The sequence below is a fragment of the Syzygium oleosum genome, unplaced genomic scaffold (genome assembly GCF_021117445.2).
Source record: "Syzygium oleosum isolate NSW1041296 unplaced genomic scaffold, Sole_v2.1 Sole_v2.32, whole genome shotgun sequence".
NCBI classification, from domain to species: Eukaryota; Viridiplantae; Streptophyta; class Magnoliopsida; order Myrtales; family Myrtaceae; genus Syzygium; species Syzygium oleosum.
Window position 1 is genome coordinate 806,790 of NW_026607516.1, and position 143,266 is coordinate 950,055.

General features: G+C 40.9%; 10 protein-coding genes, 1 long non-coding RNA gene and 3 pseudogenes across 23 annotated transcripts; 6 read left to right on the top strand and 8 right to left on the bottom strand.

Annotated features, from left to right (window-relative positions):
* Window positions 1–1,029: 1,029 nt before the first annotated feature.
* LOC130135372 (probable E3 ubiquitin-protein ligase RHA4A) lies at window positions 1,030–2,088 on the top strand. Its single transcript, XM_056304367.1, has 2 exons — window positions 1,030–1,257; window positions 1,642–2,088. Exons 1-2 carry the CDS (start codon window positions 1,030–1,032, stop codon window positions 2,086–2,088), a joined length of 675 nt encoding a protein of 224 aa, XP_056160342.1.
* Window positions 2,089–2,185: 97 nt separating this feature from the next.
* LOC130135373 (uncharacterized) lies at window positions 2,186–2,828 on the bottom strand. Its single transcript, XM_056304368.1, has one exon. The coding sequence runs from the start codon at window positions 2,826–2,828 to the stop codon at window positions 2,259–2,261; it is 570 nt and encodes a 189-aa protein (XP_056160343.1). The 3' UTR covers window positions 2,186–2,258.
* A 5,781-nt stretch (window positions 2,829–8,609) lies between these two features.
* Window positions 8,610–9,104, bottom strand: LOC115686496 (uncharacterized). The gene has a single exon (XM_030611816.1). The coding sequence runs from the start codon at window positions 9,102–9,104 to the stop codon at window positions 8,610–8,612; it is 495 nt and encodes a 164-aa protein (XP_030467676.1).
* A 4,010-nt stretch (window positions 9,105–13,114) lies between these two features.
* LOC115686483 (bax inhibitor 1-like) lies at window positions 13,115–15,287 on the top strand. The gene is made up of 6 exons (XM_030611797.2): window positions 13,115–13,330; window positions 13,927–14,070; window positions 14,200–14,291; window positions 14,433–14,619; window positions 14,697–14,852; window positions 14,971–15,287. Exons 1-6 carry the CDS (start codon window positions 13,220–13,222, stop codon window positions 15,019–15,021), a joined length of 741 nt encoding a protein of 246 aa, XP_030467657.2. The 5' UTR covers window positions 13,115–13,219; the 3' UTR covers window positions 15,022–15,287.
* Window positions 15,288–22,701: 7,414 nt separating this feature from the next.
* On the top strand, window positions 22,702–28,235 carry LOC115686482 (GATA transcription factor 26-like). Its single transcript, XM_030611794.2, has 8 exons — window positions 22,702–23,192; window positions 24,716–25,087; window positions 25,317–25,746; window positions 26,048–26,120; window positions 26,494–26,597; window positions 26,827–27,013; window positions 27,096–27,207; window positions 27,646–28,235. Exons 1-8 carry the CDS (start codon window positions 23,153–23,155, stop codon window positions 27,954–27,956), a joined length of 1,629 nt encoding a protein of 542 aa, XP_030467654.1. The 5' UTR covers window positions 22,702–23,152; the 3' UTR covers window positions 27,957–28,235.
* Window positions 28,236–28,793: 558 nt separating this feature from the next.
* LOC130135400 (uncharacterized) lies at window positions 28,794–31,343 on the bottom strand. The gene is made up of 2 exons (XM_056304476.1): window positions 29,649–31,343; window positions 28,794–29,457 (listed from the first exon to the last, which is right to left on the bottom strand). The coding sequence occupies exons 1-2, from the start codon at window positions 31,141–31,143 to the stop codon at window positions 29,294–29,296; spliced, it is 1,659 nt and encodes a 552-aa protein (XP_056160451.1). The 5' UTR covers window positions 31,144–31,343; the 3' UTR covers window positions 28,794–29,293.
* Window positions 31,344–40,055: 8,712 nt separating this feature from the next.
* On the top strand, window positions 40,056–44,772 carry LOC115686485 (histone-lysine N-methyltransferase, H3 lysine-9 specific SUVH6-like). Of its 9 annotated transcripts, none has more exons than XM_056304492.1 (3): window positions 40,057–40,293; window positions 40,414–40,576; window positions 41,206–44,772. In XM_056304492.1, exon 3 carries the CDS (start codon window positions 41,212–41,214, stop codon window positions 44,407–44,409), a length of 3,198 nt encoding a protein of 1,065 aa, XP_056160467.1. In that variant the 5' UTR covers window positions 40,057–40,293; window positions 40,414–40,576; window positions 41,206–41,211; the 3' UTR covers window positions 44,410–44,772. The 9 variants fall into 9 exon arrangements, with proteins under 9 accessions (XP_056160473.1, XP_056160467.1, XP_056160469.1 ...); XM_056304494.1 differs by having other exon boundaries at window positions 41,277–44,772; XM_056304495.1 differs by having other exon boundaries at window positions 41,280–44,772.
* Window positions 44,773–47,974: 3,202 nt separating this feature from the next.
* LOC130135375 (tetrapyrrole-binding protein, chloroplastic-like) lies at window positions 47,975–52,201 on the top strand (annotated as a pseudogene).
* Window positions 52,202–54,566: 2,365 nt separating this feature from the next.
* On the top strand, window positions 54,567–61,244 carry LOC115686458 (calmodulin-binding transcription activator 3-like; annotated as a pseudogene).
* Window positions 61,245–63,173: 1,929 nt separating this feature from the next.
* On the bottom strand, window positions 63,174–69,356 carry LOC115686478 (uncharacterized). 5 transcript variants are annotated; one of them, XR_008814808.1, is made up of 6 exons: window positions 69,139–69,356; window positions 68,961–69,041; window positions 65,101–67,426; window positions 64,862–65,017; window positions 64,336–64,525; window positions 63,174–63,719 (listed from the first exon to the last, which is right to left on the bottom strand). It is a non-coding gene; the product is annotated as an uncharacterized LOC115686478 (long non-coding RNA). The 5 variants fall into 5 exon arrangements; XR_008814807.1 differs by having other exon boundaries at window positions 65,101–65,342; window positions 65,662–69,041; XR_008814805.1 differs by having other exon boundaries at window positions 65,101–65,148; window positions 65,255–69,041.
* A 1,191-nt stretch (window positions 69,357–70,547) lies between these two features.
* Window positions 70,548–74,303, bottom strand: LOC130135376 (expansin-like B1; the record flags this gene model as incomplete). Its single annotated transcript, XM_056304369.1, has 5 exons — window positions 70,548–70,917; window positions 71,054–71,368; window positions 71,451–71,530; window positions 73,615–73,665; window positions 74,111–74,303. Coding segments are annotated over 5 exons (837 nt in total), but the record flags the coding sequence as incomplete, so codon positions are not given.
* Window positions 74,304–84,344: 10,041 nt separating this feature from the next.
* Window positions 84,345–86,097, bottom strand: LOC130135408 (expansin-like B1). The gene is made up of 4 exons (XM_056304545.1): window positions 85,902–86,097; window positions 85,351–85,457; window positions 84,955–85,269; window positions 84,345–84,818 (listed from the first exon to the last, which is right to left on the bottom strand). Exons 1-4 carry the CDS (start codon window positions 86,020–86,022, stop codon window positions 84,621–84,623), a joined length of 741 nt encoding a protein of 246 aa, XP_056160520.1. The 5' UTR covers window positions 86,023–86,097; the 3' UTR covers window positions 84,345–84,620.
* An 8,900-nt stretch (window positions 86,098–94,997) lies between these two features.
* Window positions 94,998–104,949, bottom strand: LOC130135377 (expansin-like B1; annotated as a pseudogene).
* A 15,885-nt stretch (window positions 104,950–120,834) lies between these two features.
* Window positions 120,835–122,440, bottom strand: LOC130135413 (expansin-like B1). The gene is made up of 4 exons (XM_056304590.1): window positions 122,253–122,440; window positions 121,702–121,808; window positions 121,306–121,620; window positions 120,835–121,169 (listed from the first exon to the last, which is right to left on the bottom strand). Exons 1-4 carry the CDS (start codon window positions 122,371–122,373, stop codon window positions 120,972–120,974), a joined length of 741 nt encoding a protein of 246 aa, XP_056160565.1. The 5' UTR covers window positions 122,374–122,440; the 3' UTR covers window positions 120,835–120,971.
* Window positions 122,441–143,266: the final 20,826 nt, after the last annotated feature.

A 143,266-nucleotide genomic window follows, 5' to 3' on the forward strand; every position in this document is an offset into this window, starting at 1 on the left:
AAAAGCTACTATCTCAGCAATTGCTTTTCACAGTAACTAACAGCACATAGTAAGAAAATTATGGGAAAATTGTTCAAAAAGGCATAAAAATGTTGCAATTTCGTCAATTTAGTTTTAAACTTTTTAATTTTGTCAATTAAATCTTTTCACGTTTTGTCAATTGAGTTCATCTAGCTAATTTTAACCGAAAATCGCTAACGCAAACGCCGGAAGTGCCATGTAAGGTGGTTGGCACTCACGTGGACTTATAATTTTTCTTCTTTTCCTCTTTTTTATCACGATTAGTGAGCTGACCACAGACGAGGGCCTCACGACCCTTGCCCAATAACTGGTGAGGATTGGCCGGCCCTTGCCTCTAACGATAAGGGTTGGCCAGCGGCCCTCGCTAGGGCTTGGAAGAAAGAAATAAAAAAAAATAAAGAATAATAAAATTTATTCAAATTTCAAAAGATACTATTAAAAATTGTCCACGTCAGTATTGACCGATGGCTGTCGTCCGTGTCAATGATTTTTCGGCTAAAATTGGCTAGACGGACTCAATTGGCAAATGGTGAAAATGTTTATGACTGAATTGACAAATTGAAAGGTGTATAACGGAATTGGCAAAAGTGCAATAGGTTTATGACTTTTTGGATAATTTTCCCGAAAATTACAATCCCATTAGGAAACTAAATTCACTTTGGTTCATAGGTGATCTAGTCGGATCCGATCATGTTCGAAATTAGTCTTCAGTTGACTTTAAAGCCCTTGATCAGCTGGTTCTCGGTTTCCCAATTAAACCAGGACACTATCTATTCAATCAATTTCCGTTTTTATCTGGACTATGTATTAATAGTTACATCTCAGTTCTACTCGAAGCAGGAACACCTTACACACACACACAAATATGTATAGACCCAATCCTCATGATTTTGCATTATAGACTTCAAACCCTTCAAATTGCTTCGCTTCAACCGACGGCCGAAAAGACCATCGTCATCCTCAGACCACCAGCGCTTGCGATTTCTGCGTTGCCAACTCTTCTGAAACATGACCACTTTGGCTTACACTTATTATGAATCCCGGATCACGGGCGCACAGAGAATGCGTACGGCAAGCGACCTAGGTACCGGCGACCATCGTCGGATCATGTTCCACTTGAATTTCGTCCTTCAATACATCCACCGGCATGGCGGTCGGGCACTAGTCCCTCATGCGGCGCTGCCCGCACTGACCGCTCAGGTTTGGTCCAATCAGCTTCTATGGAACAATTGCCAGGTTAGATTTTGGCAACGTTGCACATTTACACAAACTTCGAAGGAAATACCCGATTCTTCATTAGGAGCTTATATTAGTGTGGAATGCGCATTACGACTTGCTTTTAGTTTCTTCCTTGTCCTTGCTTTGGTTATTGTAATTCAAGCTTGTTTGGTGCACAAAATAATCTCGAAAGTCTATCCTAAACTTTTTGGGCATCCGATTAATCCTCTAAAACACGTAAGCAGGCGTGCGTGCTTTCTACGAGGAAAGAATTTTTGCCTTCAAAATTTCTAGCGAATCGATTGATTATTAGAAGAATCTTAAATATCATATACGAATTGTAAACACGAAGCCGTACGATCCATCGTGCACTAACTCCATCCCTTGTGATGCAATACACAGTTTATATCCATTATACTGTCTGAAATTGGAGTTCTGGTGGAGTATCAGCCGCCGATCATCCGACACGTGTACAACCAGGCGGTTTGTATGACCTCGACCCCCGCCAGCGACGGCGCCAACCTTGCCCATATGGAAGTAACCATCTACGCCGTGACTCACGTGCTCTTGGAAGAAGAATTAATGCCGTCGCTCGAGGAAGAACCTTTGCTGGAGCCGGCGACGAAATCGTCCATCGAGGCTTTGGAGAGAATTAGGGTGAATGATGGCGATCCGACGTGCGTGTGCACCATCTGCATGGAGGAGCTCGCGGGCGGGACGGAAGCGACGAAGATGCCCTGCTCGCATGTTTATCACGTGGATTGCATCAGGCAGTGGCTGGAGACGAGCCATTCTTGCCCCTTGTGCCGGTACGCCATGCCGACGCAGCAGTTGATGGTCCGACGATGACCTCGATCAAGAAAATCGGATTTGATCTTGGATTATATTATTGCTTTCCTCTTCTTGAATTCGAAGATATGCATGAGTTGCAATTCAAACCGAATTTATTTCCTTTAATTATCGTCCGCTGCCTATGAGCATGGTCAGCGTTACTTTTACTTGTTACATCCTAGATTTCTTTAACAAATAACACATAAATCGCCATGCTTAGGTTTAGAAACTCGAACTCTTCCTCGACTAAGTGCATAAGCAGCATTCAGGGACATGGTGATGAGAATCCTCATCTCCCTGTTCCTCTCACTCAAAGGGTTTGGAACTCCGCCCGCGAATGCCCCGCACTTGCTTCCATGCGCCTGTGGTGTGCCTCTCAAATGCGCGACAAGGGCCGAATAGTTGTGCTCGCTGAGTGCTTTGAGCCCGTCCTGGAAGGGTTCCAAGATTTCCAAGTACCCGCTGATGCAGTTCAGGATGTAGTCCAGAAGATCCTTATCGGTGACTTGCCGCGTGAGCCGCCTCGCGAAGATCAGAGTGTCAGTGTCGTTCTCCAGGCCTTGCTCTAGGGCTATCTGAGCCAGGCCTTGCATGTCCGTTTCTCCGCCCGAGATATGCTGGTGGAAGGTCTTGTTGCAGAACCCGTAGTCCTCGGTCTGGCGGCAGATCCGGTCGATCAGCTGTTGCGTCTGCGGGCCGGCCAGGGCGTTCGAGAAGAGGAGGAAGGTGAAGAAGAGAGCGGCGATGGAATTTTCCATATTTCTTTGATTTCTCTTCCGTTCTCTTCTCTTGGTTGTACGCCCTACGAGTTTGCAAGAATGGAGAGAAGCAAAATAGGGTTTATATGCGTAGACTGCCTCATGGGATTTTAGGGAAAAAATTTATTATCTCCCCAAGATACTGTTTAGAAGGAGAAAATATTCAGTCGTTTGTGCACGCCACGTCACGTGCCTACGTGACATGCACAAACGCACGTGGACCACTGATAGACATGTGGCTCTGACTTGAAATTAAAAAAAAAGTTATATTTTGAGTCTCTCCCCTGGTGCCCTAGGAAGACTAACTCTGCCACTAGAGGTGGCGTGAGCAAAAAGTAAAGCAATTAATGCGTACATTAATTGCTGTGTTCTCTCTCTCCCCCTCTACCTCTTTCTTCTCTTTCACTCTTCTCCTTCCCTTCCGTCTTCTGTGAAAAAGAAGAAGCCCGCTTCCTTTTTTTTTCAAAATACTCTCCCCATCTCTCTCTCCCTCCCAAGAGCCCCGCAGTTGCATCTTGAGCCTAGACCCGACGCCTCTGGCACGTCGCCTCCAGAGCCACTCCCTCTCCGTCGCTCCCAAGAGCCCTCGTCGATCGCATCGCATGCTCAGATCCGACGGCGAAGCCCAAACCCGGCGCCTCCGCATCCGCCGTCGCCTCCAGGAACCACTCCCCCCCCCCCCCCTCTCTCTCTCGCTCCCAAGAGCCCCCGCCGGTCGTCGTTGCCGTGTCTCGAGCTTATATCCGCCTCCGGCACGTCGCCTCTGCCTCCGCCCTCCTTTTGCATTATTCTCTTAGATTTCCCGAGCAGAGGGTTCGAGATTTGGAAAGTCCCATCGGATTTAGTACTTCTTGAACGGCGGCGGTGGTGATGAGGATGAGAGGGTTGAGCCGTTGAGGTTGGTGCATTTGCCTCTGGGTTGTTTGCGAGGGTGGTGGTTGCAGGTTTCCTTCCACTGTTGATGAGTTTCTTCGTAACGATCAGGCCAAAAAAGATGATATTTGAGCCATTTTACAAGATTGTGTAGTTGTTTTGAGGTTGATCCTCGTGATTATTTTAGTTTTTTGGGAGGAATTCTCAGCTTCTTTGTATGGTTTATGTCGTGTTCTTGTTCGTCGGAATGTGATACTCTCAAGAGTGAGTTTAAGTTTAATGCAACAAGAAGATATATTTGCGCAGTTCTTGTTTCTGGGCTTTTTTCTTTGATCAAGGTTTGTTCTACTTGTCATTGCCATTTTATTTTCAAGTTCGAACTTTAATTTTTGTTAAATATGTCTTGAATTTTATGTAATCGGTCCAGTTTATCACCCGACCCGACATATTTTTGTGTGACCCGAAAGTGGAGAAAAAATTGAGATTTAAAGAGGGTTGGGCTGATAGGCTAGGTTTTCTCATTGATGTACAAAGAGAATTTTGTTTTCAGACAGTTTTGTGAGCCGTGAACTTTTGTCATTTTTTTCTACTTCTAAAAACTGTACTCTCTTTGATTACATTGGAATCTTGTTTTGCCTCGCCCGTGGACGTAGATCACCTTGTGATTGATCCACATAAATCTCGGTGTTCTTAATTTGTTTTTCCGCATCTATTTTACAACAATTTTGATGAAGGAAGCTCGGGACAAGCAACGATTCTTTGATGTTATAACCATATCCAATGCAAGTAACTAGACTGTCAAAGTTATTCCAGACACTGAAGGGCAATCGCGTCGCTGTTGCAAGGATGAAGTCCATTTATCCGTGATGATCGCTGAAATGAAAACTTGACTTTGGACTCCATTCATTGTTGTGCAGGAATAAACACGTCTTTTTAGCTAATGAAGCAAAGCAAAACAAACGCAATTATAACAGTGATAATGCTTGATTAAAAAACAAACAATGTATAGCCTACCTAAACTGAAGGAGAACTTCTCGACCGAAAAAAACCGAAGGAAAACTTAGACAAAAAAAAGAAAAAAATAAAGAGAACCGGTTACACACCGGCACACCCAACATATAGGTAGGTTACAAACACCACCCTCATAAACCCGAGTAGAACAAACGATACATTATTTTCTTCCAAAACGAGACAAAAATGCAAATACAAATGAAAGTTCCCAAGTCCATGCATTTCCATTTCACTTGGACTTCGTCTCATCTTCCGCCGGGGAGAGAATGAATACACAAGAAGGAGAACGCTCAGCTCAGTTATGTGCAAAACCCAAAATGCCACGGCGGAGACGGTGTTCGGGATGCGACCGGCGGGGGCTCTTGGGAGCGAGAGAGGGAGAGGGGGGGGGGGGGGGGGGGGGGAGTGGTTCCTGGAGGCGACGGCGGATGCGGAGGCGCCGGGTTTGGGCTTCACCGTCGGATCTGAGCATGGGATGCGATCGACGAGGGCTCTTGGGAGCAACGGAGAGGAAGTGGCTCTGGAGGCGACGTACCAGAGGCGCCGGGTCTGGGCTCGAGATGCAACCGCGGGGCTCTTGGGAGGGAGAGAGAGATGGGGAGAGTATTTTGAAAAAAAAGGAAGCGGGCTTCTTCTTTTTCACGGAAGATGGAAGGGAAGGAGAAGAGTGAAAGAGAAGAGAGAGGGAGAGGGGGAGAGAGAGAACACAGCAATTAATGCATGCATTAATTGCTTTACTTTTTGCTCACGGCCCCCCCCTAGTGGCAGAGTTAGTCTTCTTAGGGCACCAGTGAAGAGACTCAAAATATAACTTTTTTTTTAATTCCAAGTCAGAGCCACGTGTCCCTTTATCAATGGTTCACGTGCGTTTGTGCACGCCACGTAGGCACGTGACGTGGCGTGCACAAACCACCGAATATTTTCTCGTTTAGAAGTGAAGGATATGATTCCATAGTAGGATTTCCTTCCTTTTACTTCCCTTCAAATCTTCCATGCACAATTATTTCCTTAAGAAACTTATAAAATGCATTTATTCTTGCTATCCAGCAAGATAATTATAAAAGATTATAGGGTTAACACTACCAAAAATCCTAAATCGGTAATGATATGACAAATTTATCCTAAACTAATTTTTTTAACAACCAAAAACCTCAAACTGGTACACTTGTAACAAATCTATCCTTCGTTAGTGTTCGTTAAATTTCACCGTCAAATTGTTGAATTGCATGGCACATGACAGTTGACGGATGTACCAGTTTAAGGTCTTATCCTCTATTTGTCATAAGTATATCAATTTGTAATTTTTCGTGGTATTAATCCAATTTAATGTAAACTAACGAAGGGTAAATCTGTCACAATGTACCAGTTTGGGGTTTTCTTTTGTAAAAAAATTAGTTTACGGTAAATTTGTCATAGGTATATTGGTTTAGAGTTTTTCGTGATATTATCTCAATATTATATGATTAGCTTTCCTAAACTGGGACCAAGGACTAGAGGGCAACTCTGCCATAATTTGTATACATAAGAAACTCACGCATAACACAGATCCTCTATATCTTTTAAGGTGTCTCAATGGATTTAAAAGCATGGGATGCGATTGACTCTTTTAAATTTAATCTGTCGGGGACATTTTGGTAATCGACTTCTAACCTCATTAGTTGATCAGTAAAAATATAGAAAATCAGTCATAAGTCGAAGTATTTTCACACGAGTATAATACACCACGCGTACGGTGTGTTTTAGTCTAGGACGTGTATTTTTTTGTAAGTTAATACGTACGTGCATTTATGTGAAAGTATGTGTATTTTAGTAGTAGGGGTAAGATTTCAAATCTCAAAATATTTTTCTCTAACCTTACATATTTATTTATATTGTTCGCATTGTGCATTTTAATCAATAATTTATTTTAATTATTTAATAATTCAAGTGTTTCATAATAAAGTCTTAATGCTTAATCTTTCAAATTAACATCAGTTTTTTGGTTCAAATACACATTTGTTAGCCAATACATTCTACTTTTAATAATGATATGTTGTTGCTATATCTTGAGTAGTAAAAATCACGGGATAATTATCCAAGAAGTCATAAATCTATTGTACTGCGACCAATTTAGTCCTAAACCTTTTGACTTGCCAATGTAATCCTTCCAATGAAATATGGCTGGAAATCGGTGACATGAACGTTGGTTGTGCCACGTAGGACAATTGGTGCTAACACAACCTATTTTTGTAATTTTTTGAATAAAAATTGAACTTTTTATATTTTTTCCTTTCTTCTTTCTTTTTTCCCTATTTCCCTCCGCCGATCATCCACATTAGGGATGGGTAGTTCCATATTTCGCATAGGTTCCACTCGAAACCTGGAACCTACCCGTTGGAACAGGTTTCTCATTTTCTGGAACTTGAAACCTACCCTGTATACGTTGGAACATGGAACCTACCCTATCACAAGTTTCAGGGTCTATCTAAGTTTCACCTGTATTATTAAATGAACGTTTGAAGCGAATCATCACTTTTAATGACCATCACTTACTACTACAATCCACTTAGTACAACTTATATTTAGACATACGAAGATTTTGAAATATTAACAAAGTAATGGTCTCAGTCATAAAATAAAAACTCAGACTATTGGTGCCAGATTATACACTTATTATCGGACGCCATGGAATACCACAGGATCACGCGAAGACATAGATTAAGAAAAATACAAAAACTTGTTATAGGTTCTTGGTTCCACCTACCAAGAACCTAAAACCTAGCCGTTGAAACGGGTTCTCCAATTTTTAGAACTTGAAACCTAGAACCTATCGTGTTTACCTTGGAACCTGGAACCGTACATGTTTCCACTAGTCCGGTTCTTCGATTCTAGTTTTTACCCTAAAACCATGCTCACCCCTAGTCCACATCATAAATGTCCTAACACGGACTTTCGACCAAAATTGGTAAATTGTCAAAAAGTATATAACTAAATTTTTCAAATTACAAAGTTTATGACTAAATTAACCACTTTGTAATAAGTTTATAATTTTTTGAACAATTTTTCACAAAAATCACACTGCGTGTACATATTCATTATCTAGCTTGTGTATTATAAAGGGTTAATATCACGAAAAATCCCAAACTAGTACGCATGTTACAATTTTACCCCAAATTAATTTTTTGACCACCAAAAATCTCAAAATGATACACCTGTGACAAATTTACTCTCAATTTATTTCCGTTAAATTTTACTGTCAAATTATTTTGTTAAATGACACGCGGCAATTAATGGATATACCAATTTTATGTTTTACCCTTCGTTTTTCACAGGCGTACCAGTTTATGATTTTTTGTGATATTAATTCAATTTAATGGAAACTAACGGAGGGTAAATTTATCACAAATATATAAGTTCGGCGTTTTTGGTGGTAAAAAAATTAGGGGTAAATTTATCATAGGTATACCGATTTAAATTTTTCGTAATCAAAAATTAGTTTAGGGTAAAATTATTATAAGTGTATCAGTTTGATATTTTTCGTGGTATTAATAATTGATTTTACACCGTGACAATAGAACTGAAGTTGTTCTTATCAAGTCAACTTGTATGGAGTGAATTTGTCGTATTGTCAATTCTCAGCTGGAATAGCCAATCAATCTGTCTCTCTCTTTTCCGGAAGCGAAAAGAACTGCAACACGTTAACTGCGAAAGCAGGCCATCCTTGAGGAACTTCACCACCTCATTTGCATGCATGCAAATTAAAAGTTACTAATTTCATTTCCTTAAGTCCCAATCACGGCGCGATTTGATAGCCAGCCTTATTTGAACAACACCAAACTTCATAAGAAGCGAAAAGAACAACGAAAAAGAAAAGAACCGAAAAGGAAGCACTCAATCGCTCGAAAACACTATTTTTCTTCAATGAAGCAGACTGTATGCAATCGCAGCAGTCATGGTGACAAGAATCCTCTCCTCTCTGTTATTCTCGTAAAGAGGATTTCCGATCCCATGGCTGTTGCTGTACTGCCCGCACTCAGTCGCTAGCACCTTCGCCGAGTTCAGGAAGTCGGTCAACACGGCGTTGTAGTTGTTGTCCCCAAAGATCCTGTCCGCGTTCTCTATCATATCCAAAATCTTCAGGTACCCAATGATGCAGAGCTTGAGATAATCCACCGGTTCTTGGTCGGTCACGGCGCGCATGGTTTGCTTGGCGAAAACCACCGTGGTGGATGCGTTGCTCAGGCTCTGCGCGATGGCTATTTGAGCCAGGCCATGCATGTCGGCCTCCGGGGTGAATATGTGTTCGGAGAAGCATTTGTTGCAGAACCCGTAGTCCTCCATCTTGCGGCAAATGGTGTCGATCAGCTCCTGCGTCTTGGGTCCAAACGCTGAGACGCATGCAATCGAGACCATGACGAACAGAAGAAAAATGTGTTGTTTGTGAGGAATTCGAGCCATCTTTAGGGTTCTCATTTCTCTCCTTTAATTTGTTGGCTACGTGGGGTGCACGATTCATGCACGAGGGGGAGAACTGGGTATTTATGGTGGAGTGTATACTTGATAATTAGGAAGGTAATACAATGTAGCTCCGGATTTGGCTAAGGTATGAAATCTTAAGGTCATAATTAAACACAAATCAAATATGGAAAAGAATTAACTTCTTTTTCTTCTTATTGTTTGGATCTTCTTCCTTTGTTACAAACTTGCGCATGTATGGTAAAATATGACAGTTAATATAACGAAAAACTCCAAACTGGTACATCTGTGACAAATTTATCCCAAACTAATTTTTTGACCACGAAAAATCTCAAACTGATACTCCTATGACAAATTTACCCCTCATTAGTTTCTGTTAAATTTTACCATCAAATTGCTAAGTTATATAACTCTTAGCAGTTGTTAGGTGCACCGGTTTAGGATTTTACCATATGTTTGTCACATGTGTACCAGTTTATGATTTTTTGTGATATTAATCCAGTTTAACAGAAATTAATAGAGGGTTAATTTGTCACAAATGCACCGGTTTGGGTTTTTGGTGATTAAAAAATTAGTTTGGAATAAAGTTGCCATAGGTGCACCAGTTTCGGATTTTTGGTGGTCAAAATATTTGTTTGGGATAAATTTGTCATAGTTGTATCAGTTTAGGGTTTTTCGTGATATTAACCCTAAAATATAACACTACTTGGATTTTTTTTCCCTAAATAAGTCGTTATGGAAATACGAGATAATTGCAAAGTGCCCTCCTTATAGATATTTCAAACGGGTGGATCGGGTTGAGTCATAAATGATCAACCCAATTGATCCATTAAACCGTTTATGACCCATTTATTCGCAGTGCAAATTTCTCGATCTATACCCGATCCGATCGACTCATATTGCTAATTCATATTTAACCCAATATAATTTTTTTTTTATTTCTTATGATTTTAAAAAAAAGATTATATTGCTAAAAGACTTCCATGCAATATGAATATAGTAGATAATTTTTATAATTTTTTATTTTCTTTTTATTTTCTTTCTTTCTTCTACGTCGGGTGAGGGCCGCGATGGCCAACAACCCTCGCGGGATTTTGTAGAAAAAATGAAAAAAAAAAATAAATTAAAAACTAAAAAAGTCAGAAAATTTAAAAGATTAAAAAATCAGAAAATCAAAAAATTAAAAATCAACTATTTATGATTCACTTAAGCTTTTTAGATAATGCATTTATGACCCATTTAAAATCCATTTATCACCCATTTACAACTCGCTTAAACTTTTTTTAAAATTTAAGGCAACACATTTAGAACCCACACCATTAAATATGAGTTAACATATGGATTTTAGACGCATTTTGTCACCTCTACTTCCTATCAATCATGCAAGATCGATGTGATTTCTCTTTCCATAACTTATCCCAAAATAACTACTAAGGAAAAGAGTTCAAAAATCTTACTAGCAACTAGTTGCTTCAAATATATTAATGCGGGTGTTGTGATAACACATCTACATGGTTTTGGACCAGCCCAAAAAATCAATGTGGGTGGACTCAAAAAAGTTTAATTATAGAGCTCGATCAGAAGGAAACTCGAGTCAAATGCACCCAACCCAAAATATATCTTGTTAACCGGAGTTAGGCTAAACATTTTCCGTAAGTGAAAAAAACATCTTCAAAAGTGAGAAAGAGGAAATCATTTTCCTCTCTCTTTCTTTCACCTAGATCAAGCACGTTCTCTTCCATGCACTCCTTTTAATTATTTTTTTTAAATTTTTCCTTCTTTTTTGGCCGATCACCGGCCACGTCGAAAGCCAACGATCGGCCACAGGCGAACTCAAGCCTTGCCACAGGCCGGCAAGCTCGAAGCTCGTCGATTTGGCGAGGCTTGAGCTCACCTAAGGCCAGACACTAGCCGTCGCGGTGTCCGGCGACTGGCCAAGAAGAAGAAATACGAAAAAGAAAATTAAATATTCGAATTAAAAGGAGAAAAGAAAAAAATGAAAAAATTATTAAAGTAGCACACAGAGGAAAATCAAATCAGATTTTTCATACCAAAAAATGAAAAAGAATTTCAATTTCATTTTCAGGTTTCCCAAACAATGAAAAATATTGACATTTTTTTCAATATTGATTTTCTGAATGTCACGTGTTTTTCACGAAACAAAAGGAGGTTTAGTAAGTTGAAGTCCATGACACATGGTCCGATTCGTAACATGCAACGAAACAAAGAAGAAATGACGTGGCGACTTTTCACTGGTCAAGTTGACGTGACATTTCCACGTAATCAAGAGTTATCGACCCCGATATTTCCTGGGTTTTACTTAGCAAGAAAGCGATGCGAAAAGCGACGCGAAGGAGGCAAGCCGTTTCGTTCGATAGTTCCTGTCAACATAAACAATAAAGTCATCACCACGAAATTTCCAGGTTTCTGCAGTTCCCTATTTCCCTTTATGCCCCCTGATTATCTGGAGCTTTCCATTCGGTCATTCTTGACCCGTATTCGCAAATCGGGTTCAACTAGTTGGGTCAACTACACCGACTGGACGGTTGCCATCCCCCACCCCCAAAAAAAAATAAATTCAGTGTACTTAAATTGGAACATATTAACCCTAAAGTATCCCAATAATTTTATGAAATTGTCGAGTTTCTCGCTGTTTGGTATCTCGATTTAATCATCACGAAATCATCATCTATTTATTTCTTCGTTATTGACACCGTACACCATGAAAGTTTTTTCCATAACATGTTTGCAGTCTAAAAAAGATGAATTTATTTGGCTAAGTGAGGCAGGTACACAAATTACTTTTTTTTTTCATTTTGTGATAAGTCTCTTCAAGAAGCGAATAGTTGGGTTTTTCTTTTCTCTTTCCCAATCTCGTTATTGTACCGAGTCTTATTAAATTGTCACTATATCAATTGTTTATTTTCTACACTAACTATTCTATCATATAAAACAAAAGACCACCTCCTACTTTTATATAATATTGATAGATATTTCGTTTATTTTACGAATATTATATTCATAAAAAGTGCCTACATTTGTAATTTTATGTATTTAAGTTTGCAAAGACTAATAACATTTAACGTGAACCATATTTTGCAAAGATTATCCATTGAAAATGTTAATCTAAAAATCAATGTAAAGAACTCGGGCCCATTTAAACGTGGACTGTCCTAATGTACCGTGATGAACTTTTCTTACACTCTTTTTTACGTATTTAATTTTGCAAAGACTAATCACATTGCTTTTTTTTATGCGGTTGAAAATTGCGGACTAAGCTTCTCTTTTATTTCAAGGATAAGTGCACTAGAAGTCCTAAAACTTGTTAGGAAAGTGCAGTTGAATCCTAAAACTTTCAAAAAATGCGATCAAGTCCTAAAAATTGTCACGAAAATGTAATCAAGTTATAAAACTTTTAAAAAGTACAATCAAGTCCTAACACTTATCACGAAAGTGCAATCAAGTCCTAAAACTTATCACAAATGTGCAATCAAGTCTTAAAACTTTCAAAAAGTGCAATCAATGAAAAGACTTGATTGAACCAATTTGCAAGTTTTAGGACTTGTTTGCACTTTCGCGATAAGTTTTAAGACTTGTTTGCACTTTTTGAAAGTTTTAGGACTCAATTGCACTTTCCCAACAAGTTTTAGGACTTAATTACACATTATGAAAGTTTTAGGACTCAATTGCACTTTCACGATAAGTTTTAGGACTTTGAATGCACTTATTCCTTTATTTTAATTGAAACTCAATGACCAACCAAACAATGCGAAAGCCAAATTGAACTCTATCACTTACCGCTCACACGGTCAATCGGATCCGGGTCAAGCTCAACCCGGCCCCGAGACCCCGAAGGGCATAAGCGTAATTCGGACCCGAAAAGTCCCGAACCCTCTAGCTCCTACCCCAAAAGAAATTGAAATCCGCGTATAAAACCAAAACCGCGAGCCCCCAATTCGATCCACACAGTTTTGGTTGAAGACCTTCTCGATCACGCCTGCAAAAGTTCGTCTCTCTCGCTCTCGATCCTCCTCGCAAGCATCGAATTCGCCATGGACGCGTTCGGTTCCTTCTTCCAATCGAGCAACCGCAAGGGTTGGAGCTACGATTCCCTCAACAACTTCCGCCAGATATCGCCCGCCGTCCAGTCTCACCTCAAGCGGGTGAGGTTTTCCTTGCCGTAATCTCTGCTTCGTCCTGTGTCTAACGGTGTGCAAATCGCTTGTTTTGGTGTTCGTTTGCGGTGGTTTTGCTCCGAGGGATGGGGTCCCGTTGTTGCTGACCTCCTCCGGAGGAAGCTAGGGTTTTGTCGGGTCGGTGTATGAGATTGCTGGAGATTTTGCTGCCGATCGGATTGTTAGAGATAGTTAATTGGCTGCAGAGACTCTTTAGCTTGATTGATTCTCTGAGTTGAATTGATCTTCTGGGTTTTTTTGGCGGTGGGCATTAGCCGAAATTAATGCGGTGAACAGTGGGATGAGTTTGCTTTTTCTAACATTTCTGGAAACTTAGGAGGCAAATTTGTGGACTTCTTTGTCCCAGGGAGACATGTCCGTCGACTAGTTATGTTTTAGATGATCAGTTGTTGGACCCGGCCCGCTTTTGGAACGTATTTGATCTATTTGCTTTGAGGGATTGTGTACCCTTTGGCCTATTGAATTCTTGAGCGAAAACCATCTATGGCGGCTTTCTTCTTTCAGTTGATTTTATTTAGTAACATGATGATGACGTATGTCTCATATGCGTTGCAAATTGTCAGGTTTATCTGTCCTTATGTTGTGCCTTGATCGCTTCGGCTACTGGTGCTTACCTGCATCTGTTGTTGAACATTGGCGGGCTTCTCACGACATTTGCTTGCATCGGAAGCATTGTATGGCTACTTTCTACTCCTCCATATGAAGAGGTACGCTCAAAAGTGATATGTTAGGTGATATGTGGTATCTAATTACTTCTTTTGACCTCTTGTTACTATGGGAATGGCAATTTGTGAGAATTTGAGAATTGAATCGTTTTTGTATCTTCTGGCGAACAGCAAAAGAGGTTTGGCCTGCTCATGGCGGCATCTCTCTTTGAAGGAGCATGTGTTGGTCCTCTCATCGAAACGGCCATCAGAATTGACCCGAGGTATATATCTCATCTCTTTTCTTCCTTGCAACTGTCGACTCTTCTTAGTGCTGATGCATCGAATTTTATGTGCTCCCATGGCACCGCTTGTATAAACTACTTTTGCATGTGCCCTGACTAGTATTCTGTGTCTTGGTGCAGCATTCTGATAAGTGCATTTGTGGGATCTGCGGTGGCCTTCGCTTGTTTCTCAGGCGCAGCCATGTTGGCTAGGAGGAGGGAGTACCTATATCTTGGTGGCTTGCTTTCTTCTGGACTTTCCATGCTCATGTGGTTGCAATTTGCCTCTGCTATCTTTGGTGGATCTGCAGCCATCTTTAAGTTTGAGGTGAGCAATGGCATGGTCCTGTTCTCCATTTTTCTGAATCGTGCATAGACGGCTAATTGATCTCTTCAATATTGCAGATATACTTTGGGCTTTTAGTGTTCATTGGCTATGTGGTAGTGGACACTCAAGAGATAATCGAGCAAGCACACCATGGTGATATGGACTATGTGAGGCACGCGTTAAACCTCTTCACTGATTTTGTGGCTGTTTTTGTCCGAATCCTTATCGTCATGGTAAGTAATGAAAATGAAGGCTTGTTTAGTTTTCCTCAATCAATCAGGTGAAGAGATGTGATGTTCTCCTGAGTCCTTTGAAGTTAAACTCTTGGTCATGATAATTTGGTTTGTGCAGTTAAAGAACTCTGCTGAGAAGAATGAGAAGAAGAAGAAGAAGAGAAACTGAAGTGGTCGTGGGCTGATCGTGGCGAAGATCCATCTCGTACTCCGTGCTTTCTTCTATGAAAATTTGGACTGAACGATGTTTGATAGTTTCTGCGTGGGTGTCGTGTTTTCCCCCCCTTTTTGTATATACAATCACAATCTGACCTTGTTCTTCGGTGTCGTGCCCCGCAAGTCTTTTTTAATCTGTTTTGGCATGTCGTCGCACATTTTCTACTGCTTACTGATAAGTCTAAGGTGAATGAATAAATATGCAAGTTTAACTTGCAATGAATGAGGTGTGCGAGATTCCTGCATTGAGATTCTGCCTGCCCAAGTGAGAAACAGGGTTCTAGTCTCGACTATGATCCTATACTTTGCTCGGTCTATCCGTTGCATATGAGATAGTATTGTTTGGCTCTTACCCTTTATTTGTAGAAGTACTTCTAATCTTCTACTCACTCTAGATGTCTGTTTAGGGTTTTGTCCAAGTAAATTTTATAATACTGTTGTTTCTAGATGACTTTCTACTATTAATCTGTTTTATTTCTCAAGTGGAATCTATCTACATCATAATTCCTATGTCGCCAATTATTGAGTTGGCCAGAGAAGTGTGTGACCGGTTCTATTCCATTGTATGCATTAAGATGGGCTGAGCTAACATCTTGTCTCTATCACATTACGTGGATAATCGCCGCAAGCAGACCGCAAGCAGACAATAAACCGAGAAATCTTGTTCACTAGATTTAAGCAAACTGTACCAACATATAAATCCCCATCTCAAGAAGTTAGATGGGGAGATTCAAGTGAAATTCAATGTTGGTTCGACCTTGTATTCGTCGAGGGCATGGGAAATCGGCACAACGGGCAGGTATGGCTCCCGCCTAGCCACTCTCTGATGCATCCCTCGTGATAAATGTGTGAGCAAGGCATCCTGTTGGCTTGCGTCCCTTGCAGAATCTCCTCCATGCAGATGGCACATTGGCTCGTCGATGCTTCGGAGTCTATTGTGACCCTCTCTAATGCTTCTATCAACGATTCTGTCGTAGCTAGATTGACCCGTTCGATTTCGATGTCTGGAAGTGGGGTCGTTCTTGTCTCAATGGCGTCCATACGGATCGACACTTCCATGTGTAGGAGGTTATGCCCGGCATTGGTAGGATCGTTGTACATGAAATTAGCCTTCTCGCGTATCCCGTCGATGATAGGCACTTGGCAGTCATTCGGCACTCCAATGCTCAACAAAGCAAGCGATATTACCTGTGCGTGCATGGTACGAGAAATTCATGTCGATTCAAAGGTTGTGCTACAGACTGTTCAACCTAATGCGAAGATACAAAGGTCGTTTGTGTCCGGATTATCTCGGTGATTGCACAAACAGCTTCCTATCTCGGAAGTTTTTTAACGGGTTACTAAAGAACATGGAATCTCAAACCCGCGACGTGTTCAGTACGGTCAAGTGTTACTAGATTGAATTTAACGTACTCTTATTACCTCGGAATCCACATCTAGAAGCTGGGAGCTGAGGAGTCCATCGACGGTTGTCTGGATGGAATGACGATCGTACTCGTCAAAAGCGACATCGCCCGCATCTTCGATGGTGTAGACGGGGCTTCGAGTAATTAGTTGAAGCTCGAAGTGCAGCGAGAACCAGACGCCATTGCCAGGACCATCGGAGCTACTGCCACCATCTTGTGCGGTTCTCCGTTGGCTCACTGCGTAGTCGATGAGCACGTCCCCGTCCATCTCCGCGGATTTTCGCAGCACGAGAGAACCTCTTTTCTTCTTTTCTGATTTGGAGAGGATGATGATCTCAAAGGGAAGCAGCAGCAGCAGCAGCAGTGTCAGCGGAGGTTTTAGCAAGCAGAGAACGATTAACTTAATGAATATTTGCAAATATACGCTTCTTTATATCTATCTATATAATATGTAGGTATATATTGCATAGGAGATTGTCGTGTTTTCGTAGGAATGCTTGAACGATAAGTCTCAACTGTAATCACCGGATCGGTTGTAAGATTAATTAGAGATTATCTGTTCGAGAATCATGAGGCTTATCAGCGCAAAAGAGGAGACAGCACCAAATCTTAGAGTTTATCTGTTGAACAGAATATATATTAGGTAAAACCCTAAAAGAGTATACTCTCTTTGACGGGAATAATTATCCGAAAGGTCCTGGCCCTGCTATTCGGCCGGCGACTAATTCAATCTTAAATTTTTTGATTATGTGAATTTATTCCTAAACCTTTAGAAAAATTGCCAATTTAGTTCTAGATCTTTTGATGATATGCCAACTTAGTTCTTTCGGACAATTATGGTAGAAAATCGTTGAAGTGGACCCCGGCCGGCCGCCGGCCATCGACCAAAATTGACCGAAATGACTGAATTGACAAATTATAAAAAATGTTTGGGACTAAATTGGCAATTCTTCAAAATGTTTCAAACTAAATTGACACAGTTTTAATGTTTAGGACTAAATTGACAAATTATTAAAATATGTGTAACTAAATTGACACAATTGAACAATTTATAATTGGATTAGCGACCCCCGTACAATAAATTTAAAACTTTTTGGACAATTTCCTTCGTTCAACTGGACTAGAATCGGGGGATTTACCCATCCAGATGGGTTTCGTCATGAACAATAAGAGAATTCGAACGTGGGCTGGATTGGAATTTGAAGTGACTAGATAAATTGTTAAGAAAATAGAATAAAAAATAAACCAAAAGTGCAAAGAGAGATCCTAATGGTATGGTCAGTGCTTTGCTCATGATTCAATATTCAAACGTCTATAAATTGGATCCCGGATCCGAAAGTCAGTACTTGGGTTCTCCCAATTATAATATATATATGTAAGAATGTATATATAATATGGAATTTTCACAATATTTCTGATTACTTTTAATTTTTAGAAAAATTATTTTGTTTGTACCGAGTTGAAATGTATAATATGTCGATGTCTTCGGTAAACTAAAGTATAAGCAATCCCACATACATAAAGAAAAGGTTCGATAGAGGTACTTTGGAAATAAAAATTGAAAAGCAGGAATACCTCTTTTCCCGGCCTAACCTGGCCGGTCAGTAGCCAGCCAGACCATTTTTTGTTTCAAATCATAGGTTAAATGATTTGTGGGAAATTCCGTATATTAGGATGGAATACGAGTCTCTCTGCTAAATTAGCAATCGCGACATGAATTACGTGTTTTTTAACCCGTTGTACTCTCAATTTGTATCATTTTCACGTGAATATATTTGCTCTAAATATAGAAAAATGAGAGGCTTAGTATGGTCGAGCAATGAGATTTTTTTTTTAGTCGAAAGCCGAGCAATGAGATTGGGATGACATTTTTTTGGTGATTGATTTTCATATTTCACGAACTTACTGCGAGGATATGTCCGTAAAAGTATGGACTTGACTTATACACTCTTCTTTATTTCATTCAAAAAGGACAATTGTAAAGTTCAACTTCGCCTGCAATCCTCTCGGTTGAACATTATTTCGACATCCCAATGCCAAGAACTTTCATGAGTTAACGCCGTACCAATTTTCGGTCATGCCCAATTGATGTTTATGTTATTTTAATAAGCAATTTAATCTAGAGAAATAGAACAATCTGGATGCGTTTATTTCGTGGAAAATACAAGATTTGAAAAACGTTTTCCTAAAAATGATAGTTCCTATCGTTTACAAAAATAAACGAACTAAAAATATTTTCATCATCGGCAAGAATTTAAAGAGATAAATTATCTATAATGAAAATATTTTTTATTGACTAATTATTTCAAATGATCTTAATCATTATTTTGAGGGAAAAATAATTTCCATATCATTCAGTTTCCGCGAAATCAATGCACCATGTTTTCCTTAAAACGATTGCTTGCATCGCTCCCAAAATTCAAAGAAAGAACAGTATTTTCGTCATCGACAGAAGTGTTTAAACATAAATTAGCATCGAAAGTGAATTGGTTAATTATTTTATGTGATACAAGCGATCATTTTCAGAAAATAGTGTTTGAATCATTTATTTTTTTACTAATAATATGTATTTCTTTTGTTTTTTTTGTGACTGGGTCTTCAATGGGGTGGGAACTTTTCCCCGCCAATAGCTTTACTTTTAGTAGATCTCGACATTATGTGATTCGTGCTGTACATGACGACGCTGGAGAATGACGCGCTGAGGGTGAGGAGAGAGAGAGGAGGCATGTCCACTGGCCACGCCCACGACCCAGTTTGGTCAAACTTGCCAACCTTTGGTGCACGGCATCGAACCCCAAGAAAAAGCCAATTACATCCTCACCTTCCAAAATGCTTAACTTTATCAATTTCGATTGAGATGTGAATTGGGGGGGTCAACGATAGGTTCTTGCATAACTTGGAGAGAAAACGGAACGGTCCCCGAATTTTGGGTCTATATGCAATGTGATTCCCAAGTTTTTAATTTGTTCGAATTTCGTTTAGATATGAGTTGGGGGGAACAATAGGCTCTTACTTACTTTGGACAGAACCATCTTTTCGTCTTGGGAAAACGATGCAAATGGTCCTTGAATTTTGGCTCGATGTGCAATGTGGTCTTTTGACTTTTAATTCGTTCAATGTGGATCCTGAATTTTAGTTTAATGTGCAATGTCGTCCCCGAATTTTTAATTTATTTTATGTGGTCTATGAACTTTTAGTACGTGTTCAATCTAGTCCATGGATTAGATAATCTTGTAACTGGATCGATAATAGGGATATGATAATCCAAATATTAGATTGAACGTTTATCATAAGTTTCAAGGATACACAAATTAAAAGTTCCGGGATCTCATTGCACATCCGACCAAACTAAAGTTCAAGGACCATATTATACATCGAGCCAACATTTAGGGACATTTTGTGCAATTATCCCTTTCAATCGAAAAGCCGGGAAAGGGACTAGCGTAGCTGCTCTTTTATAGATGTCATCATTATGGTTTCATGACCGTCGCGAAAATTTCGACTTTTTAATATTGTGAAAATACTGATGCCCCCACGAAAAAAAAAAGGAAAAAAAAAAGATATGGTGCAAATATCGTTGAAGGAGGCATATCCCAGCCTTATCGAGGTGTTGGAAACTCGTATAATTTCATATTATCAAAACGAGATACCAAATTATGGGCCCAAGTAAAAGTCCCTTTACAAGAAGATGAGGGTTGGACCAAAATTTATTTTTCTCACGAGGTGGGAAGCCGTCGACGTGCCACGTGGCGTGTATTGGTCAAATCCACGAGATACCCCCACTATGTATAACGGGTCTTGCTTGTCCTGTGTCCCTCTTCTTGCCCTTATAATAATATTCTTTTGGTATGCCATTGTTGAGAAAGTCGTATGGGAGGAGGTCTAAACACCACCGAGATAGTTTGGTGGAGCGATCAAGGGATTGCCCGGTTTTCGTGAGATCATTGGTTCGATTCACATTACGATATGTCTTATTTTGATGGATTTCGTGACATCTTACTTACAGCGACGGACTTGACAATTTTCAACCTTTTGGGTTGCGGGTGATTCAAATAAACTATGATTCAAACGGAACATTCAGTAATGAGCCGTGAGACGCTAACGTCTAAAGAGGTTGCTAGGATTGGTTGCTCGTTCCCGTCTTGTACCAATAAAGAAATATACCGAAAATTTATACATTTTAATATATTCATATAATACATTATCGCATAATAAAGGTTACTAGAAAAATCCATGAAAACGAAATCAACACAATTTGAATATGACATTCTTCTTTCTCTTAAATTTTACAATCAAATTGCTAAGTTTGATGACACGTGACAATTGACGGGTGTACAAGTTTCAAGTATTACCCTCCGTTTGTCATAAGTGTACCTATTTGTAATTTTTCGTGGTATCAATCTCATTTAACGGAAACTAACGGAGGGTAAATTCGTCACAAATGTACCGGTATGGGGTTTTTGGTGATCAAAAAATTAGTTTTGGGTAAAATTTATCACAGGTGTACCAGTTCGTGGTTTTTGTTGGTAATATCCCGGGACAAAATAAGAGTTCCTCTTTCTGTAAACATTTTCTTTTAGATTAACAAATTTTTCTGCAAAACGTGTTCAGAATAATCCACAGCAAGAAGAAGAAGAAAAGTAAATAATAAATAATAGTCCAAATCTACATTCTTTTCTTTCGAATATTTTTTCTTTACCGAATTACCCTTTGACCTGTTAGTATGCTTAGGCGCTAAGGTTCACGGATTTGATGAGAGAGCACGACCAATGAAAAAAAAACGACACTAGAAAAAAAGGCAAAAATTAAACCATGCCCAATTGTTATTTTTTATTACCTTAGTCAATTTGATCGAGCGATCTGATTCGATATATGTCGAGATTGCGTGGTGTCATACGAATTAGAAAGTCGCTCACTTTTCCTTAAAAGAGAGATTTAGAGACACGAAAGAGCCAACTAACACATGGCACTTTTCTTTGTTTTTTTACTTTCCCGTTGCTCCGCCACTGAATTTCACCGCATCCATCGTCTGTGATTACCGCAAGTCACGTCCCTACGACAGGCGTGAAAATGTAACGAAAGAGTAATGTTCGCAATCTGATTGTAGTCGGTACCCGATAAAAGCCATATCGGATTACCCCCGTGCACGATTCGATCGCACTTATCTAGTATCGGTCCGTCGGGTTTACATTCAAATGGATTCGGTGGGCAAGTTAATTAAATCCCATCCGCTCAAACTTTTTGGGGTTTTCTTTCCCCTATCTTAACTCAAATTACAAATGGGATAATGACACAAACAATCTATGAATTTTGGTTCAATGTGCAATTTGGTCCCTGAACTTTTAATTTGTTCAATATAGTCCCTCAACTTTGACCCAATATTCAATGTGGTCCCTAAACTTTTAATTTGTTCAATATCATCCCTGAACTTTTGGTACATGTTCAATATAGTCCATGAACTATATGAAAATGTACAATATAATCCATGAACTATATTAAACATATACCAAAAGTTCAGAGACCACATTGAACAAATTGAAATTTTAGGGACCACATTGAACATTGGGTCAAAGTTCAAGTACTACATTGAACTAATTAAAAGTTCAGGGACCAAATTGCATATCGAGTCAAAATTCAGGGATTGTTTGTGTCATTTTCCCACTAGAAATCAAGAAAACGAAAAAGGCAAAAGAAGCTCGAGAAAAAAACATGGTTAATACCACGAAAAACTCTAAATTGAATTTACTCCAAAATAATTTTTTTAATCACCAAAAACTCCAAATCGGTACACGTACGACAATTTTACCCTCTGTCAGTTTCCGTTAAATTTTACCGTCAAATTTCTGAGTTGAACGACACGCGGTGTACTAGTTTGAGATTTACCCTCCGTTTGTCACAGGTGTATTGGTTTGTGGTTTTTCGTGATATCAATCCAATTCAACGGAGGGTAAATTTGTCACAAATATACCGATTTAGGATTTTTGGTAGTAAAAAAAATTAATTTGGGATAAATTCATCGTAGGCCTACCGGTTTGAGATTTTTAATGATTAAAAAATTAGTTTAGAGCAAAATGATGGTGGTATTAATATTATATATATTATATATGTTTAAAAGAATTGGGAAAGGAAGGAGAGGGTGATGGCCATTGGCCATGTACACATAGAGAAACGCCCCACTCTCTCTCTCTCTTTCTTCTTCCTATTTCACCCCCCCTTTTCCACACCCATTAATTAGATTCCTTCACCATTGAATTATATACGGGGGATTCCCAGCTCTCTATACGCACATCTCAATCTCCTTCACTCGTCCTTGACTTTCCTCCTCATTATTTTTCTTCCTCTCCTGGGTGCTTTTCTTTGGGTTTTGATTATAATTTCTGCACCCCCCCACACCCAATATACATAAGGAACTTTCAGGACCCTCTCTCTCTCTCTCTCTCTCTCTCTCTCTGGGCTTCTCCACTCCTCTGCAAATTCTTTCTCTTCTGCTTGGATGTTCTTGCTTTGACCAACCCCCCCCCGAATTGCTCGAGCTGTATATGCGTTACAAGGGGCTGAGGAGGGTTAATCAGTTTTTTTTTTGCGATTTTTCTGTCAATAAATTGGTCTCGCTACTGTTTTTTTTTTGAGTTTTCTTTGAATTTTTCGATTTTCGTTGAGATTAAGATAGAGAGAGAGATGGTTAAGCAGGGGCCTTGCTATCACTGTGGAGTTACAAGTGAGTTCTTGTTTCTCCAATTTTTAGTGTCTTAATTATATCTTTGGGGGAAAACAAAAAGTGGGTTGCTCTTGTCTTGATTCTGCATATGCAAAAAGTATGTTTGTATGGATACATCAGCTAAATAGTTAAGGGAAAAAAAAGAGCATACCCTTGTTCAGACATTATCAGATTGATATTTGGTGTTGCTTGTGCGGTTCTGTTTGGATATGATTTGGGCAAATGAGGAAAAGAAACAGATGTTGTTGTTAAATTTTGATGATTACATTAATTTGAGTTTGACTATGCCATTTCCTTAATCTAAATCCGTGTATCTGTTGAAACTTCCATGATTTTATTCGGGTCTCTTGAATGGTATGAGCAGTTGCAGATTGTGTGATCAATTAGTGATGCAATACCCAACCCAAAGTTGTTGAGGATCTGCAGAAGTCTCAGTACACTTATTAATTAACTGAAATAAAGTTGAATCCTAATGAGTTTACCTTCAAACAGAATTTTCTGCTAAAATCACTTTGGACTCTCTATTGATGTTTGATCTGGGCCTTCCGGATTAACTCATTCTCTCCATGACTTAATCCAAGATGTCTTGCCCAAGGGCCATTTGCTCCGTCCTGTTCAACTTGTGCAAGTGGCCACTAACCTCACTCTTAGCCCCATCAAGATATAATTATAGTGTCCTGATTTAATTGGTTGGAATTTGTGACAAGCAAATGAGGTGATCTCCATATTATTGGAAGTTATCTGACAATGTAATACTGATTCCTTGTTAATCTCTACTCGGGATACCATCACAATGTATCCGTCCTGTATCATACTATTAAGTGCCTCTCAAACAGCCTATTCCTGGAGTTTGTACAAATCTTCTCTCTTGATACCTCGGTGGGTTCAGTTGTCATAGCTCCCATTGAGCAACAAGCTTGTAGGGTCAATGCAGATTCACCCTTTCAGAATACTGGGAACATATTTGTTTCATTCAGCTAATTTATGGTTTTCTTGAGCTATGACAATTTGCCCGGAAAAGTCCATGGAGCTCAAGTTGGAGGCATCTCGAGTCGCTCTTTTGTTCTATCCACTATTATTAATCTCTATAATGCTCTATGAGGGCCATTTCTGCACGCTCTTCTGCTTGCCTGTGTGTTTAATCACACTATAAGAGCATTTATCACGTTTTAGGGTACTGCATGCCACATTGAATGACAACTCTTGCTTTGCCTAGTATATGTTAAATGTTATTGTGCTTTTTAAGTAATCTGGAGTGGACATCAGAATTATGATTGTAGAATAGACAGATACTATTGCCCTTTCGACTTTCCACTTGAACACTTTGCTAATGATTACTGACATGAAAAGTCTCATTTCGTTCGATTTGAATTGTTGGGCACTTCTCATCATCTTGTATACACAGAAGCATTTCCAGTCCTCGAACAACAATCCTCCAAGTACACTAGCACTGTGCATTCGCTTGTTCTTTGTGGGGACATATACTGTTTTGGAGTTCTCATGATATCTAAATGTCGCAATAGGCACACCTCTTTGGCGAAATGGACCTCCGGAGAAGCCAGTACTGTGTAATGCTTGTGGTTCTCGATGGAGGACAAAAGGGACACTGGCCAATTATACCCCTCTCCATTCTCGAGCCGATTCCGAAAACTATGAAGACCACAGAGTTGCCAGAACAAAGAGCGTGTCCGTGAACAAAAAGAAGGAAGTGAAGGTGCTTAAGCGAAAGTATGATAGCGAAAATATGACTGTAGGAGGAAATTCACATGAATATAGCCAGAGTTTCCATAAGTTTGCAGATGATGATACTAGTAACTGGTCTAGTTCTGGATCGGCTCTTTCAAACTCTGAAAGCTGTGCACAGTTTGGCAGTGCAGATGCCAGTGATTTGACAGGTTGAACTTTCGAATGAAAGCTAGTCTTCTCCTTCTCTTGTGCTCAATTTGTTGCAATTCAAATTCAATTGGACCGAGGTCCTTTTTATTCTCGGTGAAAGGATTGACAGATAGAATAGATGTCTTTATTCTGTGTAATGCAAATAATGGGCAGTATTGAGAATGAAGATTGACACCTCTCTTCAGTTAGCTGAGTGATACTAATCATATGTGCCACTCAATTTAATAGGTCCAGCTCAATCAGTTGTGTGGGATTCGCTGGTGCCTTCCAAGAAGAGGACGTGTGTGAATCGTCCAAAGCCATCCGCAGTTGAGAAGCTCACCAGAGATCTATACACTATATTACATGAACAACAGTCTTCGTGTTTATCTGGATCTTCTGAAGAGGATTTGCTTTTAGAGAGTGAAACTCCAATGGTTTCTGTTGAGATTGGACATGGATCGGTCCTCATCAGACATCCGAGTTCAATAGCTCGAGAAGAAGAATCTGAAGCTAGCTCTCTTTCAGTTGATAACAAGCAGTTGAAAGTAAATGATGTACATTCTCATCCTCTGACCATTCCTGTACATAACAACAAGTGTGTAAATCTTCCAAGTTCAAAAGCACAGACTTTAGAGAGTCCTTTTGGGCAAGGGAAGGAACAAGGGCAGCTCAAGAGGTAACTTAATTCATTTTCAATCATAAAAGTGGAGGATCAAATGATGATTTTGTTGGCATCCTTTGTTAAACTCACTTTTAGAAATTTTAAAGCCTTCGGGCACAAGGAGCAGTTGATCTCTCTAGGAATAAATAAAGGAGTGTAGGAGTCATTAAATTTTGTGTACTGCTTCTTTCATACAAGTAATGTAATAATGCATGCTCCGTACCAGAAAATTGTCTGTTAGGTGAAAGATGGTCTAGAAGGGGGACAAAATAAGTGAAGATCCATTCTTAACATTTTGTTTATTGTTGCATTGCAGGGACAAGTCCCAGCATGAAAAGCTGCGCATGTTAGGAACTCGAAGTTCTCCACTACTTTCTATCGAGCTTAGAGTAAGTGATATGATACTGCTTTCTCATAGAAGCACCATGGAAATTTTTGCACAGTTTTGTAGCTCTTTCTTGTATCCATCAGACTATTATATCCAACCCATTACGTAAGTTACTACGCGTCTTTGGATCATAGATGCAGTACCTCGCGTATGTTCCACAGGTTTGTAATGAGATCCTCATTGTGAAGAACTACCACGGGATATTACTGAATAGATAGCGGATGGCCTAAACTTTAGGTTGCTACATATCCATTTTGGCTTGGTGGTGAACAGATGATGAACCTAATCTTGGTCCTTTGTGCAGATTGGTTGACTCTATTTGAAGAAATTCACATTCATTATATGCTCATCCTGTCTTCTTATGATTGGTGTAGGATGTGTTAAACTTTGATCAGTTTGTCAGACATTTGACTTATGAAGAGCAACAACAGCTATTGAGATATCTGCCTCAGGTTGATAGAGCAAACTTTCCAGATAGGTTAGCATTCTTCTCACTCAGTTTCCCGTAAATTTTTTGTTGTGCTAAGGTATCACAAAGATATCTGGCCAAAAACATAAGAAAAAGAAACACAAACAATGGAATGTGTCGAATTGTGATTGCTAAAGGGCAGTCAAGGACACAACAATTTTTGTGACAGGTGATCGCTTCTGGCTTTCATTCTTTCATGCAGGTGCTCTTATTAACATGTCTTTGCTTGCACGTGCAGCCTCAGAAGCATGTTTGATGGTGCTGCATTCCTTGAGAACTTATCTTCTTTTCAGCATCTGCTGGCTGAAGGGTTATTTGATAACTCATTGTCTGTGGCAAAAGATGAAGACTACAGGACTCTAAGGAGGCTCGTGCTGTCCAACTCGATGAAGCACAAATGGGTTGAACATTACCACCAAGTCAAGGTATGATGAAACTTACGTTTTGTTGCTCATAAATGTGGAAATTGTGCATAATAATAGCATGCTAACTATGATCTTGCTGCAGAAACTCAAGAGTGGTTCTGGAAACCCTGGCTCTCAAGGAGGTCATGAGACTGTATCTACTAATTTAATCAAAGGAAAGGGAATACATGACATTCAGAAACAGAAGTATACAGGTTTTCCTCATCTTCTGGCACTTGTGTGCTTAATTAGATAGAGGGAATTTCCTAGTTCTTCCAAATTCTGTCACAGAACTGGAAAGCTTTAGTTTTCCGAAGTATTGTTGTGCTGCAAGAAGAGGGACTCAACTGAAGCTAATGGAAAAATTACTGTCAAATGGCAGTAGAATGATAAGCTAACAGAAGCCCAAGGACATAAAGTTTATCCAGAAGTAGCTTTGGCAGTAGAATGTGAATCATGCCCCATTAATTAATCCTTGTGTATCAATTTCTGTAAGTATTTGCCCAATCGTAGACATGTATCAACCATGAGAACTTGTGATCTTATAGGTGACTATCCTGTTGTACCTCAGAGAAAACTGATCAGCACTGCTTCTTGAATTACTAAATTGATATATGATGTTTGGCATTCTCACAAGATTTTCTGTATTTCAGAAGTAAATGCAAAAATGAAGAGCCCCAGAAGATTAATTGTGGGAGGAAGCTCCAAAAACAAGGAAACCGTAGAGAGTGATGGATCTTGCTTCAGTCCAAGAAGCCTATTCGCAGTGCCTCCTGATGGTGGTGCTCTTTTGCTAGATTCTTTACATGTTGCTGATGATAACTCTGAGCAGGATCTGCTGCTCGATGTGCCATCGAACAGCTCATTCCCGCAAGCAGAGCTCCTCCATCCGGCCATGAGCTTTGTCTCCCAGCAGGCGAGCACTAGCAGTAGCTCACTGTACCCACAGCTTGTTTATCCCTGATGATGTGGCGTCATTGAAGCATTAGGGCCTTACATAGATACCCTTTTGGCTAGAGTGGCTTCTTTGGTCATGCTTGTTGAACAAAAGGATAAATCTTTCATGAGGTTTTAAGGTTGTTTTTCGTCACCATCTCCTTTTAACTTGGTATATTGAGGGGATGAACAGAGGTGCACTTTTGTATAGGAAAGATGATAGGTGGCAGCGTATACCTCAGGATGCAAATGGTGATGACTGATAATTCCTGGATATCTTTTATACCTCAGTTACTTTGTTGCACAATCTTTCAGTTATTAGCCTTAACCATCATGCTAATTGAAGAAAACCAAGCAGCAGAATGATCATTGGCTTTAGTCGCGGGTTTCTTTTCAGAAGTTGGGAGTTTACAGGTTCTTGGATAGCTGACTGCAAAATCAACACCAGGGTCCTTCATCTCCCTTTTTTTTAGAGTTATCTCATCACTGTTCTTTTAGCAAGCGAGAAATTTGCCACGAGGACACTTCTGTGGTGTTATAGCAACATATCTATGGAAACTAAGCGAGGTTTTCAGTTTTATAAAGTATGTTTCCATGATTAATAAAAAGTACAAGCCAATGTCTCAACCGTTATGATGGAACAAATACCAGCTACAGAGGTTGTCATGATCTTGAACACCTTCTGATTGCAGGTTCATGGGTGATGAAATTGTCAATGCTCTTAAGTCTTAAGGGTCAAGTTCTCTATGATGGGCATGTCAAGGTTGGGCACATGAAATGTCAGCAATGTATCTAGTACACTAATTCCGTTGCTTAAAGCACCTTAAAGGAGGCAACGAGTATCGAAGTCAAGCTCAAAGCACAATAATCTCAATAGTCTGAACTTTCTGTATTGACAAAGCCGCTATACATTCTGCATTCTTTTGCGAAAACAGAAAAACCCATACATACAGAAGCTGTCTATACATAATCTGGCAGTCCTCTTGTAGAGAAGTTGTTCCTGTGAGCAGCATCTATTCTACCGGATTAACTCGCATCAAATTCCCAGGTCTAGCAATCTGTATCTTCATCTTTCCAGGTTCAGAAGGTTCAATTTAGTTCCCAAAACAGTAGCTTCGACCTCAAATCAATTATTTGCCGAAAGAAAGTCATTGGATCAAATCTACTGCATCGGACCACAGCCAATGTCCTCTAAACAGTCGAATCACCATGGAACAGCAGTGCAAAAATCCCAAAACTACCATCCAAACTATTCATCCTCGATCTTTTTCTTCTGTTCTATTCTCCCCTTCTTGTGACCACCGTGGTATGGGAAAAGTAACGCCACAACTCTTCACAATATCCACAATATTTATATTTTCAAGGCTAGGATCTCCATGAGTTCCCACGATCATATTCAAAAGATCCAAAAAATTCACATCCTTCTCTGTTGAAGGGAAACAAGCAGGCAGCTGTGGTTGCAACTCCGCATCCTTTTCTTTCGATTGTCCCTGAATCGATGATGGCAATTTCCTCACTCCTCGAGCATCCTGAGAAGAACCAGCAGCATTATTATCTACACCAACACCCTGAAAACTTTCGACGTCCGCACTTGTGTTTCTAGATATCTGCCCTTCACAGTTGTTGCAAACTTCAGTTCCATGCATTTCCCCATTCCTCATTCTGTTTCTTTCATTTTCTGCAATTTTCTTGCCCTTGTCACGCAAATGAGAAGTCTTACCTGTATATCTAAAACTTTCAATGTCCTCTACGCTCTTCCCACCCGATTCTTTGCAAGCAACTCTTTGTCCACTATCAGTTGCAGGAAATTCTCTACCGATCACTGTGCCCTCGGAACCTTTAGCAACTTCGTTAACTGCAGAATTATCCTTGACCGTGTCCTCTCCGGATGGTAAACCGCCGTCTCTTTCTATGCTCTTCTGACCCGTTTCTTCGCAAGCAATTCTTTGTCCACTAACAGTTGCAGGAACATCTCTACCAATCACTGAGCCCTCAGTACCTCTACTGACTTTATTAACTGCTAAATTACCCTTGACCATGTCCAGTCCAGACAATAAACTTTCTATGCTCTTCTGACCCAATTGGTCGCAAGCAACTCGTTGTCCATTATCAGTTGGGGGAACTTCGCTCCCAAGCACTGTGCCCTCAGTAACTCTATCGACATCATTTATTGCTGAATTATCCTTCGGTGTGTGTTCTCTGGAAAATAAACCGCTGTGTCTTTCCACGATCTTCTGTCCCGATTCTTCACAAGCAATTCTTCGTCCATTATCCATTGGAGGAACTTCTTTATTGATCACAGTGCCCTCAGTACCTCTATCAACTTCATTAACTGCTGAATCATCCTTCACCATGTGCTCTCTGGACAACAACCCGCCATCTCTTTCTTCAACCTCCAAATCCATGATCCTTGCGTCATTAAGACACTTGACACCCAAATTCAACTTCCTTTTCCGCGAACTCCCTTCGCAAATTTCAGCATCTCTCTGTAAATTAAACCCGTAGTTCTTCAAATTTTCCACAGATTTCACCAAGCTCTCCCTGATTTTCTCCGTCACTACTCCTAAAGGAGCATCCGGAGCCTCCAAACGCAACTTTATCTCCAAAATTCTCAAACTTTCGGCAGGATTAGCAATTGAGCGATCCCTCGAAGCTGATGATACCCCCAAAATCTCTTTAGTTTTAACTTTCACCACTTCAGGACTCCCTGAATATCTCATTCTCTTCGCCGGAGACTCCCACAAACTCTCACCGAAAGCAGGTGTTCCCGTCTTTTCTGCTTCTCCGTTCAAAACGCCAAGGTGAGACTCAGTATCAACTCTCTGCGTCATTTCCAGCTCCACCGAGAAACCCACATCCGTGTCCCTCCCCAGATCGACGGCCCTCCCGCCGTCCGGGCAACCCCAATCGACAGCCGCCGCGTCGCCTTCGCTCGCGGAATGCTCGGGCGGCGTGTGGTAGACGTCCTCCTGAGGGTTACTCCCGTCGTTTCGCGCGCTCTCCGACAGCGAGACCATGAAAACCCCCGTGGGATCGACCGCGGGCTCACCGGCCTCCCGGGGCCCCACCCCCCCATCGCCGCCGCCGCCGCCGCCGGCGACGACCGCCGCCGGCGGTTCCGGCTCGCCGGCGAAGCGGCAGCTCCGCAGGAGCCGTTCTTGTGGGGGCGGGACGAGACAGTGCTCGACGATCGACGCGAATGGATCGATTTGCATGGCTAGAGGGACCGATTCGATTCGATTTCGCTACGAATTGAAGAATAGCAGAGGATTCGAGCGACGATGCATGGGGGATTTGGATTTCTAGGGTTTCTGCGTCGATGGAAGTTGCACTGAACCGTGCAGACGAAGTTCCCGCTCTTTCCTTTTTCCTGTTTTTAGGTCAGATATTAAAATAATGGTTTTTGGCGTTTTTCTTTTTAGGACAAAATGCAAAAATGGAAATAAAAATATTATAGTTAAAAGACATTACCTATATAGAAAATCAAAGAAAGTTTGCATTAACTTATCTTTTTGAAACATGCCAAATATCGGAGTATTGAGAAAAAAAAAATACCTTTTGTTGATTGTAATAAACAGGGCCCAGAAATTATATTTTCAAAAGGATTTACCCCGGAGTTTTTTATTTATCTAAATTATCGGTGCTAGAATAGTTTGGACCGTTTTCCTTGAATTGGATGAGAGTTTAGTCAATAATGACATTTTGCTAATGCTCGATTACCAGTAAATCGCTTTCTAAGGTGCTTGGGCTACAATTTTCAAATGTAATAAGGGTGCGAAAGTTATTCTGTTTTAAATCAAATTTGCCAGAAATTGATTTGGAATTCTACTAATAAATTGATTTACGGAGGAGAAATGCATTTGGTAAAATATGACTAATTCTACTCTAGAAATTGATTTGGGCAATCTGTTTTGATTTGTTGATTTTTTTGCACCTAAAAAATTTAAATTTTACTCAAAGTGGGTGTGGCATGTATTATAAGCCATTCGTAAAGTTTTGAAATTTTTGATTTTTAAATATTTTTGGGCACCTAAAAAATTTAAATTTCACTCAAAGTAGGTGGCGCGGTATTCTAAGCCATTTTGTGAAGTTTTGAATTTTTTTAAGACCTCAAAAATTTAAATTTTACTCAAAATGGGTTACTCAGATATTCAAGCCATTCGTGAAGTTTTGAAATTTTTATTTTTTTTATTTTTTGGGCACCTCAAAAAATTTAAATTTCATTTCAAGTGAGTGGCACACATATATTTTAAGCCATTTTGTAAAGTTTTGAATTTTTATTTTTTTTTATTTTTCTTTTTTTTGTGCACCTTAAAAATTTAAATTTCACTCAAAGTAGGTGGTACGCATGTATTTTAAGCCATTTTGTGAAGTTTTGAAATTTTTGATTTTTTTATCAAAAATTTAAATTTCACTCAAAGTGGGTGGGCATGTGTTTTAAGCTATTCTGTGAAGTTTTGAAATTTTTTATTTATTTTTTATTTTTAAAAAAATTCACCAAATTTCATATTTTCCCGAAATCGACTCTTTTTATTTTCTGGAAATTTTTATGAATTTTTCTAGAATTTTTCAATTTTTATGCATTTTACGAAAAAAAATTTGTGAGAAAATAGGGAAAATGCATTCGGAATCAAGAAGCTACACAAAAAGTAGCTTATAACTTTTCTTGCCAAAACTCATTGAATCAAAAATGCATTCGGAATCAAGTATTTTTAACAAACGCATTTTTATTAGGAATGCAAAATCGGCTCAGAATGCATTAGGAAGAATTTTTATTCGAATGCATTCCATGCGCACCCTAATGCTCTTGATTTCGTGTTCTATATTCATGCATGTTAAACATGGTAGCTTTTCTTTTTTGCCAAATTAATTTATGCATGTAGCGATAGCTTTTCTTCTGTTAGAGAAAAGGTTTGAACTTTTAATTACTTATGAAATAATACTAATTTGGAAGGAAATCCTCCGGATAATTCAAATTGAAGCAATTGGATATACGACTTGGGCCTATATGAAATGCGCTTCATATTCGCCTAGAGTTCGCTCCGAGAAATATAGCCATCCCTACCCCCTCACATCAATCCCACGAGCCTCTTATCCATTCTCATTCGATCACGGCGGTGAGTAAGTCAAAATAGAAAAATGCGCATTGGTTTTAGGGATAATTAGGCTCGTACTGATGACTTCTAGCATCATGCCAAATGTGTCGGGAGAAGAAAAGTAGAGCAAATCTCATAGAAAGATGATCAAAAAATTCTTAATTCGTATAGGAATAGGAAATGATGATATATTTCAACATTTAGAAAAGAGAAAATTTTTTGGATCTAATCTACTAATAAATAATAAAATTCCCTTAATTACAATTTTAGGTCTCTTCTTAATTTAAAGGTGGGGGTTCTATCTTCTCATCTATCAATTATTCGCATTAATTACAAAGTACACTCTAGAACGATATACAATTCCCATATTGCCCTGGTGTTTTGGATCATCTTCGATTTATCGTGCATTGACGGTGACGACTTCGTGACAATGACATGTGGAAAAATTAAATCAATTGAAAACTAGCAATTTTTTTTGAAGTTCAAATACAAAATGAATTGAGATGCGTATACTCAACACATGATGCACTACTGATAAGTGATAGCTTAGGCTTCCTCCAACTAACTTCCAACCGATTTCATTTTGCCGCGAAGCTTCAAACTGCAAAAACGCTCTCTCTTTGTCTCATGCATTAACTTTCGAAGCCTTCACTCTCCGTCTCCGATCAGCGGACGCCATCACCATGACATCCCTTGCTTTCGACTCGATGGTTCCTCTCAACAAGACGGCAATCGCTTCCTTTCCGGCCACTGTCCGATATGCATTTTCGTTCTCCTCCTCGTTCAATCTTCTTTCCACTGCTCCACTGTCTTCTTTGTTTGGTTCGATGTGTCGGTACTTTCCATTGAATTTCATTGCGAATTCTTTGTTTTGCTCCACTCAAGAAAGTTCTGACTTCAGACTTCATTTTGGGTTTTTCTGTCGTCGTCTGTTTTCATTCTTCTTACCAGTCACATGGTTGTTCAGTCGCTTTTCCTCTTAAGAGTCTCTTTCTTTCTTCTTTGTTGCCTAGTTTTGAACGTCACACTGAATTTTAGGTTGAATGCGAAAGCTGGAACTAGTTAACCGAGAACTGTTGCATCAGTTGATGGGGATATTCCAGAAAGGAAAACAGGATCATTAGCAGTGGGAAATGGCGACGGGGATGTCGGTACAACTGAGTTTGAGTGGCGGAAAGTTTCCGCCGTTTGTGATTGTCCGCCAGGATGTGGGCCTTTTGCTCCACAAATTTTTTTGGAACCAGCAGTTGATGCAAGTAATATCGACGGCATTCAGAACGAGGAGGATGCAGCCAAGACTGTTTACATGTTCATGGGAAGTTCTGAAGTTGGAACTGAGCCTCAACCTCTCAAGGCGTCTAATGTCTCACCTGTTGGGATTTTGGCACCCAAATCCCATAGAATTGAATGAGAAGTGTGTGGATGAAAGTGTCCCACATAGGATATAAGAGGTGATGGGAGATGGTTTATTTTGAGGAGCCTCTTAAATGGGTTTGGGCCCCAAGGGGTACCCCACTTTTGTGGAAGAGAGAAGACCTACGTCAAGCTAGGTCGGTCCCCGCGCGCACCGCCGCCATCCGGCCGGCTCGGTTCGGTTTCGAGTCCATTCTCTATCAATTTTTTTTTATTTTTTCGAACAGACACGTTTACATTCCGAACAAAAACCGGTTCAAGAGAGCCTTCGCTACTGTTCATTATCCGAACGGGAACCGCTCGTGAATCTCTTTATTTTCGCACATGACCAAACGAAGTCTTGTGACTCTTCATGAATATTAAGACTGAACCGAATTGAACATTTCGGTGTAGTCTCTCCGCATATTCATTTTTTCATGGCATTCTGCTGCACACTCATTCTTCATCATTGTCATTTTTTGTGCGATTGTTCTGCAAAGTTGCGTTCGAAGGTTTCCTTTGAAGGAGTACCGCTTCATAGGAAAGGCGATCCGTTCTATCCTGGGAGGCAATTGTTCAACAACCTTTGGGTACCGGTAGAGGGGACAAATTGTCTTAAGGACACAACGTGAATTCGTTGGGCTCGGATCAATCGTCAAACTCGGATCACTCATTTCAGGTTTGTCAAACAACTTTACTTTATTTTGCACATACAAACACACGTATTTGAACAACATCACCTTGCACAGCAATTGTTCCACAAATAAATGCTTTAGAATCCCAGTCGGGAAAAGGGGGAGATGGGCTAATGCAGTTGACAGTTTACACTTGGGTGAGTGAGGACGAAGCAGCAATGACATCTCTGCGGGCTTCGGATAGTGATGGGAAGAGTTGAACCTGCAGAAGCTTTAAAGTTTGACTCCTCGGGTGCTGCTATTGATGCTAGAAGTAGGAGAAGCCAAGTGAAGGAGATATCGCGCACTTTCCATAGTTGGTATGGGAAGCTCTTGCATGAAAGAGAAGCTAAAGTCCATAGAACAGAAAGGCCTTGATCTTCAAGCACCAAAATTTTTATGAGGCATATTTATCAACACTGCGAACATATACTGGGTCCTGTACTGGGAGTTGAAGGGGAGGGTGAGTTCAATTTACAGAGTGGAGCTGGCAACTATTGGCCTTCATCGCCAAATGCAGGTCAGTACTGATTACGTTGATGAAGGGGGGAAAGATCATCCTTTCGACTAGTATTGTGTCATGTGGAGAACACGACGATGATCTAGATGACTTGGATTTTCTGATCTACACTGGCCAAGGAGTCAATTGGATGCACAAGGAGGCAGAAGATCAGAAGCTCAAGCAAGGTAACCTTGCTCTGAAGAACAGCATATCTGCAAAGAAATCTGTGAGGGTGTTCTGGGAGATGAGAGAAAGAACAGCATATGACTGCCAATGCAAGAACATGGATGGGGTTTACCTATAATACAAGGAAGCAGATGAAAGGCCTGGTCACAGAATTATGCATGTGATATATGAATGGGGAATGTGAATTTGACGTACATGGAGAATTCTACGGGCGTGCGACGCGATTCTTCACCTGCAGCTGCTCTCCCAACGTTCATGACGAATCCCTCCTTTACTATCCCGGGGCCAAGAGAGTGCCTCAGTTAGTGTTCTTTGCCGCTGAAAACATTCCACCTCTGCAGGAGTTTGACAATCTCGTGCCATAACATCAACACGACCCGATCAGGTTCGTGATTCTGATGGAAACACTGAGAATGAAAGTTGCTATTTTGGTTCTCCACGATGTCGCGTGTAAAATGCGGGAAAACCGATGGAAAAAACTTGAGATAAGTGTATTGAACATCCTAAAATTTATCACGAAAGTGTTGTTGAGTCCTGAAACTTTCAAAAAGTGCAATCAAATCCTAAAATTTATCAAATTGGTGCAATCAAGTCATTTCATGAACTTCGTCCAACTTAACAAACGAAAAATACTAATGAGTTTTAGGACTTGATTGTATCAACTTGACAAATTTTAGGACTTGATTGCACTTTTTGAAAGTTTCGGGAATTAATTGCACTTTTGTGACAAATTTTAAGATTTGATTACATTTTTTGAAAGTTTTCAGACTCAGGCTGCGTTTGGGAATAGCTTTCCCAAGGGCCTTTAGGGGTCCAAAGCTCCATCAGCCAAATATTGGGTGTTTGGTAAATGTTTTGCAACTCACCTTGAGGAAAAGAAAGCCTTCGGAAGGCTGAAAGCCCAAGGCACGTCCTAGGCTGCCTTGGGCTTTCAGCTTTCTCGACATACAACTCCCAAGAGTAAGTGAAAAAAATTTCTTCCGAAACTACCCTCATCTTTTTTTTGATTTTCCGATTTTGGCCTCGTCTGTACTGTTCATCATCTTCTTCGCTGAGACCTCGGCAGCGTGGTTGTGAGGCGACGGCGACCGGCCGGAGGGGGGCCAGCGTGGTCGCGCAACCCACCGGCCATCGCCTGGGCTCGCACGACCGCCGCGAGGGGTCACGCGACCCAGGCGAGGGACGCCGGCCGTCGCATGACCTTGACGACCCTCAAGGCCCGCCGGCGACCCAGATCTGGCGCCGGCGGCGGTCGTTTGAGGCGAAAGGACCTCCGGCAGCCATCGGCGACCACCGACGAGGGCCGCCTGGGGTCGAGCGACCCCCGACTGCCTGAGGGAGGTCGGCCTCGGGCGAGGGCCGCGAGGCGTCAGATCTGGGTCGCCGGTGGCCCTCGCCTGGGTTTGGCGACCCTCGTCGGGGGTCGCTCGACCCCAGGCGGCCCTCGTCGGTGGTCGCCGAGGGCTGCCGGAGGTCCTTTCGCCTCAGACGACCGCCGCCGGCGCCAGATCTGGGTCGCCGGCGGCCAGCTGCCCTTCGACGGAGCCGGAGAAGGGTTTCAACATTTTTAATAAAAAATAAAAAAAGAGCTTTGCAAGTATAATTTTTCCAAACGCTATTTTACCCAAAGTTACTTTGCAAAGGACTTTTAAGTTACAATTTACCAAACACAATTTGCATTTTGAAAAACCCCTTCAACCTAAAGTCCTTTACATTTTCCCAAAGACTTTCCCCCAGAGCGTTCCCAAACGCAACCTCAATCGCATATTCATTATAAGTTGTAGGACTTTCAATGCACTGATCCAGAAAAAAAACTTTTATGTCTTGGAGAACTAACTTGGTGTTGGCCTAGGGAGGTTCCAGTCCAAGCTCTGGAAAGCCTTCCAGTGCGTGCACACGCGATCCACATTTCGTCCGTGACCCTCTCAAATTGCTTTAGAAGTCGCATGATTCTCTCGCTGTTTTACCATTCTTGTGTTGTGAATTTTCCACTTGAATTTTTATCTAATCTTTTCCACTTTCTCAAGAAAATGAAAACCCACCACAGCTAAGGATTGAACAAGCACGCCCAAAAATAAGAAAAGAGTAAAAAAAAAGAGAAAAAATTATCGACAGGATTCATAAGATTTATCCTTTTTATTATTATTCTTTTTGCATTTTGACCTCTTAAGAAACAAAAGCGGAGATTTTGATCTCTAAACTTCTTCTTTCCCATGATTGACCCTCATTTGCTTATAACCAAGACAACGAATCTTGCTCACGACTGAACTGAATCATAACATCATAAACCACATGATAGTTAAAAATCATAAGTATTCTCGAAAGAAAAATCTTTTGGAAGTATACTTACATGGCAGACTTATGGCTCGATTTCAACGCATATAAGAACGAGTGACCAAATCATATAATATATAAAAAAAAGCGCAACAGGAACAAACATCGAATTTTAGGATCATGAATTTAATACTGAGAAAATACGAATAGACACGTTGATGTGTCACGGATCGTGATTTTCTTGTACTCTCGTGCTTTTGTGAGTGAAGCTTGGTGTCATCGAAGTAAAGAGTGAGTGTACGGAAAGGATGATACAGCTGATTTGTGGGAGTGGCGTAAGGGTGATTTGTAATAGGATTTCTAAGTTAGAACAAATATACGAGCTCTGAAGGCGGGATTGACCTTTCGTGTACAAACTAATCGGGAGCTTATGCCGCTTTAGGAACTATATGAACCGAGCTAAGCTGGGTGTGATACGATTCGATACGAAGATATAATTGGCCGTACTGTTCTTGAGAACAACTATTGAAGGAAGGCTGGCTGGGGCTTTCGCGTCCCGTGACATACGCGTGTATGAAAAGAATATGGGTCGGTACTTAAGGAAGAGGAAGAAAAAGTAAGTTTGTAAGAGATGTGTGAATTTATGTTTCTGCTTTAAAAATTTACCCTTTTATACTTTAATGTAGGGGTAATTGAAACGGCTTGAAAGGGAAGACACATCTCACTTTTCGATATATATCGTTAAATAAAGGGAAAAAATCACCAAAAACCCCAAATTTTGCCATCTGTGACATATTTACCCCGAACTTTTTTTGTGACACCAAAAACCCCGAACTTTACTTTTTGTGACACATTTACCCCAATATATTTAGTCCATGGGCATTTTCGTCTTTTCTGCTTTTTCTTTTTTTTTTCCTTTCCGGCGAGGGGGGGCCTCGCCGGCGTCGGCGTCGCCGGATCCGGCGAGGGGGGCCCTCGCCAGATCCGGCGAGGGCGTCCCTCGCCCGACTCAGCGAGTCGACCCTCGCCCGGCAGCCGGCGAGGGTCGACCTCGCTGAGTCGGGCGAGCTCGGGCGAGGACGGACTCCTCGCCCGGCAGCCGGCGAGGGCGCCCTCGCCCGGCCGGCGAGGGTCGCCCTCGCCCGACTCGAGGCGAGGTCGACCCTCGCCGACGCCGGCGAGGGTCGACCTCGCCGAGATCGGGCGAGGCGGCCCTCGCTCGCCCAGCGAGAGGCGGCCCTCGCCGGCGTCGAGGCGAGGTCGACCCTCGCCGGCGTCGGGCGAGGTCGACCTCGCTGAGTCGGGCGAGGGACGCCCTCGCTTGCCCGAGCGAGGCCGAACCTCGCCGCGCCGCGAGGTCCGCCCTCGCAAGGCGGCGAGGCGGCCCTCGCCCAGGCTCGAGCGAGGCCGAACCTCGCCGACGCCGGCGAGGTCCGCCTCGCCGGGCGAGCGAGGGCGGCCCTCGCCCAGGCTCGAGCGAGGTCGACCCTCGCCGACGCCGGCGAGGGTCGACCTCGCCGAGTCGGGCGAGGGCCGCCTCGCTCGCCCGAGCGAGGCGAACCTCGCCGACGCCGGCGAGGGGCCCTCGCCGGATCGGCGAGGGCCGCCCTCGCTCGACGCCGGCGAGGCCCCCTCGCCGGATCCGGCGAGGACGCGGCGAGGTCCCCTCGCCGGAAAGGAAAAAAAAAAAAAAAAAAAAAAAAAAAGTAGAAAAGACGAAAATGCCCATGGACTAAATACATTGGGGTAAATGTGTCACAAAAAGAAAGTTCGGGGTTTTTGGTGTCACAAAAAAAAGTTCGGGGTAAATGTGTCACAGATGGCAAAGTTTGGGGTTTTTGGTGGTTTTTTCCCTTAAATAAATTAAATTAGTAGCACTATTTTGATTTCATTTCTTAGGCTTAGAAAAAAGAAAAAGGCAAAAAAAAAAAAAGAAATAAAAAAAATTTCACGGCAAAAGAAATCATTCTGCAATCTGCATCACTTTACTGATTTTCTTTTTCCAAGTTTCGCACACAACACACACCATCGTCTGTTCTGTTTTCACTTTTTCTCTGTAAGAAAGCCGACCGCTCCGTTTTCGCTCTTCGTCGCCGTCGCTGCCCGGCGAGCCTGTCCGGCTCCGCCGCCGTCGGATGCTCCCCGTCGGGACGCGGCCTGCGTTTTCCGGTCTCATCGTTTCTCCGTCGCGGCTTCTCGGTTTGATATTCCTCGCGCCGATGGTCCTCTTCTTCCTCCGATGTACGTGTATTGCATCTTCGGCTTACTTCAGTTCCCTTCTTTGATGCGTCGTTTGTTCGCGAGAGTAATCTTGACTGGAGTTTTCTCTTCTCGTTTTTGATTGTGGATGGGGGGGCACAGAGGGGGCGAACCGATGTGGCTCGGCTCGGATTTCTGCTGTTTCGAGCGCGTCGGAACCGAATTGGAAGCGGATTGGTAGTTGCCGGAGCATCGGCGGGTCGGGCGTGAACGATGCGGGAAAATTGGGGTTAGGATTTGGCTCGGCCGGCTCGGTGAGTTTGTGGTGAGTGACGAAAATGAGGTTGGTCCGTGTTGATGCTCTGTGGGTGGCCATGCGATTGTCGTTCGTTTAGAATATGGTTTCTGCGTGTGATTGTCTATTCATGGCAGTTTGCGTGGTTCGAGGTTCTGAGCAGTGTCTATTATGCACAAGCATGTGCACTCGAGTGCATGGGTGTTTTGAGGTGCTCCCGGAGCATGACCTTCCCGTACGCCCATGTCCATCGACCTGTGTGTTGTCATTCTTGGGTGAAATTAAAAAATTTCATAACTTTCCGCTTTGGTGGATATGGAGCATGTGTTTTAGGAGTACTTGGAAATTTTTCGTAAGTTCGGCAATGTTTTTTATGAGCTGGATGGTCATCTGCCGTTTGTGTAGTGCTCGTGAAGCCCATAGAGGTTTTGTTGTATTGTGCATAGTGAGTCTTCTAAACATTTTGATGATCGTGGTTGATGATTTCGGATGATTTTTTGGTCTTCCTGTGTAATGTGATTTGTCTAACGGGGATAATATAGATCCGTTCTAGCTTTGTGCCATACTGTCTTGGGCAAATGGATGGTTCACTGGTACTCTTGTTGGTGGTTGTCTAGTCTTTTATGCAATTTTGAGTGTTTCACTGCTTTGTTATTCAGAATTCAATGGCTGTCCTAAATAATATGCTGCATCACGAGCCATCAAGAGCTGTAACTTCTGTTCATGACAGTAGTTCTGTGTGGAGATCTGGACTACCAGCGATGGCCAATGGCGATTGCTATTCTCATAATGGCGCACCTAAGTACAAGCGAAGGACGGTTTCTGCTATTCGTGATTTTCCTTCAGGATGTGGACGATTTGCTCAAAGAATCACTGTGGAACCAGCAAAGAATTCAGTTTACATTGCCAGCTCTCAGAATAAGGGGACTGCAGCTGAGGCTGTTGATGCATCATGGGGAGGTCATGTTGATTCTAGAGTCGGAGATTCTACAGCTATCCTCACACAAACTAATGTTGTAGAATCTAATTTGAAAAAGTTGGGGCAGGTGTCTGATGTGGTTGAGGGTCTAAACTCAGTGAATGAGAAGCAAGCGACAGGAATGTCTCTGGGGCCTTTAGAGCGAACAGGAATTGTAGAACCTAGAAAAGCTTCAGAATCTGAATTGTTCGAGAGAGATGGTGGCGTTGCTGCTGCTCCACAAAATAAAGAGACAACTGAATCAAGTTATGCTAATGTCTGTCCTGGGCATGCTTCGTTAACTACTGGTTCCACCGGCAAGGGTCTCGAGAAACCTAAAGCTAGAAGCTATCCTCCAAGGAGAAGGGTTTCGGCAATTAGAGACTTCCCACCTCATTGTGGAAGGCATGCTCCTCTTCGTGATAACGACGCGTGCTTGAATGTGGTCGCTCCTTTGAAGGAAATAAAGGTCAGTGAGGAAAGTCATTTGAAGGATGAGAAAATTCTAAGGCAGACGGAAGTGACCGTCACAAATTTAATTAAAGAAAGTTTACAAGGTCAGGATTCTCAGGAGTGCAAAACTTTAAATGAGGTAACTGAAGCAACTAAAGCTGAAGTTCAGGCTGAACATGAAGAGAATGGTGTTGGAGGCAAGAGAGAGCGAGATAAGTTGGGAACAATTTCGGAGATGAACATACAACCAGAAGATGCCAATGATGGCTGGGGTGGATCCCCACGTGGAAGTAATCAAGATCTTTTTGTCTGTCCGTCTGGGGCATTTATTGATAAAAGGATCCAGGACATCGGGATCTTTGGGAGAAACAAAAAGGGGGAAAGTCTCAAGAGAAAGCATGCAGATGTATCAGGAAATCAGACATCGGAAGACAATGCTGGTTCATCGGAAGTGTCATCTGAAAGGGTTTTAGTGCAAGGTCTGATGGCTGCACCATTTTGTCCTTGGCAGCAGAGCAAAGAGGGAAGCAAAATGTCTTTTCCTAATAATATGACTGCAGGGATAGGGAAGAAAAAAGATCCAGTAGGCCCTGAGAAATCAAAATTAACACCTAAGCAAAAAGATCCTGTGGGCCCTGAGAAATCAAAATCAACTCCAAAGGTAAAGCTTATAGAAGCAAAAACCTCTGTGCGAAAGACTGCACAGAAGAGACAACCTTTTAAAGAAGAGTCTGCTCATGAAAGCACTAGCAAACTGGTGGTTTGGGAAGATCAGGATGTTGTGGACACTGACGAGCACCGTAAAGATCTTCAGTTGTCTTTGCATCCCAGAACGTTTGCTGTGAACCCACCTCCTTTTGGTCATGGTGCTTCAGAAAGTAAACACAATGATGATGTTACTCGAAAGAAAGTCAGGGAGACACTGCGCCTGTTCCAAGCTGTCTGCAGGAAGCTCTTGCAGGAAGAAGAAGCCAAGACCAAAGGTGAAAACAAACATAAAAGGGTTGATTATCAAGCAGCAAAAATCTTGAAGGATAAGAAAAGATTTGTTAACACCGGAAAACAAATCATAGGTCCTGTACCTGGTGTTGAAGTTGGGGATGAGTTTCAGTATAGAGTGGAGCTGAACATCATTGGCCTTCATCGCCAGATTCAGAGCGGTATCGATTATGTCAACCAAGGTGGAAAGGTCCTGGCAACGAGTATTGTGTCATCAGGTGCATATTGTGATGATCTGGATAACTCAGATTTTGTGATATACACTGGCTCGGGAGGAAATGTGATTGGCAAGGACAAGGAGCCCGAAGATCAGAAACTAGAAAAAGGTAACCTTGCTCTGAGTAACAGCATAACTGAAAGGAATCCTGTGAGGGTGATCCGAGGATTGAAAGAAACAAGGTCATCTGATTCTGCCGAAGCAAAATATAGAACGGTTATTACCTATACGTATGATGGGCTGTATTTGGTGGAAGAATGTTGGCAGGAAACGGGCCCACATGGCAAGCTGGTCTTTAAGTTCCGTCTGAACCGGATTCCTGGTCAGCCCGAGCTCGCTTGGAAAGTGGTAAAGAAGTCGAAAAAGTTTGAAGCACGGGAGGGTCTCTGTGTGCGTGATATTTCACAAGGGAAAGAGTCTGTTCCAATATGTGTTGTCAACACCATTGATAACGAAAAGCCCCTGCCATTTACTTACATTACTCGCATGATATATCCTGGCTGGCTCCGGCCTATGCCCTCTAAAGGTTGTGAGTGTCCTAGGGGATGCTCAGATATGGAAAAGTGCATTTGTACTGTCAAGAATGGAGGAGAAATTCCGTACAATTATAATGGAGCTATTGTTGAAGCAAAGCCCCTGGTTTATGAGTGTGGACCTCGGTGCAAGTGCCCTTCCTCTTGCCACAATAGGGTCACCCAGCGGGGTCTCAAGTTTCAGCTAGAAATTTTCAAGACTGAATTAAGGGGTTGGGGTGTGAGATCCCTTAATTCTATTCCCTCTGGAAGTTTTATATGCGAGTATATAGGAGAGCTCCTTGAAGACAAGGAAGCAGAAGAACGGACAGGAAATGATGAGTACTTATTTGACATTGGCACTAACTACAACGACAGTAATCTCTGGGACGGGCTCTCAGCCCTCATGCCTGATGTGCACATGGATTCTTGCGAAGTTGTGGAGGACGTTGGTTTTACCATAGATGCAGCCAAGTATGGGAACGTCGGGAGGTTCATTAACCACAGCTGTTCTCCCAATCTGTATGCCCAAAATGTCCTCTATGATCATGAGGACAAGCGAGTTCCTCACATAATGTTCTTTGCTGCCGAAAATATTCCTCCTTTGCAGGAGTTGACGTACCATTACAATTATACGATAGGTCAGGTTCATGACTCTAGTGGCAATATTAAGAAAAAAGATTGCTACTGTGGTTCTTCGGAGTGCACGGGAAGGATGTATTAAGAGAAATGACTGAAGTATGTTTTTGGGTTTTTGAGAAGGAACCTGTGCTGTTGGCCAAAAAGAAGAGAAGGAAATTGTGCATTCTCAGGTAAGTTCCCTACCGAGCTCAGGCTCACGCAGGCTCTTATAATATGTTACTACTGATATGTATGCACCTGACATGACATTAGAAATTGCACAAGCTTCTTGCTTCACTGCTGTTGTTTGTTAATCAAGCACAGAGGATAGTTGGTATCACCGCAATTGAACATGACAAGAAAATGTGCATAATCAGAGCCGTTAGTTGATTTAGCTTTTCTGTAGATTCCGTCCTACAAGAGTTGTATTTGGGGTGAAATTATATGACAGGAACTGAATTCTGAATTTTTCAGCATACTTTGTTTTCGGTCGTAGTCGCTACACAGTTTTCTTAGTATACCTATCAAATTTTTAAAAAAGTCTCTGAATAAAATAACACAACTGTATTAATCAAGCTATTTTTAAATTGCAACGTTCAAATTTGGAGGCCTATAAAAGGGACTAAACTCGAACAGATGTGGCACAGTTGACTGGGCAAAAACAAGAGAAATGAAGCTATATTTTTGAAGTCTTTGAGTCTGTTTTTTGTTATAAGCTTGTAACACCCATTTGAGTATGTTTTTCTAAGAGCTAGCAAGAGAAACTAGAGAGAAGATATTTGTTTAGGTAAAGAAATAAAGTGCATGCCAAACTCTTTGAAAACACTATAGAGATGTGATTTATAGCGTGGGAGTGTGTTTTATTATGTTGTGCACACGGGGTGTGAGAATAGCTATCAGAGGGTTTCAATAGTGACTAGATCCATAGGGGATTGTTGTAGGAGTCTGGCTTTACGTGGCAGGAGGTGTTACGAGCATACAGAAGCTCAATATTTTCATCTGGGGATCTCATCAAGAGAGAGCCTATGTTTGAGTCCGTTAATATATTCAGTTGGACAACCTTCTCATAAAAGTATAAGCTAATGAGTTATGGACCAACTATGATATATTAAGGGTACGTTTGGTTCGGCTTTTGGGGAAATTCTTTGGGAAAATGTAAAAGACTTTAGGTTAAAGAGGTTTTTTGAAATGTAAGTAGTTTTGGTATATTATAATTTAAAAGTGCATTGGGAAACAATTTTGGTTTAAATGGTTTTAGAATCACACATTGTAAAGGATTTTCTCTATTTTTTTAATAAAAAAACTCAAAATTGGTGAAGGGCTCCGTGGCCTGTGCGAGCCAAGTATGGTACCGGCGGTCCTCACTTGAGGTCACTAGGTTGCCTTAGGTTGGGTGCCCTAAGGCAAGACTGTTGGCGCTATATCTGGCTTGTTGTCAACTAGATTCGGTCTTATTGGCGCCAAATTTGGCCTTGCCGGCGACATCACGCGAGTTGAGAACATTTCCGAAATTATGATAGATTAGCGATAGGAAAATTGGAAGGAAAAAAATATATTAGCATTTCGCAAATGTTCAAAATCCAAATTATCTCTAGACCTGTCTGCCTTTGGAAATGCAATTGCATCTCCTTAAAGCCCCTTGGAAAAGTGGTTTCCAAATGCACCTTAACTACTCTATCATAACAATTATTTGATGTGGGGATTTTTTAACACAACTCACATGTGCATTATTAGCCTGATATGTTCACTAAAGGGAGAGCATAAGTTTGAGTTTGTCAACATATTCAGTTTGGCTCATCTTAACTATTGATTTGAGCTAACGTGAATATATTAACTACTCTACGCTACATCAATTATCTGATGTGGGATTTTTCTAACACAACTCATACGTGCTTCTCAACAATCTTCAATCCTAATCTCCAATCATCACTAATCAGTGCAAACACACACTTCGCCCATGGTCTCCCAGACCAAATCCTAATGGCAAATCGCGTCCTAGCAACCGCAAAGATCCATGGGATTCCTTGATGAGTCCAAGCCCACTAATCAATCATCGGTTTTATATCATTTGTTGGAGAAAATATTCGGTGGTTACGAAGCGCCACGTCATGGCATGCGTTTTTTACACGTTCTATAATAAAATGATGTGTACGCTAAGTTGGAATAACAAAAATAAAAAAACCAATTCGTCTCTCGCAAGGTGGCTTGGCCTTGATACTGAGGAGCAGCTGGCGACTCTGCTGGTGGCAACAACGAGGGGAGGTCTACAACTCCAACAAAGCAAAGAAGCTTCCGTTATTGTCATTGTTCGTCCATGGACGAGATTTAGAGTTCGTCGTCAAAACTCGCAACCATGGACAATTTGCGGTCGCTAGACCTGCTAATGAGGTGGCTCACGAGCCATGGACAAGCAAAGCTTGCAGCCATAAATGATGGAGGACCCCTTTTGGTGTTGCTTGCGGTCGGCCCGAGCCACCCCTCTGGCTTCGACTCTATCTTTTTCTATTTTTCTCCAACCTCCTAGTCTGGCATTGTGTCTCTTATTCATGGCCGTCGTCACCTTTGCTGGCGTTGCTCTCCAAATCTCCAGATTTGGCCATCCATGGCCAAAAGCGTTTGGCATGACGCCGCTTGTCCATGGTCGTCGTCGGCGTCGAGCAACGCCGGAAGGGGTAGCTCGATCTGGAAGTTCGGTCAGATCCAGAGCCATGGCCGTGAGCGATGATGCCTTCTTTGGCTCTGGTGCTGGCATCGGCGGCCATGGACAGCCAGATTGAAGAGACGGCCAACAAGCCTCTTGAACGGGCGCATACAGCCATGGAGGACGGCTAGACTGGAAAGAATAGTGGGTTGAGGAGAAAGAAGAAACAAGTTAAAATATATTTTTTTATCCTAAATCAATGAAGACCTGTCAATTTATTGTATGACATAAGTAAAAAACGCACACCACGTCAGCAATTGATGTGGCGATTTGCAACCATTGAATATTTTCTTCATGTATTGGGAGTACTTAGTAGAAATCAATTACTTTCAGCTAGGGACATCACAAAGAGAGTGTAAGTTCAAGTCGATCAACATATTTAGTTAGATTCACCTTTACTCAAAATCTCAAGATAATGAGTTATGAGTTAATAGGAGTTTTCTACGTATATTAACTATTCTACACCATAACAATTATCTGATATGAGACTTTTCTATCATAACTCCAACTGAATAGGAGTTTCTACACTTGTAACGAGACAATGTTTGTATGCTTGGCTTGGCTTAGTAGAGGTTAGCCTACTTGAGCTGCTATAATAGGAAAAAAGGACAAAAGGACGTAGGCACAAATTGTTGAACCTCTATGCATCAAGGTTGCAAATTCTCCTCTTAAATTCTATTTCCATTATTTATGTTGCTTGTCCACACATTGCAGAGATACAAGATTTTTATTGGGGTTGGTTTTACAAAATCAGTTTGCATTTTCTTGAAAAACCATTTTGCATCCTTGTATGTTGCTTATTTGGGCCTAGCAATGAGAAATTAAGGGCGTATATGATATCCATTATGTTTTTCTATTTTTCTGTTTTTAGGAATACAATTCATTTTTTTTTCTGGGACGAAATTTTAGCCCAGAAATAAGTTTGAAACAGTTTTGCTTCTCTATTTTTAGAACATAATCAAAAATAAAAACTCTCCCCTCCCACTCACTTTCCACCTCCACCACCACCACCTTTTCTCTCTCCCCCACCACCACCACCACCACCACCACCACCAACACTGCCACCTCCACCTCCACCTCCTTTGTCCTCCTTGAGCACCACTTCGCCGCCAAGAACTTCTGGCAAGCTGACGAGGAGACTTGCCGCCTTCTCATCGCCCTGGCTAGCAATGTTGCCATCAAGCGCGGCTATGTCTTTTTCTCTGAGGTCCAATTTATCGCTACAGCCGACCTCAAGGAGATCAACGACCTATGGTGTTGCCACAACAACGACCACTTTGGATACATCATTCAGAAAAAGGCTGTGGGACAAGGCTAGTAGGGATTTCACGAGGTTTTTCATTGAGGTCGGGTGGATAAAGAAGCTGGACATGGAGGTTGATGTGACATCCTAAGTTTTGCTTATCCGATAATAATAATTAGGCTATAAAGCTCAATATTATTGAGTACGGAGTTAGAATGGAATCGTTTATGCTCGGGGTATGAGCAACGCGAAATGAGCTTGTGAATTAACATTGGAACAAACACAGTTGGAGGCGGGTGACACTAGTTACTAAATGATAATACTAGGTCACATATTGAGATCCGACAATCTTTCAATCTTCCGTCTAGTGATCATAAGAATTAAACTTGTCATTCGGTATTGTCGCCAATGATTTCATGGCTTTAGTAAATCGAGAGATACACTCTACATGTTAATTCTAGCTATGCGACGTTAATGAAATGTTCACTTATGTGATTTGTGGAACCATACACCTAATCCTCACCATGACCGAAAATTTAGAGCCATGTTTGGTATTTCAATTTTTTCTAATTTCGAAAATTTGAATGCAATTTTGCATGTAAATAGACATATGTCCACTAAACTTGACACCTCGACTCTCACATGCAAGAAGCAATTTTCTAAATAGGCAAGATGAGTGTTGAAGGCTTTGACACCAAATGAGGGATAAGTACAGCGCAAGTGCCATAATTTTTGTACGGAGGACACTTGAGTGCCATAACTTTTTTTTTGCTCACTTGAGTGCCATAACTTTCAAAAAAATGATCACTTAAGTGCCACTTATGAGTTGGTCGTGAGGGCCCGAAACCGCGGCTTTTCCGGCCGAACGGTGACTTTCCCGGCGAGGCGAGCACCACCAGCTTGAAGAGGGGGTGTCGGTGAATCATTCCATGGCCTCCGTTCGTCTCGAAATTTCCGTTATAGCTTTCGTTGACGAAGGTAAAAATGCTTCGTATTCACACAATTTATCCCACTACATCGGGAATCCCACGAAGTGGATATGCTTCAGAAGGAGATGAGGCCTAAGCGGTATTGCTAGCAAGCTTGACTGTTTCTGTCATCACTATTAGCCAGTGGGGAGGCACCAATCTTTAAGCGTGGCCAACCTTAAGACTAATACGAGTCAATCGGGGGCACAGAGTCCGATTCCCCGCTTCCACCTCCCAAGTACTATTCGTATTATTTATTTGTCTTCGTAGACCGCCCTGCAGATAAGGTTTCACATCCAGCAATCTGATCATTCAAATAAATTGTGTGACTACGAAGCATTTTTACCTTCGTCAACGAAGGCTATAACGGAAATTTCGAGACGAACGGAGGCCATGGAATGATTCACCGACACCCCCTCTTCAAGCTGGTGGTGCTCGCCTCGCCGGGAAAGTCACCGTTCGGCCGGAAAAGCCGCGGTTTCGGGCCCTCACGACCAACCCCTCTGACAAGTGTGATTATGAAGCATTTTTACCTTCGTCAACGGAGGCTAAAACGGAAATTTCGAGACGAACGGAGGCCATGGAATGATTCACCGACACTCCCTCTTCAAGCTGGTGGTGCTCGCCTCGTCGGGAAGGTCACCGTTCGGCCGGAAAAGCCGCGGTTTCAGGCCCTCACGACCAGCTTGTAAGTGGCACTTAAGTGATCATTTTTTTGAAAGTTATGGCACTCAAGTGAGCCAAAAAAAAGTTATGACACTTAAGTGTCCTCCGTACAAAAGTTATGGCACTTGCGCTGTAGTTACCCCCACCAAATGACAAGTGTCGTTGAGGTTATCACAATTGGCGATTAACATGCAATATTGAGCCCGAAAGCTTTTAGGAAGACTTGAGCACTAATTTTCTCTCCCTCTCCCTCTGGCCGAACCCTATATCTCACTTTGCAATCCATTTTTCTCTCAATACTCTTCACCCAAAAGCTCTCAAGAATCAAGCACTCAAGTAGATTGAGGTGCGATTATTCCAATCAAGCCAACAAGTAAGTGAAATTGCTAAGTTCAATGATATAATGATCTTCTTGATTCTTGGTGAGTGAGTGTAGTCTAGGCATGGTTGCCTTCTAGTTTCTCGGTTTGTTGAATTTATGTTAAAAGTTGTCCTTGCATGTGTAATTAAGTCAATTTTGATGTTTCTCAGCTCATCGGAGCTAGACATAGGCGAGGGATGGTCTTATGGCTCTCGGGTTGTCCTAGAAATTGTGGAAACTGCGTTGTGTTGGTGAACTTTTAGTGCTCGGCTTGTTAATTGAGTCTAGAAATGTTGTTGCCGTAAGACGGTGCTAGATTTCTAGCCCCCAAGTCCACGATTGCACGCTGGATTGGAGTGAACCGTGTGGTGTCCATTTAGTATGATGTGATAGGTGTGCTGAAATTGGTAATTGCAAGCTGAAATATGTGATATCGTGTGGTGACACTAATTTTCTAACTTACGATTTGGTGATTACATGCTAAATTGAGTTGTTCGTGTGATGTAATGCAAGATAAAATACATGAATTGTGTGAAAAGAAATGATGTTAAGAGATAACCATTGAACAATGAACCAATAATGTCCCGGGGGAGTTGGGATGCCCAAGGACAGTGAACCTTAGATGTCTCAGACAGCGAACCAAGATGCCTCGGAGTGAGATGCCCAGGGACAGCGACCATGGCGGCCCGGACAGCAAACCAGAAGTAACCCGCGTTGACTGGACGGCGAACCGGTGTAAATCCGCGAGTCGGGTGAGGAAAAGATCACATGAAAGTATAAGAAACAAGGCGTGTGAGTTCATGTGCGCTTGTGTGCTTTTGTGTTCGTGATGCATTCTTTGGTTCTTGCATTGATGGTCTTGTATTGTCCAATTCGGTCCACATGTGTTCAATCAATGATTGTGAGTCCTTAGTTGTTCTTGTAGTTGTCTCAATAGTGTTAGTATTGAGTACAATATTTGCATTATCTTGGACGAACCTCATGACCGTGTGGTGGGCGGATCTTGTAGTGTAGAACTTAGTTATTTCGCTTGTTGGGCTTCTGCTCATTCCTCTGTTTTTCAGATAATTAGCATGGACGTTCCATTGATTGCATTTTAAGGAGTGCCCATTTATTTCGAGGGCTCTCTCGAGGACGTGATCATCCTTGAGTCTACTATGACATTCATGCGGTACAAAGCTACGGTTTGGGTAGATGTAAGGCATTCGGAGTGAATTCCCATTCGGTTTGTGGAATGGTACATTAACTGTAACGGCGAACTACTTGGATCCCTTCGGTTTGAGGATGATAGAGACGAGGAAGAGTAGATAGGCGGGTCGATTTGTGGATTCCCATTCGGTTTACATAATTCCTATTCTTTTAGTGAGACGAGGCAGTTGGGTAGAGGAGTATTGGCACTTTTTGGCCCCTCCCAGGCGCTTGTTAATACTCTTTTGGTATATGAAAGAAACATGTGAATAATAAGAATGTAATGAACCTTTTTATAAATATGAAATGAAAGTGATATGTTATGATACTTGCGCCTTGTCTTGGCAAGTCGGGTATGTACGGTTATGAATTGGCTTCCGTTTGTGTGATTAAAAGGAAAGATTAAAAGAGCATGTATTAGTAATTAACGTTCTGATGCGTCAAAGCTTAGCAGTACAATTGCAGTACAATTACAAGTCATTCCCAACTGAGTTCATGTGGGAGCTAAAGGAGGACACTCCTGAGAGTCATTTGCCACTCACCAATGCCCTAAGAGAGACTTAGTTGCTCAACAACATCCTCGCTCAACCTACTTTCACTGACAAGGAAGATGAAGAAGTAGAAGAAGAAGAAGAGATACAAGAACAAGCTGATTTAGCAATCAAGAACGACGGGCCATTAAAAGGGTTGACGGACAAGAGTGCCTCCTCAAAACCACAACCCCAAAGGGTGTTCAAACCAAACCACAATAGAATTGTTCAACTATAGGATTGTCATTGAGATGAACAATCCTAGGAAAAGTATTGCCAATAAAATGGCAAGGGATTATAATATGTCAGAGATTCCACGAAATTTTATGTCGTTATCAAATGCGTTTCTCTACTCAGAAACTCGTTCTGGGAATAGAAAAATCTATTTTTGGTCAAAAATTATTCTCAGAATTATAATGATTATCATTCGCACCCTTAAGGAGTTTCTATTTGTAAAAGGAGGTCACTAGCTACCATTTACAAAGACTTATTAGGAAATTACAATTGTCGAGAATAGTTACCAAATCACTTATGAAATTTGAGATGTTTTACCATATTATATCCAAAATTTATTCTACCTAGTAGGGGTAAGCGGTTCCAGGTTCCATATAGATTTCACCTAGAACTTAAAACCTACCCGTTGGTAGGGGTGTGCAAAGAAATCGAGAACCACCCTGATCGCCCGGAACCGGACCGGATTTGCTTGAAACCGGCGGTTCCGATGAGGACCGGTCCGGTTTTCTGTTCTAATTAACTAGAACTGGTGAGTACCAGTTTAGTTTCCGGTTCTAAGTGTGGAACCGCCCACCCGGACCGAACCGAATTGGTAATATATATGTATAATTTTTAAGAAAAAATTCAACAAAAAAAAAAGAAAACATTTTTAGAAAAATAAAAACCATAAAATCCTTAATTTAAAGCTCGACTCTCAACTCTCATCGACTTATGGCCGCACCTCCAGCCTTTCATTGCCTCCCTCTTTCACTCGCGGTCACCTTTATTTGCGTGAAACTTGGTGGGACTAGTTCCATGGAACCAACGGGTAGTTTCTGGTTCCAATTTCTTGGAACCACTCCTTAGTGGACGGTTCCCGGTTCCATGTTGAGAACCGTCCGCTGGGAACTGCCCACTCGGACCATGCTCACCCCTACTCATTAGAACATGTTTCTTATTTTTTGGAGCCTAAAACCTACTTTGCATATCATGGAACTTGGAATCGACCCTAGAAACCTACTCTATTACAGGTTCTAGGGTCGGTTTCAGGGTCTATCTAAGTTCCACTTGTATTATTAATTAAACAATTGTAGTGAATCATTACTTTTTATGACTAGCACTTTCTGTTACAATCTATTGGCATATTTAGACACACAAAAATAAGAAATATTAACAAAGTAAAAGTCTCAAGTCATAAAATGGAAGTTCAGACTAGTGATTTTATATTATACACTTATCATCAGATGCCATAGAATACTGCAGGATCGCGAGAAGACATAGACCAAGAAAAATACAAAATTTGTTTCAAGGTCCACTTACCTAGAACCTAAAACCTACTCGTCGAAACAGTTCCTCAATTTTTGGAATTTGGAACCTATCCTGCATATCTTTGAACTTAGAATCAGACATGTTCCCACTTCTCTGGTTCTAACTTTTACTCTAAAACCATACTCAATTCTACTATTGGGGGTGAACATGGTCCGGGTGGGTGGTTCCCACCATGGAACTTGGAATGGCCCATAAAGGAACGGTTCCGAAAAATTGGAATTGGGAATCGCCCGTTGATTTCATGGATCCATTCGGGAACTGGACCGGTGGGTCCATAGAACTGGTTCCACCAAACTTCACGTAAATGGAGGTGACCGAGAGTAAGAGAGAGAGGCGGCCGAAGGTGCAGCCATGAGTTAATGGGTGTTGAGAGTTGACGTTGTGAGTTGATGGGTGTTGAGCTTGAGAGTTGAGCTTGAGAGTTGAGACCATAAGTGAGAGATAGAGAGATGACTCAGACAAAGTGAGAATGAGGCGAGACGAGCACTCAGTTGATGGGCGTTGAGATTCATATTAGGGATTTTAGGGTTTTCATCTTTCTTAAATTGTTCTCTTTTTTTGGTTGGAAATTTTCTTAAAAATTATATATATTATCGGTTTGGATTGGGTGAGCGGGTGTGCGGTTCCACATTTGGAACTAAGAACCGGACATGTACTCACCGGTTCTAGTAAATTGGAATTGGGAATTGGATCGGTCCCCTCGCGAACTGTTGGTTCTGAGCCGGTTTGGTACGGTTCCAGGCGATGCGCAATTTCTTTCCTACTGCCTAGTAGTGACATAACCTAAGAGGAAGTAATTTATGTCGAAAGTACCTCTTTTGGCTGCATGGGTCAGTCATTTTCACTATCAATAGCAAAATGAGTGATTGCTAATTTTTTATCACTATAGTTTTCCCTATGTTAGTAAATCGAATCGAATAATCTAATCGCAGTGTCATTCCGTGTCATATCATAACTAAAAAAACAAAGTTCGTAAATTACCTTTTGGATTCATAAATTGTGTGTTTGATTTTATAAAACTACCTTTTTACTTCTCGTAAATTTTTGTAAATGCAAAATTCATCCTAAATGTTGTAAATCACGTTTCGCGCTCGTGAATGCGCCCCTTTCTCTCTCTCTCTCTCTCTCTCTCTCTCATGCACACTCTCGATCTCTCTTTCGCCCTACGATGTTTCCGATTCTCGTCGCGGTCGGTCGAACTCGAACGCGTCCTTCATCCTTCATCTCATCATCGAGATCGTCGATTTCTCGAGCCGATCGCGAGTCGCAGCCCCTCGTCGTTGATGCGCATTTCGGTTCGCGGATTCTGAATGCAAACTCTGCAACCGCGATCCCCCTCGCGATGAGACCTAGGGTTTCCCGTGCGGGCATTGATTGGCGCATTGCCGAGTGTCGGAGATGTCTGCCCGCTCGACGTTTGGGTTAGTTCTTGTGGCTGTTCGTTCGTCATTTCTGGTTTTTTGTTTTGTTTTGTTTTGGTTTTGTGTGTTAATGGATAGGTTTCAGGTAGTTCTGATTGACGAATTTAGTAACTCGAGTATGGAGATCTTACGTTCTTCTTCGATGATATGCTCGACATAGATGGAATGGTGGCTATGTAGTCTTTACCTTTGTGGTTGCTTGTCCTTGTGCGTGTTGTTCTGTCATGAAGTCAGTTAGTCCCATTACGAGGCGACCGTGAGGGACAAAGGCATTTGAGTGGCTTTGCGCGTGTGGATTTGTTCTTGGTAACCAGGGGACCGAGACTGAAATACATCGAACAGCCTCCAATTCGTTGGGCCAAATCTCTTTTATTTGTGATTGGGTTTTATTAGAACACATTGAGGAAGTGCGCACCGCTTGCCCTCTGATGATATGTAGTCTTTCCACTTTGCTTTATTAGATTTTTTAATTTTGGTATTCTTGAACTGTGGCAGACCTACAGCAGATGCTGCAAGAAGCGCAGGCACAGTCGGCCTCGTCCGAGAGAAACTTGCGAAATACTTTGGAACAACCAAAAGTCTAGTTTGACACCAGAGCCACCCTCCAGGCCTCCAGGTTGCTATGACTTCTCATTTTGATTTTGCTAATTGTTTGATTAGCTTTGATAAGGGGCTCCTTATAGTAGCTCTTTTGCTGTTCCGCTTAGTGTTAACAAATAAGCAATTGATGGTTCTTCTCTCTTATTGCTTTCAGTTCCAATAAACAATTGAGTTGACTTGATCGTTTTCTGTAGTCTTGTGTAGTTTATGGTAACATATCACGTGAAATCTTTGTTCAGGGTTCACTAGCATCAGATTGAATTGAAGTCCCAATGGAGCTTTTATCACCTTCTTTCCATTTTTACTTTTTCGGCTAAGCGTCATTGTCGTATTGGTTGTCTTGAATCAAGTTGAACCCAATAGGATCTATCAGAATGGTCCAGATAGAATGCTGGTCGTAAGTTAGTATAACAATTGATAATTTTGATGCGTGAGATGCAGCTTCTGATGAATTATATCTTCTAGCAGTTTCTATCATCTGATTTTGCTTGCGCTGCTTGGTCTTTCCCTTGCATGAATCAAGCAGTGTCACCAATTCAATCAGTAACTGCATGGTTTTTAGGAGCTATTTGGATTAACTTGGGTTCCCACCAAAACAAAATAGTCTTTAAATGAAGAAAATCTAAATGATTTTAAATGAGTTTGGATGTCAGCCTTTTTGAAGATTTGAGGTTTCTAGTATTAACTAAAATTTAGCACAAACAGAAAAAGTTAAAGTGAAAAGCTGAAAACAAGTCGTGGAAACACACTTTACAATTCTGGCAACAAAAAGCACACGCGCGCGCATACACACACTTAATAATTACTCTTCCAGGGGAACCTGCTACTTGTGGGGTTCAACACGACTTTTGGTTATAATTTTCCTCCTTTGAGTTGGACCACTGCTGTGACTACATGTTCCTTCTTTCTTCAGCTAGTTCATTGTTCTTGTATGATTGTAGAGCACCCTGATATATTCAGAAAGATGCTCATTGCTGGAGGAAGAAAAGAGATGGAAAGACAGTCGAAGAAGCACATGAAGAATTAAAGATAAGATTTTGTGCAGACACTGTCTTTAATGGGACAGTCATAGGCATTGCGATAACCCATTGGGTCAATGCTGTATGCAGCTGATTGATTAGTATTGAAATTTTGTCTTGTCAGTCCACCACATTATGGTCCCACAGTTTACATCCCTATATACTATCACAACTAAATAAAGTAGTAAAATAGAAAATTGTTGTTGCAAGCGCATGTAGTTAGCTTTGCCCAAGGGATTTGTAAGCTCTTGTTCTAGGCATCACAACACTATCAATTTGAGTGATTTTGGAGTAGTCTTGTGGGATAATGTCAGGGTCCTATTCTTAAATAATACTTTAACCTTCGAATCTTGGATTGTTAAACTGTGGCCATCTTACTAGTGGAGGTATTAGCTAAGTCATAGACAATTTGGCTGTTACCATAAATGACTCGCATTTGCATATCAGTTCTCATGACAGGATTCATTTTAGTAACTGATGAATAGTGTTTCAAATGTCACAAGTGTTCTGATGATGTATTTTTTTTTCTTATGCTGATTTAAGTTGACTCATGAATTTCAATCTCTTTTCTAATTATCAGTACTCTTCTTGTATGCCATTATTATATGTATTGCAATATTAGGTATAATATATGGTCTGCAGTTTAAGGATTGACAGAGGCGTGATTGCAGAATAATTTTGATGTTTATGATCTGTCTGGATTGAATTGCCAGGCACCGCGAGAATCCTTTCCTTAGGCCAGTTTTCTGGCATAATAGTTAGATCGCTCTCGATTATGCTGATTTTTAACTTGTTAGCTTATCTCTAGCTTATGTAGTAACTTTACATGTCAACCTTTTTGTTTAGCTTAATTTGTCCTACTCTATCAGTCTTTGAGCTTTCCCACTATTTACACTATGAGATTTTAAATGATCTTGCAGGCAGGTAGTGTGGATGTTTTGCACTGCTTTATGCCGATGGGCAGGACAATGAGAACTCTCAACGCAGAAGCCACTGGATGCTTGATAGGTGAGGTGCTGTTCTTCCTCTGGATGAATATGTTCTATGTATTGGAACTTGCGGGAGTTTTAGAAATACTCACAGTTTGCAGTCATTATTTTTCACTGGGAAAGATCATTCGATAGCCTAGCAAAGTGTTCCATGCAGATTTTTATATATGACGCGTCCAAGTTTTTTTGTCTTCAAACTTACAATAATCACCTTGCATTCGAACATATTTACACTCCATTCATGTTGGAAGATTATCTTGTCTAGCTGTCGGTCTTGCTGGCCCACTGTTTCACAACTTTCGATGACTATAAGCTATCATGTTGCGACAGTGCTTTGGTTAAATTTATTTTTGTCCTTCTCATGAAAGTCATCTTTAGGCTGCACTCAGTAGCTATTTGTGATATGTCATGAAAGTTCAGTAGCTATTTGTGTAAATTTATATTTTTCCTTCTCATGAAAGTTCATTGATTAGATTTCCACGAAAATTGTGATACGTGTATGTGGTATTGTGTTGCCATCGATATAAATAATGTGTGCATTCATCATCTTGGTACAAAGCTTTTGTTAAATTAGTTCTTCTCATCAGAATTTTTTTATGCTTAACTATGGAGCTAGTAGTGGCTTGTCATTGCAAAAAAGTGCAGCCAACAGGATTAGCATGAAAAATTCAATGCATATATACTTATTCCATTTAAAAGTCTGTTAGATTAAGCTTCCTTCTTGGCATCCTTACTTTTATATTATTGAAGTTTAAAGAAAGGCTAATTCGAAACATAAAACACTGTAGTTCTAGAAGTGCTTTTACGTAGATGTTGTTGTTATGATTATGATTAGCTTGTATGATCATCTTCTCAGTCAACTTAACCCCACCCGGCCCCAATTGGTGAAAAGTGGAAAAGATCTGGAATTCTTCACATCTGACATGAGAAGTTTGTTATTTTTCAAGATGTTAGCACCACATTATGTAGATATGAGTTATCATTGAGTCTACACTACATTTCGCTGCTTGCTCTTTTCCTTATCTTCAGGTAGCATTAGCACATTGATCTTGTTCACCGTAGAGAAGTGAAAGAGGTAGCGTATGGAACCTGGCTTTACAGCTAACTGCATATGTCCTTTTTTTTGGTTTTCTTTGTTGGAGGTGGTCTTTCTCCAATGGGTAGCAAGATACTTTTTTCAGAAAACAATTGGGGTTGCATGTTTGGTGAAATTGAGGTTTCTGCTGAAACTTTAATTAATACATCAATGCGACGTGCGGCTCCTGCTTGCGCTCCCGCAAGTGTGCCATTTTTTGTTTCTTGCAGCAATAGACTAGCATGCAGTGAGGTGAGAGAATGAGTGTCATAAACAGCCATCTATGGCTTCTAATATTGGACCACAATATGAAGTAGGTCTTTAATCACATCTGCCATAATTGTTATATATAGATCCAGTTGCGCTCCTGCTAGATTCCTTTATTGGTTGATGTGATAAGTGCAAGTTGAAGAATGTCACAAGTTCAAATGAATACAACTGTTGCCTTTGATATTGGAAGAGTTAAAGAGGCTTCTAAATCCACAATGTTTGATTACCCATATGCTTGAGGTGCAGCACTTCAATACTTGCTAAAGACAAGCTCCCATGGTGGCTGGTTTGCAAACTTCATGAAGCATGCAGAAGGCCAAATATTTTGGATACACGAGGTCAAGGAGTTATATGTTTGGCCGCCGCCTTCAGTTGTGAATGTGCAAGGGGCCCTAAAATAGCTGCAGGTGTTGATCCCAACTTTTGTGATGCAAGCGGAAGAACAGCTCTGCATTGGGCATCAAATTATGGAAGATAGACCAGCACATGTTAAACCTTTTTATATTTTTTCCCTGAAGCTGGCCACATCATGGGACTTGTTCTGGTCATCACTCACTGAATGGTGACAGTTATCGGTGTATGGCGAATCATGCGATCTCTTTTTATGCGATATTTACTCCAGAACCAGATGCACTTTACAGTCTCTGCTTTTCACAACTCATGCTCCTGTTCAACAACACTGGTGATACTCTGTTTGTTCTTCAGCTTGAATATACATGGCTGACTATGAGGAACATGCTTTGTCGTAAAGGCCTCAAGCCTACAGAATTCACTGGAAAGACAAGCTTTTTAGTAATCTTGATGATTCAAATTACAAATAGGATAATTGCTGGATGAATTGATGGTGATGCCTTCAGTTTTCTCTCTCCAGATTGAAATCTATTTCTCTAATAATTTGTCCTTCAACAGGGAGGAGACTGATTGCACTTGTTGGGCTTGGAGCAGCTTCACGAGCTGTTGATGATCCAAGGCCCCAGCATGTCCTGGTGGTCAAACAGCACTCATTCGGCTTCAAGTAGAGGGCATTAGGGAATTGTTGCATATGTGGCTGAAGCACCTGTTGTCTTTCTTAACTGACTGTCGATGAGAAAGTGATGGATAGGGTGTTGACCACCCTTTGTTGCGGAGAAGGCAGCGAGAGTTAACCCCAATTGTTTCCACTGCAGCGAAGGACGAGGAACTTTGCATGAAAGGTTCTCTTGCTGCAGTGAGAAGCGGCTCTGATTCAAGCTGCCTTTTGAGCTCGTTCATTTCGGCGGGGACAATTAACAAAGGGAAACAACAATGCATCCCAAGTTTTGGCAAATTTAGTAAACTTTGGCTCTTTTGACAAGGTCCAAAGCTTGAGTCACTATGTAGATAATTTGCATTCTGCAGCGGACAAATTTCAGAAAAAGTAATGTGAGTGGGACGGAAGAAAGGAACTTTTGAAGATATGCAACCAAATTGTGAAAGTTCAGGTGATTCTGTACCTTCAACTGCAACACAATTTCCAGTTGCTACCTTTTCTGATTTATGCTTTTTCATAATCTAATGTATCAACTATTAAGTTTTCTTCATGAAAATGCCCCCATAATTCATTGTGAATGTTTTCTTCTAGTTTTTCCATAAACCAAAGAGCAGGGATTAGCATCAAGTGGATGACTGATTTACCGCTCATGTAGAAAAAATAGTTCGCAGAGAAGGAAAAGACTTTTCTTTTACAACTGCTGCAGCACTGAATTGATTTGTATGCATAGAGTTAGGTTTTGTAGAACCATAACATGACTCAGCTGCCTATAGTTTTCTCACGTCTTGTTGACTACACGGAAACACTTCTGTTATCCAGAATTACTTGCATTAATGATACTTCCTCAAGTAAAGTGAAGCTTATTGATTACCATCAATTACCTGTTATTGATTAATTTTTTTTTATTGTCTATAGGCTCATGTCAGGGGGCATTAAAATGGTCGTCCAGTCAGTTAGTATAATGGAAAAGGCAATACTGTGCTGGAGGTGCAAAAGAACCGGTTTATGAGCATTCAGAGTGCAGAAAAGAGGTGATGATAATGACACAGAAGTTGAGAAAAATTGCGAGTATGAATTTTTGTGGATTGGCCATATTCATAAGTTTGACGGAGTTGAACGAGCTCTAGAGTATGGTTCATGGTCCAAAGGCCCAGGATCATCATATGAGACTGGTCCTGAAGTTAGATAATTTTAAGGTGATGTAGACCCTTTGATGTTCTTTCTACCTCTCCACGTGAGGGAAGCTCTCATATGCTTCACTTAAACAAAAATGTTGTGGAGAGTGCAAGCAAAAGCTAAGAGCTATCTCATGCTAGGATTAAATTATCATACATTACATTTCCCAGTAGATTTTTTAGCTTTTCTTTTACTTTTTCCCACACAGATGGTTAACAAGGGGAGCTGTGAATCACATGACCCCAAGCAGTGCAGAACAGTGGGAGCCTGCAGAGGGAGAAGAGTGAAAGCGTGCAGCATTTGGTGAATTAGCCAGTGTTGGTGTCAGATAGGTGAAGCTGTCTGTTGTATATTCATCCTAGCCGGTCTTGTGTCTACAGTTCTACTTATATCTAACCTGCATTCCATACCCGTTCTTTTTCGTTGGAAGGTATAGAAGGCGGTGATAATTGGTGGGTTGGGGAAGCTACTTCTATATGTGTTGGATTCTTCCTTGTAAAGGATTATAGTTTATTCTTGTTAGAGATTGGGTGATTGGTTGGGAGCCGCTTCTGATTGATGATTATGAGAGCTGCCTGTGTAACACTAGGAACTGCGAATGGTGGCTGGATCATCAAGCCACTTATCAAGTTACTTTTCATCTCTCTTCACCAGCTGAATATGGCAATGGCCTATTTCTTACCAAAGAAAAATGGTTACAGTTGCAGGCAATGACATGACCAATTCTGCAGATTTTGATTGAGCTTGCGACTGGATTTTCAGATTAGAAGTATGAACTGGTTAACTTTTTATTGGATTTCTTAATATTCGACTCTTTCTTGGGCCATACTCGTAATTTGATCTTATTGACTGAGATATGTCTAGGCCAAGTTTGAATTGAATCACTTTTTCATTGGATTTCTCGATATCCCAGAAGTTGACTCGAGTAAGGCTCAAGGGGGCCCTGGCCATGCTCAAACAAGGGCCTATGGCGGGGCTCAATCTGTTGGGCCTTGAAGACCCGCATCAGGGGCTCGCAGTTGGGTCACATACCACTAGCTACATATTGGGTCCTAACTGAGATCCTATCGGGCCCAGATTAGGTCCAATATTGGGTCTGAAATGGTTAGGGCTTTATAAGGTTAAGTGAACATTGGGCCTAAATTGGGCTCCAAAAGATCAGTAGTCCGGCCCAAATTAGGTCATTTGTACTGGGCCTTATGGGCCCATAACAATGGCCATTATTTTAATGGGGCAGACCCCATGGGCCTTAACGCAGGCCCTTTAAACATTGGGCCTAAAAAGGGCCCATAATAGGCCAATTACTTTATGGGCTGGGCCCATTGTAAATTTATTGGGCCGAGCCCAATGGGCCTTGAAGCAGGACAATGGTTTTCCGAGGGCCCAATGGGCCTTGGTGCAGGCTCTTCATCTAAACATTGTGGCTTAAAATGGGCCATGTGTTGGGCTTTAGGCCAAGTCAAGCCCATCGCACATTGGGACTCAAAGGTCCACAATCAGGCCCAATTACTTTAACTGGCCTAGTCCAATAGGATTCAGGTAGGTCCATTGTATGACTATTGGGCCAGGCCCCCACAGGCTTCGAGCAGGTTGATTATTCTCATCAATAGGCCAACGACAGGCCCATTGGTCCAATGAGTTGGGCCTTATCGAAGGCATATTATCTGGCCGGGGTAGGCCCATTTTATGAGTACTGGGCCCGTGACAAAATGGGCTTTGACCATTCAGCTCATTATTGGGCCTTCAATGGGCAGACTAAGCTCAGTCTGGCCCATTATTGGGCCCACTAGAGGGGCTCTTGAAGGCCCAAGTACTGGACCCAGTTTAGGACCATTACATGGCGCCTTAAGGGCCCATAATCATGCCCGTTTTCATGCATCCACCCCATTTAGGCCTAACGCTTTATCTCATGGATTGGTAATCGTTCAAGTGGGCCCTTTCGTCGACAATCAGGCTTGTGGTTGGGCCATAAAGGCCCAATATTGGGCCGTAAAGATCCCGTTGCGTTATTCAGTTTTGGGATATGTTTACCTAATCCATTTCATCATTTTCAGACTTTCTTCCCAGAAGCAAGAGAGGAATTGTTACGGGGCCCACAGGCACGTTAAAGACCAAGAAATACACTCGACGATTCTCATTAAAATAGTTCTCTACCCAGTCATGGCGTTTTCATTCTCAATATGATACAGCAGCACCTTACCTGCTTCAGGCAACCCTCTTCTTACCCGACAGCATTCTAACAAAACTTGCAGCAGTTATACTAGCACAAACCTTAATAAGCAGTTAAACGTCCATAATCTTATCAATTGACATCTTCGCAAGTTGGGTCTCCAGAGTCCTGTTGTGTACACAATAGGAATGACAAAAAGAAGAGAATAGCGATCAGTGGAGAGTCCTATTTTCACGTGCTCACCATCCTGTGCATGTCACGCAAAAGCTTTCTGAGCACTATTCAAAGACACTCCAGTAATTCTCTTTTCCTGCTCGTTCCAAGGAAAATGTGGATTGGCTCCATTGGGCGATATGTGGAAGTAAACTGATGAGAGGTTGGCCACGGACTAGCCGTTCTGTCAAAGAGGTTTTACCATTCTCATCAGTAATGTCCCGCCCAGCTTGTCATTCAAATACTGTTGCTGTGGCTATCCATGTTCTGGTCTTTAAGTGCTCCAATATTTAGCCAGATACCAAAAATCAGTGATGACCCAAAATGCGAGAAAATAACTGGAACTTCTAAGAACACTGATGTCGATTAATTATTACATCCATGTTGCCGCAAAAACAAGTTTCAGAACAGAACCAACATTTGACAAAATAATTCAAATATATAAGCAAAAACTTCACCATGGTTCTATGGGAATCCTTCTACTGAAACTTGTATATTCAAATCATCTCCAACTAAAAGTGGATAGCATAAGTGACTTGACTCTTGAATCACCAAATACAGCTGGCAAACAATTATCATTGTCTTGAAAGGTCATGCACAACTATGCATACGGAATTACCCAACTTAGAGGACAAACTCATCAAATCTATAAAAGCTCTTAACTTTCTTGATCTTACTGCTGGTTAGTTCTTTTTATTGGTAACAAAAGTTCTGTAGAGTCACTAATCTATAAAAGCCATTTACTTTCCTGACATGTTTTCCTCACGTTGGACAACTAGGAATCATAAGTTCAGTATATTCTTATGAACCCTAAAAAGTTGAAGAAGAAGAAGACAATGACAAACAATCATTAACATTCCATATTGGCATTATAATGCTTTGAATTACCTTCTCCTGTGTGTTGGGAAGATGAAAGAGGCAGAAATTTGTATAGGAACTCTTCTTATCAAAAGCAATTCTGTAGCTCTATCCCAAACTTGTAAATGAATGGCAGATACAGATACCAAGAATCTGGTACATAGGACAGGCCGTAAACATTCTGCTCTTTGAGTCTTCTAATCTTCATGTTACTTCCAAGCTGTTGAAGTCAGAAGAGTCTTAGACTGTACTTAAATTATAAGTATCAAAGTTTCTTGCCTGCAATCTGATGTATGTGGAGTCAAGACGTCGCAATATGACTGTTAAAAGAAATTAATTAAGCCTGTTTCTTCCAGAAGAGTTAAATGAATAAGTCTATATACTTTGGCAACTTTCCAGTGTCCAATCCTGCTTTTATTCTGTATCCAGTACCTTCAGTAGGATGACACAAAACATGGACACTTGCTTCTAGGTAAAGCGAGCCAACATATGCATAAAAATTAGTACAACAATTGAGTTTGTGCATGGATGACTGAAAATTGGACTAGGAACTTACAAGGATTTCGTGATCAGGATTTTCTCTAAAATTGGCATAAAGAGCATTTAAAAGGCTGCCCACAATGGCTGATGTAGATGGAGGATTCAAAGCACAAAATGGCTGCGATAGCATCAAGATAGGTAACTTCGTTTCTGAACATTAGTCTTGCGTGTCCTACAATCAGCATTGAAACAATTTTCAGTGGCACAAAATAGAATATACTCTAAGAACATGGCCAAACATTGATGGTATTATACCTTCAGCTAGGCAAATCAAACTTTCCATCATGCGCACAGATGTCCTTGCTGTGTTGTTATGAAATGCACAATAAATCAACAAACAAAAGAAAAGGTAGACCTAGACAAGTACAAGAGATAAAAGAAAAAAATTAAGAGAGGGAGTTTATCTTACTGCATTCTGAGTAGCAGATGTTCACTGAGGTTGACAATAGCTTGATGAACTTTTTCAGCCTCCTTAGTAAGGACCATTCTAAGACATCCTCTACAAAGAGAATGTACCTATATGAAATGCACAGATCCAGTGCGTCAATGTTTTTCCAAGGAAAAGTTGTGCTGATGAGAACAAATTACATGTAAAAACTACATAATTTAATAGAATTATTGGAGAATCGAAGATCAGTAGTCAGGTTGTAGCTGATTTCACAATGCACATTATAGATGGCTGATGTATAAAACATAATCTTCTCGAATTTTAGAAGCCTCTCCAGGACCTTAGATGTAAGTTATATCTATGACAATACGAATAATGGTTTACCAATAATCTAAATAGACCCAGATGCCAGAACTCAGTCAGCTCACCTAGAGCAACTTGAAAGACTAGCTACTTGCCCCGGTAATTTCTGGTGCCCCAATCCTGGAATAATAGTGACCAGAATGTCTAAGTTAAGAAGTGGAACAAGGCATTTCGAATTTTAGAAGCCTTGGCAGGACCTCAGATGTGAGTTATATCTATGACAATACGAATCATGGTTTACAGAAAATCAAAATAGACCCAGAAGCCAGAACTCAGTCAGCTCACCCAGACCAACTTGAAAGACTGGTACTAGCCCCAGTATGAAAAAGATGCCTACGAAGCTCATATAGGAATGCGTCCAATTTCAAGCTTTGTCATTAGTATTAGCCTTTCTACAGCTCAAATAGGCAAACATCATGCTTCAACCTATAGTTCCTGAAAGGATGTTGCTGATGTTCTTCTACTTTGAACTAACCTTGAACCATTTACTGAGAAAATTGAATGGGCTATGCTAAGACCCAATTGGAATGGTAAGAGAAGAATGCTAAAGAAACCCATTTGAAAGCAGATATTGCTCTCCGCCACTGTCCTGAGTTAGCTCAAATATTTCTCAGTGACCCAGAAATTACACTGGGCTACTTAAACTACCTGAACAAGAATGTTGGCCAGGTTCTGAAGTTGTATTGAAACAAATCTCCATATTGTTAGCCAAAATTTTGAGATTATGTGAAGATCTACGACCAATCCAAAAGAATTTGCTAGATCTTCATCACAACCGACTTTAGTTGGCTCTCCCTATTTATTAATTACACAAAAAATTTCTGTCAGGTCAATTACGCTGAAAAAAGAATGAATTAGTTAATTTGATGACTCACCTCACTAAGAATGTGACAAGAAACAATTGTATCCCATTCGGGATATTTTGCATCAAGAAGCACTAGAACTATGTCAAATCTGTGATAAGGGACCGGAGAGTGTCGTATTGACAGATAGAGCTAAAATAGTCAAGAAAGATTACAACAGCGATAGCAAATCCAGCAAGGAAACATTGGAATTACTGTCTCAGTTGGCACACCTTAAAAAGTGCCGTTTGTTGTTAAAGTAAAATCTAATTCTTTCTCTGATGTAGAGAGATTGTGTGAGTAGCTTGTGCTATCTTATGTAAAACAGAAGTTCGAATTTTCATCTTATGACCGCAACTTGCAGTCTAACACCATGGTGCAGAACAACGAAAACAGAGATAGGGAAACACAATTCAAGTAAGACTTCAGATTTGTTTCACCAAACACGATTGTTTTGGTGCTAAGAGTAGTTACAAGACCAGGCTGAAAAAGAATGAAAGATCATTTTAGTAGTAATTTCTTGCAGCACAACATGATTTAGAAATTGCAGAAAATAGATAGGATTGCCCTGCTTTTACAATGAAATGAAAACCTGATGATACAAACAAACTAACACCCGTCAGTTTACTAGCTGAGAGAAGATTATAAATGGCTCTTTCAGCATTCCAATGTCAGGAATCCGCAGACAAGCCTTTTACACTTCTAATTTCAATGTGACGGGAAATTCCTTTTCCTTTTACAATTAACGTAACTCAAAAATATTCCCACGGTGCTCCATTGTAAAGGGTCATTGACATCTGACAAATTAGCAGGATCAAGTTCTGATTATTTGTTTGTTCTTTGTCGTATGGCTAGTCCTAAGTTCAATTCCAAGTATACCTTTTGAAATATAATAACAATGTGAAAACAAGGAGAAGATTCCCCTTAGCGACCCTATTATCTGCTAGTCCTGGCCTCCTGTATGGTAGCCCTGTCATGCTCCCTCATACTGTCCGCGAAAAAGTTTAGTCGGTTTGATATTACACATCGGCAAGAAAACCTCCTCACCTGCAAAAGCCTTATAAATGCAGCTAAAAGTTGATCAATTCATAAATAGCATATCTAAAGGTACCATAAAATTTTGAGGCTTATTATGTCATAGCATCACAACCTGCTTCCTAAGAGCGTCGGACTACAGTATGCCTTGCAAGTTCCAAAGGAAAGTTCATATGACAATGACATGAAGACCTTCAACAAAATATGATGACAAATTTAGTAGATCGCCTCCAAGTAAAAAAATTGAAGAGCTTTGAACTAGTTATTGTTGCGGTGATGACAGTGACATGAAAGAACTGCAATCAAAGCTCCATTAAGTCTATCCGCAGGAGAAGTAACCAATCTAATATGTAATGATATTGATAGTTCGACCAAAAAAAATTAATATGTAATGATAGTGCATGCGCCAAACATAAAGTGAAAGAGGTGACAATGTGAATGTAAATGATACATAACACCTCTTTAATGTCCAGCCTTGTGTTTTTCATGTGCAATGGAACCAACAACACTTAATGGATATTTTAAGAGATATGCCCATTGAATGTCCAAGTTCGAAATAATAGACGCTTGGGAAGCTTATATATGATAAAAATTGCACGCTCACAACTTGGAAAAAGATACACGTCTCACTTTTAATGCCCAAGGTAGAGTCTAAAAGCCAAAGTAAAATTACCCAAAATCCTTCTGTCATTCGTGTCACTAACAACATTCCAAATGGGAGCAAATTCACACATGTTAACTGCATTTTGTATCACGATAAAAATCACGATTTCAACATTAACTACTGAGCCAGGAGGAAGCTCTAACAAAGGACCGACACAAACTAGAGGTTTTTATGTCAAGCAGAATGAGAGGAACTTCTGGTAAAGCAGTTAAACCAAATCACAAGGTGGTTGTTGCAGGGAATGGAGTTTAAATTGAATCTAACGGCACATATCATGAACCAAAAAGTACAAGTTACATTCGCCTAAAAGCAAGCAAGACAAAGCCATGACTACCGTTAAGGACAAAGGTCCAGACAGAATCAGGCGGACAACATCTGAAGGAATAGTAAACCATTGTCTTTTGGGAATGACTCTCTACGCTAGCCATACTTCACTTCACAGCAGCACCTCTCATACTCTTAAGTATTAGGACTCAAGTCCCGTCTCCCAATAACCTTTTACTTTCAGATCAAGACGGTCAAGATGCTCTTCGCAGTAGACTTGGCTACACAGATTAATTACTGCATATGCATAAACCCCACTAAACCAAACTGGACTGGACAGGACAGCCATCCCACAAAAAAAAAGAAGGAACACTTGGACGAATGCTTAGACAAAACACAAAGGAACTACCCCACCCACGACAACTTCCTCGCAAACATTAGGAAACTTCCATATCGCGTTTTGATCGCTTCGATTCGACACCACACCAGTCAGGGCAACGGAAGCAATCCATCCTCCCACGATTTAGGGAATAAGAAAAAGGGTAATGCTACTACGTACTCGAGCCCGAACAGCTGCGCCTTCGAGATGCTTCAAGCGATGAGCAGGCTGAGAGGAGACGAGGATCGCAATCCGCGAGCTCTGCAAATCCGAGAGAGAGAGAGGATGAGAACAGGGGAGGAGAGATTCGAAAATTCTTCAGCATCGATCATCGAAGAACAAGAGCGAGGGAGATTACTCGATGGAGAGAGAGAGATGGAATGAAGCTGATCCGAGTAGATGCGTACGGGAAGATGCCGCCGTTGACTTCGCGAGAGGGGGCTAGGGTTCTCCTGCAATTGCGTCGACTCCATTGATGACTCTAGAGAAAAATACGAACAGAGAGAGAGAGAGAGAGAGAGAGAGAGCGAGCAAAGAGGATGAAGCGAAGCTCCGGAGCTTCTACGCGGGAAAATCGTGCAAATTAGGGGGCTTGACCCGACCCCACCTAACAACTCGAGTATTTATTGTGAAAAATTACATGATAAATTATTTGATCTTCCTATTAAACACGACCCACAAATCTACATATGTATGTATGCCATAACATTTAATCTACATCTGTATGTATGCCATAACATTTAGTATGTCGATTTTGTAAATCAATTTCATGATATTTTGTATTGCTCAACTATTGAAAGTAATGCTTTTTTGCATTATCAGACTACTATTTAACTGAATACATTGTAATATCAGTTGCAACTATAATCAGTAATTTACTGTTATCGGCAATAATTTGTTTAAAGATTTTGTGATATGAGAATGACACTCGGTAATTAACTTCATATTGCCGGAACTATCCTCAAAGATGATAATTTTGCCGTAAGTTCTTCTAAACATCACTAGTGATCGGGGTCATGGCGGAATTAATTTTTCTCAAAGTAGTAATTCACGTCTCATGAAGTAATTTGCCTGTAAAGTAGTGCGTTTTGTTTCATGGGGTAATTAATTTACCTTGACGGGTCAAAATCTACCCAGATTTCCAATAATTTCACGATACCTATTTTTTAACGAACAGCTATTTGGCCATAGATTTTGTAACCCTAAAAAGCTACGACCTAGTAACTAATCCCAAATTGTTGTAATTATTATCAACAATTGCAATGGTAATTTTCCCCGTAAGTTCTTGAAGATGACAATTGGTAACATGTCTTCTGAGGCAAATGATTTTTCCAAAAGTAGTAATCCACCAAATTTGAAGTAATTTGCTTTGAAAGTAGCATGTTTTGCTTATTTGGTTGGTAAGTTTTTTTTGTGGGCCGTAATTTTCTTGAAGGGAAAATGACATAAGTGATCCATGAACTTTTCAGATACCGCATTGAACAAATAAAAAGTTTATGGACCATATTTTATATTAGGCCAAAATTCATCAATTATTTGTGTCATTATCCCTTTGAATTTATTGTAATTTGACTGTACCTATAGTTGGTAATTAGGTAAGGACAAATTATATTCGGCTGGGGATGCTGTCATTTAGTAGTGGAGTTCTTCTGAACAGCCTCAGTACTGGATGCACCTTTTAGTAGGCGAAGTGTACCTTTATCCTCCTAGTGGGACACCAATCTCATTTATTATATAGCTAATCATGCCAACAAAAAGAGATTAGTCAAGGCAGGCAGAAAGCCTTATCTAGCTTAGCTAAGCCTGTTTATTTCAGCAACAGTAATGCCACCAATAGCATTGGCCATATCTGAGCTATTCCTATCTAGCAATAGTGAAAAAGGCAAGCAGCACTTCCCAATCAACCAACAGAACAGAAAGGGACTGGTTTTAGCTTTTTCTAGTCTAGCTGGATTTGGGAGTCATAAGCAGCACCAGCTTTCCAGTCACCAGGGAGGGGATTCTTTGGTTGCACCCAAGTCGCTCCGTGGCTCCCACTCACTTGGAACCGCAGGTTAACGCAACCACTCGGTGGAGTTTGCGTGTCGAACACTGCTCCGTACACTCTGCGCATCGGCTTCCACTCTTGACAGTCCTTCTGCATCGAAGTCTCGAGAAGCAAAGTCATTATCGACTCATGGTCTCTAGTTCGTGTTTATGTTGACTTCTGGCTCGATTCGATTCTACTTGAAACAAAATTGAAGCAACTCATGGGAATATGGATGGCTGAATACCTGCCAATACTCCATAGCTGTGATGTCATTTGTGCCGCCGACGTATAAAATGATGATAGCTAAATAATATGGGTTTCTGCTGCGTTCATGGACCTTGAACATGAGGTTGTAGCCGGAGTATCGGCACGGAACCCTTCTGACTTCGACGTCAACCACTCCGTAGGCAAACAGCTGCTTGGTTTGGTAAGCGTCCGGTTGAGCCATCTTCGCATAAGCTCTAGGGCTCAGGATGAAGTCCGTCCTGTCTCCTTCTCCATAGTCCGTCACCACCACGTTTGCTCCGTCGCCTGTGCACTGCGGTTTCGTGCACCTCACCTATACTTCAAAAAAAATTGACTGAATAAAAAAGTCAAAAAGAGTCGTCATCTATTAATGTCTAGTCTATATGAAGTTAAACCTGATAGCAAGCACCACAGCCAGATCCATTTCTGTAAAGCCTCGAAACTCCAGTCACATAGGTGCTGCATGAAAACCATTCTGGTTCTGTCCAGAACTAGTTTTTTGTTCTCAGAATCAGTTTTGGACCAGAAACCCGTTTGGTAACGCAATTTCATTTTTCTATTTCCGGGACAAGTTTGCTTCCAAAACTGATTTGAAACCAGAAATGAGAACCAAAAAAAAGTTGGTTTTTCATTTCTGGAACAAAAGTGAGAACCATTTCTGAGGAATTCATTTTCTTCGACACATATTCATATGGAAGTCACGATCTTTGAGGTGAGAAAAAAAAGTAAAAAATCAAAAATTTCAAAACTTAACATAATGGTTTAGATCTGTGGCTACCCACTTTCAGTGAAATTTAAATTTTTTTAGGTACCGAAAAAAATAAATAAAAATAAAAAATAAAAAATTTCACAAAATGGCTTAGAAAACCTATGGCCACCCACTTTGAGCAAAATTTAATTTTTTAGTTGCCAAAAAAAAATAAAAAATCCTAAAATTTAAAAACTTCACAGAATATCTTAGAATACCTGTGGCCACCCAATTTGAGCGAAATTTTATTTTTTTAGGTGCCGAAAAAAATAAAAAAAAGCAAAAAATCAAAAATTTCAAAACTTCACAGAATGGCTTAGAATACTTGTGGCCATCCACTTTGAGTGAAATTTAAATTTTTTTAGGTGCCAAAAAAAATAAAAAAAATAAAAAATTTCAAAACTTCACAGAATAGCTTAAAATACCCGTGGCCACCCACTTTGAGTGAAATTTAAATTTTTTTAGGTGCCAAAAAAAATAAAAAAAAATAAAAAATAAAAAACTTCACAGAATAGCTTAAAATACCTGTGGCCACCCACTTTGAGCGAAATTTTATTTTTTTAGATTCCGAAAAAAATAAGAAAAAAAGAAAAAATTTCAAAACTTCACAAAATGGCTTAAAATACCTGTGGCCATCCACTTTAAGCGAAATTTAAATTTTTTTAGGTGCCGAAAAAAATAAAAAAATAAAAAATAAAAAACTTCACATAATTGCTTAGAATACCTGTGGCCACCCACTTTGAGTGAAATTTAATTTTTTTAGGTGTTGAAAAAAAATAAAAATAAGCAAAAAAGAAAAATTTTCAAAACTTCACAGAGTGGCTTAGAATACATATGGCCATCCACTTTGAGTGAAATTTAATTTTCTTTAGGAACCAAAAAAAATAAAATAAAAAATAAAAAATACCATTTGGGCATCTAAAAATAATTAAATTTTACTCAAAGTGGGTGGCTAGAGGTTTTGTAAATCATTATGTGAAGTTTTGAAATTTTTGATTTTTTATATTTTTTTTCACCTAAAAAAATTTAAATTTTACTCAAAGTGGATGGCCACATGTATTCTAAGTCATTCTGTGAAGTTTTGAAATTTTTGATTTTTTGCTTTTTTTTCACCTCAAAAAATTAAAATTTCATTCAAAGTGGGTGGCCACAGGTATTCTAAGCTATTCTGTAAAGTTTTGAAATTTTTGAGTTTTTGAATTTTTTTGGGCATCTTAAAAAATTTAAATTTCACTCAAAGTGGGTGGCCACATGTATTCTAAACTATTCTGTGAAGTTTTGAAATTTTTGCTTTTTTTAGTTTTTTTGGGCACCTAAAAAAATTTAAATTTCACTAAAAGTGGGTGGCCACAGGTATTCTAAGCAATTCTGTGAAGTTTTGAAATTTTTGATTTCTTGATTTTTTTTGAAAAAATTCAACAAATTTCCTATTTTCCCGAAATCTAATTTTTTTTTATTTTCTCGACATTTTGATGATTTTTTCTGGAATTTTTCAATTTTTTGGGATTTTCTGAATTTTTTTAAAGATTTTTATGAATTTTTCGGATTTTTTTATTATTTTTATTCCATTTCTAAAAAAATGGATTTTTGTTCCTGGAAATAGAATTTTCTGTTGTTTATCAAACGGGTTTTTATTTCAGGAAATAGAAATTTTGTGCTGTTATCAAACGGGTTTCTGTTCTAGAAATAGAAATTTTTTGTCATTATCAAACGGGTTTTTTTTCTCAGAAACTCATCCAGGAACCAGAAATAGAAAAATCTATTTCTGGTTCAGGAACTCATTCCGGAACAGAATGGTTATCATTCGCTACCATAGCCATCATTCACGGTCCTTCCATACTCGCCGAACCCACAAGCTCCAGCTGCCATAAACATTGCACTCATTAGATCTTCTCTAGCAAAAATTGTTCTGTTTCGAGTGTTTGGTTTGTGCATGATGAAATGGAGCGATTCAAAGAGTGCATGTGAACAACCAAGCCTTCAAGTATGGAGTGAGATATGCTACTACACAGATCTTCTCGTGTCATTTTGCGCTCTACTGAGTATCAAGGGAAAGAGCGCATACCCTCGAAAAGTTATTCATGATGTAACAGAGCATGCCACATGACCATAAACATTGTTTAAAAAGTTACTTAGAAGAAAAGAAATGTTAATTTGTGTACTTTTCATTACATGATACTATTATGCTAGTAGTGCTCTAGTAGCTCCGCACTAATGTATGAACATAATTTACGTGCGGCGCTCATGTGGTGTGTAGTGGCTGACGCAAGCTTTGTTTCTAACACAAGAGACGGAGCGTGCACATACTTGAAGTCCCATAGCAGTCAGGACTGCCGTAGAAAGTAGCTCTTGAGGGTGTAAATGAATCTTGACAGTTACAAAGTGCTGGCAAGAGCACCAGGACACAAAGAAGACAACGATAGTTCATTGCAGATGCTAATACAAGTAAACTCAAACCTAGAGGACTAGACTCGATAGAGAGAAATGCACGAGAAGGTTTTGGGATGAGCAACGTTCAAAGCCAAGATCCCATATTTATAGCTGAGATCTTGAGGGTCAAGTTCTTGAGGAACTACCCGCTATTTTTCCCTCCACTTGTGAGCAGAGTATAGAACCCAATGAAGACTTGAGGTTGTAGAATTAGAATACTATGGATGAGGACGTGTGGACCTTCCGTGGACCCTTTCACTAAGATATCTCATCGTTACTTAACTATAATTGAAAGGCTTATTATATTAATAACTTTTTTGCTTCTCTTTTCGCATTTGATCGTCTCACTGCACCTGCAATCAGTTCTGGCGTGCTAGGACTCACATGCCATTGCACACTCACATTTGCAGAAAATTGAGCTTCTAGTTAAACGAAGAAATCCAGAACTTATGCGAAGTACAAGCATTTCGCTGTCTCTGCATCTCAGGAAAGATTTTAATCTCTTTTCATTAGCTCGAAATACTTCTCTTCGTCATGCAATGATTTGCTTCCCGTGTGAGTATGAAGCTATTATCAGAACAGGGCATTCTTTCATAATTCTTTGATCTCATACGATTACATATTGAGCAGTAAGTCCACAGTCGTCTTTATGGTAACAATGTTTATCGGGGCGGAATTGCTATTGGAAGTATCCAAGAAATTCAGCCGAGTAAATCACAAACAGTAACAATGATGAGACTTGAGCACCGTGCGACTACAAAACATTCTCCAGACATCTCAATTGAATCAAAACTCAATAGCTAGAAGCACTCACAGCAGTAAAAACCCACTTGGTTAGCTTTATACCATTTACGAGTACCGTTCTGCTACTTAAACTTGAATTGATTTGCTGAAGTCAAATCAAAGCTATGAACTATCAACAAGTGGATATAGCCACCAAGAACCCGTTTGGTTGTAGCGCACTTAAAAAGTCTAGAAAACTAGGAAACTTCAGTCCTTTGCTCGTGTCAAAATCAGAAAAAACAAACAACAAATTAGGCTAAAAAGCACTCGAATGATTGTTATTACGGATCAATAAAACAAAATGGTTTTGAATACTTGAACGAGCTTTGCCTGTTTTGAGCAGCATTTTACACGCTGTAGTGACGCAATAAGCACGAAAAAGGTAGAAAATTTAGAGGAGCATGATGTGGAGACACGATTGAGGTATAGAATGGGGTGGGTGACTCCGGATCTTTGCCCATGTAGCAACCTGTTTCGTCGGAAATGTTCCCGCGACGAAATATAATTTATCGAAAGTCGTTCTTCGATTGTTAATTAGAGGAGATTGGGTTCTTTGACCATTTCCGGATAGGAGATATCTAGGCGTGAACTAACAGTTTGATTGTCTTGATCAACAACACAAGTTTCGTACAGTAACGAAATTCGACTTATATTTATAAACGATTCAGACAAATCCGTCCAGTTGCTGACTGGCGGCATCCGAATTTCATCGATGCAACATTACAAAGCTATTGGCTTAGAAAGTAAATAACTACAACTATTGAAACTAAAGGTGCGGTACTCGAAAATAAAGATAATTGAAAGACAATATTTTGATGTGTATTCATGGGAGGCTTTTTTTCTGTCTGTTGGGTACTATTTATAATGTGAGCTTGATAACCGCATTCTAAGACCATGTCCAATAACCGCCGTTGATCTTATCTTCGCCGTTCATCTAATGACATATATCCATCAACTGCCACCGATATTGTCTTTTCGTTGTGACACCTGTCTTTCCCGAGACAATAACTGTTATCGAGCTCTTTCCGTCTTGACACCTGTCCTTTCCGAGACAATAACCATCGTCAAGCTCTTTCCGTCTTGACACCTGTCCTTCCCGAGGAAATAACCGTGGTCAAGCTCTTTCCGTCTTGACATCTGTCCTTCCCGAGGTAATAACCGTCTTCGAGTTCTTTCCATCTAGAACACCTGTCCTCCTCGAGGTAATAACTGTCATCGAGCTCTTTACATCTTGACACATGTCTTTTCCGAGGTAATAACCGTCACCGAGCTCTTTACATTTTGACACCTGTCTTCCTCGAGATAATAACCGTTCTCGAGCTCTTTATATCTTGACACCTGTCCTTCTTGAGGCAATAACCGTCGTCGAGTTCTTTACATCTTGACACCTGTTCTTCCTCCTTTTCTCGTCGACAGCTTCGGTGACTTGTGTTCCATATGGTAATTTTCGTTGACAACTTCTAGTATGGGATCTCAAGTGACGCTTGCTTCCTCTACGATTCCAGCTTTCCAATTTCAAATTCTTAAATTTCCCCTCGGGACATTCCAGTGCTTGCCAGCTGTTTGCTTACATGGGCAATCCTCTATGGACTACGTCATCCCGTCCTTTACAAGTTTATTTCCATTTATTTTTGTTGTCGACAACCTAATTTAATATAGGTGTTAACATATGCCCCCTTTATTTAATTCTTTTAAAGAAATATACCATGCTCAGGCATTCTTGATCTCGACGCTTCGTAATTTACGTTCGCTTGATCTCTTTGCAATATTTCACTTAACTCTGACACGTCATCCCGATCATTTATGGCTTAGCAAATCTTCATGATGGTAGATCATCTAAACCGTCGTATCTCGGCGATAAAAATCAAAACTTTAGGTCTTCACCTTCTCCTTCGATTCTAGGTTTTCTTTGTCTTCCCTCAAACTCTTTTTACTCAGTTCGTATTCATGGATACCCAATACTCTCCCGAATCGTATATTGAAATGTTTGATCGCCTGCAAGAAGATGAAGATTCCCCAAACTATCATCTTTGTCCATTACATTTGGTCGATGAATCCTCGATCAACTTATTCTTGGTCCTTGTTTTCGCAGTCATTAGCGAATCCCGGCTTCACTCCGCCCATGTTTTCCAAGGAGAGCAAGAGAACTACTTCCTATTTAGAAGTCCTCGGTCGCGGACATTTGGTTTTTAGAGACCTCGCAATTTCGAGGGTTTCCTTCCCCCGAGACGGGTATTCATCGCTAGTATGCGGGATTGAAGGATGATTTACCTACCCGTTTTGCTTGGATGAGAGCTGGCATTGATATGGCTTTGGAGGTCAGTATGCTGTCCTATGACTTAAACTTAGAGCTTTTGGGTGCTACTATCAGTTTTTGGTCCCCTTTGACCAAATGCTTCTTTTTTTCCTTGGGGCCCAATGTCTGTTACTCTTTTAGACATATATGCCATGACTAACCTTCACCCAATTGAGACCCTTGTAGAAGATATGGCCTCACCATCAGTACCTCTTATTCCTGAAGAAACCCTTGCTTACAGCAGATTTCCCGAAACATATTTCCACAATATTGGTCCAGTAATCCCCGATGAATGCACTCTCTTTCTCCTTTTCTAGTTGTCAAAATATGTCTTTTTTGCTCCTTCACTGAAAGTCTCCAAAGATTTCTTATTACTTGCAGCCAATCTTGCCGTGGGTAAAACACTCGCTTTGGGTTCACTAATTTTAGCGACTCTATATAGGGGAATAACTCAAACATTTCTGTCAATGATGTCTCGGGAAGAAGGGACCCTATTCGGACCATTTTGGCTGCTTTAATGCTGGCTGGTTCATTACTTTCCATCCCTCTCCAGTCATAACTTTCGTACCTTCCGTCATCATTTCTATCCAAGCTTTCGACCACCTGCACCCCTTCTTTTTGGGTGTCGTTTGCTGAGTTATTCTTCATTGAGTATCTCTGAGAATTTCTCTCCGTTTGCTTTTTATCTTCAGAAATTCCCGACGGTTTATTCAAATGAAATCGAATTTTTTGCTTATGACGCAAATGAATTCAATTGCTTGTTTGATTCAACAGCTCGCTCTGATTTCGCTAATTTCTAGTTGTGCATTCTTACTCCTGTGGACCTTCTTCTAAGGCTATCTCAAAAGGGAAAGTTCTGTCATGGCTTTGAAATTTATTCTCCCTAATACTGTGCTAAACAATTTGGTTTGGTTCAGGCTGTTCCTATGCCAATTCCATATTCTCTTGAATTTCCCAATATAACCAAACAGAGATATTTTTATAAACTCATGCCCCCTTTTACAAGCTGCTCCGAAATTACCAAACTTATGCATGCCAAATTTACCCTTAATGTTGATGTATTTGAGACCAAAACCGGATGCACACTCGAATGGACATCCTGGTGGCTTTCTTTTGCCTTTGAAAGTCCTTATGAGAATGCTACTCAAGCCATGTTGAACCGGATAAGGGGAGGCACATTTAAGCCAAGTAACAGAAGCAAGAGGGGCAGGAAGGCTATTTCAATGGAATCAATCAATCTAATGGGCATTCCATTGTAAAGGGTCATTGGCATCTGATAAATTAGCAAGATCAAGTTCTGATTATTTGTTTGTTCTTTGTCGTATGGTTAGTCCTATGTTCAATTCCAAGTATACCTTTTGAAATATAATAAGAACGTGAAAACAAGGAGAAGATTCCCCTTAGCGACCCTATTATCTGCTAGTCCTGGCCTCCTGTATGGTAGCCCTGTCATGCTCCCTCACGCTGTCCGTGAAAAAGTTTAGTCAGTTTGATATTACACATCAGCAAGAAAACCTCCTCACCTGCAAAAGCCTTATAAATGCAGCTAAAGGTTGATCAATTCATAAATAGTATATCCAGAGGTACCATAAAATTTTGAGGCTTATTATGTCATAGCATAACAACCTGCTTCCTAAGAGCGACGGACTACAGTATGCCTTGCAAGTTAGAAAGGAAAGTTCATATGACAATGACATGAAGACCTTCAATAAAATATGATGACAAATTTAGTAGATCGCCTCCAAGTAAAAAAATTGAAGAGCTTTGAACTAGTTATTGTTGCGGTGATGACAGTGACTTGAAAGAACTGCAATCAAAGCTCCATTAAGTCTATCCGCAGGAAAAGTAGCCAGTCTTATTTGTAATGATATTGATAGTTCGACCAAAAAAATTTAATATGTAATGATAGTGCATGCACCAAACATAAAGTGAAAGAGGTGACAATGTGAATGTGAATGTAAATGATATATAACACCTCTTTAATGTCCAGCCTTCTGTTTTTCATGTGCAATGAAACCAACAACACTTAATGGATAGTTTAAGAGATATGCCCATTGAAAGTCCCAATTCGAAATAATAGACGCTTGGGAAGCTTATATATGATAAAAATTGCACGCTCACAACTTGGAGAAAGATACACGTCTCACTTTTAATGCCCAAGGTAGAGTCTAAAAGCCAAAGTAAAATTACCCAAAATCCTTCTGTCATTCGTGTCACTAACAACATTCCAAATGGGATCAAATTCACACATGTTAACTGTATTTTGTATCACGATAAAAATCACGATTTCAACATTAACTACCGAGCCAGGAGGAAGCTCTAACAAAGGACCGACACAAACTAGAGGTTTTATGTCAAGCAGAACGAGAGGAACTTCTGGTAAAGCAGTTAAACCAAATCACAAGGTGGTTGTTGCAGGGAATGGAGTTTAAATTGAATCTATCGGCACATATCATGAACAAAAAAGTACAAGCTACATTCGCCTAAAAGCAAGTAAGACAAAGCCATGAATACCGTTAAGGATAAAGGTCCAGACAGAATCAGGCGGACAACATCTGAAGGAATAGTAAACCATTGTCTTTTGGGAATGACTCTCTACGCTAGCCATACTTCACTTCACAGCAGCATCTCCCATACTCTTAAGTATTAGGACTCAAGTCCCGTCTCGCAATAACCTTTTACTTTCAGATCAAGATGCTCTTCGCAGTAGATTTGGCTACACAGATTAATCACTGCATATGCATAAACCCCACTAAACCAAACTGGACTGGACAGGACAGCCATCCCACAAAAAAAAAGAAGGAACACTTGGACGAATGCTTAGACAAAACACAAAGGAACTACCCCACCCACGACAACTTCCTCGCAAACATTAGGAAACTTCCATATCGCGTTTTGATCGCTTCGATTCGACACCACACCAGTCAGGGCAACGGAAGCAATCCATCCTCCCACGATTTAGGGAATAAGAAAAAGGGTAATGCTACGTACTCGAGCCCAAACAGCTGCGCCTTCGAGATGCTTCAAGCGATGAGCAGGCTGAGAGGAGACGAGGATCGCAATCCATGAGCTCTGCAAATCCGAGAGAGAGAGAGGATGAGAACAGGGGAGGAGAGATTCGAAAATTCTTCAGCATCGATCATCGAAGAACAAGAGCGAGGGAGATTACTCGATGGAGAGAGAGAGAGATGGAATGAAGCTGATCCGAGTAGATGCGTACGGGAAGATGCCGCCGTTGACTTCGCGAGAGGGGGCTAGGGTTCTCCTGCAATTGCGTCGACTCCATTGATGACTCTAGAGAAAAATACGAACAGAGAGAGAGAGAGAGAGTGCGAGCGAAGAGGTTGAAGCGAAGCTCCGGAGCTTCTACGCGGGAAAATCGTGCAAATTAGGGGGTTTGACCCAACCCCACCTGACCCGACCTAACAATTCGAGTACTTATTGTGACAAATTACATGATTTAAATTCGCACGACCGAGAGAAAATTCGATCGTGAATTGATTTTCGACCATGAAATCGTCGAGGTGATATTTTGAGCCACTGTTGGCTGATCTAAGGATAGCCAGGGGTCAGTTCGCCACTGTTATAGTGGTGGATCGCGGGTGATTCCGCCGGACCGCGAAATGACTTGACGAATGATCTTGAACCTATACCAACGATCGTGCCCCTCGGATCTAGTAATTGATCCTCACGATTTTAATGACAATCGAAGTCGTCACGAACCGAATGAACTTGCACGTGACTCGAATTATTGTCAGTCACGGGTCGAATATGCGAATTTCCCCAACAAGCCGCCCGTTAGTTTGAGAAACGCTTGAGTTGCGTTTAATAAAATTTGATTATTTAATTGAGCCCAAATTGTACATTGGAAAAATTTGGAAGTCACAACGGGACGTTAGGACGACGTTACAGAGGGAACGTGCAAATTTGTATTGTCCCAATTCCTTTAGAAAAATTCGATTTCGATGAGAAATGAGGAAAGTGACCATTTTACCCCTAAGAATTTGTAAAGGGCATGTTTTATGGAGGAGGGGCATTTTGGTCATTTTGCCCTAACTTTTTGGAATGGACAATTTTGCCCTTGGAATTTTATGAAATTCCTAAATTGCCCTTGGATATTTTTGGGAAGATTCGATCTCGGCCGTCGGTTTCAAGATAAGATCGAATCTGGACCGTCGATTTGGTTTATGAGACAAGGGCAAGATGGTCATTTGCCATTTTGGGTCAAATTTTACTATTTAAGTCTAAACCCATTCTCTCTCTCCTCACTCTCTCTCCCTCAACCTCTCGGCCACCCCTCTCTCCTCCTCCTCCATCGCCGATCGCCCCCTTGCCCGTACGCCGGCGCTGCCGCTCACCGCCCGCCGTACCGCGCCACTTTGCCGTCGCCGTACCGCGCCACCGCCACCCCCACGCCGCCGTTCCTCTCCCTCTCTCCCTCCTGCTCGAGTGGCCGAGAGCCACGGCCAAGGAAGGCCGCCGCCGCTCGCCGCCGCCGCCGCCAAGCCGCGCCGCCGCTCGCCGCCGTCCCCGCCGTTCGCCGCCGCTTTCCGTTCTAGCCACGTTAGTCTAGAACTTGGTAAGTCACGCCCTAAACCCTATTTAGGACGTCGGGTATCGACGGACAATTTAGGATGGATTCGGGTTTAATTAGGTGTGGATCTGTAGGATTTTGGGAGTGGAATTGATTGGCGAGCATTGGAAATGAAATCGGGAGATTTTGATGGAAATTTTGAGGTCAAAAGCGGGCTGTGGATGCCTGGTGTAAGTGCTGTGATGCTCGGTTCGGTACGCAAATTGGATATTTAGAACCGGCTAGTAATTGGGAGAAAATGTCGTGAAGGGCCGGAATCGATTCGCCGTAGTTTTGAGGTGGAAATTGTAATGTTTCGAGGCTGAGTTTGTGCCGGATTGAAGGCTGGAAAATTAGGACTCATACTGACGAGTATTTGGCTTGATTTGAGGATAATTGATGTCGGTTTGGCGCAAGGTAGGTTGACTGGAACGTGATGTTCATTGTGGCTTGAGTTGAGTGAGGGAATGTGAAGTTGTGCACGTGTATGTGGGCTGTGATGGGCTGATAGGCGTGCTGTGATGTGCCGTTCGGCGCGTAAATTGGGTATTTGGATTCGGCGATTAATTGTGAGAAAATGTCGTGAAGGGCCGGAATTGATTTGCCGCAGTTTGGTTAGAGAAAAATGGCAATTTCTGTGTTAAATGTGTGTTTGAACTATGACTGAATGGTGGTAGTGAAATTGGGTGCGTGATTGTGCAACTGATTGATTAAAAAATGCTTGTTGTGTGCACGCTTGGGCCAGATCAAATTAATTGTTAAATTGGCCATGTCAAATGCTTATTGAGCATGAAAAATGCATGTGAGTGATGCGTGCACGAGCCACGTGTGATTGGCCAATTGTGTGTGGCAAGTGATTGTTGAGCATGTGCATGAACAAGAGAGTGAATTTGGTGTGGCACGTGCGATTGTGGAAATTGTGTCGTCCTAAGGCGTGTACTTCAACGAGAGACGATGCCCGGTATTACCGGAAGACTGCCAGCCTGAGGCGTGTACTTTAACGCGGGTTGCGCAGTAGGTGGTAGATGTTGAGCCTGAGACGTGTACTGTAACGCGGGTAAGAGACATGGCCTGAGGTGTGTACGTTAACGCAGGTCCTGGAGTGTTGTGATAAGTTGGTCACAGTGAACCTGAGGCGTGTACTGTAACGCGGGTCACTGTCGAGTGATGTGGAACAGACATGATGAGAACGGAACGAATGCATGAAATGAGATTTGTACAATGCATGTGATTGTTTATGATGTGATTGTGACTAACGTGTAGGTAGCACGCATGATAGGCCCAGGTAAGATCAATTGATGTGCCTTCTATGTGATGATTTGGCGTGTGTGATTGTGTTTGGTGATTGTCTGGAGGTACGTGATAGCCTAGGTGGGGTTTAGGGGTGTACTTACTGAGATGTAGTCTAACGGTTGTTTCAACCAAACATTTCAGAACCCCGGCTTGAGCAATGAGCCTTCCGCCGCCGCCGCAGCGTTTTGCAGTACCGTTGCACACCGACGATAACGTGGTAGAGTACCCGACAGACGAGCAGAAGGATTCAGATTCAGAGGACGAAGAATTAGACTCGGAGTGAGTGCTAAGTAGAGGGCTTAGGGGTTAGTGTAGGGGTGGTGGAATAGGCTTTTGAAGGGTACTATGATTGGTGATAGGGTACCCAGGTCATCGGTCCTTTTTGATATCGGTAGTTGTAGTATGGTGTGCATATGTATATGGCGGATGTGAATTGTGAATAGTGTATAAGTTTGATGATGTGAAATGAATATATGTATATTCTCTCTGATTTTCCCCAGTTTTAAATTGTCTAGGTAATTTGTGGTTTCCGCTGTTGAATTAAACCTCTGATAATTATAATCGAGGTCGGCGATACCCTGGGATGTCGCATTAATCGACCAGTGGAGGGTGTCAAGTGCTCAATGGGATTCGGGGCGTGACATTTTGTAACCCTAAAAAGCTACGACCTAGTAACTAATCCCAAATTGTTGTAATTATTATCAACAATTGCAATGGTAATTTTCCCCGTAAGTTCTTGAAGATGACAATTCGTAACATGTCTTATGAGGCAAATGATTTTTCCAAAAGTAGTAATCCACCAAATTTGAAGTAATTTGCTTTGAAAGTAGCATGTTTTGCTTATTTGGTTGGTAAGTTTTTTTTTGTGGGCCGTAATTTTCTTGAAGGGAAAACGACATAAGTGATCTATGAACTTTTCAGATACCGTATTGAACAAATAAAAAGTTTATGGACCATATTTTATATTAGGTCAAAATTCATAAATTATTTGTGTCATTATCCCTTTAAATTTATTGTAATTTGACTGTACCTATAGTTGGTAATTAGGTAAGGACAAATTAAATTCGGGTGGGAATGCTGTCATTTAGTAGTGGAGTTCTTCTGAACAGCCTCAGTACTGGATGTACCTTTTAGTAGGCGAAGTGTACCTTTATCCTCCTAGCGGGACACCAATCTCATTTATTATATAGCTAATCATGCTAACAAAAAGAGAAGACAACAATCCCACAACCCCCTGATGAAATGGTACAGAGACCTCCTTTATTTAGTCAAGGCAGGCAGAAAGCCTTATCTAGCTTAGCTAAGCCTGTTTATTTCAGCAACAGTAATGCCACCAATAGCATTGGCCATATCTGAGCTATTCCTATCTAGCAATAGTGAAAAAGGCAAGCAGCACTTCCCAATCAACCAACAGAATAGAAAGGGACTGGTTTTAGCTTTTTCTAGTCTAGCTGGATTTGGGAGTCATAAGCAGCACCAGCTTTCCAGTCACCAGGGAGGGGATTCTTTGGTTGCGCCCAAGTCGCTCCGTGGCTCCCACTCACTTGGAACCGCAGGTTAACGCAACCACTCGGTGGAGTTTGCGTGTCGAACACTGCTCCGTACACTCTGCGCATCGGCTTCCACTCTTGACAGTCCTCCTGCATCGAAGTCTCGAGAAGCAAAGTCATTATCGACTCATGGTCTCTAGTTCGTGTTTATGTTGACTTCTGGCTCAATTCAATTCTACTTGAAACAAAATTGAAGCAACTCATGGGAATATGGACGGCTGAATACCTGCCAATACTCCATAGCTGTGATGTCATTTGTGCCGCCGACGTATAATATGATGATAGCTAAATAATATGGGTTTCTGCTGCGTTCATGGACCTTGAACATGAGGTTGTAGCCGGAGTATCGGCACGGAACCCTTCTGAATTCGACGTCAACCACTCCGTAGGCAAACAGCTGCTTGGTTTGGTAATCGTCCGGTTGAGCCATCTTTGTATAAGCTCTAGGGCTCAGGATGAAGTCCGTCCTGTCTCCTTCTCCATAGTCCGTCACCACCACGTTTGCTCCGTCGCCTGTGAACTGCGGTTTCGTGCACCTCACCTATACTTCAAAAAAATTGACTGAATAAAAAAGTCAAAAAGAGTCGTCATCTATTAATGTCTAGTCTATATGAAGTTCAACCTGATAGCAAGCACCACAGCCAGATCCATTTCTGTAAAGCCTCGAAGCTCCAGTCACATAGCCATCATTCACGGTCCTTCCATACTCGCCGAACCCACAAGCTCCAGCTGCCATAAACATTGCACTCATTAGATCTTCTCTAGCAAAACTTGTTCTGTTTCGAGTGTTTGGTTTGTGCATGATGAAATGGAGCGATTCAAAGAGTGCATGTGAACAACCAAGCCTTCAAGTACGGAGTGAGATATGCCACTACACACATCCTCTCGTGTCTTTTTGCGCTCTACTGAGTATCAAGGGAAAGAGCGCATACCCTCGAAAAGTTATTCATGATGTAACAGAGCATGCCACATGACCATAAACATAGTTTAAAAAGTTTCTTAGAAGAAAAGAAATGTTAATTTGTGTACTTATCATGACATGATACTATTATAGCTAGTAGTGCTCTAGTAGCTCCACACTAACGTGGGAACTTAATTTATGTGCGGCGCTCATGTGGTGTGCAGTGGCTGATGCATGCTTTGTTTCTAACACGAGACGGAGCGTGCACATACTTGAAGTCCCATAGCAGTCAGGACTGCCATAGAAAGTAGCTCTTGAGGGTGTAAATGAATCTTGACAGTTACAAAGTGCTGGCAAGAGCACCAGGACACAAAGAAGACAACTATAGTTCATTGCAGATACTAATACAAGACCAGTAAACTCAAACCTAGAGGACTAGACTAGATAGAGAGAGAAATGCACGAGAAGGTTTGGGATGAGCAACGTTCAAAGCCAAGATCCCATATTTATAGCTGAGATCTTGAGGGTCAAGTTCTTGAGGAACTACCCGCCATTTTTTCCATCCACTTGTGAGCAGAGTATAGAACCCAATGAAGACTTGACGTCGTAGAATTAGAATCCTATGGATGAGGACGTGTGGACCTTCCGTGGACCCTTTCACTAAGATATCTCATCATTACTTAACTATAATTGCAAGGCTTATTATATTAATAACTTTTTTGCTTCTCTTTTCGCATTTGACCGTCTCACTGCACCTGCAATTAGTTCTGGCGTGCTATGACTCACATGTCATTGCACTTTCACATTTGCAGAAAATTGAGCTTCTAGTTAAATGAAGAAATCCTGAACTTATGCGAAGTACAAGCATTTCGCTGTCTCTTCATATCAGGAAAGATTTTAATCTCTTTTCATTAGCTCGAAATACTTCTCTTCGTCATGCAATGATTTGCTTCCCGTGTGAGTATGAAGCTATTATCAGAACAGGGCATTCTTTCATAATTCTTTGATCTCATACGATTACATATTGAGTATTAAGTTCACAGTCGTCTTTGTGGTAACAATGTTTATCGGGGCGGAATTGCTATTGGAAGTATAAATTCAGCCGAGTAAATCACAAACAGTAACAATGCTGAGACTTGAGCACCGTGCGACTACAAAACTTTTTCCAGATATCTCAATTGAATCAAAACCCAATAGCTAGAAGCACTCACAACAGTAAAAACCCACTTGGTTAGCTTTATACCATTTACGAGTACCCTTCTGCTACTTAAACCTGAATTGATTTGCTGAAGTCAAAGCAAAGCTATGAACTATCAACAACTGGATATAGCCACCAAGTGACCGTTTGGTTGTAGCGCACTTAAAAAGTCTAGAAAACTAGGAAACTTCAGTCCTTTGCTCATGTCAAAATCAGAAAAAAACAAACAACAAATTAGGCTAAAAAGCACTCGAATGATTGTTACGACGGATCAATAGAACAAAATGGTTTTGAACACTTTAATGAGCTTTGCCTGTTTTGACATCATTTTACACGCTGTAGTGACGCAATAAGCACGAAAACGGTAGAAAATTTAGAGGAGCATGATGTGGAGACACGATTGAGGTATAGAGTGGGGTAGGTGACTCCGGATCTTTGCCGCCCATGTGGCAACCTCTTTGCCAGAAATGTTTTCGCGATGAAATATAATTCATTGAAAGTCGTTCTTCGATTTTTAATTAGACGAGACTGGTTCTGTGACTAATTCCGAACATGAGATATCCTGACGTGAATAAAAAGTTTGATTGTCTTGATCAATAACACAAGTTTCATACAGTAACGAAATTCGACTTCTATTTATAAACGATACAGACAAATCCATCCAATTGCTGACTGGCGACATCCGAATTTCATTGATGCAACATTACAAAGCTATTGGCTTAGAAAGTAAACAACTACATCTATTGAAACTAAAGGTGCGGTACTGGAAAACAAAGATAATTGAAAGACAATATTTTGATGTGTATTCACGAGAGGCTTTTTTCTAGCTGTCGGGTACTATTTATAATGTGAGCTTGATAACCGCATTCTGAGACCATGTCCAATAACCGCCGTTGATCTCATCTTCGCTGTTCACCTAATGACATCTATCCATCAATTGCTATCGATATTATCTTTTCGTTGTGACACCTGTCTTTTCCAAGGCAATAACCGTTATCGAGCTCTTTCCGTCTTGACACCTGTCCTTTTCGATACAATAATCATCGTCAAGCTCTTTCCGTCTTGACACCTGTCCATCCCGAGGAAATAACAGTGGTCGAGCTCTTTCCATCTTGACATCTATCCTTCCCGAGGTAATAACCGTCGTCGAGTTCTTTCCATCTTGACACCTGTCCTCCTTGAGGTAATAACCGTCATCAAGCTCTTTACATCTTGACACATGTCTTTTCCGAGGTAATAACCGTCACTGAGCTCTTAACATTTTGACACCTGTCTTCCCCGAGGTAATAACCGTTCTCGAGCTCTTTACATCTTGACACCTGTCCTTCTTGAGGCAATAATCGTCATCCAGCTCTTTACATCTTGACACATGTTCTTCCTCCTTTTCTCGTCGACAGCTTCGGTGACTTGTGTTCCATATGGTAATTTTTATTGACAACTTTTGGTATGGGATCTCAAGTGACGCTTGCTTCTTCTATGATTCCAGCTTTCCAATTTCAAATTCTTAAATTTCCCCTCGGGATATTCCAGTGCTTGCCAGCTGTTTGCTTACATGGGCAATCCTCTATGGACTACGTCATCCCTTGACGTCCTTTACAAGTTTATTTCCATTTATTTTTGTTGTCGATAACCTAATTAATTATAGGTGTTAACATATGCCCCCTTTATTTAATTCTTTTAAAGAAATATACCATGCTTAGGCATTCTTGATCTCGACACTTCGTAATTTACGTTCGCTTGATCTCTCTGCAATGTTTCACTTTACTCTGACACGTCATCCCGATCATTTATGGCTTGGCAAATCTTCATGATGGTAGATCATCTAAACCGTCGTATCTCAGCGATAAAAATCAAAACTTTAGTTCTTTATCTTTTTCTTTGATCATCCGAACCGTCGTATCTCGGCGATAAAAATCAAAACTTTAGCTCTTCACCTTCTCCTTCAATTCTAGGTTTTCTTTGTCTTCCCTCAAACTCTTTTTACTCGGTTCGTATTCATGGATACCCAATACTCTCCCGAATCATATATTGAAATGTTTGATGGCCTGCAAGAAGATGAAGATTCCCCAAACTATCATCTTTGCCCATTACATTTGGTCGACGAATCCTCGATCAACTTATTCTCTTGGTCCTTGTTTTCGCAGTCATTAGCGAATCCCGACTTCACTCCGCCCATGTTTTCCAAGGAGAGCAAGAGAACTACTTCCTATTTAGAAGTCCTCGGTCGCGAACATTTGGTTTTTAGAGACCCCGCAATTTCGAGGGTCTCCTTCCCCCGAGACGGGTATTCATCGCTGGTATGCGAGATTGAAGGATGATTTACCTACCCGTCTTGCTTGGATGAGAGCTAGCATTGACATGGCTTTGGAGGTCAGCATGTTGTTATATGACTTAAACTTAGAGCTTTTGGGTGCTGCTATCAGTTTTTGGTCCCCTTTGACCAAATGCTTCTTTTTTCCTTGGAGCCCAATGTCTGTTACTCTTTTAGACATATATGCCATGACTAACCTTCATCCAATTGGGACCCCTGTAGAAGATATGGCGTCACCATCACTACCTCTTATTCCTGAAGAAACCCTTGCTTACAACAGATTTATCGAAAAATATTTCCACAATACTGGTCCAATAATCCCCAATGAATGCACTCTCTTTCTCCTTTTCTAGTTGTCAAAATATGTCTTTTTTGCTCCTTCACTGAAAGTCTCCAAAGATTTCTTATTACTTGCAGCCAATCTCGCCGTGGGTAAGACACTTGCTTTGGGTCCACTGATTTTAGCGACTCTATATAGGGGAATAACTCAAACATTTCTGTCAATGATGTCTCGAGAAGAAGGGACCCTATTCGGACCATTTTGGATGCTTCAATGCTCGCTGGTTCATTACTTTCCATCCCTCTCCAGTCATACCTTTCGTACCTTCTTCATTTCTATCCAAGCTTTCAACCACCTGCACCCCTTCCTTTTGGGTGTCGTTTGCTGAGTTATTCTTCATTGAGTATCTCTGAGAATCTCTCTCTTTTTGCTTTTTATCTTCAGAAATTCTTGACAGTTTATTCAAATGAAATCGAATTTTTTGCTTATGACGCAAATGAATTCAATTATCTATTTGATTCAACAGCTCGCTTTGATTTCGCTAATTTATAGTTGTGTATTCTTACTCCTGTGGACCTTCTTCTAAGGCTATCTCAAAAGGGAAAGTTCTATCATGGCTTTGAAATTTATTCTCCTTAATACTGTGCTAGACAATTTGGTTTGGTTTAGGCTGTTCCTATGCCAATTCCATATTCTCTTGAATTTCCCGACATAACCAAATAGAGATATTTTTATAAACTCATGCCCCCTTTTACAAGCTGCTCCGAAATTACCAAACTTATGCATGCCAAATTTACCCTTAATGTTGATGTATTTGAGACCAAAACCGGATGCACACCCGAATGGACATCCTGGTGGCTTTCTTTTGCTTTTCAAAGTCCTTATGAGGATGCTACTCAAGCAATGTTGAACCGGATAAGGGGAGGCGCATTTAAGCCAAGTAACAGAAGCAAGAGGGGCAGGAAGGCTATTTCATTGGAATCAGTCAATCTAATAGGCATTCCATTGTAAAGGGTCATTGGCATCTGATAAATTAACAAGATCAAGTTCTGATTATTTGTTTGTTCTTTGTCGTATGGCAAGTCCTATGTTCAATTCCAAGTATACCTTTTGAAATATAATAAGAACGTGAAAACAAGGAGAAGATTCCCCTTAGCGACCCTATTATCTGCTAGTCCTGGCCTCCTGTATGGTAGCCCTGTCATGCTCCCTCACGCTGTCCGTGAAAAAGTTTAGTCAGTTTGATATTACACATTAGCAAGAAAACCTCCTCACCTGCAAAAGCCTTATAAATGCAGCTAAAAGTTGATCAATTCATAAATAGCATATCCAGAGGTACCATAAAATTTTGAGGCTTATTATGTCATAGCATAACAACCTGCTTCCTAAGAGCGAGGGACTACAGTATGCCTAGCAAGTTCCAAAGGAAAGTTCATATGGCAATGACATGAAGACGTTCAACAAAATATGATGACAAATTTAGTAGATCGCCTCCAAGTAAAAAAATTGAAGAGCTTTGAAGTAGTTATTGTTGCGGTGATGACAGTGACTTGAAAGAACTGCAATCAAAGCTCCATTAAGTCTATCCGCAGGAAAAGTAACCAGTCTAATATGTAATGATATTGATAGTTCGACCAAAAAAAAAATAATATGTAATGATAGTGTATGCACCAAACATAAAGTGAAAGAGGTGACAATGTGAATGTAAATGATATATAACACCTCTTTAATGTCCAGCCTTGTGTTTTTCATGTGCAATGGAACCAACAACACTCAATGGATATTTTAAGAGATATGCCTATTGAATGTCCAAGTTCGAAATAATAGACGCTTGGGAAGCTTATATATGATAAAAATTGCACGCTCACAACTTGGAAAAAGATACACGTCTCTCTTTAATGCCCAAGGTAGAGTCTAAAAGCCAAAGTAAAATTACCCAAAATCCTTCTGTCATTCGTGTCACTAACAACATTCCAAATGGGAGCAAATTCACACAAGTTAACTGCATTTTGTATCACGATAAAAATCACGATTTCAACATTAACTACTGAGCCAGGAGGAAGCTCTAACAAAGGACCGACACAAACTAGAGGTTTTTATGTCAAGCAGAACGAGAGGAACTTCTGGTAAAGCAGTTAAACCAAATCACAAGGTGGTTGTTGCAGGGAATGGAGTTTAAATTGAATCTAACGGCACATATCATGAACCAAAAAGTACAAGTTACATTCGCCTAAAAGCAAGCAAGACAAAGCCATGACTACCGTTAAGGACAAAGGTCCAGAAAGAATCAGGCGGACAATATCTGAAGGAATAGTAAACCATTGTCTTTTGGGAATGACTCTCTACGCTAGCCATACTTCACTTCACAGCAGCACCTCTCATACTCTTTAGGTATTAGGACTCAAGTCCCGTCTCGCAATAACCTTTAACTTTCAGATCAAGACGGTCTAGATGCTCTTCGCAGTAGATTTGGCTACACAGATTAATCACTGCATATGCATAAACCCCACTAAACCAAACTGGACTGGACAGGACAGCCATCCCACAAAAAAAAAAGAAGGAACACTTGGACGAATGCTTAGACAAAACACAAAGGAACTACCCCACCCACGACAACTTCCTCGCAAACATTAGGAAACTTCCATATCGCGTTTTGATCGCTTCGATTCGACACCACACCAGTCAGGGCAACGGAAGCAATCCATCCTCCCACGATTTAGGGAATAAGAAAAAGGGTAATGCTACGTACTCGAGCCCAAACAGCTGTGCCTTCGAGATGCTTCAAGCGATGAGCAGGCTGAGAGGAGACGAGGATCGCAATCCATGAGCTCTGCAAATCCGAGAGAGAGAGAGGATGAGAACAGGGGAGGAGAGATTCGAAAATTCTTCAGCATCGATCATCGAAGAACAAGAGCGAGGGAGATTACTCGATGGAGAGAGAGAGATGGAATGAAGCTGATCCGAGTAGATGCGTACGGGAAGATGCCGCAGTTGACTTCGCGAGAGGGGGCTAGGGTTCTCCTGCAATTGCGTCGACTCCATTGATGACTCTAGAGAAAAATACGAACAGAGAGAGAGAGAGAGAGTGCGAGCAAAGAGGATGAAGTACGCGGGAAAATCGTGCAAATTAGGGGGTTTGACCCAACCCGACCCGACCCGACCTAACAACTCGAGTATTTATTGTGACAAATTACATGATAAATTATTTGATCTTCCCATTAAATACAACCCACAAACATACATATATATATATATATATATATATATATGTATGCCACAACAGTATGTTGATTTTGTAAATCAATTTCAAGATATTTTGTATTGCTCAACTATTGAAAGTAATGCTTTTTTGCATTATCAAACTACTATTTACCTGAATACATTATAGTATCAGTTGCAATTACAACCAGCAATTTACTGTTATATGCAATAATTTATTTAAAGATTTTGTGATACGAGAATGACACTCGGTAATTAACTTCATATTGCCGGAACTATCCTCAAAGATGATAATTTTTCCGTAAGTTCTTCTAAACATCACTAGTGATCAGGGTCATGGCGGAATTAATTTTTCTCAAAGTAGTAATTTACCTCTTATGAAATAATTTTCCTGTAAAGTAGTACGTTTTGTTTCATGGGGTAATTAATTTACCTTGATGGGTCAAAATCTACCCGGATACCTATTTTTTAACAAACAATTATTTGGCCAAAGATTTTGTAACCCTAAAAAGCTACGACCTAGTAACTAATCCCAAATTGTCGTATTTATTATCAACAATTGCAATGGTAATTTTCCCCATAAGTTCTTGAAGATGACAATTGGTAACATGTCTTCTGAGGCAAATGATTTTTCCAAAAGTAGTAATCCACCAAATTTGAAGTAATTTGTTTTGAAAGTAGCATGTTTTGCTTATTTGGTTGGTAAGTTTTTTTTGTGGGCCGTAATTTCCTTGAAGGGAAAACGACATAAGTGATCCATGAACTTTTCATATACCATATTGAACAAATTAAAAGTTTATGGACCATATTTTATATTGGACCAAAATTCATCAATTATTTGTGTCATATCCCTTTGAATTTATTGTAATTTGACTGTACTTATAGTTGGTAATTAGGTATGGACAAATTATATTCGGGTGGGAATGCTGTCATTTAGTAGTGGAGTTCTTCTGAACAGCCTCAGTACTGGATGTACTTTTTAGTAGGCGAAGTGTACCTTTATCCTCCCAGTGGGACGCCAATCTCATTTATTATAGGGTTAATACCACGAAAAACCCTAAACTGGTACACTTATGACAGATTTACCCCAAACTATTTTTTTGACCATAAAAAACCCAAAACTGGTACATCTGTGACAATTTTACCCCGAACTATTTTTTTGACCATCAAAAACCCCAAACTGGTACACCTGTGACAATTTTACTTCGAACTATTTTTTTGACCACCAAAAATCCCAAACTGGTACACCTGTGACAATTTTACCCCGAACTAATTTTTTAATATTATTTTTTTTATTTTTCGAATTTTTTTAGTTTTTCTTTTCTTTTCTTTTTCCTTTCCTTTTCTTTTTTTTTTTCCTTCATCTTCATTGGACCAACAATGGATTGTTATATTGTAATTGATACCACAATAACGTGACACGTAACATAAATGCTACATTTTGACCCAAAAAAAAAACATAAACGCTAAATGAAAGACTTTCTTTTATATGCATGAATTTTCATGACAACCACTTTTTTCTACATTTAAATGTCTCACGTTTTATTTATTATATATTTCAAGTGATCATATTGATTTATGAATCGTCATGCACATATAATATCTCTCATCTTATATATAAAATATACTAATTTTGTAAATTAATCTGTTAAATTAAATTGGCAAGCAAGACGTATATAAATTGTTGATTAGCTGTACTCCAAGCTTAGGTAACAAGCCTACGTTGGACCCCATCAGTTTGCCTATCCACTTGCACCCAAAAATAAGAAAGACACGACAACAATATAATGCCTTTTTCGCGAGACATTTAAATGTAGAAAAAAGTGGTTGGCATGAAAATTCATGCATATAAAAGAAAGTCTTTCATTTAGCGTTTATGTTTTTTTTTTTTGGGTCAAAATGTAGCATTTATGTTACGTGTCACGTTATTGTGGTATCAATTACAGTATAACAATCCATTGTTGGTCCAATGAAGATGAAGGAAAGAAAAAAAGAAAAGGAAAGGAAAAAGAAAAGAAAAGAATAACTAAAAAAATTCGAAAAATAAAAAAAATTATATTAAAAAATTAGTTCGGGGTAAAATTGTCACAGGTGTACCAGTTTGGGGTTTTTGGTGGTCAAAAAAATAGTTCGGGGTAAAATTGTCACAGGTGTACCAGTTTGGGGTTTTTGGTGGTCAAAAAAATAGTTCGGGGTAAAATTGTCACAGGTGTACCAGTTTGGGGTTTTTAGTGGTCAAAAAAATAGTTTGGGGTAAATCTGTCACAAGTGTATCAGTTTGGGGTTTTTCGTGGTATTAACCCTTTATTATATAGCTAATCATGCTAACAAAAACAGAAGACAACAATCCCACAACCCCCTGATGAAATGGTACAGAGACCTCCTTTATTTAGTCAAGGCAGGCAGAAAGCTTTATCTAGCTTAGCTAAGCCTGTTTATTTCAGCAACAGTAATGCCACCAATAGCATTGGCCATATCTGAGCTATTCCTATCTAGCAATAGTGAAAAAGGCAAGCAGCACTTCCCAATCAACCAACAGAATAGAAAGGGACTGGTTTTAGCTTTTTCTAGTCTAGCTGGATTTGGGAGTCATAAGCAGCACCAGCTTTCCAGTCACCAGGGAGGGGATTCTTTGGCTGCGCCCAAGTCGCTCTGTGGCTCCCGCTCACTTGGAACCGCAGGTTAACGCAACCACTCGGTGGAGTTTGCGTGTCGAACACTGCTCCGTACACTCTGCGCATCGGCTTCCACTCTTGACAGTCCTCCTGCATCGAAGTCTCGAGAAGCAAAGTCATTATCGACTCATGGTCTCTAGTTCGTGTTTATGTTGACTTCTGGATCGATTCGATTCTACTTGAAACAAAATTGAAGCAACTCATGGGAATATGGATGGCTGAATACCTGCCAATACTCCATAGCTGTGATGTCATTTGTGCCGCTGACGTATAAAATGATGATAGCTAAATAATATGGGTTTCTGCTGCGTTCATGGACCTTGAACATGAGGTTGTAGCCAGAGTATCGGCATGGAACCCTTCTGAATTCGACGTCAACCACTCCGTAGGCAAACAGCTGCTTGGTTTGGTAATCGTCCGGTTGAGCCATCTTCGCATAAGCTCTAGGGCTCAGGATGAAGTCCGTCCTGTCTCCTTCTCCATAGTCCATCACCACCACGTTTGCTCCGTCGCCTGTGCACTGCGGTTTCGTGCACCTCACCTCTACTTCAAAAAAATTGACTGAATAAAAAATTCAAAAAGAGTCGTCATATATTAATGTCTAGTCTATATGAAGTTCAACCTGATGGCAAGCACCACAGCCAGATCCATTGCTGTAAAGCCTCGAAGCTCCAGTCACATAGCCATCATTCACGGTCCTTCCATACTCGCCGAACCACAAGCTCCAGCTGCCATAAACATTGCACTCATTAGATCTTCTCTAGCAAAAATTGTTCTGTTTCGAGTGTTTGGTTTGTGCATGATGAAATGGAGCGATTCAAAGAGTGCATGTGAACAACCAAGCCTTCAAGTACGGAGTAAGATATGCCACTACACAAATCTTCTCATGTCATTTTGCGCTCTACTGAGTATCAAGGGAAAGAGCGCATACCCACAAAAAGTTATTCATGATGTAACAGATGTAACAGCCTGAATTTCGATGTAATTCTGGAATCAATAAAGTTGATGCTATTTCGCATTTCATTTTAGTAAGTCTCGCCCAGAGCTGATCACTCTAGGGATACTAACCAATGGGGTATGGCTAACTAGGAAAATGGTACGTGGACCAAGGGCCCGATCACGAACCGAGTACCGATCTTGAGAAACGATGAGGGAATATTTTGGGCCAACGTGGGCCGATCTTAGGAAAAGTGACGGGTTTGGTCTGGCCAAGGCCAACGATGTACAAACGGATCGCGGGTGAGTCCGCAAGTCCGAGAGTGCACGTGGCCAACCGGGCCCGAGCTTGAACCGAACGATCGTGATCTCTGGAACTAATGATAATTCCTCTCATTCTCTGAGTGATCGGGACCGTCATGACTCGGATAACTCTAGGTCGATACGCGTAAACCCTAAACAGCCGCCCGTTAGTGAGAGACCCTGAAATTGAAAGTTTAGCGAGTTTTGTTCACGGAATTGGGCTCGGATTTCGAGGTCGATTTTCGAAGGCTTTAGAGACTATTTTTGGGAATCTAACGTCATATCACGCTGGCCACACACATTTGGAGTTAGTACGAATGAAAATTGGAATTTCGGTCCGGGGGTGAAAAATTACGATTTTGCCCCTCGGGACGCCAGCGTCGCTTTTCGAGGCCAAATGAGGTTATTTTTCGAGACCGACACCATTTTTTGGTGGCCACGCTTACCAGGAGTCGTTTTGGCCAAAAATTGGAATTTCGACAAAAATTGGAAAAATAATATTATTTTATTCCCGAAACTTTGACGTAGATTTTTGAGGGCTTGCGCGATGAATTTCGCGATTCCGACGCCATATTATGTTGGCCACGCACATATGGAACACGTATGTGTGAAAATTGGAATTTCGGTTCGGGATCGGAAAATTACGAAAATGCCCCTAGGCCATTTTTCACTAATTCCGAAATTTAGTTAATTTTTGGGGGTTAACCAAGATTAGTTAGGCTTAACTCAGGTCTGGTCAACCATGTTTAAGGACAAATGACCATTTCACCCTTGTATTAATGGATTAGATCAAATCTTAGCCCTTGGATCAAGGGCAAAATTGTCCATTGGCCAAGATTTTGACACTTGGATTCCATTAAGTTATATTTGACTCATTTGACCAGAATTTCCTCTCTCTCATTCGTGTGTTCCTGATCTGCCGAGACCAATTCCCCTCTTCCTCTTCTTCTTCAGCGTTTTTTTTCTCTACCGTGGGCAAGTTTCTGCATTTTCTGGTACTGTTCACGCCGGAACAGTACCAGCCGGAGCTGCTGGCCGCCCACCAGCCGTCGCCACAGCACCCTTGGACCTCCCTCTCACCTGTTCAGCCACCACAGCCCCGGTTATAGTCCAGAAACAGCCCTCTTTCTCTCCTTTTTCCCTCTTTTCTCATTTTTCTGTTTTACAAACAGTACCGTCGGAGCTTCGCCGGAGCTCCGATCGCCGTTCCGTCGACGCCCGGCCATCCAGCACGTCCATACGTCGCCGCCCAGCACCGTCCGCACAGTGTCCTTACGGGTACTATTCACGGCCCCCGTGCGGATCACTGTTCACGCCCGGACCGTACGGACGCGCGAGCATCCACCGGCACCTCGCCAGGCCACCGTCCCCGACCCGTCCGTACGGTGTCCGTCCGTACCGGGGGGGGGGGGGGTACTGTTCACCGCCTGTACACCCCCGTGCCGCTGTCCGTCGGGAATTCCGCCGCCGGTTTCACTATTCACCAGTGATCGGCCGCCGTTCCCCGACGTCGTGACTTTGGATTAGGTGAGTAAAATTCCTAAACCCGGATTAGGACTGATAGTGCATTTTTTCTGGACTGGTTTAGGTATTATCGGTGCATTTTGGACTGGCTTAGATAATAGCAGTGTGTATTTGAGACTGGGTTGAGGACCGATTAGTAGAATTTATTATCGGGAAAATTTAGTGGATTAATGAGAACTATTGGGGAGGATAATGGGGTTTAATGACCAATTTAGGAGCTCGTTGGCGAAATTGCCGGGTATGCCCGGGTTGACTGATTGTACGTCAATTGTGCTTAATTGTGGTTGATTTCGTACTGCTATGTCATATGTTGTGTGGCTGATTTTGTGGAGTGCGATTGGCCATTGTTTGGTTTACAATGAATTGCTGATTTGTGAATCGCACGTTAGGCCACACGGTATTAATTGGGCCAATTAAGCACGTGTTGTGACATTGGGTGTCTGAATTATGTTGGTGCTCGTGGTGCATTGCATTGCATAACATGGACACGCATTGCGTATGCCAAGAGTGAGGCATGTGATGAAATTGTGCGAGAATGCGTGTCTGTCACGAGCATGTGATCACCTAAAATACTCTGAAGCGTTATACGCTGGGTTCAGATAATAATGAGTTGTGTGATCACCTACGGACCTTCGGGTCGATACCGTCCTCATGCACTTTGAAGCAGGACGATGCCCGGTACGTCCGGAAGGCGACCATCCTCATGCACTTTGAAGCAGGCTCTGGTTCGCAAGGAGATCAGTGTTGCGCCTCATGCACTTTGAAGCAGGCTAGAGGCACTGGGCCAGATCGGTTGCTGCGCCTCATGCACTTTGAAGCAGGCTAGACGCATCGGGCCGTGAAAAATTGATGACTCGAGTCGTAATAATAATTAATTGGGCAAGTGTGCCAGTGTGGGCTAGTGGGCCAAAGAAATGTGCATGACATGTCGATGACATTTGCATGCATAAACATGCATTGATTAGCATGCGAGTGTGTGAGACTCGGTGTATGAGCATGTGATTGGCGTACGTGTGATAATGTGTGCCACGTATGTCCCGTGATTATTACATATTGAACTGTCTAACTCGGGTCGAGAATTGTATGATTATGGTTGTGTTATGATTTTAAATGTTTGTTTCCGGTCAGGAGATTGCATGCTAGCCTAGCCTAGGTTTAGGGGTTGAACTCACTGAGATTCGTCTCACGGTTGTGTAAACCGAAACATTTTCAGACCCCCAGCAGTAGGATGCCGAGGTCACCACCTCTTTTTGGAATACCGCATTTTATCTAGCAGTCGTCGAGCATGCACCCCGATGGGGACGGAGCAGAACGGAGAAGTGGCTGTTTGGGTTATTCCCAGCTGTTGGTGTTTCCTTTTTGGTTGTCGTGAACACTGTAAAAAGAGTTTTAAAATAGTAATATAAGTATGTATATATTTTCTGCGTTGATCGTTGTTTATTGGATGGCTATCCTTGGCTCATTGTAATTGTCTGGGTTTGTTTAATTTATACTTCCACTTGTGCTTGATCTCTGTATGGGCGTGGGTCGGCGACGCTTCCTGGGACGTCGCAATTTATCGACCGAAGGTGGGATGCTCACGCTTCGTGGGGTACGGGGCGTGACAACAGAGCATGCCACATGACCATAAACATTGTTTAAAAAGTTACTTAGAAGAAAAGAAATGTCAATTTGTGTACTTTTCATGACATGATACTATTATTGCTAATAGTGCTCTAGTAGCTCCACACTAACGTGTGAACATAATTTACGTGCGGCGCTCATGTGGTGTGCAGTGGCTGACGCAAGCTTTGTTTCTAACACGAGACGGAGCGTGCACATACTTGAAGTCCCATAGCAGTCAGGACTGCCATAGAAAGTAGCTCTTGAGAGTGTAAATGAATCTTGACAGTGACAAAGTGCTGGCAAGAGCACCAGGACACAAAGAAGACAACGATAGTTCTTTGCAGATGCTAATACAAGTGAACTGATAACTCTATAAAAATAGAGTTATTTTATCTACTCTAGGCAATAAATAATGCAATATTTGTTAGAATATATTTGGATTTCCTTTTATTTTCTTAATTTTTCCTTGTTTATGCAGAATATTGAGATATGGAGAAAATAAGGAAAATATGGCAAAAAGAAGGAAAGGAATATGCGACCCAGAGAAGAGTTAGAATGTGGATATCACATTGGGAATTCTGCGATTTATTCCCTAATTTTATGCGAAAAAGAAGTAATTGCCTTGTGAGAGGAGTCTTGGATGTTATCATATAAATAGGATAACTTGGAGGAACATGGAGTTTTTCTTTTAGATCGTTTTCGTTTTCAGTGTTCCGAGAGTTTTTCAAGTATTTTGAAGAGAAGACAAAAGTAGTGACAGAATTCTTGTTCTTTGATTCAAGATGTTTGGTTTAATTTCTATTTTCGTTTCTTCTTCTATTGTGTTCTAATTTTCTTTGTTAGAGCTACGATGTAGTCTAACCATGATGATATGAATTTCATGCTTTTTATGCTTTGCAAGTAATTTCATTCATGTGAGTTATATATTATTGTGCTTAATGCGTTTAGGTGACTGGCCACCACTTGAATGATCTGATGTGCATGTTTGAGACTGAGAAGTGATAATATGCAATTGCTCCTTATAATATATAACCATGAATTAAATGTGGATAGAAATATACCATGTTATTTGTGTAGCTTTCGGTGATAAGGTGGTCCAAAAGATTCATTGTAAATCGGGAATATTCACAGATTTTAATGCGCCTATGTTTATTTAAATTCATATAGAAATATAGTGAATTGATAAACTGAGTAGGTTTGCTATACCTAGAGATAGGATAGTAAATAGACTAGGAAATTCCGCTATCACATGTTTGATATTGTTCTGGTATGCATAATGATCCGAAATTCATATCTAGTGGTTATGGTGAAATCGGATACTCTAACATATTTTACCTGATTGATTATCTGCCTTTAGTTCATAAAATTTCGTTTTTAAGAATTGTCAATTTTTATTTGTTCTCAATTATATTTTGATCTGTTAGATAAATTTTAGAATTAGTCTATTTTTAATATTTAATTGGTTTATTATCATCAATCTCTGTGGGACGATACTCTTCTCGTCATTGTATTACTTGTTCAACACGTTCGTTGACACGTGCAGAATTTTACGAACATAAACTCAAACCTAGAGGACTAGACTAGACAAAGAGAGAAATGCACAAGAAGGTTTTGGGATGAGCAACGTTCAAAGCCAAGATCCCATATTTATAGCTGAGATCTTGAGGGTCAAGTTCTTGAGGAACTACCCACTATTTTTCCCTCCACTTGTGAGCAGAGTATAGAACCCAATGAAGACTTGAGGTCGTAGAATTAGAATACTTTGGATGAGGACGTGTGGACCTTCCGTGGACCCTTTCACTAAGATATCTCATCATTACTTTACAATAATTGCAAGGCTTATTATATTAATAACTTTTTTGCTTCTCTTTTCGCATTTGATCGTCTCACTGCACCTGCAATCAGTTCTGGCGTGCTAGGACTCACATGCCATTGCACATTCACATTTGCAGAAAATTGAGCTTCTAGTTAAATGAAGAAATCCTGAACTTATGCGAAGTACAAGCATTTCGCTGTCTCTTCATCTCAGGAAAGATTTTAATCTCTTTTCATTAGCTCGAAATACTTCTCTTCGTCATGCAATGATTTGCTTCCCGTGTGAGTATGAAGCTATTATCAGAACAGGGCATTCTTTCATAATTCTTTGATCTCATACGATTACATATTGAGCAGTAAGTCCACAGTCGTCTTTGTGGTAACAATGTTTATCGGGGCGGAATTGCTATTGGAAGTATCCAATAAATTCAGCCGAGTAAATCACAAACAGTAACAATGCTGAGGCTTGAGCACCGTGCAACTACAAAACTTTTTCGAGATATCTCAATTGAATCAAAACCCAATAGCTAGAAGCACTCACAACAGTAAAAACCCACTTGGTTAGCTTTATACCATTTACGAGTACCCTTCTGCTACTTAAACCTGAATTGATTTGCTGAAGTCAAAGCAAAGCTATGAACTATCAACAACTGGATATAGCCACCAAGTGACCGTTTGGTTGTAGCGCACTTAAAAAGTCTAGAAAACTAGGAAACTTCGGTCCTTTGCTCATGTCAAAATCGGAAAAAAAAAACAAACAAATTAGGCTAAAAAGCACTCGATTGATTGTTACTACGGATCAATAAAACAAAATGGTTTTGAACACTTTAATGAGCTTTGCCTGTTTTGAGTAGCATTTCAAACGCTGTAGTGACGCAATAAGCACGAAAAAGGTAGAAAATTTAGAGGAGCATGATGTGGAGACACGATTGAGGTATAGAATGGGGTAGGTGACTCCGGATCTTTGCCACCCATGTGGCAACCTCTTTGCCAGAAATGTTCTCGCGATGAAATATATTCATTGAAAGTCGTTCTTCGATTTTTAATTAGAGAAGACTAGTTCTGTGACTAATTCCAGCCAGGAGATATCCATACGTGAACAAAAAGTTGGATTGTCTTGATCGATAACACAAGTTTCGTACAGTAACGAAATTCGACTTATATTTATAAACGATTCAGACAAATCCGTCCAGTTGCAGACTGGCGGCATCCGAATTTCATCGATGCAACATTACAAAGCTATTGGCTTAGAAAGTAAACAACTACAACTATTGAATCTACAGGTGCGGTACCGGAAAATAAAGATAATTGAAAGACAATATTTTTATCTGTATTCACGAGAGGCTTTTTTCTGTCTAGCGGGTACTATTTATAATGTGAGCCTGATAACCGCATTCTGAGATCATGTCCAATAACCGCCGTTGATCTCATCTTCGCCGTTCATCTAATGACATCTATCCATCAACTGCCACCGATATTATCTTTTCATTGTGACACCTGTCTTTCCCGAGGCAATAACTGTTATCGAGCTCTTTCCATCTTGACACCTGTCCTTTCCGAAACAATAACCATCGTCAAGCTCTTTCCGTCTTGACACCTGTCCTTCCCGAGGAAATAACCATGGTCGAGCTCTTTCCGTCTTAACATCTGTCCTTCCCGAGGTAATAACCGTCGTCGAGTTCTTTCCATCTTGACAACTGTCCTCGTCGAGGTAATAACCGTCATTGACCTCTTTACATCTTGACACATGACTTTTCCGTGGTAATAACTGTCATCGAGCTCTTTACATCTTGACACTTGTCTTCCCCGAGGTAATAACCGTTCTCGAGCTCTTTACATCTTGACACCTATCCTTCTCGAGGCAATAACCGTCGTCCAGCTCTTTACATCTTGACACCTGTTCTTCCTCCTTTTCTCGTCGACAGCTTCGGTGACTTGTGTTCCATATGGTAATTTTTATCGATAACTTTTGGTATGGGATCTCAAGTGACGCTTGCTTCCTCTACGATTCCAGCTTTCCAATTTCAAATTCTTAAATTTCCCCTCGGGATATTCCAGTGTTTGCCAGCTGTTTGCTTACATGGGCACTCCTCTATGGACTACGTCATCCCTCGACGTCCTTTACAAGTCTATTTCCATTTATTTTTGTTGTTGATAACCTAATTAATTATAGGTGTTAACATATGCCCCATTATTTAATTCTTTTAAAGAAATATACCATGCTTCGTAATTTACGTACGCTTGGTCTCTCTGCAATGTTTCACTTTACTCTGACACGTCATCCCGATCATTTATGGCTTGGCAAATCTTCATGATGGTAGATCATCTAAACCGTCGTATCTCGGCGACAAAAATCAAAACTTTAGTTCTTTATCTTTTCCTTCGATCATTAGAACCGTCGTATCTCGGCGATAAAAATCAAAACTTTAGCTCTTCACCTTCTCCTTCGATTCTAGGTTTTCTTTGTCTTCCCTCAAACTCTTTTTACTCAGTTCGTATTCATGGATACCCGATACTCTCCCGAATCGTATATTGAAATGTTTGATCGCATGCAAGAAGATGAAGATTCCCCAAACTACCATCTTTGCCCATTACACTTGGTCGACGAATTCTGGATCAACTTATTCTTGATCCTTGTTTTCGCAGACATTAGCGAATCTCGGCTTCACTCCGCCCATGTTTTCCAAGGACATTTGGTTTTTAGAGACCCTGCAATTTCGAGGGTTTCCTTCCCCCGAGACGGGTATTCATCGCTGGTATGCGCGATTGAAGGATGATTTACCTACCTATCTTGCTTGGATGAGAGCTGGCATTGACATGGCTTTGGAGGTCAGCATATTGTCATATGACTTAAACTTAGAACTTTTGGGTGCTGCTATTAGTTTTTGGTCCCCTTTGACCAAATGCTTCTTTTTTTCCTTGGGGCCCAATGTCTGTTACTCTTTTAGATATATATTCCATGACTAACCTTCACCCAATTGAGACCCCTGTAGAAGATATGGCCTCACCATCAGTACCTCTTATTCCTGAAGAAACCCTTGCTTACAGCAGATTTCTCGAAACATATTTCCACAATACTGGTCCAGTAATCCCTGATGAATGCACTCTCTTTCTCCTTTTCTAGTTGTCAGAATATGTCTTTTTTGCTCATTCACTGAAAATCTCCAAAGATTTCTTATTACTTGCAGCCAATCTCGCCGTGGCAAGACACTCGCTTTGGGTCCACTGATTTTAGCGGCTCTATATAGGGGAATAACTCATGCATCTCTGTCAATGATGTCTCGGGAAGAAGGCACCCTATTCGGACCATTTTGGATGCTTCAATGCTGGCTGGTTCATTACTTTCCATCCCTCTCCAGTCATAACTTTCGTACCTTCCGTCATCATTTCTATCCAAGCTTTCGACCACCTGCACCCCTTCCTTTTGGGTGTTGTTTGCTGAGTTATTCTTCATTGAGTATCTCTGAGAATCTCTCTCCTTTTGCTTTTTATCTTCATAAATTCCTGACGGTTTATTCAAATGAAATCGAATTTTTTGCTTATGACGCAAATGAAATCAATTACCTGTTTGATTCAACAGCTCGCTCTGATTTCGCTAATTTCTAGTTGTGCATTCTTACTCCTGTGGACCTTCTTCTAAGGCTATCTCAAAAGGGAAAGTTCTATCATGGCTTTGAAATTTATTCTCCCTAATACTGTGCTAGACAATTTGGTTTGGTTTAGGCTGTTCCTATGCCAATTCCACATTCTCTTGAATTTCCCGATATAACCAAACAGAGATATTTTTATAAACTCATGCCCCCTTTTACAAGCTGCTCCAAAATTACCAAACTTATGCATGCCAAATTTACCCCTAATGTTGATGAATTTGAGACCAAACCCGGATGCACACTCGAATGGACATCCTGGTGGCTTTCTTTTGCCTTTGAAAGTCCTTATGAGAATGCTACTCAAGCCATGTTGAACCGGATAAGGGGAGGCACATTTAAGCCAAGTAACAGAAGCAAGAGGGGCACGAAGGCTATTTCAATGGAATCAATCAATCTAATGGGCATTCCATTGTAAAGGGTCATTGGCATCTGATAAATTAGCAAGATCAAGTTCTGATTATTTGTTTGTTCTTTGTCGTATGGCTAGTCCTATCACTACAAAAAAACTGCCGTTTTGCGATGAATTTTCCAACGAAAAATTTTGCAAAATTCGTTGGAAAACGAATTTCCAACGAATTTTGCGACAAACAAAAATTCGTTGGTAATTCGTCATCGCAAATTTTTGCGACGAAAAATTTAAATTTTCGTTGGTAATCATCGTAAAGTTTGTTGGAAAGTTCGTTGGAAAATTCGTCGCTAATTATTCGTTGCAAAAATCGTGGCAAAATTCGTCGGTAATTTTTCGTGGTAAAATTCGTGGCAAACGAATTTTCGACGAAAAAAAATTCGTCGCTAATTCTGCGTCGGAAATTTTTTGTTGGTAATTTCCAATGAAAAAAGGGTCGTTGGAAAATTCGTGGGAAATTTCCCACGAATTTTCCAACGAAATTCAAATTTTCGGATATTTTCCAACGAATATTAAAAAAGCCGAAAATTTGAATTTCGTTGGAAAATTTGTGGGAAATTTCCCACGAATTTTCCAACGAATTTGAAAAACCTGGTATTTTTTCGCAAAATTTTGCGACGAAAATTTGAATTTTCGTTGGTAATTTGCGACGAAAATTAATTCGTTGCTAATTATTCGTTGCAAAATTCGTGACTAAATTACTTGCAAAATTCGTTGGAAATTTGGCGCAAAATATTCATTGCAAATATCGTGGAAAATCACGAATTTTGCCGCAAAAAAATTTCAATTTTCGTTGGTAAATTGCGACGAAAACAAATTTGTGGGAAATTTCGTTGCAAAATTTGTCGCTAATTATTCGTTACAAAAATCGTGGAAAATCGCTAATTTTTCCGACCAAAAATTTCAATTGCGACAAAATCTATTCGTGGGGTCGCTAAATTACGACAAAATCTATATGTGACAAAATTCGTCGCTAAGTTTGCAACGAATTTTGTTTAAGGACAATTTCGATTTTAAATCTAATTAGCAACAATATTAATTTCTACAATGTATAAGTTGCAAAATCTCACATGATGGTATTCGATATTCAATCTCATAGTACATATAGGTAGCTAAGCACTAATGAACATCATGTAATACATGCAAAACATTGAAAGGACGCGAGACAATCATAAAACGTTGGCAGCTTTGGTACTTGGCAGGACATGAGGAACAGTCACCTTTATCGACATTTGATGAAATATGGATACATAAATAAAGATATCGAATTTGTCCATAATATAAAAAAAAGCATTTATGCATGGACGTGGAACTACCTATAAAAAAATAAGTAGGAGGATTTTTAAAAAAACGTTCAAGGACCAATGTTCTTACATTTGAATATAAGTCAACTTTCACATCCATTAGAAAACATATGAAACCAGCAGCAACGTAACAATTCTAACTCCTAAAGCTAAGAGACGAGGACGTCACCTGAAGCTTGTCCTTGAACTGACTGGTCGGCCCCGAAGAGAATGAACTAGGAAGGATTGACAATAAAATCATCAGTATCATCATCATCATCACCACCAATCGCCGCATCATTGTGTGGCTCATCATTATGCCCACCACCTATTACATTAATAGGAGGTACAGGAGGAACCTCATTGCGATCGATGTCGAGGTGTCGCATGATAAGTTGCATTTGTTGTTGCATCACTCTCATTTCTTTGTCCTTCTGTCCAAGTAAATGCTTCATTTCTTCGTCCTTCTGTACAAGCAACTGTTTCAGTTGGTTCAATTCTTGGGTCATTTCTTCCTCATGTCGTGTCCTCCTTGAAACAGCCGCATTGGAGGATGAAGACGCAGCAGCCTTCGTTTTGTACATCCTTGACAAGGATCCCATCCCAAATATTTTTCCTCTTTTCATCCCACCCGCTGCCTCTAACCATAATGCCATACTGTCAACCGATGGCTCAAACACAGCAACACCATCACCACCACCACCACCATCACCACCACCATCACCACTAGCAGTGCTCATTAAAAGTTCATCATATTTTTTCTATATTAACAATATATATGGAAATAATATAAATTCATATATATTACCATAAATTTTAAAAACATTCATGATTTTCATTCTATTTTCCATAAAGTACAAACTATAACCTTGCATACCTTAATAGATTTTGCTCGATCGCCAGTCCATGTCTTATCCTTTTTCTGAAATGTGCGTTCAAATGTAGCTGTAAATGTGGGTTCCGTCCCCAATTCATCTGCCTACAAAAATTAAAATTAAATGAGTAATCATTGAATTAAATGAACTGACAAGTTTAAACATAATTACCATTCTTCTTTTATGCTCGCCGATGCTGATAGAGCCCCCAGTATATGTGGCAGACGCAGACCCGTCACTAGAACTAGAAGCTCGATTCTTCTTGTTCTGTTCACACCTTTGCTTATGCTTCTCATTTTCCCAAGTTCTCGTAATTTCCGTCCAATTGTCAGCTGTAATGAAATCCGGCTTTTGTTTTGTTTTCTTCGCTCTATTTATCACATATCGCATGTGATCACCGACTTTCTTCTTAAAAATTCTTTTGACCTCATCCTCTTCCATTTCATCCCACGTGAACTTACGCTACAATCAATAGAAAAGCATCTGAAAGTTATTATGAGGGTTACAGGTGACATATCCATTATAATGCACCAGACAATTCGTGACAAAATTCATTATTGACCATCAGTATGCTACACCGACCTTAGTATGTGAGAAAATAGAAGGACAACACTAACCTTGAGCTCATTCCACCACAAAGTCTTTACTTCTTTAGGAGCGCTACTGAAAGTAGTAAACTACCCGATCCAACAGTTATTGACTATTTTATTAAGTTCCCTCACAACATACGTAGAATCCGTGAATCTGAAAACATGTTATAACAATATAGACAATAAGACAATGAAGCATACGGAAAATTCGCAACATGGACAATTTTGTTTACACCCATAATTTACATATACGTAAAAAAATGAAGTACTTCCGAATCTCCACATGGGCATATAATGAATCGGCTATCTTCTTCATCATTCGAGTGTTGCACTAAACAAGAATGTGGAACTGAAGGAGATGGAACTGAAGTAAATTCAGTTCGCATGTCCCCAAGTTCTCCCTTAATATGCCGTTGAGGGTCGGAGGATGGGCCAATGTGTACGTGTTGTCCATGAACATGTGGTGGTTGAGGGTTGGATGAAAGGGGAGGGGAAGAGGAGAGGGTCGGGGACGAGACCGAGGAAGCGGAAGGGGCTGGCCTTCTTTGTGAAACCGCACCGCGCATGTGACCTCCGCGTTTATACTGACAAGTAAAAAGGTTAGACAAATATATTCAAAAATATGAACATGTATTAGGGCTGCTTACCATTTTGTTTCAGAGAGCAATAAATAAACTTAAGAAAATGAAACAAATCTGATAAATAGCAATCTCTGGCTCTCGTCGGAAGAACCCAGTGAAATTTTGACCACATCAGATTCCACTAAAAATATAAGGAAGCATATTAAATGTGTAAAACGAATTACAACAAATATCAAAACCACCCCCCCCGCCGGAATCGTGGCGGCGACCCCCCCCCCCCGGGCAGGAATCGCGGCCGCGACCCCCCCACCCCCCCGGCGGGAATCGCGGCAACGACCCCCCCACCCCGTCGCCCCCCCTCTCGGCCGGAATCGCGACCCCCCCCCGCCCGCCGGGAATCGCGGCCGCGACCCCACCCCCCCGGCGGAATCGCGGCTGCGACGCCCCCCTCCCTAGAATCGCCGCCTCGACCCCCACTCCCCAGAATCGCCGCCGCGAAACCCCCCGCCCTCCCCGGAATCGCGGCCGCGACCCCCTCGGAATCTTGGCCACAACAGCATATTTATTCAAGGAATGGAGCTCGAGTACTTACCGCGCCGGGCGAGGGCGGTGACGGCGAGGTGGACGGCGAGGGCGGCGACGACGAGGAGGACGAGGACGGCGAGAAAGACATTTGGTTGGGCCAAAATTAATCGGTAGACGCGAGGTGGACGGTTGAAGGATATTATGATAAGTTTCTATTCGTAAAATTAATCGGTAGACGCGAGGTGGACGGTTGAAGGATATTATGATAAGTTTCTATTCGTGAGAAAAGCCGCCTGTACCGGCAAATTTGAAATTCGTTGGAAAATTCGTGGGAAATTTCCCACGAATTTTCCAACTAAAATAGTACATAGTGTAATAATTGGCCCGAAATTTTGCAAATTCGTGGCAAAATTCGTTGGAAATTTCCAACGAATTTTGCCACGAATTTAAAAAAGAGTCCCACATAAGGCATTTTTTATTTTCCTTGGAAAATTCGTGGTAAATTTCCCACGAATTTTCCAACGAAAATAATACATAGTGCACTATTTGTCCGAAAATTTTAAATTCGTGGCAAAATTCGTTGGAAATTTCCAACGAATTTTGCCACGAATTTAAAAAAGAGTCCCACATACGACATACTAAAATTTCGTTGGAAAATTCGTGGGAAATTTCTAACGAAAATAATACATAGTGCAATAATTGCTCGGAAATTTCAAATTCGTGGCAAAATTCATTGGAAATTTCCAACGAATTTTGCCACGAATTTTAAAACGACTCCCACATACGGCTTTTTATTTTCGTTGGAAAATTCGTGGGAAATTTCCCACGAATTTTCCAACGAAAATAATACATAGTGCAATAATTGCCCAGAAATTTAAAATTCGTGGCAAAATTCGTTGGAAATTTCCAATGAATTTTGCCACGAATTTAAAAATGACTCACACATACGGCATATTAAATTTCCCACGAATTTTCCAATGAAAATAATACATAGTGCACTATTTGTCCGGAAATTTTAAATTCGTGGCAAAATTCGTTGGAAATTTCCAACGAATTTTGCCACGAATTTAAAAAAGAGTCCCACATACGACATATTAAAATTTCGTTGGAAAATTCATGGGAAATTTCCCACGAATTTTCCAACGAAAATAATATATAGTGCAATAATTGCCCGGAAATTTAAAATTCGTGGCAAAATTCGTTGGAAATTTCCAACGAATTTTGCCACGAATTGAAAAAAAGACTCCCACACTGCATATTAAAATTTCATTGCAAAATTCGTCGGAAATTTCCGACGAATTTTGCCACGAAAATAGTACATAGTGTAATAATTGCACGGAAACTCTAAATTCGTGGCAAAATTCGTTGGAGATTTCCAACGAATTTTGCCACGAATTTAAAAATGACTCACACATACAGCATATTAAAATTTCGTTGGAAAATTCGTGGGAAATTTCCCACGAATTTTCCAACGAAAATAATACATAGTGTAATAATTGCCCGGAAATTTCAAATTCGTGGCAAAATTCATTGGAAATTTCCAAAAAATTTTGCCACGAATTTTAAAATGACTCCCACATTCGGCATTTTTTATTTTCGTTGGAAAATTCGTGGGAAATTTCCCACGAATTTTCCAACGAAATTAGTACATAATGCAATAATTGCCTGAAAATTTTAAATTCGTGGCAAAATTCGTTGGAAATTTCCAACGAATTTTGCCACGAATTGAAAAAAAGACTCCCACACGGCATATTAAAATTTCGTTGCAAAATTCGTCGGAAATTTATTACACTATGTACTATTTTCGTGACAAAATTCATCGGAAATTTCCGACGAATTTTGTCACGAAAATAGTACATAGTGTAATAATTGCGCAGAAACTCTAAATTCGTGGCAAAATTCGTTGGAAATTTCCAACGAATTTTGCCACGAATTTAAAAATGACTCCCACATACGGCATATTAAAATTTCGTGGGAAAATAATACTTAGTGTAATAATTCGTTGGAAATTTCAAATTCGTGGCAAAATTTGTTAGAAATTTCCAACGAATTTTGCCACGAATTTAAAAAAGACTCCCACACACGGCATATTAAAATTTTGTGGCAAAATTCGTCGGATATTTCCGACGAATTTTGGCACGAATTTTAAAAAAAGGCGCAACACATAACGGGTGTTTTAATTTCGTTGGAAAATTCGTGGGAAATTTCCCACGAATTTTCCCACGAAATTAAAAAAACAAACATCATATCGGGTGTTTGAATTTCGTGGCAAAATTCGTGGGAAATTTCCCACGAATTTTCCCACGAAATTAAAAAAACAAACATCATATCGGGTGTTTGAATTTCGTGGCAAAATTTGTGGGAAATTTCCCACGAATTTTCCCACGAAAATAGTAGATAGTGCAATAATTTCCCGGAAACTTTAAATTCGTGGCAAAATTCATGGGAAATTTCCCACGAATTTAAAAGAGGACGCCGGAAATATAGTCGCGTGGCTTTTTCCCGACTATTTCAATTCCGTGGTTAAATCTGAGGCTAATTAGCCACGGATTCTAATAATAATAACAACGACAACAACAACAATAATAATTACGACAACAACAATAATAAAAATTGTGACAACAACAAAAAACACATGTCCCAATAATAATAATAATTACACATAATTAATAAAAAGTCTCAAAAATCATAATCTTCATCTTCATCTTCATCTTCGTCTTCGTCTTCATCTCCGTCTTGATCTTCATCTTCTTCATGAGCATCATTTTCATCCTCTGTCTCAAAATCAAATTCTATACCCACTTCAAAATTTGATTCGCGAATTTCAGTTGGATCCACATCGATCATCGCTCCACATGGATCTCGTAAAGTTGGAATGTTATATTCATCAGTTTCAATCATGTGACGAACTTCCTCTTGTTGATATGCTGTGTCCTTCCAGTGTTCCTCGATTTTTTTTCGTGCTTTGGTTTTACATACAGCCCACCAATCGACTTTGTCACGTTTCAAACTAGGATATGATGCATAATATACTTGAATTGCTTGTTGTGCCAAGACAAATGGTTCATATTTCATATATCTTTTCTTGTGATTTATTTCAACCAAATTAAATTTCGTATGTACATTCATTCCTTTGACGGGGTCGAATCACATGCACTTAAATAACACAACCCGCATTAATGGTCCATGGTACTCTATCTCTACAATTTCATCCAACAAGCTATAAAAATCATCTTTCGAACTGCCACCATTGGATGACTGAACACACACACCACTATTCATTGTGGCTTTTCCCATTCCATATTTTCGAGTGTGAAAATTATACCCGTTTATGAAATATGCTGGCCAAGTTCGTACTCTTGACTTTGGACCCCACGACAGATGATATAGCAATCCTTGCTCTCCAACATAATCTTCATTACTGTGAACCTAAGGACACACAATAATATATATTTTAATATATGATGTATACAAAATTCGAATAACTTGGATTTCGTCCATATACAACTTACATATGTTTCGAACCATGTTGCAAATTGTTCCTCGCACAAACGATCAAACTCATTCGGTGGTAGTCCAAACATTGAATTTTGGAAAATCCTATTAACAAATATCATTTATATATTAGCAAATGTTTGACACACAATACATATACTTACAAATGTACACTTACTTGAAGTATGGCTCAACTTCTGGACAGTTCAGTAAAATATATGTATGGGCTGCCTTCTTTTCTTCACCTATTAAGTGACGAAACTTACATGCGCCGCTTGGTCGACCCAAATAATTGAAAATAGAGAATGATTTGCAATTGGGATCAATGGGGGCCCTCATCATTTCTTCCTGCTCTCCGCCTCTTGCACTGCACGTGCGGCTCAAAATAGTATGATGCAAATGTTGTCACTTCTTCCATAATATATGCATTACAAATTGAAGCTTCAACACATGCATTATTCTTCACTTTTTTCTTCAAATGATATAAGAACCTAGTTGCAATAGAATAAAGTTTATCGGAACATAATAGATAATGAAGTAATTTCAAATTTATTTAAAAAAAAATTTACCTCTCAAATGGATACATCCATCGAAATTGGACAGGACCTGCAACTTTGGCCTCGTAAGGCAAGTGAACTAAGAGATGCTCCATTGAATCAAAGAACGATAGAGGAAATATCCTTTCTAAGTTGCAAAGAATAATTAGAATATCTCTCTCTAGTTTCTCCATGTGTGATGCCTTCAACGCTGTTGAGCAAATATCATGCAGGAAATTACTTAACTCTGTAATGGCGCCCCAAACAAAGTTTGGTAGAAGTTCCTTGAAGGCTATTGGAATTAGTCTTTCCATAAATATGTGACAATCATGACTCTTCAGACCTGTCAACTTGCATTCATTCAAATCAACGCATCTCCCGAGATTAGAAGCATATCCATCAGGAAATCGCACCGATTTCAACCATTGACAAACGACCCGTCTCTGCTCCTTGTCCAATGTATAAACTGCTTTTGGTTTTGGTCCCCTGCTGCTTGCATCCGCATCTAGTGATGGCCGATCGCAAATATCCCTCATATTTTTTCTTGCGTTCAAGTTGTCTTTTGTTTTTCCAATAACATCCATCACAGTATTTATGACATTGTCGAAAACGTTCTTCTCTATGTGCATGACGTCAAGATTATGATGAATAAGATGGGCCTTCCAATATGGTAAATCCCAAAATATACTGCATTTAGTCCACTTATGTGTACTTCCGTACCCAATAGTTGTGCCGTGAGGGTTTTCAACAACAGTTGGAAACTCTTGCACTCGCTCCCAAATTTGATGACCGGTCAACCTCAATGGTGGATGTGTTCTTTCGATCCTATTCTTGATGAACTCTTTTTTATTCCTTCTGAATGTATGATTTAGCGGCAAAAATTGCTTGTGACAATCAAAATAGCTGGGCTTCTTACCATGTTTTAATCTGAATGCCTTCGATCACTCCATACATATCGAACATCCTAAGATCCCAGCTGTACTCCATCCAGATAACATTCCATAAGCTGGAAAATCATTTATCGTCCAAAGAAGAGCAGCCTTTATTACAAATGTTTGATCGGTAGAAACGTCATACGTAGGGACATCTTCATTCCATAGCCGTTGTAACTCTTCAATCAATGGTTGCATATAAACATCTATCAACTTTTTCGGATTTTGCGGGCCAGTCACGATCAATGTCAAAAACATATAAGGTGTCTTCATGCACATACCGGGTGGAAGATTATACGGAGTTAAGATAACTGGCCAACATGAATAACTTTTTCCTGATTTCCCAAATTGGGCAAATCCATTAGCATACAGACCTAACTTGATGTTTCGAGGCTCTATCGCAAACTCGGGGTATGTTCTATCAAAATGTTTCCATGCCTCTGCATCTGAAGGATGACACATTAGATCCTCTTCTGTTTCATGATTTGGATGCCAAGTCATGTGTTCAGCAGTGGCTTGAGATGCATAAAGCCTTTGCAACCTGGGGATTAAGGGCAAATAAAACATTTGCTTGTATGGTCTACGCTTCTGATTACGACCCTACCTCCTGTTAATCTTGTACCTAGGTTGGCTACAGAATTTGCATGATTCTGCATTTTCATCGTCTCTCCAATATAACATACAACCCCTACTACATACATCAATCCTTACAACTGGAAGACCTAAGTTATCCACTAGCTTTTTCATATCGTAAAAGTCACTTGGCATGATGTTATCACGGGGCATTGTTTTCCGCATTACTTCAACAAAAGAGTTGAAGCAATCCACAGACACATTATGCTTTGCCTTAATATTTAACAGTCTTGCTGTCACTGATACCTTCGTGTGGTTGTCACAACCTGCCCATAAAGGTTCATCTGCTGTTTTCAACACTTTCCAGAACTGATTAGATTGAAAAGTTCCATCACACACATTCTAATCAAAACCTGTAACTCCTATCTCTTCTAATTGTGATGCATGACTAGTTCCCACTTGTTCAAGTGTAGGAGTAAAACTAGTACTTGCATGATTCGATTCTGAAACAAAATTATGACCGGCTTCATCAAACACTATCCCCTGATATGGGTTCAATTGGTCATAATAGCTACATTCTTCCCTAACTAAAAATTGGTCGCTTCTTCGATATCCGTCATCAGATATAAATGGTTCACCATGGCAAGTCCGATTATAATAGTTCGGAGTAAACCCAAATCTACAAAGATGTTCTCTAACTTTGTCAATGTCTTGAAATTTTCCATTACTGCACTCTCTACATGGACACCTTAACTTATTTCCATCCATGAACTCATATTTATTACTAGCAAAGTCCAAAAATAGTTCCAACCCGATTCGAAACTTATCGGTCAATCCTCGACGTCCAGGTAAGTTCTTATTATACATCCAACCCCTGTCTCTTTGCATTGTGTTTGTATAAAAATAAAAAAATTCTCGTACAATATTAAAAATATCATATCTATTGTTTAATATTGTCAATTAAAACCATAAAATTCTAACAATTACAATTTTGTTTTTTACGAAACAATTACTTTCAACTTGAAAAAAATGAAAAAATTACCATGTCAAGAAGACTTACCAAGTATTTGACTGAAACCTTTGTAGTAGAAAGTGGTCTATTTGATGAGAATTGCAACGTTCACTTGGATTGCGAGACCTTCAAATGAACACGTAACTAAAATAAAAACAAATTACTTAAGATTCATTTTTTAATTATCGTTTATTTTTGTCTCTTTCCTTTTCTTTTCCTTATTTTTTCCTTTCTTCTTAGCCGGTCGCCGGTCTGGCGACCGGCGAGCTCGCCTGGGCAAGTTTTGGGCGAGCTCGAACTCGCCGGCCATGGCGAGCTCGGCCCTCGCGACTGAAACCTTTGTAGTAGAAAGTGGTCTATTTGATGAGAATTGCAACGTTCACTTGTATTGCGAGACCTTCAAATGAACACGTAACTAAAATAAAAACAAATTACTTAAGATTCATTTTTTAATTATCGTTTATTTTTTTCTCTTTCGTTTTCTTTTCCTTATTTTTTCCTTTCTTCTTAGCCGGTCGCCGGTCTGGCGACCGGCGAGCTCGCCTGGGCAAGTTCTGGGCGAGCTCGAACTCGCCGGCCATGGCGAGCTCGGCCCTCGCGAGTGCCGGCGAGGGCCAGCCAAGCCGCGGGCGAGCTCGAGCTTGCCCAGAACTTGTGCCCGGCAAGCTCGCCTCGCCGGCACTAGCGAGGGCCGAGCTCGCCATGGCCGGGCGAGCTCGGCCCTCGCCCGGTGCCGCGAGGGCCAGCCAAGCCGCCGGCGAGCTCGAGCTCGGACCTCGCCAGTGCCGGCGAGCTCGGGCCTCGCCAGTGCCGGCGAGGGCTAGCCTCGCCGCCGGCCAGGGCCGAGCTTGCCATGGCCGACGAGCTTCGCCGGCGAACTCGAGCTCGCCCAGATCTCGAGCTCGCCGGCCATGGCGAGGCCCATGCGAGGCTAGCCCACCTGGGCGTCGGCGAGGTCGACCGGCGGCCATGGCCAGGCCACTGGACCTCGCCCCATGGCCGGCGATGTCTCCGGCGACCGGCCAAACCAGTAAGGAAGGGAAAAAAAAAATTTCAATAACACCAACAAATACAAATCCAGCGATGAATAATGTTGCGACGAACCGTTTTGGTCGCCAATTAGTCACGAAATTAGCCACGACACTTACCGGCGGAAAAGCTTTACCAAGATTGATTTGCGCGTGCATAGATAGGTAAATCGAGAGAAATGAAAGAGAGAGACGGAGAGAGAACAGCGAGGGGATAAGAGGATTTAGTCGACAGAGAGAAATTGGGGGTGGGGACGGATATCAAAAAAATTATTTTCCGTGTCGCAAATTTGCCACGAATAATTTTTCGTTGCAAAGTTCGTCGCAAATTTGCCACAAATAAATTTCTATTGTAAAATTCGTCAGAAATTTGCGACGAAAAATATTTTGTCGAAAATTCGTAGGAAATTAGCGACGAAAAATCTTTCGTAGGAAAATTTTGTCGGAAATTTGCGACAAAAAATTTTTCGTCGGAAAAATCGTCGGAAATTTGCGACGAAAAGTGTTTCGTCGCTAATTTCCGACGATTTTATTTTTCGTTGCAAATGTCGTCGGAAATTTCCAACGAAAATTTTTTCGTCGCAAATTTTCGTTGGAAAATCCCGATTTTTTTGTAGTGTATGTTCAATTCCAAGTATACCTTTTGAAATATAATAAGAATGTGAAAACAAGGAGAAGATTCCCATTAGCGACCCTATTATCTGCTAGTCCTGGCCTCCTGTATGGTAGCCCTGTCATGCTCCCTCACGCTGTCCGTGAAAAAGTTTAGTCAGTTTGATATTACACATCAGCAAGAAAACCTCCTCACCTGCAAAAGCCTTATAAATGCAGCTAAAAGTTGATCAATTCATAAATAGCATATCCAGAGGTACCATAAAATTTTGAGGCTTATTATGTCATAGCATAACAACCTGCTTCCTAAGAGCGACGGACTACAGTATGCCTTGCAAGTTCCAAAGGAAAGTTCATATGACAATGACATGAAGACGTTCAACAAAATATGATGACAAATTTAGTAGATCGCCTCCAAGTAAAAAAATTGAAGAGCTTTGAACTAGTTATTGTTGTGGTGATGACAGTGACTTGAAAGAACTGCAATCAAAGCTCCATTAAGTCTATCCGCAGGAAAAGTAGCCAGTCTAATATGTAATGATATTGATAGTTCGATCAAAAAAAATTAATATGTAATGATAGTGCATGCACCAAACATAAAGTGAAAGAGGTGACAATGTGAATGTAAATGTAAATGATATATAACACCTCTTTAATGTCCAGCCTTGTGTTTTTCATGTGCAATGGAACCAACAACACTTAATCGATCGTTTAAGAGATATGCCCATTGAAAGTCCCAATTCGAAATAATAGACGCTTGGGAAGCTTATATATGATAAAAATTGCACGCTCACAACTTGGAAAAAGATACACGTCTCACTTTTAATGCCCAAGGTAGAGTCTAAAAGCCAAAGTAAAATTACCCAAAATCCTTCTATCATTCGTGTCACTAACAACATTCCAAATGGGATCAAATTCACACATGTTAACTGTATTTTGTATCACGATTTCAACAGTAACTACCGAGCCAGGAGGAAGCTCTAACAAAGGACCGACACAAACTAGAGGTTTTATGTCAAGCAGAACGAGAGGAACTTCTGGTAAAGCAGTTAAACCAAATCACAAGGTGGTTGTTGCAGGGAATGGAGTTTAAATTGAATCTAACGGCACATATCATGAACAAAAAAGTACAAGTTACATTCACCAAGCAAGACAAAGCCATGACTACCGTTAAGGACAAAGGTCCAGACAGAATCAAGCGGACAACATCTGAAGGAATAGTAAACCATTGTCTTTTGGGAATGACTCTCTACACTAGCCATACTTCACTTCACAGCAGCATCTCCCATACTCTTTAAGTATTAGGACTCAAGTCCTGTCTCGCAATAACCTTTAACTGTCAGATCAAGACGGTCAAGATGCTCTTCGCAGTAGATTTGGCTACACAGATTAATTACTGCATATGCATAAACCCCACTAAACCAAACTGGACTGGACAGGACAGCCATCCCACAAAAAAAAGAAGGAACACTTGGACGAATGATTAGACAAAACACAAAGGAACTACCCCACCCACGACAACTTCCTCGCAAACATTAGGAAATTTCCATATCGCATTTTGATCGCTTCGATTCGACACCACACCAGTCAGGGCAACGGAAGCAATCCATCCACCCACGATTTAGGGAATAAGAAAAAGGGTAATGCTACGTACTAGAGCCTGAACAGCTGCGCCTTCGAGATGCTTCAAGCGATGAGCAGGCTGAGAGGAGACGAGGATCGCAATCAATGAGCTCTGCAAATCCGAGAGAGAGAGAGAGAGGATTAGAAAAGGGGAGGAGAGATTCGAAAATTCTTCAGCATCGATCATCGAAGAACAAGAGCAAGGGAGAATACTCGATGGAGAGAGAGAGAGATGGAATGAAGCTGATCCGAGTAGATGCGTACGGGAAGATGCCGCTGTTGACTTCGCGAGAGGGGGCTAGGGTTCTCCTGCAATTGCGTCGACTCCATTGATGACTCTAGAGAAAAATACGAACAGAGAGAGAGAGAGAGAGCGAGCGAAGAGGTTGAAGCGAAGCTCCGGAGCTTCTACGCGGGAAAATCGTGCAAATTAGGGAGTTTGACCCGACCCGACCTAACAACTCGAGTATTTATTGTGAAAAATTACATGATAAATTATTTGATCTTCCTATTAAACACAACCGACAAATATACATATGTATGTATGCCATAACATTTAGTATGTCGATTTCGTAAATCAATTTCATGATATTTTGTATTGCTCAACTATTGGAAGTAATGCTTTTTTGCATTATCCGACTACTATTTACCTGAATACATTGTAATATCAGTTGCAACTATAATCAGTAATTTACTGTTATCGGCAATAATTTGTTTAAAGATTTTGTGATATGAGAATGACACTCGGTAATTAACTTAATATTGCCGGAACTATCCTCAAAGATGATAATTTTGCCGTAAGTTCTTCTAAACATCACTAGTGATCAGGCCTGTGGCGGAATTAATTTTTCTCAAAGTAGTAATTCACCTCTCATGAAGTAATTTGCCTGTAAAGTAGTGCATTTTGTTTCATGGGGTAATTAATTTACCTTGACGGGTCAAAATCTACCCAGATTTCCAATAATTTCACGATACCTATTTTTTAACAAACAGCTATTTGGCCATAGATTTTGTAACCCTAAAAAGCTACGACCTAGTAACTAATCCCAAATTGTTGTAATTATTATCAGCAATTGCAATGGTAATTTTCCCTGTAAGTTCTTGAAGATGACAATTGGTAACATGTCTTCTGAGGCAAATGATTTTTCCAAAAGTAGTAATCCACCAAATTTGAAGTAATTTGCTTTGAAAGTAGCATGTTTTGCTTATTTGGTTGGTAAGTTTTTTTTGTGGGCCGTAATTTTCTCGAAGGGAAAACAACATAAGTGATCCATGAACTTTTCAGATACCGCATTGAACAAATAAAAAGTTTATGGACCATAATTTATATTGGACCAAAATTTATCAATTATTTGTGTCATTATCCCTTTGAATTTATTGTAATTTGACTGTACCTATAGTTGGTAATTAGGTAAGGACAAATTATATTCGGGTGGGAATGCTGTCATTTAGTAGTGGAGTTCTTCTGAACAGCCTCAGTACTGGATGCACCTTTTAGTAGGCGAAGTGTACCTTTATCCTCCCAGTGGGACACCAATCTCATTTATTATATAGCTAATCATGCCAACAAAAAGAGATTAGTCAAGGCAGGCAGAAAGCCTTATCTAGCTTAGCTAAGCCTGCTTATTTCAGCAACAGTAATGCCACCAATAGCATTGGCCATATCTGAGCTATTCCTATCTAGTAATAGTGAAAAAGGCAAGCAGCACTTCCCAATCAACCAACAGAATAGAAAGGGACTGGTTTTAGCTTTTTCTAGTCTAGCTGGATTTGGGAGTCATAAGCAGCACCAGCTTTCCAGTCACCAGGGAGGGGATTCTTTGGTTGCACCCAAGTCGCTCCGTGGCTCCCACTCACTTGGAACCGCAGGTTAACGAAACCACTCGGCGGAGTTTGCGTGTCGAACACTGCTCCGTACACTCTGCGCATCGGCTTCCACTCTTGACAGTCCTCCTGCATCGAAGTCTCGAGAAGCAAAGTCATTATCGACTCATGGTCTCTAGTTCGTGTTTATGTTGACTTCTGGCTCGATTCGATTCTACTTGAAACAAAATTGAAGCAACTCATGGGAATATGGATGGCTGAATACCTGCCAATACTCCATAGCTGTGATGTCATTTGTGCCGCCGACGTATAAAATGATGATAGCTAAATAATATGGGTTTCTGCTGCGTTCTTGGACCTTGAACATGAGGTTGTAGCCGGAGTATCGGCACGGAACCCTTCTGAATTCGACGTCAACCACTCCGTAGGCAAACAGCTGCTTGGTTTGGTAATCGTCCGGTTGAGCCATCTTCGCATAAGCTCTAGGGCTCAGGATGAAGTCCGTCCTGTCTCCTTCTCCATAGTCCGTCACCACCACGTTTGCTCCGTCGCCTGTGCACTGCGGTTTCGTGCACCTCACCTATACTTCAAAAAAATTGACTGAATAAAAAAGTCAAAAAGGGTCCTCATCTATTAATGTCTAGTCTATATGAAGTTAAACCTGATAGCAAGCACCACAGCCAGATCCATTTCTGTAAAGCCTCGAAACTCCAGTCACATAGCCATCATTCACGGTCCTTCCATACTCGCCGAACCCACAAGCTCCAGCTGCCATAAACATTGCACTCATTAGATCTTCTCTAGCAAAAATTGTTCTGTTTCGAGTGTTTGGTTTGTGCATGATGAAATGGAGCGATTCAAAGAGTGCATGTGAACAACCAAGCCTTCAAGTACCGAGTGAGATATGCTACTACACAGATCTTCTCGTGTCATTTTGCCCTCTACTGAGTATCAAGGGAAAGAGCGCATACCATCGAAAAGTTATTCATGATGTAACAGAGCATGCCACATGACCATAAACATTGTTTAAAAAGTTACATAGAAGAAAAGAAATGTTAATTTGTGTACTTTTCATTACATGATACTATTATAGCTAGTAGTGCTCTAGTAGCTCCGCACTAACGTGTGAACATAATTTATGCGCGGCGCTCATGTGGTGTGCAGTGGCTGACGCAAGCTTTGTTTCTAACACGAGATGGAGTGTGCACATACTTGAAGTCCCATAGCAGTCAGGACTGCCGTAGAAAGTAGCTCTTGAGGGTGTAAATGAATCTTGACAGTGACAAAGTGCTGGCAAGAGCACCAGGACACAAAGAAGACAACGATAGTTCATTGCAGATGCTAATACAAGTAAACTCAAACCTAGAAGACTAGACTAGATTAGATAGAGAGAGAAATGCACGAGAAGGTTTTGGGATGAGCAACGTTCAAAGCCAAGATCCCATATTTATAGCTGAGATCTTGAGGGTCAAGTTCTTGAGGAACTACCCGCTATTTTTTCCCTCCACTTGTGAGCAGAGTATAGAACCCAATGAAGACTTGAGGTCGTAGAATTAGAATACTATGGATGAGGACGTGTGGACCTTCCGTGGACCCTTTCACTAAGATATCTCATCATTACTTAACTATAATTGCAAGGCTTATTATATTAATAACTTTTTTGCTTCTCTTTTCGCATTTGATCGTCTCACTGCACCTGCAATCAGTTCTGGCGTGCTAGGACTCACATGCCATTGCACACTCACATTTGCAGAAAATTGAGCTTCTAGTTAAATGAAGAAATCCTGAACTTATGCGAAGTACGAGCATTTCGCTGTCTCTTCATATCAGGAAAGATTTTAATCTCTTTTCATTAGCTCGAAATACTTCTCTTCGTCATGCAATGATTTACTTCCCGTGTGAGTATGAAGCTATTATCAGAACAGGGCATTCTTTCATAATTCTTTGATCTCATCCAATTACATATTGAGCAGTAAGTCCACAGTCGTCTTTGCGGTAACAATGTTTATCGGGGCGGAATTGCTATTGGAAGTATCCAAGAAATTCAGCCGAGTAAATCACAAACAGTAACAATGCTGAGACTTGAGCACCGTGCGACTACAAAACATTCTCCAGACATCTCAATTGAATCAAAACCCAATAGCTAGAAGCACTCACAACAGTAAAAACCCACTTGGTTAGCTTTATACCATTTACGAGTACCCTTCTGCTACTTAAACTTGAATTGATTTGCTGAAGTCAAATCAAAGCTATGAACTATCAACAAGTGGACATAGCCACCAAGTGACCGTTTGGTTGTAGCGCACTTAAAAAGTCTAGAAAACTAGGAAACTTCAGTCCTTTGCTCGTGTCAAAATCAGAAAAAACAAACAACAAATTAGGCTAAAAAGCACTCGAATGATTGTTATTACGGGTCAATAAAACAAAATGGTTTTGAATACTTTAACGAGCTTTGCCTGTTTTGAGCAGCATTTTACACGCTGTAGTGACGCAATAAGCACGAAAAAGGTAGAAAATTTATAGGAGCATGATGTGGAGATACGATTGAGGTATAGAAAGGGGTGGGTGACTCCAGATCTTTGCCGCCCATGTAGCAACCTGTTTCGTCGGAAATATTCCCGCGACAAAATATAATTTATCGAAAGTCGTTCTTCGATTGTTAATTAGAGGAGATTGGGTTCTTTGACCATTTCCGGATAGGAGATATCTAGGCGTGAACTAACAGTTTGATTGTCTTGATCAATACCACAAGTTTCGTATAGTAACGAAATTCGACTTATATTTATAAACGATTCAGACAAATCCGTCCAGTTGCTGACTGACAGCATTCGAATTTCATCGATGCAACATTACAAAGCTATTGGCTTAGAAAGTAAATAACTATAGCTATTGAAACTAAAGGTGCGGTACTGGAAAATAAAGATAATTGAAAGACAATATTTTGATGTGTATTCATGGGAGGCTTTTTTCTGGCTATTGGGTACTATTATTTATAATGTGAGCCTGATAACCGCATTTTGAGACCATGTCCAATAACCGCCGTTGATCTTATCTTCGCCGTTAATCTAATGACATATATCCATCAACTGCCACCGATATTATCTTTTCGTTGTTACACCTGTCTTTCCCGAGGCAATAACTTTTATCAAGCTCTTTCCGTCTTGACACCTGTCCTTTCCGAGACAATAACCATCGTCAAGCTCTATCCGTCTTGACACCTGTCCTTCCCGAGGAAATAACCGTGGTCAAGCTCTTTCCGTCTTGACATCTATCCTTCCCGAGGTAATAACCGTCGTCGAGTTCTTTCCATCTTGACACCTATCCTCCTCGAGGTAATAACCGTCATCGAGCTCTTTACATCTTGACACATGTCTTTTCCGAGGTAATAACCGTCATCGAGCTCTTTACATCTTGACACCTGTCTTCCCCAAGATAATAACCGTTCTCGAGCTCTTTACATCTTGACACCTGTCCTTCTTGAGGCAATAACCGTCGTCGAGTTCTTTACATCTTGACACCTGTTCTTCCTCCTTTTCTCGTCGACAGCTTCGGTGACTTGTGTTCCATATGGTAATTTTCGTCGACAACTTCTGGTATGGGATCTCAAGTGACGCTTGCTTCCTCTACGATTCCAGCTTTCCAATTTCAAATTCTTAAATTTCCCCTCGGGATATTCCAATGCTTGCCAGCTGTTTGCTTACATGGGCAATCCTCTATGGACTACGTCATCCCTTGACGTCCTTTACAAGTTTATTTCCATTTATTTTTGTTGTCGACAACCTAATTAATTATAGGTGTTAACATATGCCCTCTTTATTTAATTCTTTTAAAAGAAATATACCATGCTCAAGCATTCTTGATCTCGACGCTTCGTAATTTATGTTCACTTGATCTCTTTGCAATGTTTCACTTTACTCTGACATGTCATCCGGATCATTTATGGCTTAGCAAATCTTCATGATGGTAGATCATCTAAACCATCGTATCTCGGCGATAAAAATCAAAACTTTAGTTCTTTATCTTTTCCTTCGATCATTAGAACCGTCGTATCTCAGCGATAAAAATCAAAACTTTAGCTCTTCACCTTCTCCTTCGATTCTAGGTTTTCTTTTTATCTGCCCTCAAACTCTTTTTACTCTGTTCGTATTCATGGATACCCAATACTCTCCCGAATCATATATTGAAATATTTGATCGCCTGCAAGAAGATGAAGATTCCCCAAACTATCATCTTTGCCCATTACATTTGGTCGACGAATCCTCGATCAACTTATTCTTGGTCCTTGTTTTCGCAGTCATCAGTGAATCCCGGCTTCACTCCGCCCATGTTTTCCAAGGAGAGCAAGAGAACTACTTCCTATTTAGAAGTCCTCGGTTGCGGACATTTGGTTTTTAGAGACCCTGCAATTTCGAGGGTTTCCTTCCCCCGAGACGGGTATTCATCGCTGGTATGCGAGATTGAAGGATGATTTACCTAACCGTCTTGCTTGGATGAGAGTTGGCATTGACATGGCTTTGGAGGTCAGCATGTTGTCATATGACTTAAACTTAGAGCTTTTGGGTTCTACTATCAGTTTTCGGTCCCATTTGACCAAATGCTTCTTTTTTTCCTTGGGGCCCAATGTCTGTTACTCTTTTAGACATATATGCCATGACTAACCTTCATTTGTAGAAGATATGGCCTCACCATCAGTACCTCTTATTCCTAAAGAAACCCTTGCTTACAGCAGATTTATCGAAACATATTTCCACAATACTGGTCCAATAATCCCCGATGAATGCACTCTCTTTCTCCTTTTCTAGTTGTCAAAATATGTCGTTTTTGCTCATTCACCGAAAGTCTCCAAAGATTTCTTATTACTTGCAGCCAATCTCGCTACGTACTCGAGCCCGAACAGTTGTGCCTTCGAGATGCTTCAAGCGATGAGCAGGCTGAGAGGAGACGAGGATCGCAATCCATGAGCTCTGCAAATCCGAGAGAGAGAGAGAGAGAGAGGATGAGAAAAGGGGAGGACAGATTCGAAAATTCTTCAACATCGATCATCGAAGAACAAGAGCGAGGGAGATTACTCGATGGAGAGAGAGAGAGATGGAATGAAGCTGATCCGAGTAGATGCGTACGGGAAGATGCCGCCGTTGACTTCGCGAGAGGGGGCTAGGGTTCTCCTGCAATTGCGTCGACTCCATTGATGACTCTAGAGAAAAATACGAAGAGAGAGAGAGAGAGAGAGAGAGAGAGAGAGAGAGAGAGAGAGAGAGAGAGAGAGAGAGAGAGAGAGAGAGAGAGAGAGAGAGAGAGTGCGAGCAAAGAGGATGAAGCGAAGCTCCGGAGCTTCTACGCGGGAAAATCGTGCAAATTAGGGGGTTTGACCCAACCCGACCCGACCTGACCTAACAACTCAAGTATTTATTGTGACAAATTACATGATAAATTATTTGATCTTCCTATTAAATACGACCCACAAACATATATATCTATATATATATATATATATATATATATATGTATGCCACAATAGTATGTTGATTTTGTAAATCAATTTCAAGATATTTTGTATTGCTCAACTATTGAAAGTAATGCGTTTTTGCATTATCAGACTACTATTTACCTGAATACATTGTAGTATCGGTTGCAATTACAACCAGTAATTTACTGTTATCAGCAATAATTTATTTAAAGATTTTGTAATACGAGAATGACACTCGGTAATTAACTTCATATTGCCAGAACTATCCTCAAAGATGATAATTTTTCCGTAAGTTCTTCTAAACATCACTAGTGATCGGGGTCACGGCGGAATTAATTTTTCTCAAAGTATTAATTCACCTCTTATGAAATAGTTTTCCGGTAAAGTAGTACGTTTTGTTTCATGGGGTAATTAATTTACCTTGACAGGTCAAAATCTACCTGGATACCTATTTTTTAACAAACAATTATTTGGCCAAATATTTTGTAACCCTAAAAATCTACGACCTAGTAACTAATCCCAAATTGTTGTAATTATTATCAACAATTGCAATGGTAATTTTCCCCGTAAGTTCTTGAAGATGACAATTTTCCCCATAGCAGTCAGGACTGCCGTAGAAAGTAGCTCTTGAGGGTGTAAATGAATCTTGACAGTGACAAAGTGCTGGCAAGAGCACCAGGACACAAAGAAGACAACGATAGTTCATTGCAGATGCTAATACAAGTAAACTCAAACCTAGAAGACTAGACTAGATTAGATAGAGAGAGAAATGCACGAGAAGGTTTTGGGATGAGCAACGTTCAAAGCCAAGATCCCATATTTATAGCTGAGATCTTGAGGGTCAAGTTCTTGAGGAACTACCCGCTATTTTTTCCCTCCACTTGTGAGCAGAGTATAGAACCCAATGAAGACTTGAGGTCGTAGAATTAGAATACTATGGATGAGGACGTGTGGACCTTCCGTGGACCCTTTCACTAAGATATCTCATCATTACTTAACTATAATTGCAAGGCTTATTATATTAATAACTTTTTTGCTTCTCTTTTCGCATTTGACCGTCTCACTGCACCTGCAATTAGTTCTGGCGTGCTATGACTCACATGTCATTGCACTTTCACATTTGCAGAAAATTGAGCTTCTAGTTAAATGAAGAAATCCTGAACTTATGCGAAGTACAAGCATTTCGCTGTCTCTTCATATCAGGAAAGATTTTAATTTCTTTTCATTAGCTCGAAATACTTCTCTTCATCATGCAATGATTTGCTTCCCGTGTGAGTATGAAGCTATTATCAGAACAGGGCATTCTTTCATAATTCTTTGATCTCATATGATTACATATTGAGCAGTAAGTTCACAGTTGTCTTTGCGGTAACAATGTTTATCGGGGCGGAATTGCTATTGGAAGTATCCAAGAAATTCAGCCGAGTAAATCACAAACAGTAACAATGCTGAGACTTGAGCACCGTGCGACTACAAAACATTCTCCAGACATCTCAATTGAATCAAAACCCAATAGCTAGAAGCACTCACAGCAGTAAAAACCCACTTGGTTAGCTTTATACCATTTACGAGTACCCTTCTGCTACTTAAGCTTGAATTGATTTGCTGAAGTCAAATCAAAGCTATGAACTGTCAACAAGTGGATATAGCCACCAAGTGACCGTTTGGTTGTAGCGCACTTAAAAAGTCTAGAAAACTAGGAAACTTCAGTCCTTTGCTCGTGTCAAAATCAGAAAAAACAAACAACAAATTAGGCTAAAAAGCACTCGAATGATTGTTAGTACGGATCAATAAAACAAAATGGTTTTGAATACTTTAATGAGCTTTGCCTGTTTTGAGCAGCATTTTACACGCTGTAGTGACGCAATAAGCACGAAAAAGGTAGAAAATTTAGAGGAGCATGATGTGGAGACATGATTGAGGTATAGAATGGGGTGGGTGACTACGGATCTTTGCCGCCCATGTAGCAACCTGTTTCGTTGGTAATGTTCCCGCGACGAAATATAATTTATCGAAAGTCGTTCTTCGATTGTTAATTAGAGGAGACTAGGTTCTTTGACCATTTCCGGATAGGAGATATCTAGGCGTGAACTAACAGTTTGATTGTCTTGATCAATAACACAAGTTTCGTACAGTAACAAAATTCGACTTATATTTATAAACGATTCAGACAAATTCGTCCAATTGCTGACTAGTGACATCCGAATTTCATCGATGCAACATTACAAAGCTATTGGCTTAGAAAGTAAACAACTACAGCTACTGAAACTAAAGGTACGGTACTGGAAAATAAAGATAATTGAAAGACAATATTTTGATGTGTATTCACGGGAGGCTTTTTTCTGGCTGTCGGGTACTATTTATAATGTGAGCTTGATAACAGCATTTGGAAACCATGTCCAATAACCGCCGTTGATCTCATCTTCGTTGTTCATCTAATGACATCTATCTATCAACTGCCATCGATATTATCTTTTCGTTGTGACACTTGTCTTTTCCAAGGCAATAACCGTTATTGAGCTCTTTCCGTCTTGACATATGTCCTTTTCGAGACAATAATCATCGTCAAGCTCTTTCCGTCTTGACACCTGTCCTTCCCGAGGAAATAATCATGGTCGAGCTCTTTCCGTCTTGACATCTGCCCTTCCCGAGGTAATAACCGTCGTCGAGTTCTTTCCATCTTGACACCTGTCCTCCTTGAGGTAATAACCGTCATCGAGCTCTTTACATCTTGACACATGTCTTTTCCGAGGTAATAACCGTCACTGAGCTCTTTACATTTTGACTCCTGTCTTCCCCGAGGTAATAACCGTTCTCGAGCTCTTTACATCTTGACACCTGTCCTTCTCGAGGCAATAACCGTCATCCAGCTCTTTACATCTTGACACATGTTCTTCCTCCTTTTCTCGTCGATAGCTTCGGTGACTTGTGTTCCATATGGTAATTTTTATCAATAACTTTTGGTATGGGATCTCAAGTGACGGTTGCTTCCTCTACGATTCCAGCTTTCCAATTTCAAATTCTTAAATTTCCCCTCGGGATATTCCAGTGCTTGCCAGCTGTTTGCTTACATGGGCAATCCTCTATGGACTACGTCATCCCTTGACGTCCTTAACAAGTTTATTTCCATTTATTTTTGTTGTCGATAACCTAATTAATTATAGGTGTTAACATATGCCCCCTTTATTTAATTCTTTTAAAGAAATATACCATGCTCAGGCATTCTTGATCTCGACGCTGCGTAATTTACGTTCGCTTGATCTCTCTGCAATGTTTCACTTTACTCTAACACGTCATCCCGATCATTTATGGCTTGGCAAATCTTCATGATGGTAGATCATCTAAACCGTCATATCTCGGCGATAAAAATCAAAACTTTAGTTCTTTATCTTTTCCTTCGATCATTCGAACCGTCGTATCTCCGCGATAAAAATCAAAACTTTAGCTCTTCACCTTCTCCTTCGATTCTAGGTTTTCTTTGTCTGCCCTCAAACTCTTTTTACTTAGTTCGTATTCATGGATACCCAATACTCTCCCGAATCGTATATTGAAATGTTTGATCGCTTGCAAGAAGATGAAGATTCCCCAAACTACCATCTTTGCCCACTACACTTGGTCGACGAATTCTTGATCAACTTATTCTTGGTCCTTGTTTTCGCAGACATCAGCGAATCCCGGCTTCACTCCGCCTATGTTTTCCAAGGAGAGCAAGAGAACTACTTTCTATTTAGAAGTCCTCGGTCGCGGACATTTGGTTTTTAGAGACCCCGCAATTTCGAGGGTTTCCTTCCCCCGAGATGGGTATACATCGCTGGTATGCACGATTGAAGGATGATTTACCTACCTGTCTTGCTTGGATGAGAGCTGGCATTGACATGACTTTGGAGGTTAGCATGTTGTCATATGACTTAAACTTAGAGCTTTTGGGTGCTGCAATCAGTTTTCGGTCCCCTTTGACCAAATGCTTCTTTTTTTCCTTGGGGCCCAATGTCTGTTACTCTTTTAGACATATATGCCATGACTAACCTTCACCCAATTGGGACCCCTGTAGAAGATATGGCCTCACTATCAGTACCTCTTATTCCTGAAGAAAACCTTGCTTACAGCAGATTTCTCGAAACATATTTCCATAATACTGGTCCAGTAATCCCTGATGAATGCACTCTCTTTCTCCTTTTCTAGTTGTCAAAATATGTCTTTTTTGCTCATTCACTGAAAGTCTCCAAAGATTTCTTATTACTTGTAGCCAATCTCGCCATGGGTAAGACACTCGCTTTGGGTCCACTGATTTTAGCGGCTCTATATAGGGGAATAACTCATGCATCTCTGTCAATGATGTCTCGGGAAGAAGGCACCCTATTTGGACCATTTTGGATGCTTCAATGCTGGCTGGTTCATTACTTTCCATCCCTCTCCAGTCATAACTTTCGTACCTTTCGTCATCATTTCTATCCAAGCTTTCGACCAACTGCACCCCTTCCTTTTGGGTGTCGTTTGCTAAGTCATTCTTCATTGAGTATCTCTTAGAATCTCTCTCCTTTTGCTTTTTATCTTCAAAAATTCCTGACGGTTTATTCAAATGAAATCGAATTTTCTGCTTATGACACAAATGAAATCAATTACCTGTTTGATTCAACAGCTCGCTCTGATTTCGCTAATTTCTGGTTGTGTATTCTTACTCCCGTGGGCCTTATTCTAAGGGTATCTCAAAAGGGAAAGTTATATCATGGCTTTGAAATTTATTCTCCCTAACACTGTGCTAGACAATTTGGTTTGGTTCAGGCTGTTCCTATGCCAATTCCATATTCTCTTAAATTTTCCGATATAACCAAACAGAGATATTCTTATAAACTCATGCCCCCTTTTACAAGCTGCTCCGAAATTACCAAACTTATGCATGCCAAATTTACCCCTAATGTTGATGAATTTGAGACTAAACCCGGATGCACACCCGAATGGACATCCTGGTGGCTTTCTTTTGCCTTTGAAAGTCCTTATGAGAATGCTACTCAAGCCATGTTGAACCAGATAAGGGGAGGCGCATTTAAGCCAAGTAACATAAGCAAGAGGGGCAGGAAGGCTATTTCAATGGAATCAATCAATCTAATGGGCATTCCATTGTAAAGGGTCAATGGCATCTGATAAATTAGCAAGATCAAGTTCTGATTATTTGTTTGTTCTTTGTCGTATGGCTAGTCCTATGTTCAATTCCAAGTACACCTTTTGAAATATAATAAGAATGTGAAAACAAGGAGAAGATTCCCCTTAGCGACCCAATTATCTGCTTGTCCTGGCCTCCTGTATGGTAGCCCTGTCATGCTCCCTCACGCTGTCAGCGAAAAAGTTTAGTCAGTTTGATATTACACATCAGCAAGAAAACCTCCTCACCTGCAAAAGCCTTATAAATGCAGCTAAAAGTTGATCAATTCATAAATAGTATATCCAGAGGTACCATCAAATTTTGAGGTTTATTATGTCATAGCATAACAACCTGCTTCCTAAGAGCGACGGACTACAGTATGCCTTGCAAGTTCCAAAGGAAAGTTCATATGACAATGACATGAAGACGTTCAACAAAATATGATGACAAATTTAGTAGATCGCCTCCAAGTAAAAAAATTGAAGAGCTTTGAACTAGTTATTGGTGCGGTGATGACAGTGACTTGAAAGAACTGCAATCAAAGCTCCATTAAGTCTATCCGCAGGAAAAGTAGCCAGTCTAATATGTAATGATATTGATAGTTCGACCAAAAAAAATTAATATGTAATGATAGTGCATGCACCAAACATAAAGTGAAAGAGGTGACAATGTGAATGTGAATGTAAATGATATATAACACCTCTTTAATGTCCAGCCTTGTGTTTTTCATGTGCAATGGAACCAACAACACTTAATGGATAGTTTAAGAGATATGCCCATTGAAAGTCCCAATTCGAAATAATAGACGCTTGGGAAGCTTATATATGATAAAAATTGCACGCTCACAACTTGGAGAAAGATACACGTCTCACTTTTAATGCCCAAGGTAGAGTCTAAAAGCCAAAGTAAAATTACCCAAAATCCTTCTGTCATTCGTGTCACTAACAACATTCCAAATGGGAGCAAATTCACACATGTTAACTGCATTTTGTATCACGATAAAAATCACGATTTCAACATTAACTACCGAGCCAGGAGGAAGCTCTAACAAAGGACCGACACAAACTAGAGGTTTTTATGTCAAGCAGAACGAGAGGAACTAGCTTCTGGTAAAGCAGTTAAACCAAATCGCAAGGTGGTTGTTGCAGGGAATGGAGTTTAAATTGAATCTAACGGCACATATCATGAACAAAAAAGTACAAGTTACATTCACCAAAAAGCAAGACAAAGCCATGACTACCGTTAAGGACAAAGGTCCAGACAGAATCAAGCGGACAACATCTGAAGGAATAGTAAACCATTGTCTTTTGGGAATGACTCTCTACGCTAGCCATACTTCACATCACAGCAGCACCTCCCATACTCTTTAAGTATTAGGACTCAGGTGCCGTCTCGCACTAACCTTTAACTTTCAGATCAAGACGGTCAAGATGCTCTTCGCAGTAGATTTGGCTACACAGATTAATTACTGCATATGCATAAACCCCACTAAACCAAACTGGACTGGACAGGACAGCCATCCCACAAAAAAAAAGAAGGAACACTTGGACGAATGCTTAGACAAAACACAAAGGAACTACCCCACCCACGACAACTTCCTCGCAAACATTAGGAAACTTCCATATCGCGTTTTGATCGCTTCGATTCGACACCACACCAGTCAGGGCAACGGAAGCAATCCATCCTCCCACGATTTAGGGAATAAGAAAAAGGGTAATGCTACGTACTCGAGCCCAAACACCTGCGCCTTCGAGATGCTTCAAGCGATGAGCAGGCTGAGAGGAGACGAGGATTGCAATCCACGAGCTCTGCAAATCCGAGAGAGAGAGAGGATGAGAAAAGGGGAGGAGAGATTCGAAAATTCTTCAGCATCGATCATCGAAGAACAAGAGCGAGGGAGATTACTCGATGGAGAGAGAGAGATGGAATGAAGCTGATCCGAGTAGATGCGTACGGGAAGATGCCGCCGTTGACTTCGCGAGAGGGGGCTAAGGTTCTCCTGCAATTGCGTCGACTCCATTGATGACTCTAGAGAAAAATACGAACACAGAGAGAGAGAGAGCGAGCAAAGAGGATGAAGCGAAGCTCCGGAGCTTCTACGCGGGAAATCGTGCAAATTAGGGGGTTTGACCCAACCCGACCCCATCCGATCCGACCTGACCTAACAACTCGAGTATTTATTGTGACAAATTACATGATAAATTATTTGATCTTCCTATTAAATACGACCCACAAACATATATATATATATGTATGTATGTATGGCACAATAGTATGTTGATTTTGTAAATCAATTTCAAGATATTTTGTATTGCTCAACTATTGAAAGTAATGCTTTTTTGCATTATCAGACTACTATTTACCTGAATACATTGTAGTATCAGTTGCAATTACAACCAGTAATTTACTGTTATCAGAATTAATTTCTTTAAATATTTTTTGATACGAGAATGACACTCAGTAATTAACTTCATATTGCCGGAACTATCCTCAAAGATGATAATTTTTCCGTAAGTTCTTCTAAACATCACTAGTGATCGGGGTCACGGCGGAATTAATTTTTCTCAAAGTATTAATTCACCTCTTATGAAATAATTTTCCTGTAAAGTAGTACGTTTTGTTTCATGGGGTAATTAATTTACCTTGATGGGTCAAAATCTACCCGGATACCTATTTTTTAACAAACAATTATTTGGCCAAAGATTTTGTAACCCTAAAAATCTACGACCTAGTAACTAATCCCAAATTGTCGTATTTATTATCAACAATTGCAATGGTAATTTTCCCCATAAGTTCTTGAAGATGACAATTGGTAACATGTCTTCTGTCACGCCCCGAATCCCATCGAGAGCACGACATTCTCTACTGGTCGATTTATGCGACATCCCAGGAATATCACCGACCTCAAATAACCATCAGAGATTTACATCCACAGCGGATACCACAATTAATCCCGGACAATTTAAAACTGGGGAAACACTCAGGGAGAATATCCACATATTCGATTCCATTAACAAACTTATACAATATTTACAATTTACAAAACCACCACATATACAAGCACACCAAACTACGATCCACCAATTTACATAAGTACACCGTACTACAACCATCGATATCAAAAAAAGACCAATGACCTGGATATCCTATCCCCAAAAAGGTACTCCTCCAAAGACCTATTTTCAAACCCCTATGCTAGTCCCTACGCCCCTTACTCGGCGTCCACTCTGAATCAGACTCCTCATCATCCGAATCTGAGCCTCCCTGATCAGCCTGTTCTTCCGAGGACTCCGACTCTGCCTCTATCACGATTGGGTGATTTAGGTCACCCGACTCGGCTGGAACTTCATTCTGATCCTCCTTCCATAATCCCTCAAAGAAGTTGTATTCCGGCACGTAATTAGGATCCATATACTGTTCATACGGGAGTACATACTCCGGTTGCTCCTCGGGCTCCTCAGGCTCGTCAGGTTCGTCCTCGGGTTCTACCTCGGGCTCCACTTCCTCTGGTTCTTCCTCGGGGATCGGTTCCAAATCTATGTCCATCGGGTCGCCTTCAGCCTGCGATGCTTCGGGTTCAGGTTCGTGCTCAGCCCCGGAAGATTCTTGAGCTGCGGGAGCTGGGTGTAAACCAGACTGAGCTAAACTGACCTCTGTACTGGTCAACTCTCCATCTATTGGGGGTATGGCAGACGGGTCCCAGTCCCCAACCAAGTTAAACGGAACATCAAAACCCCTAACGGGCCCGAACTCATCCCCATCTACATCCCGGAAGAACCAAGCAGTATAAACATGGGGTTCCCATAAAGGTAATCCTACTTCTACGAAAACCGTCGTGGTATGCTTAATCCAGGTCATTCCATCATCCATAGGAAATTCTACAACCTCATTCTCGGTGTGCACTGGCACCCCAAAACGCTCTGGTGGCGGAGGGTTCATGGCTCAGGTCAGGGTTCTAAAAAAATATTGGTTGAAACAACTATGAGACTACATCTCAGTAAGTACACCCCTAAACCCCACCTAGGCTATCACGTACCTCCAGACAATTACACAATCATATACGTGCAATCACATGCAGGTACGATTCTAATTACATGCATTCATTTCATTCTCATCATATCCTTTTCCCATCTCTCGCCAGTGACCCGTTTTGAAGTACACGCCTCAGGTACACTGCGACCTCTTATCACAACACTTCAGGGCCCGCGTTAACGTACACACCTCAGGCCATGTTTCTTGCCCGCGTTAAAGTACACGCCTCAGGCTCAACATCTACCACCTACTGCGCAACCCGCGTTGAAGTACACGCCTCAGGACGGCACAATTTTTACGATCACATGTCATACCACATTTCTTTCTTACTCATGCACATGCTCAACAAGCATTTACCACACTCAACTGGCCAATCACACGTGGCCCGTGCACGCATCGATTCACACACAAAACAATGCTCACTCAGCATTTGACATGGCCAATTTTAATAATTAAATCAATCTGGCCCAAGCGTGCACCCGTCAAGCATAGTACAATCATGTAATTACACAACCATGCACTAAATTTATCACCACAACTCAGTCGCCGTTCCAACACACATTAAACACACAATCTGTCATTTTTCTCCGACCAAACGGCGTCAAATCAATTCCGGCCTTTCACGGCACTTTCTCACAATTAATTGCCGGTTCTAAAAATCCAATTTGCGTCCCGATCGGCCCATCACCGCCCACTGAACAGTCATCCACAGCCCACTATTGTCCTCAAAATTTCCAATGAAATTTTCCCGAATTCAATCCTAGGCCCGCCAATTGATTTTACTCCTAATCTACACAATCCCGCACCCAAATAAATCCGGTTTCCAATCAAAACTATCCGTTGATACCCAATATCCTAAGTCGGGTTTAGGCGAAACTTACCCGACTCTAGACTCACGCGGCTAGAGCGAAAGCAGCGGCAAAACAATCGGAACGGCGGCGCGGCTTGGCGGTGTGCGGCGGCGACGATTGGCGCACGGCGGTGGCGTAGCTTGCTCGGCCGAGACCCACGGCCACACGGGGAAGAGAGAGAGACGGACAGCGTGGGGTGGTGGCGGTGGTGACCGGTGGGCGTACGGACGGCGGTGACCGGCGGTCCGGCGAGAGAAAGAGAGAGATCGGAAGAGAAGGGGGGGTTCCACGGTGGTGATGGCCGAATGAGGAGGAGAGAGGAGAGAGAGAAAGGATAAGGCTTGGACTAGTTGATCAAAATGCAAAAGACAATCCTACCCCTCCCTCACAAACAAAATTAATGGCCCAGATTCGATTTTATCTTGAAACCGACGGCCCAGATCGAATCTCACCCAAAAATATCCAAGGGTAATCTTGTAATTTCTCAAAAAGTCCAAGGGCAAAATTGTCTTTTCCAAATTTGAGGGTAAAATGACCAAAATGCCCTTTGCCCATAAAACTAACCCTTTATTAATTCTCAAGGGTAAAATGGTCACTTTCTCCGTTTCTCATCAAAAATGAATTTTTCTGAAGGATTCGGGCACATCCAAAATTGCACGTTACAACCGCAACGTCATCCTAACGTCCCGTTGTGATTTCCAAATTTTTCCGGTGTCCGATTTGGGCTAAATTAAATAATTAAATTTTATTAAACGCAACTCGAGCGTTTCTCAAACTAACGGGCGGCTTGTTGGGGAAATTCGCATATCCGACCCGTGACTGATAATAATTCAGGTCACGTGCAAGTTCATTCGGTTCGTGATGACTTCGGTTGTCATTAAAATCGCGAGGATCAATTACTAGATCCGAGGGGTACGATCGTTCGGTATAGGTTCAGGATAATTCGTCAAGTCATTTTATGGTCCGGCGGAATCACCCGCGATCCATTACTATGACAGTGGCGAACTGATCCCTAGCTATCCTTGGATCGGCCAGCAGTGGCTCAAAATATCACCTCGACGATTTCATGGTCGAAAATCAATTCACGATCGAATTTTCTTTAGTCGTACGAATTTAAATCCCTAATTAGCCTTTCCCTACTGGTTAGTATCCCAAGAATGATCAGTTCCGGGCGAGAACTAACTACGAGTACATTCATAAAACTCAGTATTTTATAAATCCCAAATGGACCAATTTTTAGGATGTCACAACTCTTCCCCCCTTACAAAAATTTCGTCCTCGAAATTTACAAATCTCTCCACTACCCAGAATTTACAATTCCTACTACTACACAAACAATTGGGGGTATTGACGTTGCATCATCTCTTCACTTTCCCAAGTTACGCCTTCAGTTCCGTGGTGCTCCCAAATAACTTTGACCATCGGGATTGTCTTGTTCCTCAAAACTCGTTCCTTGCGATCTTCAATTCTTACCGGTCTCTCGACATAAGACACTTTGTCATCTACTTCTATTTCCTCATAATTCAGCACATGCGTCGGGTCCAGTTCATATTTCCTCAACATCGATACGTGGAACACATTATGTACTTGCGATAAATTCGGCGGAAGTGCAAGACGATATGCTAATTCCCCGATCCTTTCTAGAACCTCAAAAGTTCCCACGTACCGCGGACTCAATTTCCCTTTCTTACCGAACCTGGATAATCCTCTCATGGGTGATACCTTAAGAAACACGTGATCTCCTACTTGAAACTCCAAAGGCCTTCGTCTCCTGTCTACATAACTCTTTTAATGGCTCTGCCCTGTCTTCAGTCTTTCGCGAATAATCTTAACCGCCTCAATTGACTGCTCGACTAGCTTTGGCCCGGTTATAGTCCTTTCTCCCACTTCATCCCAGCACACGGGCGTCCTACAAGCACGGCCATATAATGCTTCGAAAGGCGCCATTCCAATGCTCTGCTGGAAACTATTATTATAAGCAAACTCTACTAAGGGCAGTTGCTCTTCCCACTTACCCTGAAAATCCAGCACACATGCCCTGAGCATATCCTCTAGAGTCTGAATCGTCCTCTCAGACTGGCCATCTGTCTGAGGATGATACGCCGTACTGAACTGTAACTTGGATCCTAATGCCGTCTGCAAACTTTTCCAAAAATTGACGGTAAATCTAGGATCACGATCTGAGGTTATCGACACCGGTACCCCATGTAGACGGACTATCTGCTGCACGTACAACTCAGCATACCGCTCTAATGCGAAATCCTTTCGCACTGCCAAAAACTGTGCCGACTTGGTTAGTCTGTCGACAATCACTCAAATAGTGTCATGGCCTCTTTGACTCCTTGGCAACCCCGACACAAAGTCCATGGTTATATGCTCCCATTTCCATTCTGGTATTTCCAAGGGTCGCAACAATCCCCTGGGCTTACAATGTTGCGCTTTCACTTGTTGACACGTTAGGCACTTAGCCACGTCTTTAGCTATATTTGCCTTTATACCATTCCACCAATAGTATTGCCTTAAATTCTAATACATTTTAGTACTACCTGGATGGATACTATAACTGCTACGATGTGCTTCTGACAAAATTTCTTCCTTTAGTTCCGCATTGTCAGGCATACATAATCGTCCACGAAACTTCAATATCCCATCTTCAGATACTCGAAAATCTGGCTTTCTCTTGGCTTCTTCCATCTCTAGAATCTTTTGAATTTCCTGATCCGAAGATTGCAACATTTTAATTTTGGCCTGGATTTATGGTTCAATCCTAAGCGTAGCCAACAAGCTCGAGACTTGACTTACTTCAAATCTAAACTCCGAGTCTCGCACTTTTTCCAACAGTATCCACTCCTTGACCATCAAATGAGCTATGCTCGACTTCCGACTCAAAGCATCGGCTACCCGGTTAGCCTTCCCGGGATGATATAGAATTTCACAGTCGTAATCCTTCAACAACTCCATCTGTCACATCCCAATTTTGGGCCTGGGAAGCCGCAGGTAAATTGTAGTATCCTCAATTTCAGTTCCTGGGAAATGACTATGGTTTAAGTTTGGTGGTTTTCCAAACGGAACAAATTATTTTCTCTTGTTTTGGAAAACCCAGTACCGGATCCTTTGTATCCCTTCGTTTTGTTATTTTTTAGGAGACTTTTGTGATCCGAATTTCAGAATACTTTCTTCTTGAAAGTTGTTACAAAAATATTGAAGTTTTACATAATTTAATTTCAGAATTTTTGGAGTTGATATGAGTGGTACGATGGACTCATTTTCGGACCGTGTGAAACTGCCCAGAATGGGTATTTCGGTGATGTTTACACCGTCTTTATTTTCTACAAGCTTTTCTGGGCCGATTTTGGAAAATTTTCCTTCACAAAAGTTGTTGAGAAAGTCCTTTTCTATAAAGTGTATAAATTTGGGAATTTTCCGAGATGATTTGGATTCTGGACAGAGCTTACTTTGAGAAACAAGAATGCTGTTCCAGCGAACTGTTTTTAGTCTGTTTTTGAGCTACTAAAAATGGTGTTTACAGAGAGATTCAGATTTTGTGTTCTTGATGAAAAATGTTTGTTAAGGTCTTGTTTATAACATATTCATATTTGAGAATTTTCGGAGTCCATTTACTATATTTTCAAGTCCGATTTCGTGAACAGTGCAAAGCTGTCCGGTTTTGTCGGATTTCAAAGATTCGGCATTTTCTATACGAGAACGTTGGAATTTGGATTTGGTGTCTTCTGGTGACTTAAAGTACACGTTCTGAGATTTCAAATGAGATATTTTATACTTTGATTGGAGAAAACCCTAGAAAGTTTGACTAAGTCAAACCTTATCATCTTCATCATTACTCTCATTAATGCTTGGCCTTATTTTCCACAAGCCTTTATGAAGCCATTATGAAGTCTTGGCCATCAAGTATTGACCAAGAAAGAGAGAGGAAGCCACGGCAAGGAGGGGAAGAGAGAGAGAGACCCACGGCCAAGCTTGAGGAGAGAGAGAGGCTATTAATGCTTGGATGACACGCGCGCTTACCTCACCTCACCGATGACACGTGCGCTTACCTCATCCAAGCTTTGGCCCCAAGTTTGTCTCTCTATAAATAGGAAGAGGGCCATTCGGCCATGGAGAGAGAGAGAGAGAGAGAATAGCCGTGAGGGAGAGAGAGAGAGAGAGAGAGGCCATTCGGCCAAGAGAGAAAAAGAGAAAGAGAAAACCGAGAGAGAGAAAGTCAAGGGAAAGAAAAGAAAGAGGTCGACACCGTGAGTTACCGAGATCCCGAGGCCGTCGTCTTTCCCATCCATTTTCTACTCTCTAGTTCTGGTTTCGTTAAGTGTAAGTGAATTCCCTAATATCGGGAAAGGATGTTGAGATGCGTTGTGACGTGGTTTGCTTGGACCGTTTCTCGGTCGTTTGGTCGGTTGTAGTTGGTTCATTTCCTTGGTTTGATCATGTTTCCTGGTTGATGTTGTTTTGAGATAGAACCGAGCCTTGGTTGGTAAAGTGTACATGATGTGGCCGTGCGTGATGTTCTCTTGTTTGAACTTTGCTATTGATCTGCCATTGATACGGGTGCGGTAAGGGCCAACTTATGTTAACGGCGATCGATATATCCTCGCTTGATATTAGTGTTTTCACTTGCTGAGTCTCCCCGACTCATCCCCCGTTTTTCCCTCTCAGGTCCATAGGATGGTCGAACGGACTACGGACGGCATCTCCCCCAGCCCGCGTTGGCAATCCCGTGGAGAAGCGAGCCGAAGTGCTCACCGCGATAGATGTCAGAGAAGACCGTTCCTATCGCCGAATCACGATGCTTGTGACGATTCGATGAGGGCCTAACGGACTTGGTGCCTCATCCGTGCGTAGGTTCAACGGTGCTTTGGCGGTGCGGGCGGGTCGGCTCCGGGATAAAGCCACCGGTGGGATGTGAGATGGCTAGGCGGACGGGACCGGGGTGGAGGTGAAGAAGCGAGTAGCGAGAAGCCATAGTGGGTATAGGATAACCCAAGTCAAGTTTTGCCATTTGTAGTCGGCTATGAAATATGTGTTATTTGCCATGGCCCGAAGGGCTTGTTAAAACATGTTTGCATGCATTGGAAACATAAGGTTTGCTCATGATGCTACTTGTCTTATTTCCGCTGTGTATTGATTGTGATTGTCCCGAGAAATGCTTCCGCTTGTGTTTAAAGAAAGATAATAATGAACGGGACGTCGCGTTAATGACCCCGAGGTCGGGGCGTCACACCATCCACCGACACTGCCTCATGTTTAACTCCTTTTGAGAAAACAAATACTTGAGGCTCTGATGGTCTGTATAAATCTGAAACTTCTCTCCGCATAAATAATGTCGCCAAATCTTTAGGGCGAACACAATTGCAGCCAATTCTAAGTCATGAGTCGGATAATTCAACTCATGTGGCCTTAACTGTCTTGACGCATAGGCCACTACCTGTCTATGTTGCATGAGTACACATCCCAATCCTTTCAACGATGCATCACTATATATCTCATACCCTCCGAGTCTTGATGGAATCGTCAACACCAGTGCTGTTGTCAATCTATGCTTCAATTCCTGAAAACTCTTCTCACATTTATCTGACCATACAAATCTCGTTTCCTTTTTCAGTAAATGGGTCAACGGCATTTCTATTGCCGAAAATCCTTCTACGAACCGACGGTAGTATCCAGCCAAACCTAGAAAACTCCGAACCTCTGTTACCGTCGTCGGTCTAGGCCACTTCATCACAGCCTCAATCTTCGATGGGTCAACTGAGATTCCTTCCCCAGAGATTACATGACCGAGGAATGCTACTCGACTGAGCCAAAATTCGCACTTGCTAAACTTAGCATACAACGCGTTCTCCCTTAAAGTCTGCAACACTTGATGCAAATGAAATTCGTGCTCCTCTAGGCTTTTCGAGTACACCAATATATCATCTATAAACACAATCACGAACTAGTCTAAAAATTCCTTAAACACCCGATTCATCAGATCCATAAAAGCAGCAGGGGCGTTCGTCAATCCGAACGGCATTACCATAAATTCATAATGTCCATATCTCGTCCTAAATGCCGTCTTCGGTATATCCTCCTTTCTAATCCTCAACTGATGATACCCCGTTCTCAAATCAATTTTAGAGAACACCGAAGCCCCTTGTAACTGATCAAACAAATCATCGATCCTCGACAAGGGATATTTGTTTTTAACCGTCACTTGATTCAGCTGCCTATAATCTATACACAACCTCAATTATCCATCTTTCTTCCTCACAAATAACACCGGCGCTCCCCACGGAGACGCACTGGGACGAATAAATCCCCTGTCCAATAATTCTTGCATCTGCACCTTTAATTCCTTTAACTCCGATAACGACATCCTATAAGGTGCTTTCGAGATTGGCTCGGTTCCAGGTGCCAACTCGATTACAAATTCTACTTCCCTTGCTGGTGGTAGTCCCGGTAATTCCTGAGGGAACACATCGGGATACTCGCACACCACAGTTATATCCTCATGCCTCGGCTCCTCAGCCGTTGAATCAACTACTGCCGCTAGGAATCCTTGACAACCTTCACTCAGCAACTTCGTCATTTCTAGCGACGAAATCCATGGAATCGAGGGCCCTCCTCGACTTCCCACAAATTTAAATTCCGGATGTCCAACGGGATTAAATTGGATCACCCTGCTATTGCAATCCATTACTGCCCTCTGCTTAGACAGTCAATCCATACCTACTATCACATCAAA

Coding starts and splice junctions, on each gene's coding strand:
- LOC130135372 (XM_056304367.1), top strand. CDS start 1,030: ATGACCACTTTGGCTTACACTTATTATGAATCCCGGATCACGGGCGCA. Junction 1,258..1,641: donor TTCTATGGAACAATTGCCAG/GTTAGATTTTGG, acceptor TGCAATACACAG/TTTATATCCATTATACTGTC.
- LOC130135373 (XM_056304368.1), bottom strand. CDS start 2,828: ATGGAAAATTCCATCGCCGCTCTCTTCTTCACCTTCCTCCTCTTCTCG.
- LOC115686496 (XM_030611816.1), bottom strand. CDS start 9,104: ATGGTCTCGATTGCATGCGTCTCAGCGTTTGGACCCAAGACGCAGGAG.
- LOC115686483 (XM_030611797.2), top strand. CDS start 13,220: ATGGACGCGTTCGGTTCCTTCTTCCAATCGAGCAACCGCAAGGGTTGG. Junction 14,292..14,432: donor GCCATCAGAATTGACCCGAG/GTATATATCTCA, acceptor GTCTTGGTGCAG/CATTCTGATAAGTGCATTTG. Junction 14,853..14,970: donor TCCGAATCCTTATCGTCATG/GTAAGTAATGAA, acceptor TGGTTTGTGCAG/TTAAAGAACTCTGCTGAGAA.
- LOC115686482 (XM_030611794.2), top strand. CDS start 23,153: ATGGTTAAGCAGGGGCCTTGCTATCACTGTGGAGTTACAA. Junction 23,193..24,715: donor CTATCACTGTGGAGTTACAA/GTGAGTTCTTGT, acceptor ATGTCGCAATAG/GCACACCTCTTTGGCGAAAT. Junction 27,208..27,645: donor TCAGAAACAGAAGTATACAG/GTTTTCCTCATC, acceptor TCTGTATTTCAG/AAGTAAATGCAAAAATGAAG.
- LOC130135400 (XM_056304476.1), bottom strand. CDS start 31,143: ATGCAAATCGATCCATTCGCGTCGATCGTCGAGCACTGTCTCGTCCCG. Junction 29,458..29,648: donor TGAAAGTTTTAGATATACAG/GTAAGACTTCTC, acceptor GGTTCTTCTCAG/GATGCTCGAGGAGTGAGGAA.
- LOC115686485 (XM_056304492.1), top strand. CDS start 41,212: ATGGCTGTCCTAAATAATATGCTGCATCACGAGCCATCAAGAGCTGTA.
- LOC130135408 (XM_056304545.1), bottom strand. CDS start 86,022: ATGAACTATAGTTGTCTTCTTTGTGTCCTGGTGCTCTTGCCAGCACTT. Junction 85,458..85,901: donor TGACTGCTATGGGACTTCAA/GTATGTGCACGC, acceptor TGTTTATGGCAG/CTGGAGCTTGTGGGTTCGGC. Junction 84,819..84,954: donor CAGCTATGGAGTATTGGCAG/GTATTCAGCCGT, acceptor ACTTCGATGCAG/GAGGACTGTCAAGAGTGGAA.
- LOC130135413 (XM_056304590.1), bottom strand. CDS start 122,373: ATGAACTATCGTTGTCTTCTTTGTGTCCTGGTGCTCTTGCCAGCACTT. Junction 121,809..122,252: donor TGACTGCTATGGGACTTCAA/GTATGTGCACAC, acceptor TGTTTATGGCAG/CTGGAGCTTGTGGGTTCGGC. Junction 121,170..121,305: donor CAGCTATGGAGTATTGGCAG/GTATTCAGCCAT, acceptor ACTTCGATGCAG/GAGGACTGTCAAGAGTGGAA.